The following is a 144,179-nucleotide window of genomic DNA, read 5'->3' as shown; positions in this document are numbered from 1 at the left end:
CCTTCCCATATAGCAAACCTCCCTTCAGGTAAGTAAGTAGCACCAAGAAGAGTTTAAAAAGAAAGAAGGAGAAACCCTCTAAATAAATCATACCTGAAAGAGATAAGAGAGGAGGAGAGAGTTTTCCTCAAGGTGGTAACACCTCTGTTTCCTCTTAAAAGATGAAGTATCGTTAATAAGGGCTAAAGCATTACAGACGGAGGGAATGGCTTAAACAGTTGAATTTTGCTAGAACATGAAAGCTGGGGCGGAGCTCAGTGGGAGAAGGGGCTGGAACAGTAGGCTCAAGGAAGAGAGGACGGACCTCCTGCTGAAGAACTTGGCTCTCATCCCGTGGGTTCCACTGGAGACATAGGCAAACAGTAAAAGGTAAAAAGGAGGTCAAACTCCATCTTTGGCTCCAGTCTAGGTCTCCAGAGGGCTGATACGTATCAGGTGTATAAAAGCCTTTAGCGCGATGTCTAGCACCTAGTAGCTACTCAGTATTGAAAACCCAAACCGTGGATGGGGTCAAAGAGACAAAGAACAGCACTCTTCACAATCCATCGCAGACCATCAGTTAATGGTCTCCAGCTGCACATGGGATCAACTCTTACCACAACTACCATGGAAAAAGGATTTTTGGACTGATGTGGGGGTATCTTAAGTAGCTATTAATAACAAGTACATTTCTGGCCTTTAATTAAATTTCTCCACTTTTTGATTATTCTCTGGTAAGTATGTAGGACCGTTTTTCAGCAACGGCGAAGGCTCGGAGATTTTACCCGATGTACAAGTGAAAGAGCTACTCTGCCAGTTTCCTGGTTGCTGACAAAGACGTGAGATTCCTGGGTCCAAGACCAAGGCCTTAATTTCTCCTCCCCTACCGCCCAAAGCCAAGCTTACTGAGCACTCTTTCAGGAGGCTGACTTCGTCCCAGTGAACTGCCCTCTCTGGAGCTACAGCAAACATTATTTCAAGAAGAAAAAGCAACAAAGCGTTTTAGGACTATTTAGTTTCTATTAAAGGAAACCCGCCTCAGACTAGGAAAGTGAAATGGAAATATACAAGCTGACAGAGCTGGAAAGAATACCCAGGTAGCTTGTAAAATACAAGACTGAGTCTCCACAACAAACGCTGCAGGGACTTGCATGACGTCTTCCTTCCTTCATTGTCTCCTTCTGCAGGGTCTCTGCTGGGTACTGCCCGGGCCTAAGCGATTTTCTTCCTTCTCTGGATTCTGAGCAAATTAGGGATTGAAAGCACAACACAAACCTTAGGGGAGACCTAAAGGTTGTTTTCATTACCGAGGAAGTTTAGGTGGGAGGATGTTGCTTGGTATGAAAGGCAAATGGGACTGAACTTAAGATACAAGCAGATTTTCCCCAGAAAAACAGTGCAAGAAAGGACGACAGGCCCTTCAGTCTCTTGGTGCAGCTGCTTCCCACGAGGGAAAGGGGCAGAAAATGAGGAAGTGCCCCCCTCTGTGTCCCTGGGGGGAGGGCAGAACTCAATATGTGTGTTTGTGGGGGGTGAGGGAGATAGTGCTTTGAAATATTAATTTTAATGAAAAGAGTGTTAGAAAATTATGCTATTTGAAAACTCATTTTCAAAGAGTAATTTTATAAAAATGAAATAATTGATGCTCATATGCATTATAACTTCCTTATTATCTAAATATTGAACATTAACATAAATATTTCCATGTGTAGTCAATTACTTTAATCAGTTTTTCTAAAAGAAAGCATTGTTTTTCAACTGAATGTCAACCTTAAACACTTCAAACAAAAACTGCAATATTTTCAAGGCTGTATCTTTTTAAGTAAAGAACTTACATAAACACAAAATACAGGGTTTCCCCCCCCCCATGAGCTAATGTTGAATATACAAGGAAAATAAGTCAGCAGCTCTGTTTCTTTCTTTGATTCTGTCATCAGTTTGGTTTTATACTCTTTGAAAGACCTTTACATTTTAATTGCACTTAGTTAAAAATAAACTGGCAATATTCAACCAACCTCTGAAGAACTGGAGTGTGGAAACTTTCATACTTGAAGATGTTAGGAAATAGCAATTATTGAAAATGCAGTCTGCAAACATTAAGACACTGCCATTTATACAAAATAAATCAGGAGAAGACTGAGAAAACTATAGAACGGGAATGCCCTTGGTATACAACATGTAAGTTTGGAATTCATTGACTACTTTCGGGTAATTCTGTTTTTAGGACCCATGATAAATTCGTATGTAAGACACAAATTTCTGGATTTCAAGTTGCTTAGTTTTAAAAAATATGTGTGCATTGTTAAAATTTATATTGTCCTTCAGATGTTTTATATCAATTTCTACTAGCAAATACTATTTTAACAACTCGCCCTCAATGTAAGGTTTCTTTCACCACACCTACCAGTCCCGGGGCTCAGACCACTTCTCTGGGGCAGAGTGAGTAAGTGGTGGGCAAAGGCCAAGACTGTGTTTAAGGGACATGCCTTCCTCATGGCCGCAGAGACTGGAGAAAACAATCATCCTTCCAACATTCTACAGCCCGGTTTTCTCCATGTGCTAAAAATGTGGCCCCAGCACACAGCTGGTGCCAATGTTCCTTACAGATCTCCAGAGACGGGGAATGTGCTTCTCTGAATGTGCAGCCTGCTCATAGTGACCCAAAATTCATCTGCTAACACCTGTAGCTTTCACCCACCAGTCCTAGTTTGATCCCTAAAGTGCAAATATATCACATCAAACCGCTTTTCCAAATGGCAGCCCTTCAGATATGGGAAATCCATATGATTATTGGCTAGGTTCTCTGCAGGCTTCTCTTCTCCAGACTAACCACTACCAATTTTAAGCATGGCCCATTTGACATGGCTGATGTCCCTCGGTTATTTACTCAGTAAATATGTACTGAGCACCTTTGGTTGCAAGGGTCTAAATGCTTCCCTCAGAAGGAACTAGACATTCTGGTTTTGGGTGCTGGTTCCAGGCTTAGCTCAGGGTGATTTAGGGAAAATTGATCTCCGCAGTGACACCAGGACAGGGTCTGGTTAGAACCTCTCAGTTCCATTGCATGGGCCCGCCTCGTCTCCATTTCTTGCGCCTCTAGTCTTTTCTCGTTCCCCTTCCCCCTTTACTGCATTTCCTCCCTGCCTTTCTGCCCCTCCGGCTGCCGCTCTCCCATCTGCACAGTCTCTTTGTTTCACAGATTCTCTGTCTCTCTGTCTCCTGGTGTTTTTCTGTCCCCCTTTCTGTCCCTCAGCCACCCCCTGTCTCCTGTGTCTTTCTCACCTTGAAGGAGAGAGTGTGAACAAGAGCTGTAGGAGGGAAAATAATCAAAACCAGGACAGCGTGGCTCTGGGTGAGCGTCTCAGCAGCCGACGCAGAGTCTCCAGCCAGCCAAATCCGGCTTCATTAACTGGCTCTCTGAACCAGACTCCCCAACCGTAGCCTCCTCTGCCGACCTAGCAGGTGATATAAGACACGGGAGGCCAAGGAGACAAAAAAAACCCTTACTGTTTCCAGAGCTAATGGCCTATGAAATGAAAATGCTTGGCCCACCTCCCCCCAGCGGCTACCGCACAGTGGGGACCCACAGCTGGCCCAAACTCATGCTGTGGGAACGCAGGACGGAACCTGTCCCAGATCTGAGTCAACGGAGAAGGCAAGGGGAGTCTGCCAAATTCTGCTTGCTCAAGCCAACATTTCCCCTCCCCGGTGTCATCCAGCCCTCCAGATGTGCCCACGGTAGGAGGTTTAAAGGACCCCAAAGAGTCAGCAGGCCTGCGTTTGACTCACAGTTTTGTCACGAATTGGTGGTGACCTTGACTAAGCCATGTCTCCTTTCTGGGCCACCATACTCTCCTCTATCGAGGGAGAAGAACAAATTTTATCAGCTAATTCTAGAATTGTTTTCATTGCCAGGATGTTTCCCTGTGACTTCAGCATCTGCTGCTTAGCCATAGGCATGTATGGTGACTTTCCACGGGATGGAACCAAGCAAGAAATAAATAAAGGAGAGTAAATGTCTTTTTAAAAGTATGTATTTCTCCATTCTTACGAAGAAATCTAAGTGGTCACACAGGAGCTAGAGGCTACAGGTTCCTCCTTTGTGCTATGCAGACACCTGAACTGTGGAGCATGTCCCAGACTCCTGCTTTACCTGTACGTTAGTGTAGTAAATGCAACACTCTTTGTGTTCTCCCCCTCCTCCCCATTTCTGGCTCAAACTACCAACATTCCCACAATTCCCTGCTCAGAGAACCATCACTACAACAGTCTTTGTTCAAGGAAGGCTTTCTATTGAGCCAGGAAGGAAATCTGACCCAGGAGAAGCCATCAGTAGGCCAATCAGTGGTCCCTGAGATAACCTGGATCGAAGGACTGAACAAGGGAGAGAATGATTAGTGAAGGCATTATATGAGGCCCCTCCAGCATCTGTGGTAGAGGCTATCAGGAGGCATGGCCAGCCACTAACGAGAAAAGAATCGAGCAGAGAATGGGGAGCAATGGAGGTACCTGGAGAGAGACTCCTGAGAAAGACAGAAAATAGCGGTCGTTTCATCCAGGTGGCTTCTGGCAGCATATCCCGAGTCAGCGAAGTTCCGCCCAGCAGGAATCCTTACCATGGCCCCTCTATTTCTTACAGCAGCATGAAGAAGTATCTTCCAAGCTCCCAAAAGAGTCTCACCAACACACAAGGGTGAGGACGTTCAAGCCCCAGGCATTGGCATCGAATTCCTTAAAAGTCTAAGCTTATAAGCTACCAGTGATGTCAATGGTATGACCTCTAGAAAAATACATGCAGTCTTATCTTTGGGCAACCTAGAAAACTTATAGCTTCCCCCCAAACCTGTAAGATATTGGTTCAACAAATTTAAAGGAAACCATATAGACCATTCATTATATAGTTCAATTATCCACTTTACAGTGGAATGGTTTTTTTCTTTTTTTTTTAGAAGAACATGTAAGTGAAAAGCTGAATTTCATATCTCAGAAGGAACAGAGACAGATTTACCTTGTTTTTCATCACTAGCTCCCCCTTATGCCCTCTTATCACGTCATTTTATTTGGCAAGTTGGGGTACAGTGAGGTAAAGTGCGGTGTGCTCACGTGCTGGATTCAGATGACAAACTCAGTTTTGCTACATGGGCCAGTAAGTCCTACGCTTCCTTTGCCATGTTCCTCTCCCTACCCGTCTAGCCTTAGAGTCCCAATTAAACTACGCCACCTCCCTAACCCCTGGGAAGAGAAGAGGGAGGACAGGTGACCTTGGCCCAGGCAAGCCTATGACGTAAGTCACCAGACCGCTGCTTTTGGCCCAGGAATAAGCAGCCACCTGAGCAAAGCTAATCAGAATCATTCCTTAGGGTCGTTTGGCTTGGGAGTGGAAGGAAAGAGGCCTTGCTTTTCAGGTCGCAGAGCTGCACAGTATAGGAAATGCAGTTCTGCTGTAGCCGTCTTCCCTTCAAGCGCGGATGGTCAGAGGAGCAATGAGGAAGCGAGTCAAGTATCTTATGTGAGTCCTTGAAGCTTGAGACCACGGCCAGCTGCACTCGTAGGTGTTGTATGTATATATGCTTCTCTTCCCTCTGCTCACTCTGTGTTCTTCTCAAGTGTGGAGAAAGGGAGGGGGAAGAGAGGGAGTCCTCCCACTGAATGGCTGAGCCCGAGGTTCTGTTCATTGACATCACAGGTTATGCCCTCACTGGACAGACGAAGGCGTTGAGGAAGATTAAAGACAAGGCACCTCCTGGCCCACTGACTCTTGCCGGTTCCTAAGGAAGACAGGAGGCCACGTGGAGGGTGACTGAGAGAATAGAATTCGATGTGATGCTAATGATTTGAGGCCTTTTAACTTCGTGCTGTGTGATTTGAATTTACCAGCAAGAGTCCAAGTCAGGTGAAACAGCCCTTGACTTCTCAACCACGTCAGCTCGTGGGAGTTGAGGCTCTGTGATGTGTGAAAGACACATTTGGAATCCCAGCACCTCTGTCTTCCGGAGATATGACCTTGAACAAAATCATTCGGCTTCTCGTCTGTTTTAGGGCAATAGTAGTGCCCGAGAGCGCTCTGGTGAAGAGCAGGTGTTACTCACAGTCCTGGCCTAGCGTGGAGCTGGCAAACATGACCCCGGTTCCTTCTTTAGGGCCCTGTCTCTCCTACCTGCTAGAATGTTCCAGAAGGCAAGGGCCATGTCTCAGTCACTTACCAGTCACATTTTTTTGAGGGGAAGAAGCCAAGGTAGAAGGAAAAAAGGACAAAATGGTTAGAGGAACAACAAGGAAATATTTTAAAGCAAGCGAGTATTTTAGGCCATTTCATCATCACTGTGCTCGAGGAGAAAAAAATATGTCAGATGGTTTTTCAGTATAGACTTATCCCCACACTCACTGAGTTGTGTACCTTAAATATGCACAGCTTTTTGCATGTCAGTTTCTTTCCTCATAACAAAAACAAATATTAAACAAAAGCCCTAAATATGGCAATCCGCAAAAATGGAACTGCAATAATGACAAGTATGCATTTTTAGACATTTCTGCCAAAACTGGAAGGAAAATGAGCAAAGCTATAGATGTGTCTGTCGCATTTTTATGGCACTTGATAGAGCACACAGGGTTTTCTCAGGTGTCATTGGAGTTGTCAAAATAAAAATAAAAATGTAGATCACAATAGGGATGTTGACTCTACACCAAGGTTATCAAAGCTTATTTTCTTTCATAAAAGTAAAACACGTTCAGCCTCCAAATTTGTCAACAAGAACAACAACATTTAAAAAAAAAAAAAAAAAAGAAGGATGCAGAAGAAGGGAAAAAATCACCCATGTACTGTTTTCTTTCTCAATCTTTATGCTGAGAGTCATACGTTGACGTATTATTACAAGTCTTGGCTTTTTAAAGGCTTTTGCATTATTAAGATCATACTGCAACTATAAACCTGCTTTTATCCCTTAACTTTATAACCTAATTAGATTCCTTAGTTTCTATACTTTTCACAAACATCTAGTGTACTGTAACATATTTAACCATTTTCCTGTAGTCGAGTACTGGTTGTTCCCAAATTTTGACTCATATATAACTGTTGGATTCAAAAATTTGAGCAATGAGCTGTTGTCCTTTTTTTATATTAGTGAACATTCGCACGGTTTCCAAACTTGTAATAACCTGAAGTATTATAGAGTCAAGTGATACAGGGATCCCTGTCTGCCCAGAATTCTGTTTCCTCCTGGTTCAGGGCTGGGTTGCCAACAGCAGTATCGGAAGTTTTCTGTGAGCCAAAGCCCTATCAGTGGGATGGTCGTGAGCTCACCACGGCCCTCACTCCCACAAGAGGGTTACAATGCAGTCCCTCCCGGTGACACCTGCAAATTCAGCCAACTCTGCCCTTCTACATACGTGCCTGTGAGGAGGTCAAGAATGTGGGGCCTGGTGGAGAAAAGATGGGACCACGAGATGGCGTTATTACACAAAAAGCTTTTATGGGCATCTCGGGTTCACTAGAAGGGCAGTCCCTCAAAGCGAGGGATCCTCCAGAGACAGGTGGCACAAAGTCACCACTCAGAGAGAAAGGGACACCCGAGGGAGAGGGGATGTGGAGAGAGGGCTTACTGTACAGGGGAGGCTGCTCAGCAGCAAGGTGAGGAGTCTCTGGGTCAGTCTGAGCTAAGGTCTTCTATGGCTGCAGCGTCTGTCATATTTATGGCTAGGCGCTGGGAGCAGTTTCATGAGGTAGGTAGACCAGGCAGGCTCTAAATGGCTAAAAATATGCTTATTTGGGTTATAGTCAAAGCAATTGGATGTGTAAGGATTTGAATTTGGTACAAACAGGCTTTAAGCTACTAGCCCTCGCATGCTATAAAGAAATTAACAGGGCCTCAGGGCCATCTGTACACCATTTATTTATCAGTGCCTCATATTCCAGGTTTCAGACAAAAGATCTTTGTCCCTCATGATGAAGGACAAAAGGTCTTTCTGGAACTGTCTGTTCCTTTAAGCCTAGGACGGTCACCCAGCAATTGAAACCTGGGTTCTGTGCTTAGAGATCACGACCCAGGGATTGTTGTGAAATGGGCAGTTTCCTCGTTGGGCGTGAGGATCATGCTTGCTCTTTATTTGATTATACTTTAATGATCTCGGCTCTGGAGAGATCACTTTTTCAAACGCCAATGCCCAGGTCCCCCCCCACCCCCCAGAATGACGACCTCAGAACCTCTGAGAGCGGGGCTTAGACACTGGTACATTTTTTAGGTTCCCCAAGTGATTCTAATGTGCCAGCGGAATCGGCTGAGCTAGGCTGCAGCAGAGCAGATTATAGCATATTAGAACTTGAAGGCTGCAGTCCTGGCTTTCCGTTTCAGGTAAACTGGAACAGCCCACAGGTCTGTCTCTGGGTTTGAGGCTTATTGTCACCAGGCCGTGACTAACAGCGACAGCAGCAACAAAATAGATACTTTTTTAGAGCACTCACAGAAAGTCCCTGAACAGAACGTTTTAAACTTTGAGCCAGAGGCAATTTTTATGATGCTAATAAAATTTAAGCTTCAGGGTTCCTCACTTGCATGTGCTCCTTTGAAATATACATATATTTGCATACCTAATTTTGTAGTCAGAATTTCATATGCTTTTTAAAAAAAATAAGACCAGCCAAAATTGGATAAACGTTAGACTCCATCCTTGTTTGATCTCGTCGGCTTCTTTTTAAGTTCAATAGCATAGTGTCAAGTCAGTAACCTACCGTCCTTTCTTATAAAACGCTTGGATCTCGTTATAATGCAGCCTCTGACTCTACAGGTGAAGCGTGGGGCCTGGGATTTTGCATTCCTAACAAGCTCCCAAGATGATGCTGATGCTGACTCTTCGTGGCCCACACTTTTGGCAGCCAGGTCCCGGGGCAGTCCACAGAGCACCAGCCCGTAAACCCAGCAAAGCTTGTCCTTTAGCAGGCCCTGCATTTGAGATCACATCCCCCCAGGGTAACTTCACTCCCTTTGCAGCCCCTGAGCGTGGTTAACTCCCAGTGTTCCTCACCCAGTGCTGATCATGTCTTCCCTGCCTCCGAGCCCAGCCCGGCCAGATTCCTGCAAACCCAGATTCCCGCAATCCCAGATTCCCTGTGCTGTGAAGGTCTGTTGCCTGCAATCACACGTGATGTTAATCCCTGCATGCATCAAGGTGCTTGATTGAAAACAACAGAATTCACTTGAGCTAATTAAAGCAGGAAGGAAGTTATTACAGAGCGTGAAGTCGCTTGTAGAACTCCCAAACATCCATACTGTTCTAACAGAAACAACTAACCCAGGAGAAATGAAGGATTTTTCGGTCGGAGACCCCAATATCTCAGCTACCCACCACTCAGCACTTATGTTGCTAGAGACCAGAAGGTAAGTCCTCAGACCCTGCAGAGCCAAACGCTTTGGCCACCATGTGTGCCAAAAGATCCAGTCTCTGAACCTCTGGCAGACACCTTCCCTGGCTCACTTCCTTCTTCCAAGTCTGTAGCCTGCTTTGTCTGCCTGGCCAAGGTCAAGTGCATAACCTGGCCTTCAAAGGAGTCTGAAAATGTAGTGTGTAGGTACCTTTAGAACAGGGAGGCAGGCTAGAAGGTGCTTAGGATGAGTGCTGACTGAGCCAGGCTGCAGAATCTGGACATTCAACCAACGTTCTTCAATTAATGATGGATGTAGCTGACTTCATTTGCTTGCTCATGATTCCTGATTTCCATAATAATATCGGTTGACACAGGTCTTTGACTCACATATGCTGACTCTGGCTCTACCTCCACATGACTGTTCATCTCTAAAGCCACCACCCACGGGTCAGAGCCTCTGGGTCCGCTTAGTTCAAACTCTCAGGAAAGAGAAAGATTTTTCACTGGCTAGCCGAGAAATGGATTCTTCCTGGGTCAGGTGTTTCACGCTGGCACTGTGGAGGGCGAAGTGGTAAAACCTGACTTCCTGAATCTGTTTCTTTTCCCCAGGAAGGTAAATTTTGGGGGGCAGGGGGAAGGGACTTTGAAGTAAGGAAATTACTCTGGAGCCTGTCAACAAATAGTATGTGAGCAAGGTTTTCAAGGATGCATTCTCCCACTGAACAAAGATGCTTAGAGATGGAAGAGACAGACATGTGAAGGCACGGAGACTTGAACTATTTATCAAGTGCATTGTGATAGCCTGGGTCTCTTTTTCCCCCTCTCTCTAGTTCCAAATATGTTTGCTAAGGTTTGCCTCTCTAAAGACTTTTAAAGCAAATATTAGCCCTCTTTCCAGTGCCTACACTCAACTTCTTTATAAAAAAAGGTGTTTAACTCTTATCTCTACCCTCATTCCATTTATTTTTCTATTTCTTCATAACACCCTGACTATTCCTAGGCATGTCACATAATTGCAGTAAGAGTTTCTCCATCCTGGGGACTACTTCTAAGTTATAGTGATAAGCAAATGCACAGTGAACCACTGCACAAACGGAAGTGATTAAAGTGGTGACGAGGGCTCTAGCTCCCATTTTTCCAAGGCGTTCAAGGTGACTTTTGCCTTCTCCTAATTAATCCCTGTGTGTGCCTTAGGCAGCAAGGGACATAACGTGAGATGTGGCCCGAGAGAGCGTCGCTGCCTCAGCGAGTCTGCTCCCACGCTCAGCCCAGATGCCCGGGTCCTTGCCTCTCAGCGCTCAGCAGGGCCCCGCGCACACTCAGGCTTTGCTCTTGTGACGGCCACAGCTGCTTGCCAAAAAAAAAAAAAAAAAAACCCCGAAAATAAAGTCTAGGCTACATGGGGAGCCATTGTTACACCTGTTTTTGGCTTCCACAGAAGGTCAAGGACAGTTAAAGCTGGAAGCTCCTTAGATTCTCTAATTGTCCCCGAACCCCACCTGACCCATTCTCAGACAATGGCCCCAGCAGCTACTCAGTTACTCACACCAGACATCTGAGATCCTTCTTCTTTTTTGGCCCCCCGAGGCTATTTTCCAGCAGAAGCTAGAGTGATTTTCTTAAAACAGGGTCAGTTCAGAGTTCCACTCTGCAAAGACATTCTACTGTAATGAGATTAAAATCCACAATCCTTACCTTGGTGGCCTCTGGCTCCCTCTCTGGTACTCCTTCCGCTCCCCACCTCCCAAACATGTTGTCTCCTTTCTCCTCCTCAGATTGGCCAAGCTCATTACAAACTCGGGCCTTTGTACTCTGAGCGTTTTGTTGGTGACCTAGCACAGGGCAGACACTCAGGGGAGCTGTGACGGACGGACGGACGGATGGATGGATAGATGGATGGATACACAGGCGGACAGAAAGTAAAGTGAACTTCTATGACCTCTATAATTTTGTTCTCACAAATACCACTATCTATGGACTAAACCTTTGAAGCATTTGGATCAATAAAGTCAGGGTAAGTCCGAGGATGTAGGGAATCCAGGTTTTAATAGTGCCGAGAGGGAGAGGCCAGATGTCAAGCGGCCCCTCAGCTGACCTGGTAGTTAGGGAGACGAGGCCGAGATCTTGCCAACCAGAAACCAGGGCCTGCCCTGAGGGAAAGAGATTGCTAAAGCCAAGGTAAGCCAAGACGGGCTCAGGTTCACGGACTTTCTCCCCAAATAGTACCTCGTTTCCTCTTACTGAACCATTAGATCGCAGTCCTGACAATGATAGAGCTCAGAGCCTCCAAGAAGCCATTATTCATCTCCCAATAAAGAAGCAGGGAACACTGATCTCATTCTGAGTTGCAGAAAGCAGTTCAACATGAAAGACAGTCTCGAGTTTTGGCTTCTACACTTTATTATTTCTTTCTCTTTTCTTAAGTTTAACTTGTTTCCCATTGAAACTTTTCATTGCCTTCTCTCAGCACCTTGATTTAGCTCATAGACTGGAGTGAATGGTCCTGGATCATGGCAGTTATTGGTTTCTGCAAAAGCTCGCTGACATTTCTCAAGCTCCCCCACCCCTAGTGCTTCACCGTCCCTCTCCAAGTCCTAGTGACTCTAGGATATGACGCTAGATCTTCTGGATTAGACATCAGGGGAGTCCTTCAACTGGCAAAGCACCAGAGTTCCATATTACCAAACCAACTTCCTTTTTCTCCTCTGGACAAGGATATTGTTCAACTTTTTAGAGTAGACAGGCAGATTGAGTGGGCTTTGAATTCTAATTCACCGCTATCTAGCTGTGTGACCTTAGAATAGCCAATTCTCCTCCCAGGAGAATGATAGTGGGGCTCGGGGGAAGAAACAGGAGAGACTATATGAAAAGGTACATAACATGGTCCCTGTCATATAGCAGGTATTTTATTAATACATTATTGTCCTGCACTCACTCTAATACATGGTCCTTCTTTCAAAACCCAAGCAGAAGCGCAAATACGTGGTTAGGTATAAAAGGGTAGCTCTTGCATTTCTAGGACAGCTTTACCATGACATGAACTGTCACCACAGTTGGGGCTTTCTGTCATTCTTTCCCTAAACCCAATAAGCAGTAGTGTGAATGCACTATCACTCAGAAGCCAGTCTCCCCAAGTTCTAAGCTCCTTTTGGGGCTTAGCTTTCTGTCTAACCTGTGACAAGTTGTGTAACCTGTCTGTCTCTGCCTCAGTCCCCCTTCTGTAATAATAACACAACCACCCACATCAGATCGTTGTGAGCATCTGAGTGAACTCTGCGCACCAGGCATAGAACAGGGCCCAGGGTGCAGGAGTCACTGCGGAAGTGTGAGTTACGATTACGTGACAATGTCACTGCGAGGAGTTCTGCTTTATTGAAATGCCCGTCTGTCGTCCATCTTCCTCTGGGAGGATGATTATTCTTCTGTAGCCCAGGAGGATCAGCACACCAGGGGTCAAGTCTCCCCTAGGCAGGGGGTGTGGTGGGGCTTGATGTGCAGTCAAAGCTTTCCTCATCCAATCCCCCTCCCACATCTGGAGTTAGCACCGCCCCTTCCCCCATGAAGAGTCAGCACCTGGGGTGAGAAAGGGGGGGTTACAATAAAATGCAGAGGGGAGCGGTGAGGAAAGGTCTCAGAGGGACTTGTACTCATCCCTCCCCCAAAGCGGGAGTCTAAGAAAGAAAGTGGGTCCCCAGGAATGACCGCCTCACTCAGCCAGAGGTGGGGGAGGACTGGGCTGGGAGAGACCCCGGGAGAGCCCTCCCCAGAGAAATCAAGGGAGCGATCCCTCCTAACCTTTCCCAGGAGCCTGCCAAGGGCAACGTGAGGAGAGAAGAGAGGGCCTGGTGGCTTGAACAGCTCTTACACTCGGGGCAAAGAGAAGGCAACTCATCAAACCTTTTTGTGTGTGAGTTGTGGGTTTCTGGGAGGTTAGAGATTGGGGTGTGAATTGGGTTCGCGGCAGTTGGGAGAATCAAGAGGTTTCAAATATTGCAGGCAGGTAGACATTTGAGGGGCTGCTCTGTTTGGTTGAATTTGGGGGACTTTATGATGGTGACTGTCACCCACGGGAGCGGGCTCCTTCACAGGACAGCTGCTACTTTCAGGCCCCTCATTCCTTCACACACATGAGCTAGTTTCCCATCCCCGCCCCAGCATTTGCTTCCCGGCCCCAGCAGCCAGGACGCAACTGGGCAGAGAGCAGTCCCACCTGTGGACAGTGGCCCCAGGCTGCCCCCCTGCACCTGCCCACCTCCCTCCTCTCCGTTCAGGACTTGGGACACATGGAGAGGAGGGAAAGTAAAGCTCGGTGCCAACTGCAATATTCTTACTGCCAGTCGTGTGCTTGTGAGCAAAGCAGGCCCGTCTTTCAGGCCCTCAGTTTCTCCGTCGGCGCCGTGAACCTAGCAGACCATAGGGTGCAAAACTTCTCGGGAGCTCTACGAGCCCGTGACTTATTGCGGCCCATTCACTGGCCACCTGGCCTTCTCCTCGCTGCCTTCCTGCCTCCTCGTCCTCTGACTCCTGCTCGGCTGTGCGGCTGAGGCTGGGCATGACCCACGGCTCCTCCCTGACAAAGCATCGGGCCAGACTAGACGCAGGAGAACACGTCCTGCCGGCTCCTGCTGTCTGCACTGTCTCCTCGCGCCATTCAGCAGCAGCGGCGGCGGCATCTGCAGAGGACACTTTTAGAATGAGCCCTGGGCAGAGGAAGAGGATTGCATAATCGCTGTTTAACGCAGGAGAGAGGAGGGAAGGAGGCGAAGGGGAACTGGGCAGGGTTTTCATGGGTTGCAGAAGGAAGAGCTCTCCGCGTGAGTGTGGGGGCGAGATCTGGGCTCCGCTAATTTCTCATTTACCAGGGAACCCAACAAGATGGATTAGTGGACTGAATCAATAACTCAGACAAGTTAGACAGTTGACAGATGGTCAATTCAATTGACCATTTGCTTGCCTTACTTTTCAAAACCTCAACTCATCTATCAATGAGAGGCTGGTAATTTTCCTAAACTGACTGAGTAAACAAGTATCGCATCCTCAAGGGTCTGTTGAAATGTCATCGCCACCCTGGTTCCAGGGGCTAAAAGTGATGTCTCCCCCCTTAAAACTCCTGTAAGATTACCTAACTGCCTCTCTGGTCACTCGTCCCTTCTCCCTTGGAGTTTATCTCCCTCCTAGGTCCAGAGGCTCCTTGATGGCAGGATCCATGCCCGATGCATATCTGTCACCTCGACAGTGATTGTGTTCTTATGTCAAGAATATGGCACACATTTATTTACTAAACATCACCATGAATGAAAAGTACCATGTGGGCACTTGTTCAGAGTGACTATTTACTCATTTATTCAACAATAAATACTGAGAAATTACTATGTGCCAGTTACTTCACCGAGTACTACGAATACAAGCAGTGAACCAGAGAGACAAGAGCTCCACCCATGGGACTCATATGGTGACCCACTAATTATTTTTAAACACCGAACACCCCAGGTAGAAAGTCAGTGGGTCTCTGGGAAGACAATGATATATTATGTGACATCAGTTTATGATTCTGGCAAACACAAGGATGCTCTTCAACCTCCTTGAGAACAGCAAAGCTGGTCCAAACTGGTTTCAAACCCTCTGTCAGTTTCAGGTATGAGACCCTCAGTTTTAATTCCACTCAAGTAATAATGTTCACCCTCAACCAGGTGCATGTCCCCGAACTTGGATGGCAGTGTGATGGCCACTATTTATTAAAGACCAGTTCCCTGTCAGACACTGTGCCAGACACTTGCTATATAGGGTTTCACTTCATCTTTGTGCCACCCACGGGAGCAGCAGGACAAGGAGGCTTGGGGAGATGCCATGACTTGGTCACGGGCTCAGCTGATGGATGAAAGAGTCCGAGTCTAAATGTCTTGGTTCAAAATTGGTTTTATCATTAAACTGGGAAAAGAAAAATGCTAGATATTACTGGGGTGGTGAGTAGAAATGTGAAGAATTTTAATTTTTACCTTTTCCCAATTTTTACTTTTGCAAGTGATCTTTTGGGAGCATATATGAATTTAGAATTTTAAATAGAGTCGCTGAAGAGGAGTTGTGGCTATCCTGCAGTGGACATGAAACAGCAATTTCTCAGGAGGGGCTGCAAATGTTGTGATAGTGCCATAGGTGAAAACCAAAACAAAAAAAACAGAAAAGAGCATCACATATACTTGGGAGTTTGGAGGTCTATGAGGGACTTCGGTCCTGAAAGTCATGACGTTTCTAATAATGCCATAGATTGTGTGAGTTAGAACCAGTCACGGGACACAACATCTTGGAATGCTGGACAAACATCAGTCTCATTTTTTAAAAGTCTCCAAAGACAGGGGAAAAGGTGAGCCATTGGCTCAGAATGACACTCAGAAATTGAGTGTGAGAAGAGAAAAAACAAAAATTAAGTTTGGACCTAATTTCTGCTCCCACGTTCTAGAGAATGAATGTGGCCCCTGGGGAAGAGCACAGATCTGGGCATCATAAACTCAGTAGTCCTAGGGCTCAGGTTTCTCATCTGTCTACTGGTAATAACTGTACCCTACTTCTTAGAATTCAGAAAGTGCCTGATTTGCCCGATACTTTACCTGGCACATTTGGGGAACTCCTTATGTTGTTTTCCTCCAAGCCAGCATTGCAACTTCTGCACATCCTGCTTCTCGATCTTTCTTAGTCTTTTATGCAAATTTCTACCTTCCACAGCCTCAGAAAATAAAAGAGGTGCTTCCTGGCAGAAAACGACCTAGCATTGTTCTCACAGCACCAGAAAAATCCCATTTTTAAAACAAAAGGGGGCGACAGCCCCTTCACCTTCCAAGGCTGAAGCACAAATGGCCTCAATGTTATCCACCCAACGTTTCAGACCTTACAAAACAGATTTGGTGAAGAATTTATAGGAACAAAAATAAGGCCACTCACTCCTTGGATGCTAAAAGTTGGACCTTAACTGTGTTTTTCAGCCTCAAACGATGCCCATTTCTGCTCTGGTGTTTTGCACATCTCTTTAGAAAACATTAGACCCTGCGAAGAGTTTCAAGCAACATCTTTCCCCCAGCCTCTCTGTGACTTGCCGTCATGCTCTGTAGAAGAACCAGACCCTCTGTCCCATGTGAAGGAAGCCAGGCGCCCGGCTATGCTGGCATGACCGCCAGGGAGACAAGTTCCTACATTAACAAGACTTTCTTTAAAGGCCCAAATCCTTATTCCCGCCAAAACGTTGTCTGAGAGATGTGCCCTGTCCCTGAGCATCCTTCCTCCCAAACATACCTCTCTCTGTGCACTTTGTCTAATAAGGAAACCTCCCTCCCCTATTTCCCCCGTGCATCCCGTGTTCAAGGTGCACTGGGCATTTTGCTATTCCGCAAACAAGAGGGACCGTTCTATCCCACACTTTCACACCTGCCATCCTTCTGCTGAGGATGCTTTCCATCTCTTCCTAGTGAACACCAGTTCATCTTCCAAGACCCACCTCCTCCATCACCTCTTCTGGGAAATCTTTCTCCAACCCTCGGGTCAAATTAATCATTCTCTACTCCAGGCTCCCACAACTGTTTGTTTTCTTACTTGGATTCTCGGCCTCGTTATGTGCTATTCCGTTTAGAGATGAGAAGATGGGGGAGAGTGAGGGTATTAAGGTTGCTGTTGTTTTCTTATCTGAAAACATCCTTCCTTATGCAAGATTTTTCCTAAATGACCTTGGCCTCCTGCTTCTGCACTTCCTACAGTGGTAGAGTGGGTTACACGGTTGGGGGACAAGCCCAAAGAGGCTGGAGGTAGCCTATCAAAGCTCATGAACATCTGTCATTGGGTCTTCCCTTCCTTCTCCACCTGGACCAGGGGGAAGCAGAGACCTGTGTGTCTGTCTCCTGTGTTGAACACTCAGATTTTCACTCAGATGGGCTCTTCCAGGAGCCAGGCTACGGGAACTAGCAAGTTCATTTTGACTCTCAAACCAAGCAACCGTTTCCAACCTAACCTTTATCATCAACAAAGAGATGTTCCATGGCTCTATACGCTGCCTATTTTGTCTCACGTTGCAGTGGGTGGAGAACCCATGAGAGTGCCATATTTTGCATGACCTAGAAGAACTCTGACAATTAAATAGATAAATTGGGGCTACAGACCATTGTGTGAATGGAATTACCAAGAGTTTCTGTTTTGTTTACCCGTCTAGCACACGTCCCATTGTGTTGCATCTACTCGTGATGGGAAACACAGAAGAGATGATTATGAATAAAGCTGATGAGCCCAGTGTTAAACAGGATGTATGTAAGTAAGCGACTCCTGAGCTCTTGAGACAGGTTTGTGCTGAGGGGTATAGAGGACGTTGGTGCTTTGTGGCAACTGAGGCCGGGAGTAGGAAATAGAATTCCCTCGACAAAAGATGACGAAGACCTTGCTTCCAGCTCTAGGAGCAGCATGGCTTCCACCTGGAAGCTTCTGGGGGCACCTGCCATTTCTCTGTGACTTGACGTGCAATCTGAGCTCGCTGTCAGGAGGCTCTAGGTGGTACCTGCTTCTCGGGCCTCACAAAATAGATGCACTTCCCCCATGCTCCTTTCTCATCTCTGCCCATGACATCCCCTGATGAGATCCAAGGCCACATCCCGGACATTTCAGCCAACCTGCTCAGCAAGCCACTGATGACTTTCCAAGGTTATTGCTGGTCTGGGCACACAGCGGCCGTCTTCTCATGAGCTTGCCTCCCAAGCAGAGACACACGCAGGGCCCCGTGCTCCTGCAGCCGTTCTGATGGAATTAGCCAGCATTTCAGAGTTATGTAAGCCTCTGCTTGTAACAGCTGCCTGGCACAAAGACAATGGTTTAGGAGGAAGAAATTTTAAAAAGAGAGAAAAAGGAAGTCAAAGAACCAAGGTAGAGAAATCGAAGAAAGTCAGAAAGAGAGAAAAACAGAAAGGATGCAATTTGTGGGGAATAATACAATCAGATGAACCAAAACAGAGTCTTGTCTGTGGCCCCGGAAGGTTGCTGGCCTCACTCCCACCTCAAACACTTTCCCCAGGATCCATTTATGGTATCTTCTCTTTCCCCCGTTTAAGAAGGAGCTAAGGGCCTCAGCCCCACTCAGAGAGGGGGAGACTTCTGCCTCATCCTCCAACAAAGGAGAGTAAGCCCGAGACTCTCCCATTTGCCTCACGCCCTTCCCCCCAGAAGGAATGGGAATCTGAGTGCCATCCATGTTTCACTGAGCGATGGGACCATTGTATTAGTTGTCACCTAACTGTGGCTCAGCCCGCCTCTGCTGCTCTTTCACTGCCTGACTCGGGGTTGCAAGAAGAGCGCCCCCTCTACTCCCAGTCTCCTGGGGTGAGCCCACCTGCTCAGGCCATCCTCCGAGCGGACAGTGAAGGCTGTCCTGTGCTGCTGAGTCTGTAAAGCAGTTTAGTGACACTACCTGCGGCCATCAGCGAGCAGTCGCCTGAGTTAGAAGACCTGCCTCTCCCCACAGGGTGGCTCCGAAGTCTGGATGCCAGGAAGAAGCCGCTCACCTGCTCTGTCTGGCCTCAGGACCCGGTTCTCCAACATGGTTTACTAGGACGCTTGTGCAAGGGGCTGACGGAGCACGTTCTCGACTCTGCGATGACGCTGCTGCGGTCTTCATTCAACGACTATGGGTTGAGAGCTCACTGGGTTAAGACGATGGTCCTCACACTTGAGCAAGCATCAGATCTCCAGGAGGGCCTGTCGTAACACAGACTGCTGGACTCCACCCCCAGCCCAGCGTTTCTGAGTCAGCGAGTCGTGGGCAGGGCCTGAGGACGTGCATTTCTATCTAACAAGCTCCTGCAGGTCCGGGGAGCACACTTCGGGAGCCATTGGATTCAACACCACAAGGAGGGAGAAAGGCAAGCGATGCTTTTCGTAACACTCCCTGCATTTGTGTTCCTTCTTGCGTTCCCCCTCGAAAACATTCCGAGAGGTCAGTGACCTAACCTATCCCGTTGACAATTACGTCCCCAGTTCCTGGTGCAGGTGAGGAGTGCAAGGATCTGTTAAACAGTTAGACTGAACACCTGTTCTCATTAGTGGGACCTCTCTATCACAAAAGAACACTTGGCCCTGCCCCAAAGCAGGGAGGCCTGACTACATAGTATTCTCCTGGGAGGTGCAAAGGCCATGGATTAACAAACTTCAGAGAGCCTCCTCCTCAAAGCCGCAACCTGTGTTCATGGGCACCATTGCTCCTGCGGGTTCATGTCCAACAAGGCCTGCCCTGAACAAAAACTAGGAGGTAAGAGGGACAGAAGGAGGTATTTGCCTGCTTAAACAGTCACATGGCAGCGTCTGAGCAGTCCTTCCTGCTTCCAGTCCTTGGTGAGCAAACAGTGCTGTGCAGTAAATGTTCTTAAAGCCGATGGCAATAATACGTCCTGTAGATGCTCTGCAGGGTTGCTTACCAGCAGGAATGCCCTGACTGCTCATCGGCTGGTCCTGGAATACTTTGGAATGCAGCTCACACTGTGATGAAGGACTGAGCTCAGGAATCATCTCGGTTTGGTACAGGAAGGCACATCTATGTTTCACGGGACTTCTTCCGTAGGAATGCCTCAGTAATTGGTTTAAAAATACCCATGACATCTCTTGATTCTTCTACTTTTAAAAGTGACTTTTTATCTTTGTCTTTTTTTTTTTTTTTTTTTTTTTTTTTTTGCAAAAGACTATGCCGCAAAGCGGACAAAAGGGAGAAAATGTTGCAGCAGCTGCATTGAACAAGTCTTTGTCCCTCTCAGAACTCATAGCTCAGGTCAATTTGTGGGCCAGTCTGGTCTCAGAGGGAATCATGGCTCCCTCAGACTCTTGGGGAAATGCACAGCCTGTAGACAGCTCTGTAAATACAAGGTGGGCCTAAACGTGAGCACTCACTCGGTTTACATGTGCCAACGATTTCACAGCATGGAAAGGTGGGTGTTTGGTCTTCAACTCATTTTTACGTATATATCCCAGAAACTGTGGCCCCCACCGTAAACACACCAAGCCACATCTGCATTCATGAATAGCATTGTAAGCTGGGAAGACCTTCTGGAAAGCTCTCCGGCCTCAGTCAAGTCAGAGGTAAAATGGGTGTTTTAACAGAACCTACCCCCCAAAATTGTCTAATTTCCAATCTGTGTGGTCCAATGGTACATTGTTTCATACCTTTGACATCCATGAACTTGTCTATTGCATTTTCCTAATATCTTCCCTTGACTAAGGCTGGCTTTAAAGACTTTTGGTTGCCAAGAAACCAAATCAAAATCATAAGGAAGAAGCAAAATCATAGGAAGTGCAAAACTGCACACAATACTCTGGGAATCATGATTCATTTGGTTTGGCTAAGGCAAAGGGCACATGTAATAACATTGGATTCAACACATATTCATTGCATGCCCACTGTGGACAAGATGCCTAACTACTTAGTAAGCAGATAGTAAGTCTTCCAAGAACATGGACGTCCTCTTGCAGAGTTTATTACTTATTTGTTTCTTCTCCCATTTGCACCTCCCATCCCAACAGTAGCAGCTCGGAACCCATAACTACAGGATTACCAGTCCCCATCTAGGCACGATCCCACAATCTCGGTTATTCACCCACGCCTGCTGCCTCCGCCGGCACCCACGCCAAGTTCCAGTTATGTAAACACCTTCCCTGTATTTATGGAATCATGGGACTATATGAATTCTCGGAGCTGGAGCAGACCTTAGAGGACATTCATTCATCTTCCTAATGCGCAGATAAGGAAATTGAATTCAAGTCACGTAGAGTTACCTTCCTACGGGCCCCTGTTCGCAGCTGACCGGCTGCCTAATGCACCCAGGTCTTAAATAGAATGGCTTTTTTAATGGTCAAATTCTGGAACAGTAGCAGGCAGCTTCTGAAAGCTTTTGAATTCGTGTTACAAAATAAAGACTTTACGTTGTTCTTGGTGCTCCTGGTACCAAGCTCTCAGCTCTGTCCCCCGAGGACATGACCAGAGACTAATTGCTGCATGATCCTGTAAGCCCATGCTCAGGAATGCGTCATGAACTCTGCTTTGGGAGGGGACAGGTTGAATGTCAAATCTCTGACATTCCAGTTTCAAGGAATCTTGAAATACGCACTGTAAGTTTTCTGACTATAGCATCCCTGATAGGTGGCTGTGCAGCCCAGGCCTAAATAACTCTAAAAGAGATCGCGCCTTCCTGAGTCATCTTAGACACCCATTAAAGCGCTCAGATGGCTTGAAATGGCTTCCCGGTAGCAGCTGCAATTTGCCTCCCTGAATATCACAGAGCAGGCCAGCTTCTTCCTCCAGGTGGGCGATGCACCTTCAGCGGTCTGAAGGCCTTCCTTCCAACTGCCCCGCTTCCCTGACACCTCCTCAGCCCGCACCCCACTCTGACCAGCTCCTCTGTGAGAACGGACCTACCTTTCTCAGCCTCTTTCAAGTCATTTATTTTTCTCCAGGAAAGGAAACGGACATCAGAAAATTAGCTTTGGATTGCCAATTAGCATCCCTAGGGTTGTAGAAACAGGACGGTTTATCATTTTCTCTTCTCAAGGCAAATTAGTAACATTTACTCTTTTACATACTACATTTGTTACCTGATTCTTCTTAATTAACTGGTTAGATCTGCAATCCTGGTTGTTAAAGAAATCTGTTCGCCGGGGCCTTGTACGGGAGGTGAGGACAGCCTCGGAGGGACTCCCCGGGGAGACGGACTATTAGAGGACAAGGCAGGGGTTTCCCCAGGGGCATCGTGCTGAATGGAGAGAGGGTGCAATCAGAATGACTGAGGTCACAGGCAAGGAGAGCAGGGAAGTGTGATGACCCGACATGAGACGGGGAAAGGACTTGGTGCACATAAGGGAATGACTGGTGACCAAGGAGGTCAAGAAAGCAGCCCACGGATTGGGGCAGCCACCACTGCTTGTGCCCATGTGCTATCACTTCCATCTTCACTGGTAATTCCCTCTAGAATTACCCCCACCACGTGGCCAGGTGATCAAAGCCGACCAGACACAGGAACCGAGGTGGGCTTCATGAACCCAACTAAGATAAAGACTTTCCTAAGGTTGAAATTAGGGTCACTGTAGAAAAATTAAAAATAAATGCTCTACTCCTCCTCAGAATTAATGAGCCATTCCCATTCTATTCACATGGCGGTGAGTACATCTTCAAATCAGAAACAGCACTTCCAACCTTTGAATCTCCCTAACTTCTCCTTTTGCCTTCCTCTTCTGCCAACAGTCAAAGAAAGTTCTCTGGCTTTAAGGGCACATGTGAACAGATTAGGCCAACCTAGAAAAGCTTCGCTTTTAAATATCAGCTAATGTAGGATATTAATTATACCTGTAATATCCCTCCACAGCAATACCTTCATTAGAGTTTATTTGAATAACTGGGGGATGAGAACCCTGGGAGCATCTTTATTTTGTTTTTCTATTTTTTTATTTTCTTTTGATTTAGTTCAAAGTTATTTAAGGTTGGCAGCAGAATTCAGGAGCATCTTGAGAATTTCACTTACCACAGTAAGACACCTAACCCAACTGTCAGAATCATGGAAGGCTGCCTGGAGGAAGTGGCATATGAGGAGAGTTATAAAGAATTAGTAGGAATCATCCAAGAAGAAAATAAAATAGAGAGTAAAGTTCTAAGCAAATAACCAAAGAAGATCTAGACACACAGGGGAACAGGAAAAACAATACTGACTGGCTGAAGTGAAGATTCAGAAAGAAAAGAGCAGTGAAAGACGAAGCTGGAAGGGAAGAAAGGACTCTATGATAACAGGACTAGCAAGCCCTGCTCCAGCTCCCAGATCTCATTCAAGCGCCTTCAAGTGCAGCTATGTTAGCTGCAGGTATGTATGAAATTGAAGCTTTTAGCTTTAGAGCCTCTGCAGGAGAGGGAGGTCTCCTAGGAGGAGGCGGGTCACTGCAAGTACAATGCCTCCAAGCCCCACACACATCAGACAAGAAAATGTTACCCTTCCCCTTCCCTTTATCTTTCTGTGTTCTCTTTTTCCTTGAATCCCAATTCACAGATTCATTCTTTGAAAATATATTGATTTAGCACATTTTCTGCCTGGAGCTGCTATGTACAAAAAAAAAAAAAAAAAAAAAAAACCAAGATAAATAGATTAGCGGTCATGCATCTGAGAAGTCTAGGGGCAGAAACTGATATGTAATGTCAACAAATAAATCACAGCCACACGGGTAATATTGTAACGGTGGCTGTGGGGGTTGGGATGTATTCCTTTATAATTTAAAGCCCAGCGTGTAGTGTGGATGTAGCATCTAAAAGAGCCCAACTCACGGACGCAGAGAGTACAATGGTGGTGGCCAGGGGCTGAAAGACAGAAGAAATGAGATGATGCTTGAAGGGGAACAGAGTGGCATTTAACGGAACATAAATGAGCTCTTCTGTATCATGGAGAGCATAGAGCTAACAATACCGTATTGTATACTTAAAATTTGCTAAGAGGGGAGCTCTTGTGTTAAATGTTCCAATAATAATAATAATAATAAATAATAATAATATAAAAAGGATGGCAGGGAGAAACTTTGGGAGGTGACAGATGCTTATGGTGTTGATGGTTTCATGGCTACTGTATACACTTACCCCCAAGCTCATCACATTATATACATTAAATATGCATAGCTTTTCACGTGTCAATCATATCTCAATAAAGTTTTTTTCTAGTTGCTGTTGTTAAAATCCAGTTCTGCCTTTTGGTCCTTGGGCCAGTCATTAAACCTCTCCAGAACTGAGTCATATTTTTAACCATGTCTTATTCTGCCTCCTAATCCTACACACCTCAAAACAGCAAGGCAATGGCCTTAAACTGAATGGCTTAGATTACTTCCCACAGAGCCCATACTGTCAAATCAATCAAGGTAGAATTGAACCAAGCGATCACCCCACTTCCTGAGTAGAAGAGATTGAATTATCGTTCTACATCCGGTTTGATCGGGGAACAGGCCCACCTACCTTGTCAGACAAGGGTCAAGTTGTGAAGGGCTCGGGATGGTCTATTAGCTGCTCCCTTCAGAGCTGAGCTATAGTTCCCCCTCCTCTAAAGACAACGGCCCGCTGTGCCCCTCACCCCTGCCTCTCATGCTTATGCAATAGCGCATGCAAACACACGGCACTGCCCGTGTGGCAAACACAGTGCTGGGCACCCCCGTGCTCTCCTGTAATAACGAAAACTGGGTCTCTTGATTCCATTTTCAGATCAGCACACCGAGCCTTCGACAGGTTGAGGGTCTTCCCGGCAGCACACAGCTTATGCAGAGCGGCAGACAGAGGTACATATATTTATTTAGACTCACTCATGGGGGAAGACTGTGGCTTTTTCTTCCCCAAATCCCCGTAGCCTATCACGTGTCCTGCAGGTGCTCAGTGTGTGTGTGCTTTGAAGAAATCTGGCGCACCTCTCCTCCAAAGCCTGCTCTAACAACGCCCCTAAGGCGCAGACGGGAAGGGACGGGTTCACTCACATCATCACAGAGGGTGAATGAGTCTGTTATTTCTTTTTCCTGCAGCGCCGTGTTCTAGCCATTCATCACATGGGCCAGTTCAGTTATTAAATAGCAAGCTCGGGTCGGGTGAGTTATTTGCTTTGGTGTATATTTCAGTTCTTGAGATTTATGGGGTGTGCTCAGAAATGCACACAGTGGAAGGAGGGAGCACAATTACGCTCTTCGGAGGCTGATTGAAGGTGGAGAGGGGATCGAGCTCAAAAGCTGGCAGAACTCAGTTGCTCCTGAAATCCAAGACCCTGCTTCCATGTACTTAGAGTAGCTAAGATGGACCCAGGGTAAGTGCCAGGCATGGCTGAATGGGACCAAGGGACAGGCAAGTGGGTTTTACTAGTTTTAGAAATAATCCTTATCCAGACAGTAGAGTAGAGGCTAAAACTTTGCACCAAACAGACCCGAGTTCAAGCCCCAGCTCTGCTGGCTAAATTCAGGCAAGTCACTGATCCGGCCTTAGCCTCTGTTTTTTTCAAGCCCACCTGGTGAAGATAATAATGCCTTTTAATAAAATGTATCATAATGAAACATAAATGAATGACATATTTAAAGCACTTATCCTGTTTTCATTCAGTAAGAATTAGTTCATGGCTGGCAATGTAACTGCTGGGTAGCCAAGAAAGAACAACTTTCTTTTAACTAATATATGAGTCAGCTCAGGCTATCATAACAAAATACCATCAATACTGTAAGTGCGTTTACACAACACACATTTATTTCTTCCAGTTTTGGAGGCTGGAAGTCTAAAATCAAGGTGCTGGCTGATTTGGCTCCTGGGAAGGGCTCTTTGCCTTGTTTGGAGATGGCCACCTTTTCATTTTCATTGTCTCCTCACGTCGTGGAGAGAGGGAGCTCTGGTGTGCTTCCACTTCTCGTGAGGGCACCAGCCTATTGGCTTAGGACACCACCCTCATGATCTCCTTTAACCGGAATGACCTCCTGAAGAGCCTGTCTCTAAACACAGCCACATTAGAGTTCAAGGCTTCAACATATGAATTTGGAGGGGACACAATTCGGCCCACAGCAGCTGCTCTTGGGGAGAGTTGAGAGTTAGAAAGAACAATGCTACAGGTTGAGCAGGCGGTGGACAGGAACCATGCCCTTCCTGGTCCACTTGGCAAACTCTATTCAGCCACTAACGCCCAGCTCTGGTGTCACCTCCTCTGTGAAGACTCCTCTAACCTCTCACCTCCATATGAAATGCCTCCTCACCCCTGAAGTCCCACTGGACTTCTTTTCCATGTTGATTGCACAATGTCTCATACTGTGTTGGTGTTGTGCACCTGTTTCTTTGTTTCTCTCCTTTATTAAATTGGAGCTTCTTGAGGGGAAGAACTTCATTTTTACTAATTTCTGTGTTTTCTGGGGCTATGATATAGGTTAAATAAATAGTAGATCACTGGGTGGATAAATAAATAGATGCATGGATACATGGATGCATAGATAGATGAATGAACGCTGTGCCAACAGCAAGGCCAAAGCCAAATACAGGAGATCCTGAGACTTAAGTTTCTCAAGCAAATGGATGGTATGATGGAGTCGTAGCAGGGAGGCATTACTCTTACTTCCTAAATTAAGTTGTAAGGCAACACCCCAATGGAGGCAAGAGTTTGTCAGGCTGCAGCACTAGAGGAGATCTGAGACATAAGGCGGTTCACCAGAGCAGGGAAGAAGCAAAGCCAAGGGCAGTGTCAGGAACAAGACCGAAGGCTTTAATGCAATGGAGCTGGGGCCACCCCTGGCCATGCTCAGGGAACCTCGAGGCTGAATAGTGAATGTGGGAGGCCTCGGGCTGCTGAGATGCATATAAGGGAATAGCTTTTTATTCTATTTAACCCTCGTTAACAACGTTGTAAATCTGACAAGACAAGGATTATTATTAACCATGTTTCTAGGAGGAGGAAACTATGACTCAGAGAAAGTTGATGTTTTGCTTAACGTTACGCAAAGAAGGCAGGATTCCAATCCTGGGTCTGTATTAGTTTTCTAGGACTTTCATAACAAAGTGCCACAGGCTGGGGGGCTTCAATTACCAAAATGCATTTCCTCACAGTTTTGGGGGCTGGAGTTCTGAGACCCAGGCATTAGGCTGGTTTCTTCTGAGGTTTCTCTCCTTGGCTTGGAGATGGCCGTCTTTTCCCCGTGTCCTCGTGTGGTTGTTCCTCATCTGTGCCTTTGTCCTAGTCCCCTCTTCTTAAAAAGACACCCGTCAGATGGGACGAGGGGCCACCTTAACGACTTCATTTTCATTTAGTCCCCTCTTTAGAGACCCTATCTCCAAATATGGTCATATCCAGAGACACTGGGGGTTCATGCTTCAACATATGTGTTTTAGGGGGACAGCATTCAGCCCATAATCGTCTTTAAGGTCCTAGACCTGTGTTGCCTGTTGTCTCTCTCAAGCATCTCATGGAATGGTACAGTGACCTGTCTGCAAATGACACCCAATAGCAGGAGTCTCCCCATTATCAGCACCCAGGAGGTCTGGATCCCTGCCGGCGCAGTCCAGCATTGAGGAGCCATGGCAGGAAAAAAGTTGCTGTCACATAATCAGCAGAGGACAAGCCCTCTTCGAACGCAGCCGAAACTGCTCTCTGACAAGCAATCTGAACTCATAAAACAGGCGTTCTTCAATGAAATGAAAAGGGACTTCTTTGGGTGCCTCCCCAGTAAGGATGGCTGTCTGCTTCCCTGACAGGTGACCTTTACGTCAACACAGTGCAACCACATTGAGGGGCTCCCTTGCCACACAGACAGTGAGGGAGGTAACAAATGTACCAGCCATTCCCGCCTCCGCTCCGAGTGCCAGCACTGACCCATCACAGTTGCGGGACAAACAAGCATCCCTTTATAAATGTGACCCTGGCTTGTCAAGCAATTTTTCAGTTTGATTACATTTTCAATTAAGTTTTATTCTGGACAATATTTGGAAGCAATACCTGCAGTCCCTGTAAATGAAAAACCAAATTGCTCTGGCAGATTCAGATATTTCCTATGCTGACCAAAAAAAAAAAAAAATAGCATTTATGTTCTGGATGTCAAAACCATTATGTCTTTGGGCAAAGAAATGCTATAGTTCTTCTCACATGTCTCCAGCCCTCTTATTCCCAGTATCCACAGGGACGCATGCACCCTTTCCATGAACTTCAGCTTGTATTTCTGATAGTGTCAAATAATTCTTTTTCTTCCCTGAGAAATTGTTCCAAGTTTTTAGACTGAGAAAAGGACCGTAGTAGACAATGTCTTCAAGGTCCATCTTGAAGACAATGTCTGGGCTTTTACTAGAAGTGTTAGGGGGGAAAAATAAGTAGATTGGAGAGCTATTCTTCAACTCTATTATTGCTCCCCATCCTTATGGCCACTCCCTATGGAAGATACAAAGGAGATCATGTCACAAGAAATAATAATAATATCTATGACTTAATGAGAATTTACTATGTGCCACCGTGGCATTAAATTCTTCACACTTTCCCAGTGAATCCTCGCAATTTGATGATGGTTGTGCTGTTATTAGGCTCATTTTTCAAGTAAGAAAACTGAAACTTAGCAATTTTCTCAAGGAAGCATAGATTGTGGTTAGACCTGTGGTGGGCAGAGTAATAGTGTTTCAAAGGTAACCACTTCGTCATCCTTGGAACCTGCAATATGTTATTTACAGAGCAAAGGGGACTTCACAGATGTGACTAAATTAAGGACACCAAAATAGGAATATGATCCTGGTTTTTCTGAGTGGGCCCAGTGTAGTCAAAAGTCATAAAAGTCTTTGACTTGCTTTATCTCACTTGATCCTCTTCAAAAGAGGCAAAAGGGGGGCAGGAAAATCAAGAAAAGGGGTACGACAGGAGAAGTAGAGGCCGGCAGAATGTGCTTGCTGGCTTCAAAGATGGAGGGAGGCACCACAAGCCAGAGGATGAAGGCAGCCCCTGGAAGCTGGGAGAGGGAAGCACACACATCCTCCCCTAGAAACACACCGCTAACTTCTTCCCCAGGTAGTGCAGCCTTGCTGACACTTTGATGTCAGCTTCATGAGGCCCAGTCCGTACTTCTGACATCCAGAGCTGCAAAATAATAAGTTTATGTTGTTTCAAGCTACTGAGTTCGTAGTTCTTTGTGGCAGAAGCAATAAGAAACTAATGAGGTGCCTGCCCAGCTCTCTCTACTCAGGTCTAAACGTTGAGCCATAAAGAACAGTCTTCTGGCCCCGAAGGGTTGCCACTTGCTCTATCTGATTTGATCCTCCCAGCAAGCTTAAGTGTTAACTGTTAGATCTGCTGGGGCTTCAGACCCGCAGTGATAGTATTGCATAGCTGGCATGGAAGGAAATGAGGATTAGCTGGGGTAAAGGATGGGAAAGTCTCAAATTGCTAAACTCTAGGTTTCTTTAGGGCAGAGTCTATCTAAACCATGGCCTGACTCAGAAGAGACATTCAGTTCATGTTGAAGGGCTGGGTCAGTGGATGGATGGGTGGATGGGCAGATGACAAAGGGGGTGGAGATATGACCCACTCTGTACAATGAGATTCTAGGTTATGCGACCCACACAGCACTCTGTGAAATGCAACAGAACAATAAAGAGCCATGGCTGGACCTGACCTGGGCAGGAAGTGGAGCGAGAGGCCTTTCCACCGAGTGACTTAGCCCAAAACAGACATAGGCCATTGTGACGTGAACGCTGCCTAATCACGTGATCCACTTTTCCACTACTGGAGGGAAAATTTTATTTTTTTATGGCATTAATATTTTTTAATTTTATTTTTTGGTTTTTCAATTACAGTTGTCCCATTTTCCCCCATTGCCCCCCCCACCCAGCCCACCCCCTCTCCCGCAATCATATCCCTCCCCATTGTCCGTGTCCATGAATCATTTATACACGTTCCTCAACTAAACCCTTCCCTTCCTTATCCCCCTTCTCTCCCTCCCCCTCCCCCCTATTGACTGTTATTCTGCTCCTTGTCCTATTTAGTTCATCTGTTTGTGTTGCTCTTTAGTTTCCTGTATTAGGTGATATCATACGGTATTTTGCTTTCTTTGCCTGGCTTATTTCACGAAGCGTAATTCTCTCTAGTTCCATCCATGTTGTCGCAAATGGCAGGAGTTCCTTCTTCCTTTCTGCTGCATAGTATTCTGTTGTGTAAATGTACCACGGTTTTTTGATCCACTCATCTAGTGCTGGAGAGAAAATCTTAAAATCTTAGACAGACACAAGTCAAGCCAAAGGAGAGGGCAGTATTATTACTCCTTTTATCATTGTATTACTAGGTATGATGATGGACGGATGGATGGAGCCTCTGATACCCATTGATGTTAATAAAGAGGAAGCAGGTATTACCGTTCCATTTCACGGAAAGGCATGCAAGGCTCATGGCTGTTAAGCAAATTGCCCAACATCATGCAGCTAAGAACTGACAGAACAAAGATTCTAACAGGTTTCCTAACCCCAAAGACAGTCTTTACACTGTTCCCAGCAAGTTAAGTTTAGGGGCCTGGTTAGATGATGGGGGCCAGTCAAAGCAGGTCATGAAATGGGTAACTTCTCCTCTTGTCTCCCCGGCACGAGTTTTCTTTTCTTCGGCTATGAGCCCCCAGGCCCTCTCGAGGTGCAATGTTTGATGCTGTGCATGCTTTTGCACCCAGTATATTTCCCCAACCCCATTCCCTCACAGTTGCCTGCTATTTATCATCAAACATAACCAGGACATTAACATGCAATGAAAAACTTCAAAATGAGATTTTCAGAATATAATGTTCTACCAGAGGACGTGTCAATAATACCACTGCCTTATTCAATCAGTAGGACAGTTCATCGGGCCCTTCCAAAAACAAGTCTGAACTTGTATTTTGGACTATTCTACGGTCCTGGCCTCATCTGCCGCTCAGAACTGTAAGAAGACGTCCTCAGAAGGTCCCTAGGGGGGACGTAGGTCTTGCCTAGCCCTCTGTGCTCAGGATTGCCCTCTGGTGGATGGAATGCTTCCCTTCACCTGGATGCCGAGACTATGCCTCTCGGTAACAATTCCCCAGGTTGTCAGCTTTCTGTTCCTCTTCTTCCGAACTCTCGGTCAAATAATCCAGATCGTTCTGCAGTCCCTCCCACACACATCGCTAGTCCAAACTGCCAGTAGGGCAGACCCACATTCAAAGAGGGTCCACATGTTAAGTGCGGGAACTGAGAGTAAATATTTAGAAATATTTGAGGCACACTGATACGTGACGATATCCTAACGTGTAATCATTTCCCTAAAAATCTGTTTTTCTACTGGTAAGGTGCAACAGTATTGGTTCACAGAAGGTTTGAACTTAAAAGACACACAAAAAAGCCCAGCCGTATTCTACGGTAGTTTAAAAGGATACCGATACGTCATTGCAACATGATGGAACAGTTCTTACTCATGCGCAGTTCACTCATGCAATGCATGTTTATTGGCCATTACAGCGGAGGGGGTGTGGGGTGACGGGCCAGCAGGCTCTGGGGTCAGACTGCATGGGTTCAAATCCTTGTTCCTACACTTACCAGAGAGATAACCTTGCACAAGTTCCTGAACTATTCTCAGGCCCAGTTTCCCTCTCTATAGAGTTGGATATGCTCACATGCTGTGAAGCCCAGGAGAGGCCGTGCATAAACCTGAGGGGGCGCGTGGGAGGCCCGCAATGGTCCACAGTAAGGAGGAGGAGAGGAGCATCTGACAGGTGCTAGTTTGGTGATTAAATAACTTGTAACCTCCACTGCTGGGAGGCAGAAAATGTACGTGAATATATGCTGTTAGTGGGGAGAGGGCTGGGGAGCAGTATGTGGGGGCACGGGGAATGAAGATGGAGTTGTCCTTTTTTTTTTAGCTTCCATGTACAGATCAGAAAAAGATAAATTTAGAGAATCCAGTGACTTGCCCAGGGATTCATCGGTGTCACAGGAGCCAGGTTTGCCTGACACCAAATTCCACATCCGCCCTCCCATGGCCCACATAGGCGTCGGCTGTTCTATTTATGCCGCCACCATCCTGTTTGCCGCAAGCAGATTTAGGTCTCGGGACTTTGACCACAACCCACTCTCAAGTCACAGAGGCACAGATGTCAGAAAGGAGAAAAAGACAGTGACGTGTTTTCAGTCATGAGCGTGTGTCTGTGCATGAGCACAGTCTGTGTGGCCTCCTGTGTGAACATGAGCTGCAGTCCCCCAAACAGCCTGGCCAAGGGAACTGCACCCGGGTGCACACATTCCAACGACACGCTGGGGAGGGGACGTTGGGAGCTCAGAGACATGCTTCCCATGCCTGAGCTGTTTTCTTTTCTTTTTTATTTAAAGTGTTATTTTTTATTATGTTTTTATTTAGACCTAATAATATGTTTTATTGGTTTATTTCATCATGTTACTTTTTATATCACACTTCCAGTGGCTCCATCTTTTGAAGAGGTAGGGATTTGGGGAGTTTTTCCTTGCTGGATATTTTCTGTAGGTGTTACAGAGAGACTCTTTGGATGATGAGCGTTCTGAGTCCTTGTATGTCAGAAAATAGCTTTTTGCAGTCACTCTGGAATATTAATGTGGCTGGATGTTGAATTCAAAAAGATAAATTTTTTCTCAACACTTCAACAGTTCTGCCTCGGTATCCTCTTTGGTCCAATATTGTTCCTTTACAGAACAATGTTTGGCAGTCCATCTTCATTCAAAAGGATAGAAAATATAGTCCCTTGTCTGCCTGTCTGGATGAGTATTCTTTATATCTTTGTTTGCTGGACTTCCATGCAGTTTGATTTTCTGGAACTTCTGGTTTTCTCTAGTTTTGAGGTAGTTGTGTTCCTTCTTAGTTGTGGAGGGAAACACAGCGTGTCTGTCTATGCCTCCATCTTGGCCAGAAGTCCCTCAGTTGTTTTCTTAATGGGAGAGAAAGCCCAGTGTTCCCAGAAGCAGCAAAAAAGAGGGATGGACTTGGGAAAGGGCAAGAGAGAGACAAGCTAAGACACACTCCAAGAAGGAAGTTCAGTTGGTGGTGGCAAGGTTATATGTAAATTTCTGGAGGCAACAGAAAAGTGCTAAGACATAAAAACCATTCAAAGTTCAACTCTGGCCCTGACTCACTGTGTGAACTTGGAGACATGACTTCGCATCTCTGGGACCCTGTGGTCTTTCTAGGTGAGCCAAAGACAGGGGAGGACTCATGGCCTGGTGAGCTGTCTGGTCATGACCGTGGAAGAGCAGAGGGATTCAGAGAAGGCAGAGAATCATTTGGAGCTGTGGTTATCAGAGACACCTGCATGTAGGAGGTGGCATTTGCAGGACTGGAAGGAATCGGACACCCGGAATAGGGAAAGAATGCTCTACATAGAGATAACTACAGAGGGAAAGTCATGGAGAGTGAAAAAGTGTATGCAGAAAGCAGAGAAGAGCTAGACCCTAGTGGAGCAAAAGGTGTGTGCTGAGAAGGATCCAGAAACTCAGGAGACCAGACAGGGTAGAACCAGATGCCAGGCCATGGAAAGGGCTGATGGAGAGATTTGGATTTCAAGAAAAGCAGCAGCATGTTGCTCAATCCCAGGGACAGTTTCTGCATTACAGTCTCTGAATGCCATGTGCCCGAAATACAAGGGAATGGTGGAAGGTGCCCACCAAGTGGTGCTAAAAGTACCTTTAAAAAAGCCTAGAAGGTCCCTGGGGTCTCACTGAGCTCCTTCCACGCACAGCACTGGGAACCAGGCACCTGTCCCAGAGCCCGAGCCAGTGTGAGGCACATACTGCTGCACCGTGGGAGTCAGGTCCCTGTAGCCCCCCCTCCCTCCACCCCTCTCCCCTGGCTCTCCCCTCTTTCTTCTCCTGCTCTTGATGTTGGCCTTTCTCCTGCCAGGAAGCTGCTCCTGACCCCGAGGCTGAGTCTGTTCTTGCAATCACGTAACTGACTTTTGTTGCACCCCGGCTCGGTGTTAGGCCCCGCGCTGAGCCCACAGGAGCTGCCCTCCGTGGCTGCTCCCTCAGCGCCACGTGGTCCCCTGCATCATAGCGCTGACCACGCTGCGTGGTAATGGTGTCGTCATTGGTCTGTCTCTCCCAGGCTGTGAGCGCCTCAGACCAGAGAACCTGTGTGATTAAGCCATGCCTTTCCAGAACATCACCTGGCACGTGGGAGGTGTGCATTAAACGTTAGCTGACCTGACTCATGAATGAAGACGTGAAGGAATAAACAAATAGCAGTCAAGCGTGTATTCTCCCAGAAAGCACAGAGGTACACAGATAACACCGGGATCGCCTGAAGTGGGGGACAGACAGGAGCGGGAACAGACATACTGTCACCTTCGTCTCGGGATTCCAGATCCGAACATATGTGAGGTGGGCGGGGACCATTTTGACATGCCTCAAATTACTTCAAAGATGCGCATAAGCCTGAGCCTCGATATAATCCAGTCCTCGGCCTGCGAGAGGACGAAAGTTCTTGGCCGTATGTGGGGGTGGGGGGGTGGGGGGAGGAGATTGTGTTTATAAATCTGAACTTTGAAAAGCAAATAAATAGCATGATGTAACAGAAAAAGGGAGCCTTCCTGTTGAGGACGACTGAACCAGCTTCAATTTTTTTCCTCTGCCGTTTATTACTTGTATGATCTTGAAAATTACTTATATCTCTGCGGTGCAATTCCCTTCTCTTCAGAGAGAGAGAGAGAGAGAGAGAGACAGGGAGAGAGAGGGAGAGAGAGAGAGAGAGAGGGAGAGAGAGAGAGAGAGAGAGAGGAGACAATAATGGAACCTAACAAAGAAGTTTGGCATGAAGATTAAATAAAATTATGCATGAGAGCGCTCGGCTTGGTGCCTGGCTTACAGTAAGTCCTCGGTAGATGGTGGCTGCAGTGGTGATGATAAAAATTAAGACGGAGAGGGAGGAAGGAGGAGGGGGAACAGAAAAAGAACGGGGAGGAGCAGCAGCGGAGAAGGAGGAGGGTCCTGGCGTTGGGCAGACTGCCTAAGGTTTTCTCTGCCAACGTGCCTAGCACATGCCGGGCGCATAAATGCTTCTCAGTACCTGTTGGTCATTTTTTCCTTCTTTGCTCCTTGAACAGCTTACGAGACTCCCCTCCTGAGACTGAGACAGATCCCCAGGGCAAAGAAGAACCGAATTTGTCAAATGGTTCAACCAAGAAAGGACTGAGACGCGGCCAGCAGCGCCACCTGCTGCACGGAGGCACTTCTGTTCCTCCGAGGGCCCTTTCTGAGCGAGCCTTGCCTTCTCTCTCCCCAGGGCCTGGCTTATCTTCTTAATCCCGGGGGCCCAAGAGCTGCGGTGGGGCCGTGGATGGAAGGAAGTCAGGCAAAGTGTTCCCGGCAGGTGCTCTGTGGTTTCCTGATCTCACCGCTTCTCCTTTCTCCCTAAAACGTAAGTGGAGCTGACACACGTCCTGCAAAGTCAGTTATCTCACTAGAATCTCACTGTTCAGATAAATCTCTGCCAGGGGAGGCTTCAGAAAAGGACAGACACCATGTCCAATGGATGCCAGAGATACGCCTCCAGCTCCGGCACCCAGTTAACTAACCCAGGGTCAGTGTAAGCACAAACACTACCTGGCTTTTAGGGGTGACTGGGCCGTTTCTCTTCTCCAGGAAAGCACCCCCTCACTCCCTTCCACCATCTTTATGTGTTGAAATTCTACTCATCTTTCCAGCCCTTACTGGCTCTTCTTTGCTTTGAAGACAATAGCTCAATGTCCAAACATGGCCCAGGAGTCCCTGGGAGAACTTGGTTCTTGATGTCTCCTGAGCCCCCTCGTTTTCTCACCCATTGGTCCACTTGCTCCCACTCATTTGATGGGTTCATTGTAGATGTCACATCTGAAAAGTCTTTCCCGAACCCTGAACCCCCACTGAAATGTTTAGTAGCCCTACTCTACTTCCAAGATCAATCACCATGTTTTGGAACTGTTTCTGCTTATTCTTCTCCCATGAGACTATGAACATGAGCTGTGTATGTGCAGCAGGGTCTCTGATAACTTAACTTGTCTATGCCATGCAGAGCATAGAGGCCCTTCAGTTCATCCTCACAGAAAGGGCAGAATCATTGGTTAATATCAACCGATCAGTGAGTGAGTGGAACACCTTTCCTAATGACATCTCTAGCACCTGACCAGTTCCTTACTTCTAGCCAGGCTCTCCATACTCCTTGCCTTAGTTTTCTCATCTGTGATTTCTCCTCCCAGAGATTCGTCAGTAAACGAGGCAAAGTTTCTAGCATCAGAAATAGACATCTTAGAGTGTTGGGGAAGGATAGAATATTAACGATCAATTACAGTACAGAATAGCTTTGCAAGACCATGGCAGAAGCTTCTAGACTGCTCTGGGGTCAGGGAAGTCTTCTCAAAGTATATGACGAGGAGCTATAGAGAATGACGACCAGTGGGTGAATGCAAAACAAGAAAACAGAGCAGGACGAGGGCCACATGGGAAGGGCAGTCAGGCCGTGTGAAAAGCAGTCCCACTCATAAGGAAGAGATCTTCTGTTGTTCTCGCTTAAACTGTAATGTTTAAGTGAACTAGCTTGCTTTTCATTAATATATTCTTTCTTTGAAAAAAAACTTATTACTGCATTTATTTAATTTATTCCCTTTCCTCCCCATACCTACTCATGTTGTCCCAATGCACAACTGTACTTCCTTGTCTAAAAAATTGTAAAACACATCCTTTTGCATGTAAGTGTTTAATTAGTGGACTAAGTGATAACCCGTTTTGGTCAATTTTGTTCTTCCGCTTTCCCCTTGGCTTTTATCACTAGGCTGTGAGCATCTCAGGAATGAGCCCACACAGGCCTTATTCATCTTTGTCTCTCCAAAGTGTTTGAACAATATTCACATCAAAGTTCTCAAAAAAGAGCATATGAATTCAAATTCTACAATGTTCCAGAGATCTATAGATTACACACATAAAATATTTGCAGTGCAGTTTAAGATGATTCCATGATGCCTGCTGATGTGAATGCATCGCCCAAACTCGGTACAAACTATAGGAGTTAATTTTGAATTAATTCATAAGGGTTGATTTCAAAGAGCCTGGAGCATAGCAGAGAGCCCATACAACTTTGGGTTGGGGAGTCTGAGTCTGTGAGAAGCTGGCAGTCAGGGAAAGACCAGCGGCTCCACCTACCACCTGTGGCGCTGAGCTGGGTCAAGTCTCTGGGCTTCCAGGCCTTCCACAGCCAAGACGGGCAGGGTTTCCATTTTACGGGACTGTTGTGAGACTGACGTAAGAAATGCCCCGTGTGTAGTGGTAAAGACAGTGGGTCTACCAGTCCTGCAGCTCCACTCGTTAGCCAGGAGACCAGAGAGCACTCACTCAACAGCTTACATCTAGTGCCTCCCCAAGGCTGGAGGGGCTGGGGTTACTGGGAAACCAGAATAACTCACAGAACCTGAGACAGACTTCTGTACAGGCTAGAGAGGGACTCTCCACTGGGGGGTCTGGGAGGCTTTCTTCCTAGGGCCGTGCCATGAAAATGAGGATTCCCCTCTAAGTTTCACGTTCCTATCCAAGATAAGCTGATGGGCTGAGCGTTGGCTTCTCTTTCCCGGAAGCAACGGCCATGGCCCAGGGCAGTGGGTTGGGGGAGGAAGGGGTAAGGAGCCACATGATTGGAGAAGTGATGCTCTGGATGCAGGTCAAATGACAGAAATCATTCTGTTCACTCCCTGACACGTACTGGAATTTAATGTATTATTAACTTGTGCGATGGTGTTTCACGAATTGTGCAAAGAGAAGCTCGTTATTGGCCTGCATGCCCGTTCCGTCACCGAGCCTGTGCTACATTCCATAGAGGAGAGAGGAGCGTGAGGAATGGCTGCCTTCAGGGGTCTTACAGGCATGATGAGAATAAATGACAGCCCACAATCAAGGGCTTGAGTTTATGACCCAGATCACAGGTGTGAAAAGAGAAAGTGAAATGCCTCCGAGAACAGAGAGGAAGGTGGTCGATGAAAGAAAGATCTGAGAGAGACAAACAAACATTTTGTAAGAAAAGTAATTTGGAAAAGAAATTGATTTGGAGGCTAGACTGGAAAGGGCTTTTCTATTCCATTTCCGGAACAGTCTCACACCCATCGCAAAACTAGACCTATTTATAAAGCCATCGATTGCCTTGCGTATAAAGCTAACCACATGAACTAGGAAGAGGTATACTCCATTTTGACAAATAATAAGGAAAACACACTAATCATGCCTCCACTACTCCCTCTGGATTTTTTCTGTTCTCTCTGACTCCCTGCCTTGCTAAGCGATTTAGTTTTATCCCCACAAATAAAGCAATTTGCATGATTTGAATTTGCTTTTGTCTGTGTTTTACTGAGAAATATCCTATACCTCCACCATCAGTTACCGTGAACAAGATCATGAGGATATTTAAAAATACATTGAAGAAAAATGTATCACAAACACACACACACACACACACACACACTTCCATGATCAAACCATAGTACTAGGAGATAAATTAACGTTCCCACTAATCTAATTCGGGTTCTTTGCCTGTTTAGGAAATGGTAGTAGAGATATCTCTTACCGTCATGAAAGGGCTTCACTCTGATTACACACCAGCCTGTGGATTTTCACTAGGGCTCTGCCTCTCACCTCCACTTTATATTCTTTCTCATGTAAGCATTTCAGTATTGCTTCCCCCTACTTCCCTGCAGCAAGAGGCAATTTCATAACAAGTGGCTGTGCAATGTGGCAAGACCAAGGATGGCTTGGACATGACATCTTCAAAAGAAGTTACTGTTTTATAGCTCAGAGAATGTTGGAGTGTGTGTGTGTGTGTGTATTACACTGAGGCTGATTTACAGCTCTTTGTTCAAAGAGCTAGTTGGTCCAGGGAGAATAATTCTGACCCTGTTTTTCCTTTATTCTACCAACAGAAAAAAATAGCCAACATTTTTCATGGTTTACCCTAGGTGTTTCTTACCTATTAACTCAGTAAATCTTTAAAACAACTCAAGAAGGCAGATACGATTATTATCACTATTTTGTAGATGAGAAAATTAAGACACAGAGAGGTTAAGAAAATTGCCCAAATAAAACAAGTGGTATGCTTTGAAGACAGAATTTGAACTCAGGCCATTTGACTCCAGAGTTCATACTCTTAATTCCTTCATTATACTTACAGAAGAGATTTCGGGGACTCATCTATTCACACACCAGAACCCAAGAGATTATTCTAAAAAAACCAATTTAAAATACAATGACAAATTAAAATATTCAATCCAGATCCCTGGTTCCAGACAAGATGGCTACACAGATCAACTGGATCTAGAATTGCAACTCTGTGCTTTTCTCGCTGCTCCAGCTCATGTTCCATCATTTCCATTAATGAACTCCCGGCCGTGTTGATAAAAGAGCTGTTATCACACCCCATTCTGCAGAGAAGTGACCTCATTTAGGGTACCATGCTCTTGTGGGTGTTGTAGTTATTATTATATGTTTATGAAATGTTCATGATGTTATTTAAATCATGTCACTGCTCCACATGGGTTACTACCACTCTCCTCATAGTGCAGTTAGTACACCAAAATTTAGTGTTTGAGAATGATATGAGCTTGCGAGCAAAGCCCACTGCTCAGTGCCTAGGGCATAATCACCCAAATTTTAGCTGTTGTTATTCCCACTATCATTATACAGCAGATTTTCATTATTGCATTTTTTATTTACTATTGCTTTAGCTGGTCTTAACACAGCTCATAGAAAATGTAGTCTAGATTAGAACTCAGGTCAATAAGCTTCCAAAGTCTTTGTTCTTTATCGTCTCATAAAGTCTGTGTCCAGAAACCAGCCACCAAGACAGTAAGAAAGCTGAAAGTTGGTACATCTGAGGAATATTTAATAGACGGGGTGTGTTCCACGCGGTGTAGATGAGACTCGGGGAAGGGAAAACAACATTCTGTATGTTCTCTGTTGCGATGGAGATCCCAACTGTGACCAATAGTTGAAACATTAGTGACGCAGATGTGGACCTGCATGGTGACAATCCATTCTGATCACTGATGAAGTGGGATTTGCTTCCCTGTAGCCTGAGTTCCTGTCCTTGGCAATCCTGAAGGAGAAGACATACACCCGTCGTCAGAGACTCTGGGAAGGATTTCTGTAAGGGGATGCCATGGAAGAGTTAATGTCGATTCCTCCTCACCAACTTGAAATTCTACAAATCATGAAGGCCCCTAGGCAGACCCCTGGAATTTCTGATTCAGAAAGACATCTTCTTTGTCCCAACCCAGACACCCAGCCTCGAGCCTTTGTCTTTGTTTGCTCTCTATTCCACACCTTTCAAGTCTCAGGACCTCAGAACTTAGCTGAGAAATTAGTGGTGCTAATGTATCTGGTTTTCCGTGGACCCATATGTCGCTCCTTCTAGTGGAAAGAAACAAAACAATCAAAAATATCAACTGAGCAAATAAAAATGTGTTTATTAAAGAAAATTAGAAAATATAGAGAAAAAGAGAAAAAGATCTTTCACCCCCAGTTCCTGTTAATATGTTGATGCCTATGTTTCCAGACCTTTTTTTTTTTTTTTTAACTTTGCAATTGAAAACACAGATTCTTGAAATACAGATATGGCTCTAAATGCAGGACTCTTCTGTATAGTGACAGGCTGGATAGTATACATCTGTTCACTGCAATACACCGAAAACGGAGCTCTTCATTCTGTCCTAAGAGCTGTATCAGCCATTAGCAAGTAAGTGAAGACTCCATTTCTCAAGATGTTCCCCATCTAGCACAGGAGACCAATGAGAAAACAGAGTTTAATAAATGCGGGTGCATACTAAGGGTTGCAGTAACAATAAATCACAGTTAGGTTTCTTTGGGCTCCTAAAACTATAAATGGCCATGATCGTACAAATAATAGTCACAATCGGTAGCTGACAGCATTCAGAATTTTTACATTTATTTTAGCTGATTTCACCCTTAAAACAACCTTGAGGGCTGGCAAGCCTTTTTATTTTTTTGCTTCATTCTTAAAAGGACACAGAGAAAGGGACTGGAAAGACTGTGGGCTTTGGAGCCAACCAGACGTACATTCAGCTCCGGAATCTGGCTCTGATGGCTACCGTTGCCCTGAGCTAGCACTTAATGTACCCGATACCTTTCAGGGTTGGTCTCAGGTTTATAGATAATGTCTGTAAGTGCCACCTAACATGCAGCTTTCGTTACCAGCTGAAGCTCAGAATCAGGTAGTGACTTGCCCAAGGTCACAAAATTAGTGAACAGACTCTACAGTCTCTGATTCTAATCCCATATCCCTCTGAACCATTCCAGTTACACCCCTTAGGTATCATCTGTTGTTGGCAATGGGCGTGCCCAAAATAGAACAGGTACTGCACCTATATCTCTATCTGTATAGCTACGGATGTAGGAGCATTTTACATATTTTTTTTCCTCCTTAAGTGTCCAGAGGTGCTGGGAAGGTTAAGTAAAAGTTGTCCGATATTTTTACCAGTAAAACTTTGCTACCCAAACCCCAAGTCCATGATGTCAACACTAGAGACTACAATTAGAAGAGGGAATTCAAGGGACTTACATACCTGTGAAAAAATCCATTCTAAAACTACAAACCCTACAAAGTCACTGTGCTCCTAGGACATGGCCCATTTTCCTTCCTAGCAATGACTCCACCCTCCCGCGGACCAGACTGAAGAGCCCACCTGAGACCTCTGAAGACACCAGCTTAGCATGCATTTCAGCGTGATGAGCAATGAGTCCCTTCTGCAGAAGATGCTCGCCTTCCTTAGCCCCTTTTAAAACATAACACAGAACTGGTAAGCAAAGCAAAGGACAGTGCAGAAGGGGAGACGCAGCCACCAGGGAACTGCCTCTGGCCAGGAGTCCGCGGGTGGTAACAGTGTTGTGTGAGGTGAAGGCAAAAAGCTGAAATGAGCTCGAGCATCTGAGAACGGCCACAGCGCCCGGAGCTCCATGAAGCCTCAGAGCAGTCTTTTCACAGAAAAATAAATGGTGGTGGTTGTTTTTTGTCCATGATCAGAAATACATTCTATGGTTGCTACCAAACACACACACACATAACAAATATAACACAGCTTTTAGGAGATCATTACTACCCTTACTACCTGTGATACATTCTAATATCACCTGTTCTAACCCATTCTATGGTCGTCAGCTTCCCAATGCATTCATTTCTCAGGATGCTAACGGCACAAGATATAGTTTGGGGAAAATCAGAAGTGCCTTGGATCCTAGGTCATTCAGTCCCCTAGCAATGCCCACACAGCCTCTCACTTGTGCCAGCATACAGAACTCTCTAAGAATGTCAAAGTCATTCAAGAAACTCGAGTTTACAGATAATAGTAAAACAATAATAATGATATTCACCGACAAGTTGGAGCACTCACTATATACTAGGCCCTAAGTGTGAACTCCAAATTATATACTATTTAATCCTCACCACGACCCTTCCTATGGTCCTCTTATCACCCCCATTCTGCAGATGAGAAAGCTGAGCCCTCCGCCAAAGGTTAGCTACTTCACACAAGGGATCATCTAATTACTTGGAGCTCAGCTGTTTGCAGCCGAGAGGATACTGGGATCCAAGGCATTTTTACATTTGCTTTGCCCCTTAGATGTCATTTTACCCTGGCACTTAAGCCCTTTTTTATCTCGCCCTGCTTTCCAGACCAGAAACTGGTCTAGATGACAGCCCTGACCCAATAAAACCCCCCTGGAATGGTATTCTGGTGTGGTTCTCTCCTCTCTCTCTCCAGCACGCTGGCTTCTATTATCAAGGTCAAAAGTGATACAGCAGCTCTAGGCACACCATCTGACTTGCATCCAGAGCAGAAAGAGAAGGAAGGGAGAAAAAGGAGCTTCTCTTCATTGTTTTCACGTGTAAAACCTCTTTTCTGAAAGATCTCAAAATTCTTCTGTTCATGTCATTGGCTGGATGCCAGTCCCAAGCTCTCCTGGGACCCATCCCTGTCATAGCTGCTTGTCCTCTAAGGTGGGTGTATTAAAGCTTGTACAAAACCATGGTTCTGTTCACAGGGAAGCGCCCATGGTCTTTGGAGAGGCAACTCATAGTGTCTGCTGCACTGGTTTTTAGCGTCTGGAGTTTGCTCATTTTCCAACCGTGTTTCTCCCCACTTGCTACCAAAGTTGAACCCACATTTAAACTTTACTGAACTTTTTGTAAAGCTCTTTCAGTGTATCATGGGCTACTAACCTTAAGTCCTTTATTCTTGCTTTTCTCTTTGCCTAGACCATCCTTTACCTTGTCCTCACCCTCTTATGCCTTCCCAATCTCTACCCTTCTTCAAGGTCTTGCATAAAATGCCCTTTCCTTCAGGAGACCATGCTTGAGTAAGGTCTGGATTAGGTGCCTGTCCTTCCTTGCTTGGCTGAAATTTACAGAGTTCAGAGGCCCGGTCTGCCATTAAATTTCTTGTGCCTCCAGTCCCTAGCAGGGTACCTGGAGTCATTGGTTGTTTTATAAATACTTATTGAATGAATGGGTAGATGTCACAGTTATTAAATACAAAGGGCACTGTATTTTGATATCATCAATTTTGAATATACATCAAAGAATTTATCACATAGTTATAACCCACAGAACAAAAAGGCAGGATGTATTCGTCCTGATTTTACTCAATTGGAAGACAAGATTTAAAGAGATAAAATTGCATGTGCATGGCCATATAGCTTGTGGGTGGTAGAGACAGGATTGAAATCCTGGTCTGATTCTAGAGCCCAGGGATTTTTCAATCAACCGCACTGCTGCCCAAGAAGAGATGCATCTATTCAAAGTCCTTCTGTAGCTCTAGTTTCTGGTGTGACCTAGAGTAGGGATTGACAAGGGCCAGATAAGTAAATAGTTTAGCCTTTGAAGGACATATAGTCTCTGTCATAACTAATCTATTGTGTTATTGTAGATTAAAAGCAACTGTAGACAATACGTGAATGAATAGACATGATTGTGTTCCAATAAAGATTTATTGACAAAAGCAAGTAACAGGATGAACTTGGTTCACAGGCTGCAGTTTGGGGACCCCTGACCTTGAGCAACTCAGTTCCCCTGACTTAGTTGGGATTCTTCACCAATAAAACTGGACGATTTAGATTTGATGCAACCAGGTTGACTTTCTACTCTGAGGCTCAATTATTAATTACTGTTCTGAAGCCCAGAGATCACCCTGTTATACTCATTTTATTAGTAACAGGAAGGAGACAATGTGAAGTTTTATTCAAGTAAAATATAAACATAAAAAATTAATGCGTGCTCTGAAAAAATATTAAGAAGGAATACACAAAAAGTGAAGTGTTTAGCCAATGTAAACTAAAAGCACAAAGAAAGGCAACATTTAGCTACATACATGTTCTCATGTAAGAATTGTTTGCTTTGACATCTATGCTCTATTGAACAGCCCAACGCTTCTTTGAAATTACCCTTTGCATGTTTAACCTCTACCGTTTCTTACCATGTAAGTTCCATAATTCCTCCAGCCTTTAAGTGTTAAGTCTTGCTTTTCGAAGTTCGTATTTAACACACGTAGAAATCATTGCAAATAGGGTTGTTCGTTACAAATCTTTAGAAATCCATAACTAGGTACTGGCATTACAGGATCATTGCGAGTATTAAATAAGATGATGTACCTGACACAAAACCTGACAGAAAGAAGGGGTTTTGCACGCTGTGGTGGTTGTAGTATTGAAATGAACATGACTTTTATTTAATGTTGATGGTAGTGGCTCTTAACTGGGGGCAATATGCCTCTCAGGATATTCAGCAATATCTGGAGACATGATTGACAGTCATGACGTGGGGTGTTTTGGCGTCCAGGGATGCTGCTAAGCATCCTCCGATGCCTAGAACAGGCTCTCATCGCAGAGAGTTACTCTATGGTCTCTAGTGCCGTGGACAGGAATCTTGCACTAGAGCATCTCCTGCGCCTGGCACAGTTCCAAGCAACACCAAGCAGGTCGTCAGTGAGTGCGTGTGGTTGAATGAATAAATAAATGAATGAGCGGATGAATAAAGACGATCCCTATTGTCGTAGCATTTTGCTTCTGCCTGATACTTTGCTAAGGAAAACAGTCCCCACCTCGTTGTCCACATCCATGGTTATTTATACTAGTTCCTTTACTAGACCTTCCCCTGCTTACCCTCTTCTCTCCTTCACCCTCTCTCTCCTTGTAACTGTTAGTCTGCTCCTTGTTTCCAGGCCTCTGGTTCAATTTTGCTCGTTTGCTTGTGTTGTTCATTAGTTTCCTGTAATAGGTGATAGCATAAGGTACTTTTCTTTCATTTCATGACTTATTTCATTAAACCTAATTCTCTCTAGTTCCATCCATGTTGTTGCAAATAGTAGAAGTTCCTTCTTTCTTTCTGCTGCATAGAACTCCATTGCGTAAATGTCCCTCAGTTTTTGATCCACTCATCTACTGACGGGCACGTAGGCTGTTTCCAGCACTTGGCTATTGTAAACAGCACTGCTGTGAACATAGGGGTGCAGAGGTTCTTTTGAATTGGGGTTTCAAGATGCTTCAGGTATAATCCCAGCAATGGAATCACTGGACCGAAAGGCAGTTCCATTTTTAGTTTTTTGAGGAAATTCCGCACTGTAAAAATAGGGAACGTTTCACGAATTTGCACATCATACTTGCGCAGGGGCCATGCTAGTCTTCTCTGTATCGTTCCAACTTTAGGATATGTGCTGCCGAAGCGAGCACCCATTATAGTTAATTGATATGTACACTAGACAGCTGTGACCCAGTATGTACTGATCGGAGTTAAACCTCCAATGCATGACATAGTCATGACACTCAGTAGGTACTAATAGACAGGGACTGAAGAAGTGAGTGACCAAAGAATAATCGAAGGCAGTTCCCTTTGTCTGTTTCACTAAACGCATCCCTGAGACCATGACTCCACGTCCTGGCTCTGTCCCTGGTGCTGAAACGGTAGGGCTTTCCTTCTCGCTCTCCATCACGCCCCCATCACATCCTCAAGGGCAGGGTTTGCACGCTGATGTGAAAGTTTATGCCATGCCCAGTTCCCCAACAAGTGAGGAGAAATCGGTAAAGCAAACCCTAGCAGCGAAGGACAGCCTTGCTTGCTCCGCACTGACAGGTTGTATGCATTTTTAGAGGTAGAAATAATATGTGGAAGTAATGATGCTGAAGGAGCTGAGGCAGAAAATGCAAGAATGGCCACTAAATATGTAAGTCAGCAATAACCAGAGAAGTCCCCTGAGCCCCAGGCAACAGAGGGCACTTTGACACTCCAGGGGATGAAATAAATGTGTGTTGGTGGAAGAAACAGTTACTGCAGAAGGTTTTTGTTTCCTGGTTTGTCTTTTTGTTTTAAACCATTGCCCTAAAGAAAGAAAGAGACATTTAGAATATCATCAGTTCTTTGATTTCCCATCTGGAAGACTATGTCTTTTCCAGAAAAATATTAACCTTGGATTTATTAACAAATGTAAGCATAAATCCATAAGCCCTTAAAAGTTAGTGTAAAAGTATTTTTAAGGTCTCTATTTTTTTATGTACATCTGTGATCAGATTTATAACTCCCCCCAAATAGTTAGTAACCACTTAACCACCATTCTAGAACTCTTTAATTATATCGATTAATGTTTTTGACTACTTAATATACACCAAGTACTATATTTAAGGGTTGTACATATGTCCTCTTTTATTTAGAAAAATAAATAACCCTACGAGTTAGGCACTTTTGTGGTCCCCATATTCTGGGCAAGAGAACTGAGGCATAACGAGAATATTGAACTTGACTGAGTACAGAGGGCAAGCTTCAACCTCTAATTCTACCTCCAATTCCCACATTACCTCCTAACCACACTCAATGGTGCCACTGTTGACGTGAATTCCACCCTGATAATTGTCTATATGGCATTAGGCAAATTATTTCACACCTGTGACCTTCAAGTTTTTCACCTACAAAATGGAGTTAATAACCAGCTCATCAGGTTATCATGGAGATGATATATCACATTGCATGCAGTGTGTGACACATATAAAGCAGGCAATAAATGGTAATTACACTTCCCTAGTCCCAGTGCTTAGTTTCCCATTACTTTATAGATAAAGAAACCAAGTCCCAAAGATCGTGTGTGACTTCCCCATGATCACAAAGCCAAATGATGACCATTCAAGGACAACATCCCAAGTCCTCCACCTAATAATCAAGAGTGATTCCTGCTGTACATAATCTCATCTAGCATCAGGGAGAGACCTCAGGACCCCTGTACTCAACCCTGACAGAGGCCAGAGTATATAAGCAAATCCAATGGTGACAGGAAAAGGGGATCCTTAGTCCAAACATCAATACAAATGTTTGTGAACCTGTTAAAATGACACTGAGCAGCTACATTCTTTCAGCAGAATAGCATGAAAGGATCAAGCAGTCCCAGGCTTTGACATCAGACAGATCCTAGCTCCCAACTGAGCAAAGTGTGTAACCCTGAGCAAGTGTTTTAGCTTCTCTGACTCTTGTTGCACCCAAGTGCAAAATCAGGTGCAATGTCCACTTGACAGTGTTTGCAGAAGCATCGGATGAGATTATAAGACATTTTGAAAACAGTTGAAGATCGTCTTTGAGGTTTAACAGGCATGAGGTTGAATCTTGATTCCACCACTTACTAGCTTTGTGACTAAACAAGGTATGTCACTTCTGTAAACCTCATAATCCTCATCTCTAAAATAGGAATAACATTAAGATCTAAACTGTAGAGTTGTTCTGAAGATTAAGTGAGCTCATATGCATGTGAAGAAGTTGGTGAATTGCCTGGTAAATATTTCAATGTTCAATAAATGCTAACTAATAGGTCTAATGAATTATTGTCCATACTGTTCGACTGAGCAAAGACTGCTGCTGACTACTCTGAACTGATCAGAACATTCATTCATCAAACATACATTGGGTAACTAATCTATGCCAGGTTCTGCGCAAGATTTTATACACCACCTTTAAAAGATTGGAACTAATACTTGAAAACAACACAGAATTTAAAGGGACACAAGAGATGTCTTAAATATTTGAAGAATTACCACATAAAAAGAATTTAATTTCATCTCAACATCTCCAGAGAGGAAAATGAGGACCAAGTCAAGAAAAATTAAGAGATGGGACATTTTCGTTTTTCATAAGAAAAATTTTTTTTCACTGATTAGATCCATTTGACAATGGGACAGTTAATCTTGAAAGGTAATGAGCTTCCTATCATTAGAACAATATATTTTATTGTCTTCTATTCCCTGCCAATGGATACACTGGGTTCCCAAATACTCTATGCCAATTTCAAGTCTCTGTGACCTGCATATGCTGCTGTTCCCTTTACCTAGAATGACCTTTCCACACCACGTGTACTCATGGCCATTTCCTAGTCAAGGTGTGAAATGCGGGGAATCCTTCCCCAAGCCCTATTCTCTGTAATCCTGTAAGAAGTTGTTCATACCCTCTGACAGCATTCCTGTTGTTTTAATTTTTATAACATATGCCATTCTTGTTTGACTACTTTGGTCACCAGGATTGTGTCTCTTTCCACTTTGCATCCCTTTTCAGCTGATATTCTGCCTACGCATACAATCCTCAGTCAATGAGCGCTAAGTGATAATCAATAATTGCTATATCTTAAGAACATCAGAGAAGAAATGGGTTGAGTCATACGGTCTGCCGCAGTCAGGATAGGTTAGCCCTCTGCTGGGAAACACACAACTCAAAATCTCAGGGGTTAAACCCTGTGAGTTCACTTCTCACTCTTCCATACGTCACCAGAGATCGGTCTGCTCTCCAGAGACCTGGGCTCCATGCTGTGACTCAGTGATCACGGTGCTCATGTTGCGACTTTACCATCCGAATCAAGGATTCCATGATCTCCATGGCAGCAAAAAAAAAAAAAAAAAAAAAAAGGAAAATCTCAAAGATGCTTTTTACCCACCTCATTCAGAAGCAAAACACTTCACTTCCACTCCCATTTATGGCCAAAACTGGCTCTATGGCCTCACTGAACCTCAAGGGGGACTGAAAAATATAGTTTTCACTGGTTTAGATGGAAGGATAAAAAACAGGACGTGTTGAATTTATATGTATCATCTCTCCTACCTGGCCTTTGAGAGAAAGTATAAAATAATTTTTAGAGTGCTATTAATGTTGATCATTCTTCAAAAATAATGACTTTGAGCCTTTTAAAGAGTGTACTAAAGTGCGTGCAAATTGCAATATATCTATACCCCTAAATATTAAGTCACAATTAAAAATTATATTAGAAAAATGTTTATAAAATATTAATACAAAAGTGTTATAAAATGATATATCCAACATGCGTGGTTTTGTCCAAGAGTAACAAATGTGTACACACGCATAAAAATACTACAAGGACAGACACCAGTGCATACCGCCTGGTTATCTCCGGAAGGTGGTATCATGTATGTTTCCATTTTCTTCCTTTTGGGGTTTTGGTTTTTGTTTTTTGTATTTCCTTTTTTCCGAGAAAGAATTATTACTTTTGTTATCATTTTAAAAAGAAGTTTTTCCTCCTGCCTTCAGAAAATAATGTATCTACTGAGCCAAGAAACTATTAAATCACTCAGGAGTGGAATTAGTTTTCAGTGTTTTTCATCTGGATACTCCTGAAGATTCATGAAATGTGCCCGGAACAAGCAGGGCTCCTGCCTGCTCCTAAAGCGATGGTTCTAAAAATAATACCCTGCACAGTTCAGACTTTACACGTGAGAAATGCCAACCCTACATTTCAGAAGAAGAATGACGAGGTTATGACAACAATATAAGCACAGGCTAGACCGAGTGCTGAGTGAGGGAGGTGGGGACCCAGCAGAGACCCTGCACTGGGTGGCGAGGTTGTCAAACCCACCCGGAGGGCGTGTTGAAAGCACTGCAAATGGACAGGAGCTCAGGTGCCCTTTCAGACAGGGAACAGAGTACAGGAGAAGGTGGAAGGGAAAGGAGAAAAAAGAAGGGAGGAGACCAGAGAAGAATGAGAAGAGAGAATAAATGAGTCATAAACTACGGCGCAGGGGTAAGGAGAGGGGAGGCGACAATGAGGATGGGTGACAGCTAACAGGCAGGGTTATTTATATCAGCTACACCTCAATTCAGATCTTCTTCTGCCTCTTACTCCCTGAGGCCTTCGTTTTCACCCTCAACCTCTCTGTTCCTTGTTTTTATTTGATTTATGTACTTGTTTTTAATCCAAATACTGCATGAACATAAAAAAAAAAATCTAGAAGTTTCCTACAGCTAACAGCTGTCCAGTTTCTCTGTTCTGTGCCCAAAGTTCTGGACCTTTGGATTCATAAGTTCAAATTCTATTTCCACTACTTTCTGGTCCTGGCCAAATTCCATCCCCTCCTTGAGCTTCCGTTTTCTTATCTCTACAATGAGGAGACGGAAACGTGTCTCATGGCAGAAGTCTCGGCAGAGTCAAGGCTTCTACACAGGGTGGCGAGGATGGCCTCACATCCCATGAACCTTCCCCCAGAGAGGGGCTGAGTCTATCCTCCGTCACTAGACTAGGACCTAGTGAGAGGGGAGACTCGCAGTTCATTTGATACAACTCTCAAAACATGGGTGCAAAAATATAAACTCAGAGAGCTGATGTGACCTGCTCAAGGACACACAACATGTTGGGACCTCAACCACAGCCCCATATTTCTGTCTCTTGGCTCCCGTTGGCTGTTGGCTCTTTTGTGCCTGCATGTTTTCCTGTTACATTTTACCATTTTAAATGCCAGTCCAAAGTTAGGTAACCTAGTCCTTGTCCAGACAATGCCAATCATTTGTGCGACCTTGGAAAAGGATCCAGTCTCTTGGCCAACTAAGGAATTAAAATACCTGCCATTCTTCTTTGGATTTGATGAAGGCAAATTGATTTAATGGACCAGAAAATACTTCTAAAAGTTGAAAGAGAGAGAAGCAAGGGAAGAAAGGAGGAATGGAGGGAGGAAGGGAGGAAGGAAGGAAGGAAGGAAGGAAGGAAGGAAGGAAGGAAGGAAAAAAGGAAGGAAGGAAAGAAGGAAGGAAGGGACAGGTTATTATTACCATAAATACACCTATTTTCTTTTTTTATTAGCTTAACACCAATCTGTCCAGAGCAATTGCACTGTGGCCTGGATATGGTCCCACAAACGGACACAGTCATTCTGAGTCAAGGCACCAAACTGTGGTTTCTACCAGCATGAAGTCTGGAAACCCAGCAGAAGGAAATGTCTGCTACCCCTGTGCCTGGGATAAGGGTTCCCTAGCAGGCAGGAGGCTCAGAGAGTCATATCATATAGGTTTTGGTGAGGTTTTTGCAGCAGGTACAATAAAGGTCCGCAGATCTGGCTTCAGAATAAGCAGTCCAATGCACAGTTATATTAGGGGCAATGTGCTTTTTCTCTGGAACAATAGAAAAATAAATCCCTTAGCAAGAGCCCCAGGAAAGCTTATTACTTTCATAAAATATTTTTTCTTTCCTTTTCAATGCTTGGAAAAGATTAAAAACAGAAGACAAATTTCACGTCATTGTGTGTTTTTATGTGTGTGAACCAAAAAAATTCTATAAAGATTCAATTTAAAAAATCGATGCAGTTTCGGAAAGTACTGTGTAATCTAAAGTTCCCCCAAATCATAATTGGGGGGGGGATACACAGAAGGCTTGCAGAATTGCTAATTAAAGAAATCATATTTCCCTAAAATGGTTCTGAATCATCAGTCTAGGGGCTGGAGAAGGGACACAAGAGATCATTTTGTCATCCCCAAGCTCAAACACTAAAGCAGAAAAATCTTTTTCTGTTCTTTTCCATAAGCCTCCTGAAGAGAAAAGAATTTCCATTCTCCCTTGATAGCGCCCCCAGCTGGTGAGTCACCGAGTCAACATGCACGGAGCACTTCTTTTTAGCACCTAATTCGATATTAATTGGAAAGAAGAAAATTATTCTTGGCGTAAATTGGGCAGGCGGGAGAGATGAGGCATCTGGGACTTCAGCCTCTCATAGGTTCTCAAGCTTCAGTCATTGCTGTTCCCACGCCGAATCATTTTATTCGCCTCCTTTCCCTCATCAGAAAAATGGGGATAAAATATCGCCTAGCTTGCATGATTGATGAGAGAGTTACAAGAAAGAACATGGGCTTTGAAGCCAGACAGCTTTGGCCAGGATTTAGATCCTTACTTTGCTCTTTTATTATGTGGGTGATACAGTTAAGGCTCATAATACCTCTCAGGTCAGTTTCCTCATCTGAAAAATACCATGAAGGGCTGCTGTGAGAATCAGAGGTAGTTTACACACTGTAATGGACACGCATCTAATAAATGATGTACTGTTATTGTTGAAAGAATGGCATTGACCGTAAGGATCTGTTTACATTTTAAGAACCCCTTACCCCATACAAAGCTTTCATTGTTGTCCCATGGAACGAGTGTATTAAGCTGTCTCAATTTGATTGGGAATAAACATGAAAGAGTTATCTTCTTCTCCTGCCATGGCCTCTTCTTCCCTCCTCCATTCTTACCACAAGGAGTGCATCTCATAGTTTCTTGCTGTTGGCATCCTCAGAGCCTAGGACGGGGCAGCTCGGGTCTGATTATAGGACAGAGTAAATTCAGACATCTTTGGATGCCAAGTGGGGGAAGGATAAGGCAGCTACACCATCAACTCTCTACCTGGCAGTTCTTTCCTGTTCTCTTTCCACCTGCTCAGGTAGGCTTGGGCTAGATCAACCCTACAAAATTATTCAGGGTGGCCTGAATGGACAATTTTATTGCATTCACTGCAAGGTGACTGCAAATTTCTCAATGACCTTGCATTTCCTGACCTTCTGTATAAAATGTTTAATCCATCCAGGATATGCCTGCTAGGGAATTAGGTTCAAATGTTGGTTTTAACCTATTTCCTGCCTCTCATACCATGTGGGTTTACTTTTCCTCTTCTGAGTAAATTAAGAAACAAAAGAACCCTAGCCACTTAACCTATTTAAGCTAGAGGAACTGTTTGTTTTTAGCCAAAGACTGTTGTCACAACAAAAATATCAAACACACAGCAAATATATGTCCCTGCTTGTCATGAAATGCTGGTATCCTTGCCCACACAACGTATGCCAGGTATTACAAGACAGGAGGTACTATGTCTGCCATCTATTGTCCCCAAATGCTGCATGGAAGGAAATGCAGAGGCCCGAGTCCTGGGCAGGATGATATATGTACTTATGTCCCCTGACACCAACACCCCAGCCAATGTTTTTATCGACATCTTTGATGTCATTTTTACAAACCTGGTTGGTCATCAAACAAAGTGACCCCTGGCCAGTTATCCCCTGACCATCCGAAATACCTGGCATCATTTTCTCTCATTTGCTAGCAAGTGAGGAAGGGGCTGTCAGTCAGACAGCAGACACGCCAGCCCTGTGGATGCACACGCAGACAAAAAGGAGCCCTACACTCCAGGGTTCCTGGCCTTCTGGAAAGACATAAATTAGTATTTACCATTCTGACTGATGACTTTTGTGATTAGGGTTAAGTACTGTGCCCTAAGAGCACAAAGGAAAAGAGTTTTTGTTAGTTTGGGGGTCAGAGGAGACTTTCTGAGGGGGATAATGCCCTTCCGTGCTGAAGAACAAGTAAGTACCCTCGGTGTCAGGATGGAGGCTGGTGAGGGTAAGACCATGCTGAGCCAAGATTTGTGAGGCATGCAGCCTCTGGGTATCCTTGGGAAAACCTCAAGTAGTCAGGTATTACTGAATCACAGGTGAAGGACTGAGGAGAGGCAGTGGTGCAAGGTTGTATCTATTCGTAGCTGCTAAATCTTATGGCCATATCTTTATATTTAGTTTAATCCCCAGCACCAGACCGTGAGGATTTGCATCTTCTCTATGGGATTTGCTGAAGAAAAAGTAACGATCTTAACCACCTGTCACCTAGACAAAGATGTTTCTTTCAATTGGGAAAACACTTATAACAAATGAAAGCTAAACATTTAGTGAAGATAGTTTCTGCTGTACTTCCTTCTGTCATTGGTGACTCACCTTCCAAGGTCCTTTCTGTGCTATTTCTGAAGGTCTTTGGTGGTTGAGCACCCGGACTCAGAATGTGTCTAAGAAGAACTCAGAAGCCAGGACTCTACTGGTGATGTGACCTGCCAATCTTCCATCTTTGACCCAAGTGACCCCAATAGCTTTCATGGTTGATCAGCTTTTTCATGAGTTTAAAACTAGAATGCTATCACTGGAGGGGCCACTTATTAATTTGTTAGTCCAATATAGGTACTGTAATGTTCCTCCAATAATACCAATGGGGGTGGGGTGGGGTGGCAACATTAAATAGACTAGGGTTGACCAAACATTGTAACAAAAGCAAGTCATTAGATTAATACAATGATTACTTTTGCTGGCTCACCTTATAGCACAGAACAGGAGGCAGGGAGGTCTGTCCCACATGGTCATTTAGGTATCCAGGCTTCATCCATCTTGTGGACAACCATCTTCAATACGTGATCTTCAAAATTCTCATGAAAGAGAAAGAGAGCGTAGAAGATTCCGTGGACAGGGAGGTGTTTGACGAGGCATGTCACACGTTTCTTTTGCTCACATCTCATGTGCAAAACTCAGTCACACTGCCTCCATCCAATTGTAAGGGAATCTCAGAAATATGGCCTTTCTGTGAACCCAAGGAAAAAATGGAACAGTGCAGGCTGATAGCAGAGCATTGGTTCAGACACATTAAGAAAGGAGGAAAACTCGAGTTGACCACGGCCTTTTGTGAAATTGATTACTGACACAAGGGAGCACAGAGAAAATATGGAGCTATTACTCCATTATATCTTTGTACTGAACACTTTCATGTTCATGCGGAGGCCCCTTCCATGTGATAAAGTCAGGATGGATATACCATCAGAGGCATGAAGAATGGCCGGGGACAAATTTCTGTACTTTTGCACCTCGATATTTATGTGTGCAAGCCGAACATTGGAAACAGGCCTTGCGAGCTGCTAGAGAAAACTAGAGAATGAAGTATGAAATTTTGTAAGCTCTAAGAGTCTGTAAGTTTACTAATAAATCTTGTAGTCTGAGAAATGGCCTTTAATATTTTCCCTCTGAGTCTATACTTTTCAGACTGTTGGCAATTTTTTTTTTTTCATGTAACAAGATATCACTTTCCTAAGAACACTTAGCAACCCCCATATCCGAGGACTATTCCTCACTGGCCAAGGTTGTGAAAGAATCAGATTAAATCTGGGAGAAAAAGTGTACCTTTTTATCATCCAAACACAAATATACACCTAATGACAGATCCCGTATGACATTTACACGCAGATGTAAAACATTAGCACCCTAGGTAAATGACAGAAAATGAAGAAGGACTTATTGGTTCGTTATATCAGATTCTTCCAAAGCTCCGCTGAATTCTGAGCTCATTCTACTTTTTTATGTTTATCATTTCACTGCCTAGCTATATAAAGAAAATAATTTTTTCTCTAAGATTCATTAATAAATGGCAAAACATCTTAGTATGAAGCATTAGATATCATATGGGGATATAAAGCAATAGAATAGTTTGGGGAAAGACATTATTATAACTCAAGAAATACCTTTATAATACCAGTTTGGGGGTGGTTTTAAAACTCATCTTAGAGTTGGAGTCTCAACATTCTTTCTTTTTCTGCCCTCTTTTCACCCTGTGATAATTGTAATCATTAATATTATTACTTTGACAAATAGGATAATACAAGTCATTTTCTTATGGGGGTGGTATAAAGATCAAGTGAGATAACATACACATAATTATTTTTAAATAATAAAATGTTCCAGTTGTTATATCGCTTGGTCTTGGGCAGGCAGAAGTGTCTTTCTCTCCGCTGTCCCATGTGCATTCCTCTGTGACAGTCTTATCCCTTGTCATTGTCTGTTATGCCATCAGGAGTCTGTGGTAGAAATGAACTTGTGGTAAGTTGAGCAGGGAATACTGAACGACATGGTGGACATGCATGATACATGGGCTGGGCACAAGTATGTCATCAAGACCAACTCATACCCCATACAAAGATAGACAGGGTGTTCCCAGTGTCTTTCTTCCTTAGGCAAGAAGACATTGAATACCGCTCAGCCCACTTTCCTACCTAGGCCCATAGACTGACAGAGAGACTGTCATTTCTACCCCAGCTCCGGAAGGGCTGGAGAGAATGCATCTGATCTGGCCTATCGCTTTACCTTTCCCCCTCAGGAGGTCATGAGGTTAGAAAGAGCAGGTTATATTTTAGACTATTGCTATTTTCTAACTTTTTTCTTTCACCATCTGTGTTCTCTGTTCTGCCTAGGATAGGTTCATGAGACGAACGTAACAACTCTCTGTATACCTGGATAGATAATGGTGCACATCCATTCCGGAGGCAGGTCCCAATATTTAGATTTGGAGGGAGAAAAGGAGGGAGAGAAAGAAAGAAGAGAGACTTCGTTGAAGGCTTTGGCTCATATGGTTATCAGAGGCCCAGCAGATCCAGCTTCTGCAGTCAACCAGCCAACTTACGGACGTGTATAGTCCCCATCCTGGTCTGAAGGCAGGTGGCCCAGGATTGTTGACGTTGGAAGTTCCAGCCTGAGTCTTGAGTCCAAAGGCAGGAGAAAACTGATGTCCCACTTAAAGACAGGCAGAGAGAAAAATCCTCTCTTACTCCGCCTTTTGTTCCGTTCAGGCCTTCTGCTTCATTCAGCCTATGAATCTGAAAATTAATCTCATCCAGACACACCTCATACACATACCCAGGTTAATGTTTAACTAAATACCTGGGCACCCTCTGGTCCAGTCAAGTTGACTCATGGGATGAACCATCAAAAGCCCCACACTGGACACACCAGCAGAAGTCACAGCCTCTAATTCTTTACTGAGGCGTTACCCCTCCGGGAGCATGAGATCAGTATTGTAAAGCTTCTCCTCTTTCATCAGACCCTTCACATTGTCTCCGTGGGGCCCGCACTTCCCCTCCAGACAGCATCTGATGAGCCCCTCGTTTCCCTCTGTACTTTCCAACTATTGTTGCTACAAATGATCACTGAGGTCTCAGAATGTGCTTTGGAGAACAGATCTTAAAGACTGACTGAGAGAGACATCCCTGGAGAAGGGAGAAAGCTAGCCATGCACCGATGAGCATTAGGATGTTTTGTCAAAAGGGAGAGAATTCACAGGAAGGAAGGAAAATAGAAAAGGAAATAAGGAGAGCAAGGTGATAGGTAAGTGCAGCCCCAACCTTCATGAAATCAGAAAATGATCACCATGGAATCGGTGGCTATTTTTAGGGCAAGGAAGGTATGTACTGAGGATGTCCAAAAGCTGCATGAACATTAGATCCTCATAGAAAGGAGGTGGGGGCCCTGGCGCCATCATTAAGGGCACCAAGAAGGAGTGCCCATGTGTCAATCATTGTTTGCATCCCAGTAGAAATGTCGCCACTTATAAGGTGAACAAACTAGGCAGGACATTGGAGGCAGGTCTCAGGACTCAGCAGTGCTGAAGCAAAGGGACCCTGTACATGCTCATGGATGTTCTGGTTGAAGAGAAACAGTGCCACCCAGTGTTCTAAAATCAGCACCCATCTAGCTGTTTGCATTTTTCATGCCTGAATTTGAGAATCTCTTTCAGCTAAAATGTATTTTGGGCTGAAGTATAAATGCTTGATTCATTGCCAAGTATAAATGATGCAGTCGTGCATCTTATGCTTTGAGAGACGGAGGATGGGTTGGGAAAGAGAAGAAAGAGGGTGTTGAGGGTTCCTACAATAGGTCGGGGTTCAGCCCTGTGAAGACAGTAAAGGCAGGAAATCAACACAGAGGGCAGGTCTCAAAGGCATCCAATGTTGCCGAGGGCTGTCATTCATTTGGGCAAGGAAAAACAGGAAGTATGTGCTAAGCCATCACTTTTGCTAAGAACCAGGAGGCCCAGGGGCATCCACGTAACAAACCCCACAACAGAAGGAAATGTCAAGGTCTGTGGGAACACAGAAGGGAGCCAAGAACTTGACCTGTATTCTACAATAAGACACCGCCAACCAGAGTTCTAATCCCAGCTCTAACATTTCCTTGCGGTGGGTCCCAAGATGAGCAACCCTAAATCTCTCTGAGCCTCAGTTTATTCTTTGAAAATGGGGATGGTAATAATGACCATGTCACATGGCGAGGATTAAACAATGTCAGGTGTTTGAAAGAACCTAATGCGAGGCTGAACACCTATAAATATTCACTAAAGGTGATTTCCTATCATAGAAGAGACTCAGGGAAGGTTTCCTTGGGAAAATGACTTTTAAGCTAGACCCCTAAGAAGTAAGAGTCCCATTTTCTTGCCCGAAGAACTGGTATCTTCCTTAATTGAAGGACTAGCTCAAGATCGATGTGCACAGGGCAGTTAAGACCCAAGGCAGCGATCCTTCCAGCCAACCAGGTACATGACTCATTGCAAGAAGAGGTCAGTGGGTGACAGCTGTCACAGGCAGATCACCCAGACAACTCAGAGAATGCGCAGGTCACCCTCAGGTGGAGACAGCAAGCTCCGTATTCCCAAACAGCCTTCTCTGCGGGGTGGCAGGTACAACTGGGGGGCCCCAATCGGAGTCTCTGTCCCTGAGGCCGTTTCATAGGCTGTGGCTGGAAAACAGGGGTGAAGGTATTTATCACAGACGGGAAGAATGGTCGTTCTTGTACTTTAGGAGGGTGACTGCTGCTTTTCTGCGTCTGGGGGATTCAGAAGGTGTTGTTACTGGAGAAGATCAGGCTTATTCCACCCCAAAGATACTGCTTCTCACCAGCACCTGTTTTCCTGGCTGGCGAGCACCACGCATAGAAATATTGCTCAGCTCTAACACTAGAATGTGGAGATTGTTCCAAGTCCTGACGAACAACCACAGCAACGCTTCAGGTGGGAGTAAATAGTTATGTGCTAGAAAACAAAAAGGCTTCTTCCCCTACACAGAGCTAAACGCGGGGTGTTTCTGCACGTTTCTGCCTCGCTTCCAGCGCCACCTGCCGTTTAGAAGAAAGCAACGTCCTATCTCTCCCTTTAGGAGTCTTTCAAAATCAATGCTCTTTCACCCATCAAGAAAAAGAGATCAGCACTACGCCGGGCATTAGGATATGCCAGAAGAAGTAAAAAATGACACAGTTAACCAAACAGGCTTTTATTTCATGAGGAGGGCTGGGGAGGGCAGGGAGAGACACAAGAAATAAATCTGAGAATATGTCAAAATTAAATTTAACTCAATATGAAAGTAATAAGTGAGCCTAGCAATAATATGTGCCCAGCATTGCTAAGTACTAGTGATACTACTTTGCTGGAGAGGATACAAGTTTTGGCTTCAAAGAGCCAACTTCAAAACAGACCCTTGAAATATGGAGTGATTAGTATGTGCTCAAGTTATGAAGAATATGGGGAAGGACCCTAAGAATCTTTGAACGTTTGAGAATAGGATCTGGGGAGTCTCTGAGTGGGATCTTTAGAAAGCCAGCCAGGGAAAGGCAAAAAGAAAAGAGAAGGGGTGTTCAGGTTGAAGAGTTTAAAAAATATATTGAGTGTTGTTGACCGAACCTGGGAGTGATCCAAGAGCTGCTTAATTCACAGATGGGATTGGGGGGCCTCCAGCTGCACTGCCTGTACTCTGTCACCCCATTTCCCAGCCAGGGCGGAGGGCACTCAGAGGGAACACCTTACCCAACCTGAGCTGGAAATTCGAAACTGCGACCCAGGAGGCTCTCACTGGGAAGAAAGGGGGCCCCTAACGTAGGGAAGTGTGGAGAACCCATGACTTGCTGTGTAAATAAAGCAGCAACGAAATCAAGTCTGCAGAAGAAAAATCTAGACCTGTCACTGTTCGCCACGTCTCTGCTGCCTTCATTTCTCTCGCCTGGATTATTGGAACAGGAGAGCCTGCTGATACATGCCCGGGCTCCGTCCTTGCCCCTCTTCGTCTGTTGTACAGCAGGGGGCGATTCCGTTCAAGTTTTAACCAGATTGCACTGCTCTGCTTCTCAACCGTCTACCAGCTTCAGATCTCAGAGGGAAAGCCGAAGTACTTTCAATAGTCCAAAAAGCCCACACGACCTCTCTCAGTCTCTGATCTAATTTTCTGCTAACTAATCTTCCGCGTCGCGCCTGGCCTCCCTGCCACTGCTCAAATGTGCTGCCTCAGGGCCTTTGCCTTCGCTCTTCCCACCGCCTAGCAACTCTCCCTCCGGAGATCTGCGTAACTCACTCATTTACCTCCTCTGGGATTTGCTCACGTAGCAGGCTTTCACTGAAGCCCTTCTGGATTGCCCAGTTAGAAAGGAAAACACTTTAGGACGTTCGCTACCCCTTGGCTCTGCTTTCTGCTTCTCCACAGAACATACCACCATCTGACACACTGCAGACTTCCATTGTTTGTTTTGGCTGTTGTCTGGCTTTCATTCCACCACCACCAGTATAGGGAGGAGATTGTAATAAATTAATTAGCTAATTCATTGACTAGCTACCGCATCGGCAGGCTAACCAGAAAAAAACATTTAAAAGCATCCCTGAATCCCAACATTCTCAGCAAATTCTCTTTACTCTTGTACTAAATTCTTGGAGATGTTCATTGCTGAACCATGGTCAAATTGCATTTTTGTTGTTTATGGTACAGTAACACTGTAGCAATACAGTGACCCCTCACTTATCACAGGTATTACGTTCTAGACCCCCCGCGATAGGTGAAAATCCGCGAAGTAGGAACCTTACATTTATTTTAGTATTTATATATATTTTAAGGCTTTGTAAACCATTCCCACACACTTATAAACCGTTCCCAGTCCCTTATTAACCTTTCCCACTCCTTTATTAACCTTTTCCCCAGTTTTATAAACAATACTTATGTCCTTAAACATATTCTGCACTCTTAAACCTACATCACTTTCACAACATACATATACAGGACCGCAAAATCCCGCGATATAGCGAAAAATCTGCGATAAATAATTAAATATAATATTTTTAAAAATCCCACAATACAGTGAGGCCACAATAAATGAACCGTGATATAGAGAGGGACTACTGTGTAAATATGTAGGCAGTCTAAAAATATTTTTGTAGATGGTTTGGAGAGACATCTTCAAGAATGACCTTTGAGATAGCCTGCAGAGTAAAAATGCTGTGGGGCTGCCCTCTCACCATGGTGGTCTTATTCCTTATTCTTATTCACACGAAGGTGAAAATATGCTGATGACCACGATGTCCTTAGCCTTCTGTGTTTCTATGAAGATGTTCCCACTGAGTTCAACAGCTCTCAGCAAATCATCTTGCTGTTTAACTTCTGGAAAGCACACCAGGACAATGAAGGATTTTCAACATCTCTTTAACATTTCAACCATTTCTCCTAATGCATGCCAGCTGCCTTTTAAGAAATGCAGGGGAAAGAACTCTATTATACACAAAAAAAAATTTTAAGAAGAAAAACATAGTAAATGGCAGGAGGAGATACAAATTGCTGAAGACTCCTTGTAAAGTTTTAATCAGACCCAATTTTGTTGAGAAGAGAATAATGAGCTTCTATTTTTGGAGGTTGTGATCATCACAAATTCAGACAACACTGATTTACTGCAAGTCCTCTGATGGTGGGATGGAAGGACATCCAGTTCCAATTTCAATGAAAAAAGGGCTAGTGCTTGGCTAAGACACCAAGTCTTTGCATTCAAGAGCTCATGATTGTCCAGGGGCTCAGATACAGATTAGGGTTTATTTCCCCCGTATTTTGTGGTGTTTAAAAAAACCTGCTCATCAATGCAATGGGAAAGAATCTCAGCAGACATGCTGACCACATCTTTGTTCAGTCCATAGGGCTACTGAAGCAAAGAAAGATTTTCCCAAGTTCAATAAACAGAATGGACCCACAAGATGGCAAGGAGCCTTTTTCACTTTTAATAGTTAAAACAAGAGAGTAGATGAGCAAATTATAAAACATAATTTAAAAAATCAAATTCTACCACCCTACTCAGTAGGATAGTTTCATCCATACAGGCATAAACATTCAATTAGTACGAGGAGGATGGTTATTTTCTATAGAATTGACATGACTTGATCATAAGATTGGGTGTGGGGGCAGAGGAGGATTGAAGTCGCAGATTTCCAGGAATCTGACTAAGTCAATGCCTTATGAGTTCCACCAGCCCAAGGAAGAAGGCAGGGTCTCATTTTCATAGCCTCCTTCTCAGCCAAGCCCAGTCACATGACCTGTGTTCCACCAATCGGGTGAACCAGTACCAAGATATGAAGTCAAAGCAGCTCTACCTAATACATAAAAACAAATACAGGGAGGCTGCCAAAAAAAGGAGACAAAGACACATGGTCCAAATGAAAGAACAGATCAAAACTCCATAAAAAGAGCTAAACAAAATGGAGATCTATCAGATGCAGAGTTCAAACCACTGGTTATAAGGATGCTCAAGGAACTTAGTGAGGACCTCAACAGCACAAAAAGACCCAGTTAGAAACGAAGGACACATTACTTGAAATAAAGAACAATTTACAGAGAAACAACAGTAGAGTAGACAAAGCTGAGAATTATATCAATGATTTGGAACATAAGGAAACAAAAAAACAATGAATCAGAACAATAAGAAAAAAAATCCAAAAATCTTAGGTTAGTATAAGCAGCCTCTATGACAACTTTAAGAGGTCCAACATTTGCACCATAGAGGTGCCAGAAAGAGATGAGAAGGAGCAAGAAATTGGAAATCTACTTGAAAAAATAATGAAAGAAAACTTCCCTAATTTGGTGAGGGAAATAGACATGCAAATCCAGGAAGCACAGATGGATACAAAGAGGTCCATTCCGAGACATGTCATAATTAAAATGCCAAAGATTAAAGATAAAGAGAGAATCTTAAAAGCATCAAGAGAAAAGAAGTTAGTTACCTACAGGGAAGGTCCCATAAGGCTGTCAGCTAATGTCTCTGAAGAAACTTTGCAGGCTAGAGGGAATTGGCAAGAAATATTCAAAGTCATGGAAAGCAGGGACCGGCAACCAAGATTACTCTACCCAGCAAAGATATCATTTAGAATTGAAGGGCAGATAAAGAGTTTCCCATACAAGAAAAACTAAAGGAGTTCATCATCACCAAGCCATTATTGTATGAAATGTTAAATGGCTAGATTTAAGAAAAAGAAGATCAAAACTATGAGCAATAAAATGGCAAAAAAATACAAATGATCAACAATTGACTTGAAGAAAACCAACTAAGCAAACAAGAAAAACAGAGACAGAATCGTGGATACGGAGAGCATTTTGATGGCTGCCCGATGGGAGGGGGATTAGGGCATGGGTGAGGAGGGGAGGGGATTAAGAAGTACCGACAGGTAGTTACAGAATAGCCGTGGGGATGTAACTGTACAGAAAAAGGAGCAGACAAAGAACTTATACACGTGACCCATGGACATGAACAATAGTTAGAGGATTGCCTGAGGGAGTAGGGGGTGCTGGATGGAGGGGGAAAAGGGAAAAATCAGGACAATTGTAATAGCATAATCAATTATGTGTGTGTGTGTGTGTGTGTGTGTGTGTGTGTGTGTGTGTACACACAAAGGTTTACTCAAAAGTGAGTGAGGGGAGGAGGTCACAGGCACAGGGGGGTTATTTTTCCGGAGAGACTTGGGAGTGAAGTAGTGGGAGGGGCAGTGCCCTGCCCCGGCGCTCGGGCGCGCGTGGCACTGTTCTAAATATACAGCTTCTGTCCGTGCAGGCAAGGGCCAGGCCTGTAGAGAATTTTTAGGAGTTGATTTGAGCCAAACTGAGGACAGTTGTTTCCGGGAAGCAGAATCTCCCTGGACTGAGAAAATGCTCCGGAGGACGGCCGTTTTGCAGCTTCTCTTAAACATCAGGACCAAAGGAGGAGACGGAAGGAGGGTTACGTGAAGCCCGTTGGTGGCAGATGAAGGGGCCCGGAGAGAGCAAAGCAGGGAAACCTCTGGGATTGGATACAAACGGCAAAACGGAGAGACACGTGTTCTTTTGTGTCGGTGGGCACAGGACAGCTCACGGGGACATTTACAGCACAGAGCGATGATACGGGGAACCAGGTAACGGTGAGGGTTCTGGGGTCACCTCTCCGGTGCAGTGGTTGCGCCCCGAGGGGTCTGGGACAGAAGGTGCCTGGGACAGCCCAAGGCTGTGCTATCTCACAGACAGAAAACAACAGACAGGCTCCCTTGAGGTGAAGAGTGACCTTTGTCAGGGAACCTACAGGCCCAGGACGGGACCGCCTGCCTGGAGCCGCTTTTAGTGAGGGGTTCCTATGCCCAGGCCATCCTGTGTGGTCACTTTCGGTCTCTGCGTTTGTAAAGCCACCGTGCAGGCCTCCCCTGGGCTGGTCAGGTTTAATACGGGGCCCCTTTTTCTGTCCACACTCCCAAGCCTGATTCTTTCATTTACCTGGGGGTCTCTATATTATCTGTTTAACACCCCTTTTCTCTTCAAAACTGCTTGAATCGTATAGTAGACGGTGTCCAAGGTGGCTGCTCCCGGAGCCCCACCTGGTGTCCTCCCTCCCTTGGATCTGGACCAGCCATGTGACTTGCTCAGGACAGAATGTGATAGACCAATACTGTGTGACTTCCAAGGCTAAGCCATAAGAATCCCTGCAGCTTCTGCTGCTGCCTCTTGGATTGCTGGCTCTAAGGAAGCTTCCTCTTTGGAGTCCAGCTGTCCCCCTGTGAGAAGCTGAAGCCGCATGGAGAGGCTATGCAGTACAAAGACAAATCAAATTAAAAAGGAGGGACTTTGCATTGTGTGCCCCCCACCCAAAGTCAGATCTCCTTCCAGCACCATGCACTCAACAACCCTCCCCCCAGCCCATAATTAACCCCCACCCACTTCCCCTCTGGTAACCACTATGCTGTTGTCTGTGTCTACGAGTTTTTGTTTCTTGTCTTGTTCATTTGTTTGTTGCTTTTAGTTTAATATCCCACATATGAAAGAAATCATAGGGTACAGATGACTTTAGGAAACGTGGAACTTTAAGTACCTCTCTTTGAAATGTATATAGACCCTTTTGTGCTATATGTCTGTTCTTATGCCAGTTCCAGACTGTTCTGATTACCATGGCCTTGTAATATAGTATGATATCAGGTATTGTGATTCCTCCTATTTTGTTCTTCCTTCTCCAGATTGCTGAGACTATTTGGGGGCGGGGCAGGGGAAAGCAATGGGATGGGGATAGGACAACTGTAATAGAACAACAATTTAAAAAATGAAATAAAAAAGGAAATGTATATAGACCTTTTTGAAAACTAGATAAGTCTCTCGTCAGCTTTAGGATCCAGGAAGGTCTTTCTCAAGGAGTCATTTCTTTGAAATGTAAACAACAAGATAAATAACAGCTCTCTCTCTCTCTCTCTCTCTCTCTCTCTCTCTCTCTCTCTCTCTCTCTCTCTCTCTCACACACACACACACACACACACACACACACGCACGCACGCATGCAGAGTTTCTCTGAGAGGGTAACAGCCTAACTTGAGGAGACTAACGTTGGCCCACATCACAAAACGATCTCCTCTATAAAGATATCAGAAGTTTGTTATTCCTTTGAATGAAGCCAATTACTAACACAGATGGTCACCCCAATTACCCAATTACCAGGTGAAGTTGGAATGAACTATGTGTGACCAATGGTGCCATCAAGGCCTCTCACCTAAGGACTAGCTATTGTTTATCTTGGGAACATGTGTGCAGCAGGCTGCACCCACTTGGCTATAGAAAAGGGTGTGCTTTCTTCCCACTCAGTCTCTCAGCAGATTGCCTCTGCTGGGCACTCTGTTCTGGTTTAGTGTTCATGCAATAACAAACCTGTTTTCTTTCTCTACTAGCTTTGTGGACGGGTTTTCTGAGTTGGGAGATCATATTTCCCAGGAGTAGGTGCTCTGGTTGTCAGCCCAAGCTGAGGTCCCAGGTGACAGATAGCACCAAGTTCCAGCCCTGGGAGCGAGCCATCCTGGACACCTGGCCCGGGAAGCCCTCGGGTGATGACAGTCACGGCTGACACCAGGCAAGCCCACAGGGGACTCCAAGCCAGCGCCTCGTGGCTGAGCCCAGGTAATCCACATAATCATGACAGCTAATGACCTGTTGTTCTAAGCCACTAAGTTTGGGGGTAGTTTGTCATATATAAAGAGATAACAGAAACAAATGACTTTTGTTCTTGCAACTAAGAATACTGACAGGTGCATATAACCTCTTCTCTCCAATATGACCTTGGAATATGGGAGTCCAGACCATCTCCAAAACCCCTTCTTGAAACTGGTGTTATTTTTGCACAAAGTAGTTACTGGTATATTTCCTGTTTAACTTGCTTTCTGGACAGATTGGAGTTTAAGGAAAATAAAAACAACAAATTGGATGCAATTCATGTCCGTCGAACCAAATTGAATTTTTTTTTTTAATCTAACAACTGCTTCTAAAGAGCATTTGCTTCTGTTTACACATGCCGCAGATAATTTCCCTACAGTTGAAAGCCAGTACACACAGAATGATGTTTGGGGAACACCAGAAGGAGCGTCATTATCCCCAAACCGTTTCTAAACGCCGCCCTCGGTTCATTGGGCATTCCGCCCTCATGTCCACTTCAGGTGACAGCGTTATGGGTTCTGTGCCCACTTCCTTCCCCGCGTTAGTGGAGTAATTAAAAGCTCTGTTAGCCGACCACAGGGACCTCTTTCACAAACATCCACAGAAAATCGTCAAGACTAACACCAAGTGATTAGGCACGAAAATGCTGTCTGCAGGGACCCACCACTCCATTTCTCCGGAGCACCAGCCTGCGTGAGCAACAAAGATTGGGTTATGTTTCTGCAGATACACACTGTCTCTTGCGATTTGACTTTCTCATACTCCTGACACGTTACTGCCTCATGGGTTTCAAGAGAAAAGCAATCTGGTTCTGGTCCTCGTGCTTCTTCCAGGATTGGTAAATGCCTTTTAGATGCAATTTAACTTGAACTTGGAACTGTAAGGCTGCTTCCCTTAGCCGACCTTCCTGAGGGGATTAATTGTCGAAGGAGAAGCTGAGGAAACATGGGCTGACAACATCAATTTCCCATTTTCCCCCATCCATTTTAAAAAGCCTCATGTGGCAGGAATCAGCAGACCACCCATGTAGAGAAAAAAATTTTAGAAAACGGATTGTCATAAAAGAGATGCCACAAGTGAAAACCAGATGACAAAGTCTATTCCAGGCAATCGCTTCACGCCTGGGCCTGCCGTGCTGAAATCCCTGTCTTCTTCTCTTTTCCATATATCCAAGGATAAAGCCCTAAAGACAGGGAGTAAGAAGGACTTGAGCAATTTGGAAGAGTACAGTGAGAGGCTGAGGTCGGGGAGAGTTCATTCACAGTCTCAGCACCTTCAACTACGAGAAGACAAAATGTTGGTGTGCATGCGCCGGGGTGCCTGCAAAACCTAACCGTGCACATAAGAATGTTTAGGTTACCCCCCAGAGTGTTGTGGCTGGCTCTTTGTGAAGCGCTCAGTCCATGTCACCTGCCATGACGGTCATGTGCAGGGCGATGTGGGAGCAGCGCGTTGTGTTGGGGACACCATGCTTTAAGAAGAACATGGCCAATGTAGAACTACAAAAGCAGAAGCTGGAAAAGGAGGAGGAAGGAGAAGCAGAAGAAAAGGAAAAAGAAAAAAAGAAGATAGAGGAGGGAGAGGAAGATGACCAAAATGATCAAGGGGCTTGAAATAATATCAAATGAGAATTCTGCAGGAGAAAAGATATCACTCCTGGAGAAAATAAAGCGTAGAAGTTATGAGAACCGAAATGGATTGTGGCTAAAAAAAGCAGACCTTGTTCATTTTACAGTTACATATGTAATGCTTATCTTGTCCCCAGAAAGCTACTAGGCACTGGGAATACAAATGTGACTCCTGCCCTCATAGAACTTACAGTACAGCTAATTTAAAAGGTACTGTGACAGTGGGTGTATGGATGGCTGTGGTGGCACAGAGCAGGGACAGGTAAGGAGCTTTTGATGAGGGGGAGGGAGGAGCGAATTGTCTAGAGAGGCTTCTACCTACCACACAGGAGGACTAGGGTACTGAAGAAGTTACTGAAGCATTGTTAAGTCTCTGACGATCACCTGTCAAACAGGAATAGTAACAGTGCCTACCCACAGGGCCGCTGTGGAGAATAAATATGACAATCCTTTACGAGGACTTCCCTTGGTCTAGTAAGGCACTCAGCCTGGTGGCCTGCGAGGCAAATTGACTTCACCACACGTTTGGTCAGTGATATGAAAAGAAACAAGGTGGCCATATTTGAAAATTGAAAAATTCTACAAGAAATGTGTATTTCCAGACTCTCATAAAAATAGGAAAATCTGGCAACTCTGCTCCCATAGTTCCATATGGCAAGAGTTGGCTGGAACCGAGGACCAGCTGCCCTTCTGGGCACTACCCTTTGGTTGGCCGGGGTCCCAGGAGCTCCCTTTTCTCACAAGGGTTACCTGCCCAGCCCTGCAGGTTTCTGAATTGATCACTCTTGGACTGGCGATTGGATACAACTCATCCCCTTCCCTCTGTTCTGCTCTTCTCCCTCTTCATCGCAGCAATACTGAAAAACTCATAGTTTCCCCATGACCTTGATGCTCCTGTACTCTTTTTCCTGTGGTTCTTTCTGCCTGGAAAGGAAGTAGAAGCCAATGCTTAATGAGGTAGATATGAATTATGTTTTTAAGTGCAGAAAGATTTTGCCTGGACAAAGCCATCAGACAAATAGCACATCACCCTCTGGGTAGTTTTAGCTTATTCATTGAAAAGAGAAGAAATGGGCTTCCTGTGATTGTTCAGGGGGGACCCTTTCTGCTCCACACCTGTTGTCTCCCCCCGTGTGGAGGGGGATCCATCACAGTAACACCCCTGGCTTCTCCCAGCTTCATGTAGACTCCCCAAGGTGAAAGCACGTTTCGGTGAGTTTGGGAAAAAGAATGGGAAAGGCACAACCTCGCCCTTTCGTCTATCCTTTTGCTGGTTTGCCTATAAAAAGCATAAATTTTTTCTCTGCCTCCGTCACGCGGTAAAAGGAACCTTCCTCAGTAACAGAGCGTTGTAGGTTCCCAGCTGCAACTGGGTCTGGACAGGTAAACCAGGATGGCAGATGGTTTGCAAAATGGCCACAAGTATTCCTCGCCCTGAATGCAGCCACGGAATAGTCCATACAGCTGCTTCTGGGGGAGGGAGAGTCGTCCTGAGGGGAGCAGGCGAACCCTGAGTTATCTGGGCATCGCCTTTCAGCTCTAACCTCCTTCACTCCTCTGCTGCCTTGCGTGTTTTAAATTCCTTATTGTGTAGAGGACAGTCTTTCATCTTTGCCGATCTAGTGTTTGACCTTTACACACAGGGGGCAGAATCCACCTCGCAGTCTGGAATCTGAAGGAAAAAAAAAAAAAAAAAGACCAGAAATTTGCTTTCCTGCCTTCCCCTGCAGCCAAGAGAGCCCTTCGCACTCCAGAAACGCTCCTTCCGGAGATTCACTACAGAATCTGAAAATAAGTTTTCCCTGGCCACAAAGGTTCTGCCAGGAGATCCTTGAAATTTCTAAATGCCTTATTCATCATCAGAGCATTGCATCCAACTTTGCTCTGAACAAGAACCTCACTTTATGGTGAAAAGAAAATTATGTTGTCATGTAGCCTGTCACTCAAGGACTCCTGGCCTTCTAGAATAGTCGGGAGGCTTCTTGAAAACTTTATGGTGTTAGTTGGGCTGCTTTGCAAGGCTAAATTACCATTATGCATATAAGATGCAGTATATGCTCTGAGCCAGATAATAATATGTATGCTATTTCTTCTGTAGCCAGAATACATTGCATTCCATCCCCACAGCTCTAGCCTTTCATGGTCCGAATAATGAGTGTTTCTTTTGGCATACACTGCACCCTTTTCTTCAAATGGGGAGCTGAGCTCCCACCTGCCTCTTTAGGCTCCTCCATTCAAGGAGCAGGGGAAATGAGAGCTAAGGTGTTGGTTGGGATGAAGAATTCTGATCAGCTAGGAGAAAGTGGGTTGTTTACCCCACGATGGCAGCATGAAAGGCCATGTCTGAATCCCAGGAGACCTCCTGTAATGGCCTTTGAGGATTATTGCCTCACCGAGTGCCAAAAGTTTGTGGAAAATAACAGCAACCCCATCAGACAGAACGCAAAGGTTTTCTTCTCTTCGGGAACGGAAATGTGGGTCGCTCCCCCAGGAGGAGAACCTCAAAGAGCTGAGCAGCTGGCTGAAGCCGAAGGTCATGGGTAATGACGCAGCAGAGAAGTCACACATTCGTAAATATAAGCTGCAGCCTTACACAGATTAGTGCTCAGCATCTCCTAGCACACCCTGCACGTACACAAATACAGGGACTACTTTCTTCTTTCTTCCCAGTCCTGCTCTGTTTTATAAGGTGTGTTAGTGCTACTCAGTGTGACAGTTTTTTCTGTAGAACGCAGAATATTGAGATGGGATTGTGACTGGTGTAGGATAAAAATGGGGAAAATACCCAGACACCCCAGACCTGGAGCTGGATATGGTGACTCAAATGCCTCTGTGTTGGGTTCTTTGAGGGAGGAGATGAAAATTTTTAATTCTATTTGATGAGGGATATCTGCATTATATTTGGTGAGGTTTTTGTTGAGTATGCGTGCGCATGGACGTGTGCACGTTTTGATGCCATAAATGTGGGAAAAACCCTGAAATGTGGATGTCGCGCAGTCGAAAGGTGAACATTTGCCATGGTTGGTGGCTACCCAGCACCTGAACCTCCTTACGTGTGGAAAGCCCACCCCTGGTAAGGAAAAAAAAACCCTTCTCCCGCTTACTACAACCTGAAAATTCCATCTATTTATTTTCCCATCCACTCTTGGTACCCGACTCAACCTTGCTTGCCAGGCGCCAACCTTTGAACGGGAAGGTAGTGAAGGGAAGGAGAAGCTGGCAGGACCTCACTGGATCTATGTTTGGGAAGGACGTCAGCAACAGTAGCTTGAATTGCCAAAGAAAAAAGTAGCCATTTCCAAAGTCAGTGAGTCATGCCAGTGACTATATGACCCCAACGTTGGAAGCAGCAGTCTGCCTGTGTTTCATCAGGCGGGTTGGGGGTGACATGGGGTGGGCTCCTATCTGTAGCCTCCAAGCCAAAACCCCAGCTTTGCTTGACTGTCCTGTGAGCTACCTGATTGTCTTTTAATGAATTCATTTTCTGCTTAAATCCGACAGAGCTGGTTTCCATTGATTGAAACTTTGAACCCTGACTGTTATTTATCATTCACTCAATGAACATTAACGGAACTCTTACAATGTAAAGGACAGTGAACTAAGTGCTGGTAGATACCAAGGATCAATAGGGAACCCATGCAGATATGGTGCCTGCCTGTGCGAAGTTTACAGTCTATAGAGAGGGAGATCATAATCAAATAATAATGAAAAATATGTGTGATATTGTTTCTATTGTTTTTTTCCCCACATTTACAGTTCCCTGAAGTCCATTACATGATTTTCTCTAGATACTGAAGCAAAATGTTATTTCTGAGTAAAAGGGAGGTGAATTAACCATAGCTAGTAACTTCTTCTTCGTAATTTTGCAGATTGTGTCTAATTGGCATGTATGTCTTTTAAGAACATATCTTTTCCATTAGACAGATTGTATTTTATTCTCCAACTGAATTCATTGGAATCTGCAAAGATTTTTTGTTAATGCAATAATGCAATAAAAACTATTTCCCATTAGTATTCTGCACCAGTATACCAACATCTGGAAACAGTATTTAGTTTATGTGAGATGACACCAAATTTATTAACACACTACAACTTGATATAATTGGGAAGATGTGCTTTATTTTAGTGTTAGCACAGCTATAAACAAGTAATGCAGGCCAGGTTATGCTAAGAACAGTTTTATTGAATACTAGAATAAATAACAATGGGAAGAAATTATTCTTAGAAGATTTTCAATTAAATTAGGCAATTTTAAAACTGCCTTATTAAATGTCTAAACTCTGGCACCTGCCTACTTATGTAAAATTGTATTACTTTACCTCCGGGATAAACGAGCAGTCGCATCAACAGCAATCGATGACATTTTTTCTCTGTCCTTTCCCCCACAGCTCATTTTCACACTGTTTGTTTATCTGAGTCATCTGATGGCCCCTTATGTTCAGAATTCTACATCCCACCAAGCTCTCCTTTTCTGGTACCATTTAAAAGTGTATAGACATCACTGTCATTTTGGACAATTAGTTTGAAACAAGTTTACTAGCAAAATGGGGAATTCTACTTGCCATCTTTCATGAATCACTGAGGTTTCCTTTGCCAACTAATCCCTTCTTTGGAAGACTAGGTTTCTCTTCATTTTACTGCGAAATACCTGTTCTTGTAATCTTTCCTCCTAGTTGTTTCTACCTTTATTTTTAAGGTACATACTCAGTTAAAGATACTCTCTGTACTCTTCCTGGTTCTTCTTTATCACCGAACTCAAGGACCTGCCCCTTTCCCCACTGAAGATATCTGTGAATTAGTAACATTGCCTTCTTCCTTAAAAAATCAAGTCCCAAATCCTCTGAGGTTGACAATTGGAGGGGAAAATGTCACAGGGAGAGGGAAGCTGGGCTGGAAGCCCCCACCTTCGTCTCCCTGAAGTTCACTTTCCTCTTTGACTGATTCTTGTTCATGACTCTTTGCTGAGCAGAACTGAGGTACAAAGAAAAGATGGGGGATGTTACTCTGCTCAAAGCTTCCCTACTCCATGCTTTCCTTACCTTCCCATAAAGCCTCACACAGGCTGTTAATTTCTGCTCCAGCTTCCGGCTTTCTTTGTATCTCCAGGCTCCCATTTTGAACAAAGAGGCACATTGATCTAGGATATGTCCCCTTCGAGAGGTGTTGGACTGCCCACCCAGAGGCTGCTGGGTTGACAGTCTGGGCTGGTCTCAGCTGGGTTCTACGCTGGTATTGGCTAAACTCACTCTTGAACATGTGCGAAGCGGGTGGCCCGTGTACGGTGGGAGGACTGGGCTGATGGGGGTCTCTCTCTAGGCTGTGTCGGATTTCCTATGTCTCTGCATGCATCATGTTCGTCACTTGTCCCACTGGCCAAGGCAAGTTGCAAGGTCAGCCCCGATTAGGGAGTGGAGGAAGCGTGTATCCCTTTCGGGACTAGTCACTAAGTCAACTGCAAGTGTGTGCGTACAGCCAGGGGCAGAACCAAGACCGTTTTTTTTTCCAATCTAATGCGTTAATTTACCTGTGTTTGCTGCTTGTCTTTATATCCTTTATGTTTCTCTCTCCCTTTCCTTTCTCCTCCCGCCCTCCCTGTCTCCTCCCTCTCAAAGGCTTACTGAGACCACGTCATGTGGACAAGGCGGACGGCAGTAAGATATGATCCCACCTGCCATAAAAGTCTTGCAGAGGACCGACCGCGCTGCCTAGGGAGCCACTCTATTTAAAAGAGCACCCCCCCCACCTTTCAGCAGCAACGCTATACTCCATGCTAAATGCTAAAGCTAGCTAGCATTTTCGTGAATAGCAATGAGAAACTACACTTTCCTCTAATTGTTTAAAATGGTACTGTTTCTAAGGAAGAGTTTCCTGCTTTTTTGTCTGATTTAACCAAGAATGGATAACCTTATTACCCCAGGGTTTTGGTCCCAACCTATTTGCAATTTTCTTCATAAGGCCCAGAGGACTGTGACATTTGGCTCCCGGGAAGAGAAGAAATGTGTACCTTGCCCAGTGCCCTGCTTGGCACAGAAAGGGCTGGGTAATGACCTTTTGGATTAGAGGCTTATCCTTTTGTCTTAATGAGTGTCTCTGACTCCTTTGGCTAGCATGTGAGTGAAAAAAATTTACTCTGTCATTCCGAGTGCAGTGATGTTGAAACACGGGAACTTAAACTGGCAACAGAAATGGCCTAATGAGATCTTTGGGACTCTGACCTGGGGGCCCCATTCCTCCAGTTCTTTCCTAGAGCCACGAAGCTTGACCTTGGCTGCACAGGGAAACACCTGAGGAGCTTTTAAACCAAGTCCAAGCCCAGGGCATGCTGCCGACCAAATGACGTCAGACTCCTGGGAGTGGGACCCGGGTATGTTTTAAAGCTTCCCTGGTGATTCCAAAGGTTAGTCCAGTTTGAGAACTACTGCCTTGAGCAGACTCAGGGAACATTACCACGTGAGGGAATGTCTCTTTATTCTGAGACTGAGGAAAATTAAGCTCAGAGAGGTCAAAAACTGTCAAAAGGCCAGATAAGGGGGAAAGCAGGATTCAAACTCAGGTTTCCCAAGTCCAAAGTTTGCTTTTTATGCCTCATAGGACTTGGAAAGCCCCAACTCACTATTAAGGGGTTGCAGAAATGGAATGTAACGAAACTAAAAGGGCATATTACTGATATATTCAGTGAGAAAGAAAACTAAGCAATGAGAGCATGAAATTGCATCACAAACTTTTGGGAATACACTTTTGGGAGAAGTAAATGTTCTTACTGTTATTTCCTATCAACTGCAAATTTGCTGACAATTACCTTTGAACAGTAAAACGCGTGCTAATTAAAAGTGAATCATCCCAGCGCCGGATTTAGAAATTGGAACAAATACTGGGCTAAACTGGAAGTCGAGCTATTCTGGGCAATTTGGGCTAAAAGCTCATGCTCTCACAGGAGGCTGACAATGATCTAATGTCATTTTAATTGATATTTCTCTGGCAGGCATCCTCTCTGGAAAAGGGACCTGGTGGCCCATCTCCGCGTGGCCACACACATGTTCAAGGACAAGGGCTGGGCAGTGGGAGGAGGGATGGGGACGGGAAAAACCCAGTTACTACCAGCCCAAGTTAAGCTTCAAGAGGAGCCCCGGCAGAGAGGGGACATGTTTGCAAGGGCGTCCGGAAGGGGTCCTGGAGAGGCAAGCCCTCTTGGGTCAAGTACTAACCAAGGTGCTGAACCTGTTCTTTTAGAAAATGGAGGGGTGGGCAGGGAAGCGGGGGGAGACAGAAGCAGAACCTGATCTGGGGGATTTGGGCCCAGGTTATCTGCATAGTAACAGCGTTACCAATAGCCCAGGTGTCCAGCCTAGGAAGACACTCAGGTGTGGTATGTATGACTCAACAATTGTGATGTTATTCCTGCCTATCAGCTCTCCTTCCTCACAATCTCTGCTGCTGATTTTATTTCTGGCAACAACACAGAACAAAAAGATCAAGGGGATTAAAAAAATAATTGAGAAGAAGAACCAAGCCCCTATGGGCCACACTACCTCATGGCCTTTGGGGTCTGTGTCTTTTTGGTTAATGTCACCTCCTCCCTTGGCTTCCAGGCACTGTACCCTCTGAATCCCCTTTAACTGCCTCTCTTTGGCTCCACACCCTGCCTCACTTGCCTTTCTCTGAGTCCTGGCTTCAGCTTCTGTCCCTGGACCAAAGATTCCACAATCTCCCATCATGAGATTTCTCTGCCTACCTTCAGCCTGGTACGACCAGGTCTGTTCACTTGGATATCTCCCTTGGATGTCACCCCATGCTATATGTGTCAGAGAAACTCGCATCTTCTTTTCACACCCTCTCGCTAAAACAGGGTTCCTTCCCACGTGTCTGCTCTCCTCCCAGCACCATGGGTTTCCTTATTCCAACCTCGAAGCTACGTAACGAACAGATGCCTCACTTTTGCTCCCAAGTAGCAGCCATCAAATCTCAGGGATTCTGCAGCAAGATTCAGCCCTTCCCTTTTCTACAGCCACTACCAAAACTAGGCACCTAACGCTCCTTCTGTATCAGTATTGAGACCTTTACTCCATGCTGTCCCTTCTGTAGAACCCTGCTTCTGATAACTTTTTATTTTTAAATAACTTATTTATTTGTTTGTTAATTTATTTTTTAGAGAGAGGGGAAAGGAGAAAGAGAGGGAGAGAAACATCACTGTGTGGTTGCCTCTCACTTGCGCTCCCAACTGGGGACTTAACGTGCAACCTAGTCATGTGCCCTGACTGGGAATCGAACCAGCGACACTTGGCTTGCAGGCCGACGCTCAATCCACTGAGCCACAGCAGCCAGGGCTTTGCTTCTGATAACTTAATGATGCTGTTCAGATAAAGAACCCGGAATAATTTCTTTAAGGACAAATTCCAAACCTGTATGTAAAGTCATTAACTATTTCTGTTTTACTTGTTTTGTGTTCCTGTTCATTGAATAAGTATAATTATTAAATTAATATGCACGCCTCTTACTGTAGGCCAGGCAGAAATACATACATATGAACAGAAAATGGTTTTTGGCATTTTCTGAAAAGTATACAATCCTGTGGTAGAACACAGACACTTAGGACAATGCCATTAGTATTCTAATGGCGAAGTGCTGCAGTGGAGGCAAATCATGATTCTGTGAAAGTCTTGGGGGGCAAACTGGTAGCAGTAAAGATTTCAGAAATCATACAGACATGGGACTGTGTGTTGGAGGGTTAAGTGTTGGTCAAGTACTTTGTAGTTTGGCCTTTGCCATTAGCAAGACACTCCCCTCTGACCAGCTTCTGTGACTCACGCTAACTTGCCCTCCACCCTGTCCCAATCTCTTTTAAGAACTTCCAGGTCTTTGCTACTTTAAACCGCTTTTTTCACAGTCTACCTCAAGACGCATTTCCCCAAGCCCTTCCTGGCTCTTGCTCTTCTTTCTCTTCTCCTGCCAACACTGCACAGTATCATTCCTTAACCGGAACGCGGGCCCAGCCTCCTAAGACAAAGGTTCTCAAATTGAAACGCGTCTTTGAATCAGCCTCAACTGTGACCCAGTGGGCTTCGCTTCGGACCTAAAAATGTCCTTTAAACAGGTTCCCAGGCGATTCTGGCACCAAAGGCTCCCGAAGCAGTTTGAGCGACAGTTGCAGACCTCCGTGCTTCCTTGTCTCCCGGGGCAGGCTGCCCGCAGCTCGCCAGGGCGCACGGGCTTCGCCGAGAGCTCCAGGCTCCCGGGGTCCGCTCAGCTGGGGGGCTGTCAGATCAATCAATGATTAATGACACCCGGAGAGACCAGACGAACGGCCCCGCCAGGGAGACAGACAGCCTTCTCTAGAGGACACTAACTCCTGGCGCCCAGAATCTCCCTGAGAGTCAGCAGGAGCGCAGGAGGAAATGACATTTTCTGTCCTCGCCCCAGAGGCGCAGCCATCACCCCTAATGCCCTCAGCGCGTCTCGGAAAATAAAATAACAAACAAACAAACAAACAAAAAGGCCGTCAGACCGCAGAGCGGGGGGCAAGCGCGGCGGCTCAGAAAAGAAGAAGCCCACAGGTACCCACGCACCGGACGCGACGGCTGCCCTCGCAAACCTCTTACAGCGGTGCGACCGCAAGAAGCAAATCCTGCGGATGCCCCTCGAATACGGACTCACGGAAGCGACCACCACTCAGATCACTACGGCCTGACAACGAAACGAAGCCCGAAGCTAGTCCATGCTCCATCCTCCCCGTGGGTCCCAACTGCAGGCCCCCGTGCGCCCCGAAACCCAGAAGCTCCGAGGCGACCGCCGCTGGGCGGAGCTCGGCCGATTGCGGGGCGGGGCCTGGGCGGCGGCGACGTGATGACGTCACGACGTGCGGACGGCCAGCACGTCGTCCGGCGCGGAGCTGGGCTGGCCCTGGCAACTGGTCCCCGCTTCGGAGCCGGAACCGCTGGGTCCCCGCCCGCTGCCTCCGCCCTTCGCCCTTCGCCGCGTCCGGTGCTCTGCGGCTCGGCGCCGGCGTGCCATGGTGCGCTCGGCTCGCCCTGCGCGGCCCCGCTGAGTCTCGGCGCGGCGGCGAGCGCGGCGAGCGCGGCTCGGGGGTCACCATGCCTACCCGTGAGTGGCGGGCGCGGGGCGGGGCGGGCCGGGCGGGGGGCGGCGTGGAGAGGCTGCGGGCCCGTGGGCGCTCAGTCCGGGGGGTCGTACGCCGGGGCGGCCGAGAAGCCGGGCGGGGCTGCGGAGAGCCAGGAAGTGCCCGCGACCTGCCGAGTTAGTTTCGCTTCGGGTTAGCCTTCCTGGGGGGTGGGGGGGGCGGATAAGAGCCTGTTGCACGGACGGGGAAACTGAGGCTCGAGCGTTAAGGGCGCAGGGCTGCTCGCGGCGAAACGTGGAGTCCTCTAGACCGCACGGATTTTTAAGTCCAAGGTCTTTCCCAGTCCCCTCCAGAGCAAAGTGGCACTTTATGGAAAAATTAAGATGACTGCGGCCCCGTCGCCATCAGCTTGTCACTTCCTTGAGGAGCGGCCCCGGGGGTCCGGGCCCAGCCCACTGTCCTTCCCGGCGGCACCCCAAGCCCTCGCAGCCTTGGCGAGGTCGCCGTGCGTAACTCGTCCGGGCGGTCGAAGTGTATGTTCTCTGGGGAACTGCTGGGGATGGACGCTCCAGCGCGCGGCTGTCGGACCACCTGCCCAGGTCGGAAAGAATGCTGGCTTGGGATGACATTCCGCAGTTCGGGCCCCGGAATCCGCATTTGTAATACGTGCCCTCCGTGTTCTGGAGGGACCCGAAAGTTTGGAAATCGCTGAGTGTTGGAGGCGTTTTGGACAGTAGTACTCGTGACCCATTTTCAGACGACCCGGGGAATCGCAGTGGGACTTTAAACTCAGCGGCCCGGACGGATCCATCCTGATCTCGGATGGAGAGAAAGCGTCGTTGTAATTGATTTGAGAGTCTTTTCAAGTAGGACTCTGTTGAGGCAGTGTTCTCTGCATCGTAGAATCTTGAAAGATTTGTGAGTGTGTTACTGATGAGCGCATACTTCTTAGAAGTCGTGGCTCCTGACTGCCTTTCTTTTGGTGGACATGTGGGACAGTGGATTTCCAGGTCACCCTCAAACACATGTGTTATCTAGTGGGGGGTAAAGAGGAATTATTTCCTGATACCGGAAAGGTTTAGGGAACATGGCAGATCTTTAAATAATCTTGATGTAAAGATTACTTCTAACTCCTTATGGGGGTAAGGTGGATTTTGTTTTCTTACACAGTACCGTGTGTCCTTAACTCTTGTTCTTGGATTTTGGGTCCAGTGAATAGGTCGGCAGTTTATATTTTCATTCGTCTGGATTGGAGGGTTATCGTGATCACTGTCAGTTTATTTCTAAATTCATGACGATGCTATTCAGTGAATATCTGCGATGAGCGCTGTGCTGATCTCTTTCTAAGAAAGCAGACTGGAGGGGATAAGCACATCCCCTCTTCAATGTGGAATTTATTGGTAGAATGGCAATGTAACAGTCCTATGACATCAAGCACATTTTGCGTTACGTTCACAGAGTGGATCTAGAAAACTTGTTTCTTTTAAAATGTATGATTTGCAATGCAAACATGATGAAGGGTGAGCCATGCCGTGTACTTTGCAGTTAAGAATGCAGATTTCGTGTCAGGACTGGAAGGCAAGTAAAACGCTTGTTATTTATCATCACTTTTAATATTATGGTACAGTTTCTATAATTGCATAAGAGTGTGGTACTAATCGGTGGTACCCTTGTGAAATCAGTAGTGTTCATCTTGTCTTTTCTTTTTGATGCCAGAACCCCCAGAATTTCTGGGATCGTGCAGGGGACAGTAGTACTTTAACAAAATTCTGTGTGTAGAAGACATTTCCATCATGTTAAAGTACGTAAGAAGAGATAGCAAAATTATTACTTTCTTTAAGGATGCTTTTGGGGGGGGCAACCCTCTCCAAATAAGCAACCTTTTTTAAAAGTCAAATGAGATAAGAGACTTATACAAACCTAGCCAGTGAATCCTTAAGGGTTTAGTGAAACAAAGGTAATGTCTTTCTGAAACGTGAAAGTGTTGGAGATGATTACTAGGGTCCCTCAGACTCCGTAATTCTGAAAGTGACCGTTGCTCCAAGTCAGAGAGTTGTGGCACTATTGCCATTTTGTCACTTATTTGGAATATCGATGCTCTCAGTGATAAGTAGAATCCGAGAGAGCGCGTGGAATATCCTGGAAGGCTAAGCAATGGCGTCTCTCGTGAATATTAATTGTAACCTAATTGTAGTGATTTTGGGGAGCTGTAGACTCCTTCAGAAAGCACCGTCCCGGGAGGATTCCTGACGGGAGACACAAGAACAGTGCTGCGGTGGCATCATGTATGTCACACAGTGTTGTCACCTATGTCAGTGTTGTCACACATGTCACTGTCAACACTCACTAAGCACAGATTTCAAGACTGTTTAACTAAACAGTCTTTTAAAACCTACAAACCTATAATTTGACACATCATTTCTCTAAAACCCTTTATTTCATGCTTCTCCCTTCCAAGGATTGTTAAGAAACGTTTTGATCCTAAAGATTTTCAAAGCCTGAATCAGAATGTTGAGTGGAAGAAGTGTTAGAGCTTATTAACCCATTCATTTTATTTTATTTTATTTTGCATATCAGGAGACTCAGCCTCAATAAGTTTCAGTAACTTGATGACAGTCACATGTGCAGCAGAACCAGAGCTTGGACACAAATCTGGGCCCTGTAACCCCTCCTCACAAGGAGCACAGATGACCGGCTCTGGAGCCTTCCTGTCTGTTCATTGCCCCTCCCCGCCTCCCTCACCCCTCCCTCACCCCCTCCCTCTACCCCTCCCTCTCCCTCTCACACCCAGCACCCGTGTGTGCCACCAGTTAGAGCTGAAGAATGTTCTTTCTCCCAGTGACCTTTGGCTTGACAGTTACCATCAGGTCTCATCTTTTAATCTGTCCCCACTTATGGGGACCTTAGGGCTGCATTGAAGACCATGAAGGTGGTGGGAGATAAGGCTGCAGGTGGAGATAGGAGGCAGACTCTGAAGGAATTTTTATGCCATGCAATAAACTTGACTCAGGTTGGCGTTCAGGTTGTCACCAATCACAGGTACAGTGGCTCTCTATTTTATAGGCATACTAGCAGATTCCCACGCCCTCTTTCTAAAAATTAAAAAATGCTCTTGAATTAATTATTCAGTACTGATTGTGTGCCAGGCAGTATACTTCGTGCTTTGTCTATCTTTAGTCATCTCCCACTTTGAGAGAGGCCCTGTTTGACCTACTGTAGAAATGGAGAGATTGAAGTCGAAGTGGAATACCATGTCAAATGACAGTGGGACAGCTGGGATTGGAACTCGATAGTTTGACGTCAAAGTCCCACTCTCTTTTTCTGCTCGCTGCTTTGGGCCAGGCAGTGGCTGAATCTGCAGTCCCCAGGTACTATCGATTTCTTTCAACACTGTAAGTTTTGCTTCACACTGTGCCTAATTACATAGCAGGTGCTTGGTAAGAGTTGCGTAAATGATTGATTGAGTCTCAACCAGGGTCAGAGAAGTTAGTCTTCGGATATCATAATCTGAAGTAACTTTTTCCCCATAAAAACGGTGTTATGAAATTTTCATAATGTATGATTAGAGCCTTAGCCAGTATGCCTGTACCATTTGCAAGGCCAAAGACGAGAATGCAAATGCAGGCCTGCAGATCAATATAAATCAGAGTTTCTCAATCCTTGCACTGTCGATGCCTTGGACCAGCTAATTTTTTGTTTGATGGGGGCCTGTCCGGAAGCTAGTGGTAATCCTCCCTGTCCCCCAAGTGTGACAACCAGAAATGTCTCCAAACATTATAATTCTTTCAACAACCTGAAATGAACATTAAACTATTACCCTGAACTGGTTCTTCCTTTAGCCCATAAAAAAGAGTATTGAGTAACTGAACAGAGTTTTGGCCGCATGTATGTCCTAGAAAAACAGTGCATTTGATTGCTGTTGGTGTCATACCAGGAATTGTGAAATTCTGTGATGACTGAGCAGTGGTTGGTAAACTATATTGTTCCTGAATATCAGTGGTCTTTTATTCTAAACGGAAGAAGAAATACTTTCTCTTTTCTTTTTTTGTATTGTACAGTATTTATCTTTCTGTGTCTGACTGATTTCACTTAGCAAAATGTCCTCAAGGTCCACCCATATTATTGCAAATGGTAGGATTTCCTTCCTTCTTAGCCGTGGGAAGGAAGAAATCATTTCTGATCTATGAAGTGGCAGTTTCAGTCATGAAACCTTGAAAGGGTGAGATGAATCATTGTGTGGGTTTAATTTATAGGGAGTTTGTAGGTTCCTTTTCTTTCCTTTTTCTGTTTTTTTTTTTTTTTTTTTGAATGATTGTGCGCTCTAGAACAAATACAATTCGAAGGGAGTACGATCTCAAAATGAGTGTTAGCAGCTCCTCCTATGATTAACATGTCAAACTTGTCAAGATCCTTACCATTCGTGTCTGCCAGCTTCATTCAGCTCTGAAATGAGCCAGCTCTCGCTTGCGCTCGAAAGCAAACCAGAGCAGTTATTATTTTTCCTGTTTCCATGTAGGATATCCTGCTCTCCCTTTCGCCTGTTTATTAACTGCTCTCTCCCTTTAAGTATTATTAGGTAGCAGGATTCTACTTTTTATTAAAGAAGGAATCACCACTCGGGTTTCTTTCATTGAATCAAGAGTTTGCTGTATTCTAAAGTTAGGCATTAAACCTTCTGCTCTGTGGTCTTCCAACAGGACTTCCGTCCTTCTAAGTGCCATTAATTTTTGTTGTTATTCTTGGTTGGTGAGTTAATCACTTTTTCTTTTCATTACCCCGAACCCCAGGGTATTTCTGCTGCAGTAGTTTTCTTGGATAATGCTAAGGGTTCTTCATACCCCTGCTATTTAATTGGCTTTTTCAACAACTGTCTTGACAATTTGCTGCAAAGTTCTCTGCACTCAGATTGAACTTAACTTTAAATGGATCTCACTCCTGCTGGGCAGAGAAAATGAAATACAGGGTATTCAAGTTTGCCATTGTCAGTTGCTGGGATCACACAAACTTTGCAACCGGTACTCTGCCAGGCTAAAGGGCCGGCCTGGAAGTTGAAAGGAGTGGCTTATTTATGACATCTGACTTAAACTGATTTATGAACTTAGTTATAAGTAATTTTACTAGCTATTTGATTTATTAATGCAAAATGACAGTATCTTTCAGGAATATTTAGATGCAGTAGAATTTATGTAATTGTGTTTTAGAGGTAGAAATACCTTATGAACATGTTACTAGAATCGGCATGTTGTCAGGACAAGATAGTTGCTTCTTGGGTTGCTGCCATCTGCTGCACCTGGTCCCCAAAGGGCATCTGTAGAGAGGAGGGCACTCCAGGTAACTGCATAATAGTTGGGACTTGGGGAGCCCAAGTCCCTATGGATTTTTCCCATTCCGTTAGCTGGCTGGGCCAGGGGACGTCAGAAGTCCAGTTTCTTCTTCAGTTCACAGTCCAGATGAGAAAGAGACTTAAGCGACTTGTCTGTGCCACCTTTTCCTCGGTGCCATCTGGGTTTTTGCATGGCCTTCCAAGGATGGGCGCACCTTTGGGAAGTAGTGCCAGGTTTGTTTTCCTCACCAGCTTCAGGAAATGGAGTTCAGGGCCAGGAGTGATGGAAGAAACGTGGAAGTCCGCCCCGGTCGGCTCTGTTTCTGTTACCTGTACAAGAGCTCTGGGGGCTCTGGTTCCTGGCATAGCGGCTTCCCACTGCTAGCTCTGGCGTCCACGCTGTTCTCGACCCGCATTTGCGGGGGGCTCGGGTGCCTCCTGAGGTACCTTTGGAGCCAGTGGGTTCAGATGGTCTTCCATGGACGCGTCATCGGGACTTGGTGTGAGACGGTGCTGAAGCGGTCGCTGCAGCCGGTAGCTGACTGCAGTAGGGGGGTGAGTTGGCTACTTCCAGAAGGTCCGAACTGTACAGGCTTAGACAGTAGGGTACCCCCGCCGGCAAGAGCAGGAGCTGTCCTAGAATCCGAAGCTTGGGCACCTAGACACACAAACCACAGCCTTCTAGCTCACGGCATCTCCCCGGTTCTGCGCCGTTGGCCTCCGGGAACGGAGCTGTGCGTTTCTCCCCGCAGCCGGGTGCGGTCACGGGCACGGTCAGCGTGCCCTCGGAGTTCCGGGCGTTTTCTGGCCGCTCGCCTTGTCTTCCTGTCGGGTCTCTCCTCGGGACTGATTCAGTCGGCAGATGTTTTAGTGCCCGCATTGCAAGGCACCGCCGGGGGGGGGGGGGGGGCACAGGTCAGTAAAGCCGTCCCTCGCTTCGGGGGCGGTTGTCCAGTTTATAGACAGGGATGGCGCCTGTGAGTACGGGAGATGGCAGGCACCCCGAGGTGGGTGTGGCAGAGTCCAGGGGACAGACTGCGACGCCAAGGTGCGTGGAAGTGACGTCGTGCGCCTGCGTGATCTCAGAGCTAGGAGCTGATTGGGAATGGTGACCACAGGAGCAGTGGGGTTTTGGGGGGGCTGTTGGAGGGGAGTCGTGCAGCTGAACACGGCCAGCAGCCAGTGAACGTGGGTCACTTGTGCTGGGGAAGGGAAGACGACACAGGGGGCAAGGCTGCCCTTTCCTCGGCGCGTGCTCCCTGCTCACCGCGGGGCCGTTGCGCTGGACGCTTAGGACCCCGCGGCACCCTCATGCGTGACGGCCCCGCCGGGGACGCCGCCGGGTCCCACAGCTTAGCCTGCGGTCGTCCTGCCCGGGCGGGGAGCTCCGTGCCGCTGGCCCCGCTTCCTGCGCCGCCGCGTGCATGGCCTCTGATAGGGGTGCTCGGCCCGCGGCCCGCGGTGCGCGTGTGTTGGTGGGGACCCGTCCCTAGAAGAGGGACACGGGCTGCTATGGAAACACGTGTGGCAGGTTGGAGGGCGAGCTGTTGGTGCAGCGCGGCTGCCTGAGCGTGGGCTTTGCACTGGGTGGCGGGGGTGGCAGGGCTCGCTGTAGGGACCGTGGGGCCGGTACCCCTGAGCGGTTAGCCGGATGCGTGCGGGGGGGGGGGGGGTCAGGATCCACTCCCGGGGTTCGGGCTTGGCCCTGTGAGTGAGCTGCTCTGGTCTGATGGAGGGACTTGTGGAGGGAGAGCACTTGGGGGAAACCGAGGTGGGAAGCGAGTTCGTTTTAGGGTATGACGAGTGTGTAGTCCCTTAAGGACGTGCAGGGTGCATTTTTGGGAATAACAGTGGATGGAAGAACTAAAGGAAAAGCTTGTAAAAAGAATAAAGAGGCTTAGGACAGAGTTTGGAGGAAAATATCCACTTAAGGACTGAATAGGCAGAGGAACCAGAGTGGGAGCCGGCGGGCATCATGAAAGCCAGGGCCTGACGAGACCTGAAAGGCTCGCGTGGCGGTCCGCTGGTGTATGGAAGCGTCTGGAACACTCCGCTACGGCAAGTAAAGGAAAATAAGCCGGGCGTCTTACTGTCTGGTGCTGTGGCAGTGATCATTTACAAAGTGTTAGAAGAACATCCTATTTTAAACCTTTGGGACTTAAAGGTGATCATGTATCTCCACCATGGTGTGTACTGTCCTGCACTCAAGTCCTTGACTGCCGTGTCACGCCCCCAGCAGGCGGAAGAGATTGTCACATGATACTTGGTTGAGGCTGTAAACTGTTCTGTAACCCCTGGGTATTTGCAACCTGGAGCCGGGCGGCGCCCCATCTGCAGTCTGAAGGGTTTCAGATGGAACTAAACCATGAGAAACCTACCCCACTGCTGCCTTCCTGACGTCTCATCGCTGTGTGTGTCCCGGAAGAACCGAGTGCTTGTCTGGTGGCAGATACAGTGTTGTGCCGAAGAACTGCCTTATTCTGAACAGAGGACTGAGGGTGTGCAGAGACTGGAGCTGTCACCTGAGAGCAGCAGGTAGCTCTGAGCTTTCAGCGGGACTGACTTTACCCCTTACGCAGCTCAGACCCCACCCCCCAGCCCCCATCCATTGATTTCTGGGTGTTGACTGTGCGATGCAGTAAACAGGCTCTGGGCTTTCTGTCCAGCAGCACAGAAATACTGCGTGTCTTTCTGTGGCCGAGCGGATAGGTCCCAGCAGCACGCTGGTTAGGGGCCGAGCACTAGGGTGGGGAGGGCGTTGGGGAGGGGTGAGGATGACTACGCTGGGTTAGGCTGTTGAATTTTTGCAATTTGAGACTAATTTTTTAATCTAAAATGGCACTAACAATTTGAGTATTTGCATAAAAGTAAAAATACTTTTTAAAAGCAATTCTTTAATATTTTCAAGAGAAGTTTCTTTTTATAGTTGCAATAATAAAATGAATACTACAAATTATACAGAGTTCTAGGTTCTTTGTGTGCAGTGCCACAGAAAGCTTTTTTATTTTTTGTTTTTTCCACGCATTAGTAGTAATAAGTATTAACTTTGAACTTGAGGAAAATACTATTTAGTAATACATTGAAATCTTACAGTAGCATCACATTTTGGTTTATGATTCATTTGAGAATATTGATTAGACAAGATGAGATTGCCTTTCTAGATTTTGGATTAACATAAAAATCAATTGTGTGCATTAACTGTGACCATAGTGTGTGTGCATGTGTGTGTATGTGTATGTGTGATAAAGGAATACTTGGAAATTTCAAGAAGTCTTAGGCTCTTGACTTTGTGCTACTGAAGTCTCATGTATGGAACGAATACAGAGTGTTCAGACTTGCTGTGCATTAGTTAGAAGTGCGGGGAGACTATATCCAGCACTGAACCTTGAAGGTTTAAATTAGGGGTTTAGTATTCTTTTAATTAAACCCTTTTTCTAAGTGTTACTCAACAAATCCTAGTTTATATTTTGCTATCTTCAAACTTTAGATAAATAACTCAAAAATATGCATTCCATTTAGATGCACAATTACAGCGCCACCTAGCTTGTCCTTTACTGTTTGATCAGAAAACTTAATAATCTAAATTCAAATGAAAATCTTCAACATATGGCAGAGACACTGTGGGTGTTATGAAATCTGTAAGAAGAATCAATGCTATTTGTATATTAAATGTATTTGTTCTAAAAATAACTTCGGAAGTTACAAACACCCTCACAGATCTAACACTTCTGTTACCCTCTGACTAATGAAATTTAAAAAAATATTTAATTACATATTTGGGGAATTTTAAAGATGTTTTGAATTTTGCCTGAAATAACTCATATCCTTCTTGTGAACTATTGAGAGGATTTTTAATATAAAATAAATCAACCTAGCTAACTGAAAAAAGTCCCAGTCATTGCCTATGGTGGATTCTTTATGCTCATTGCACTGACAAGTTAGCATCTTTTGATTTAGGGGTCTGTTTTCCTATAGTGCCTTAGTTTGTTTAAGCAGAAATCGTATTTTTGGGTTGTTTAAACAATTAAAAAAATTTTTTATTATTATTTTTTAAAATACTCACCCAAGGATGTGTTGTTTATTGATTTTAGAGGAAGAGGAAGGTGGGGTGGGGGGAGGAACATTGATCAGTTCCCTCCCATAGGGGCCCTGACCTAGATCGAACCTGCAGCCCAGGTGTGTGCTCTGACTGGGTACCAAACCTGCAGACCTTTGGCGTATGGGACGAAGCTCCAACGAAGGTGGGGCTGTTTTGTTTTGTTTTGTTTTGTTTATTAAGTGCTTTAGCTAAACTGCAGGGACCCCTGCCCTTTTCTTTTTCATTAGACTACATGGTAAGGCCAAATAAATAGGATGAAGGAAAAACTGATTTTTAAAACTGGCTTTGTTAAGATGTGATTTGTATACCATACATTTTACATGTTTTAAGTGTATGGAAAGGCCTGATTTTGTGTAAAACAAGAGCCCTGGGAATTACTTGAGTAATGGTTGTAAGTGTGAACCCCCAGATGTCTAGCCTTTCCTTCTCCCCACTTTTTAATTCAGTGGGACTCACTTTGCTGAACATTAGGAAACTTGCTAAAATTAAAGGTACTGAGTGGTAAGATTCTGAAATTCCAGTTTTCACCTCTTAATTATTAATTAAGAAGGTCCTTTAATCTCTGGGTTTTTTAACTCACATGGAGTATTATTAAGTTTAAGAATCTGAAACCATGCAGTATCAGCTTGCCATAATCACAATACAGGCGTTTTAATTTGTTGAGGGAAGAGTCCTTAAAATATTTCGAACTCATTTTTGTGTTCATTTTGCCTTACATAAATGTCACAGCCTTTTTAAAGGTTTCTGGAAAATGTCATCTTTTTTTTTTACTTTCACAAATTGGAAATGCCACATTGAAGCAACTTCTGAGGAGGAAGGAGGAATGAAAGGTTGTTATTATGACTGGGTTGGAATTTTAGGCATTCCTCTGGTTTTAGCATGGAGTGTTACCTGCACTGCAAGTTCATTCGGAAGGGAAGTATCCGAGCCTGAAAATGAAAATAGCAGCAGCCTGCATTAGGTCCCATCTGCTGCCTCACCTCCCCGGCCGGTGAGCAGGGTGGGAGCACCCGGTGCAGGTTGCCGAGAAGTTCTAGGCCACGGGGAGCTGTGGGGGCCTCATGTCAGAGCCCTGGGGACGTGCCCAGACCGCAGCCGCACACACCAGCGCACTGTCGGCAGCGACGAGCCTTCGTCACGGCAGTGTCTCTGAAGCTGTTCCAGATGCCCTAGCGTTTCTCGTCTGTCGTTCAGTTGGTCTTTATAAGACTCACTTATTTTAATGGATTAGATGATCTTAAGGTACAGACTGTATCATAACTTTTTATCTTTTGCGTAACTTAGCTAAGAACAGTATCCCAAGTACCTGAAATACACAAGCAGGAAGGGCCATAGGCTTAGCTGTTCCGTCACTGTGTGGGGAGCTGCTCTCAGGGCAGTGGCTCCTAACCCTGGATGTGCGTGATGGTCACAAGAGGAAGGAGGGGTGACTTTTAGGAATAGGAATTCTGGTATCCTGTCCCTAGAGATTGACTGAGAATATCCTGGTCGGGGCTAGGGAGGCTTCAGCTTAAAAAATACTCCAGGGAATTGTTCTTCAGATGGCTCACAGAGCACCTGAAGAAAGCATTGTACTGTGGAGACAAAATTTGCTTAGGAAGGATTTCTTGTGACATAACCTTTTACTCTAAGAGAGTAAACACGTCACGGGAGAACAGAAGACGCACACATGTTGATTTGGTGCGGGAAGTTGAGGATGGTGGTCGTTGTTCCCAGAGGTGTGTTTGTGTTGAGTGTAGTGGGAAATCAGCCTAATTAAGTATATATAATGCTGCTTATTATACCTGATTGTAAGACCGAGGGGGGGGTGGTTCAGTTACTTTACGTTATGATTTTGTTTGCATCTATCTTTTGATTTTACTAAAGGAATAGTTATCTTGTCTGTAACTTTGATTTCTTGTAGTTGTGTTATATTTTAAGGATATGATGTCCAGATCCAGTTTGGTTAATTATTTACACGTTTCATGAAGCCCACCTTCATACCTTGACTATAGTAGGCATGTTATAAAACACTTAATTACAAATGTCTAGGCAATTTGTCAGTTAATGAGCTTTCCACAAAAATTATTACAATATTTGATATTAAGGCTATAATTATTGTATACCAGAAAGATTGAAGTGTAGGCAAGCTCTAAATTATTATTTTACCAGCTTCCTGTCTTTCCTCCCCTCCCCAAGCTCTCTTTATCTGCCTTGGCTGGAGGGTTGCCGCTTTTCCTCCTTCTGTAGCTGTAACTGAAAATTTGATTATTTTGTTTGATGCCTTTAGACACATCCCAGTGCTCAGTGTACGACAGTAAGTAGGATAATCCTAGGTCCTGGGGTGCTTGTGATGGTCAGGACGTGTGCCGCTGTCCTGGCAGATGGTGAACAGCACCGCCAGTCCCTCGTGTGTAAGAGGGACCGCTCGCCTTAGTTAAGCGCCCTGGGACCGCGGCGCCACCTCAGTCACTGACGTGCAGGGGAGCTCTGGCCTCCACTTGGCCAGTCGGGGCTCTGTCCTGTCTGTTTCTGCCTTCTGATTTCCAACATGGGGATTTCTAAACCCCTAAGTTTCGGTCCTCCAACAGGTAGCACTTCTTAAAGTAAGCCGCTCCTGTCTTCCTTCCTGGCTGCCTTTGTTGACCCTTGAACTGTACAGGTGTCAAACGCGTGGGTCCACTTATGCACAGACTTTTTTTCAGTAAATACTATAAATGTATTTTCTCCTTCTTACAATTTTCTTAACATTTTCTTTTCTCTAACTTACTTTATTTAAGAATACAGTACAGGGTGGGCAAAAGTAGGTTCACAGTTCATATAGAAAAACACATGCAGGTTATGATTATTACAATAGCTTTATTAATTCAAAAGAATGTCACAGTGGCACAGTGCACTAAGGTACAGTCTTGTAAATGCTCAAATAAGTAACACAATGATTAATGAATAAATAATATAAGAGTCAACTGTATTTCATGCATTCACAACTGTAAACCTACTTTTATCCACCTCTTTATATAACGTGCAATATATGTGTTAATCAACAGTTTGTGTGATTGGTAAGGCTGATCAACACAGTAGGCTAATATTAGTATTATTAAGTTTTGGGGGAGTCAAAAGTTAAATACATTTTTCCTACAGCGGAGGTGAGGAGTTGGTTGCTACCCCTGGTATTGTTCATAAGTCAGCTATATTATACATTTACCAAGATTTGCTCTGAGAAGTGAAGAATAGATTTCGTGAAATACATACCAGAAACAGAAATTGTCAGAACCCTTAATGACTTTGCCAGCTGTTTCCCGAGGTGGGCATTAGATCTGCTTTTGAAGATTGTGTGTGTGTGTGTGTGTGTGTGTGTGAGAGCTAGAGTTTTGTTAGGTTGTGTCTTAAGTAGGTCTTCTAAAGCCCATTAGTGCTTAGTATCTCACTTTGTCAGTTCCACTTTTAAGTTCTACGCAGTGGTCTGATTTGCCTTTTGCCCTTCCTCTGTTTTTCTCCCGGCTAATCATGATGCTTAAATTTATCTTCTACCACTACATAATTCTTCCCTCCTCAAAATATATTAATTATGCAAAGTAAGTCTCAACATAGTAGTACGATGGTTTGGATTCAAAAGGAAAGTTGTTGCTCATATCCTTTAAAAAAAATTATATGGAGAAAATGTGATTCCTTTTGTAATTCTTAATAACGCTACCGATATCATAAAGGACATTTAGTTAATATTTTCTATGTTAAATTTACAAAGGACAGCACACTATTTCAGTTTCCAGTTCTGCCGCGTCTGTTTACTCACCTCTGGCGATCAGGACACGGGAGCGCTGTGCTGCCCTCCAGGCCGTCACCTGGGCACGGCTGAAGCCGGTCTGTGGCTCGCAGGGTCCAGACATGGTCTGAGGAGGAGGGATGACCGACAGGCCCTGTCCCGGCGTTGGTCCCAGCGTTGGTCCCAGCGTCGGTGGGACAAGGGTAGGAGCACTTGTCTTTCCTGCTTGCAGCTCCGGTTGCTGTGTCATCCACTGGGTGGCTTCTCATTTGTTCTGCCAACCAAGCCAACATCAGATGAACGAGCGGAGAATTATATTTTCTGCTTTTAATATTTGTGGTAATTTTTTTCCCGTATGATGATTCCAGAAGGTTTTTCACATACAGTCTTCAGGACTATAGTTTCTAAAAGCCAGTGTATTCTACATTTTATTGCTCTTGTCCTTGAGTAGTTCTGCTGAGTAATATTTAATTTTTTCAGTTAAATATGATAAAGTTAGTTCTAGGTTTAAAGTCTGCACATTGATTTTGTAAGTAGGAGACGGTCTAATACATATTCTTGTAGTATAACTTGTAAGAGTGGGGGAGAAACAGATGTTGAGTGCAGACCAGACACCAGCTGACAGTGCATAAGGCCGCTGTTCTCTGAGGACAGGGACGGCTTTGTCTGCGCTGTGCCCGCTGTGGGGCCAGGGCGCGGCCGTCCTTGGACGCAGAGCCGGCGCTTGGAGTCCCAGTGCTGCTCTGCTGCCGTCTCTTTTCCATGGGGCGTTCGTGCCTGTGAGCCGAGGAGGAGCGGAGAGGAGGCGTAGGATTACACGTGGAAAGAACCTTGTAATAAAATACTCCTCTGATGGATTAAAATCTCTTTAAAAGGAACACTTTCCTGAAGATAAGACTGACTTTGTTCCTGTTTCTTTGACCCCCGTCTCATTAGTTACTAAACTCCTCCCACCTCCCCTCCTTCCTAAGCGCTGGGTCGCTACAAAATGCGTGTTGCCTTTTCCACGTGCCGTCCTCTCTTGTGGCGCTTGCTTGGTTCCGTGGGACTGTAACTGTCCTTCACCGTCCCCAGCCGACCCTCACAGTTCAGGCTGCTCATTCTTCGGGGCGGCCCTCAGGTCTAGCCCGTGTCCTCCCTAGGATCTCCCTTCACTTGGGCCGGAAGTACTTTCCCTGCTCTGCATCCTGGGGCCCTGCGGTCCGTTTGACATCGGGTGGCCCCTGTCTTCCAATGCTGTCCACATACTTTAAAATTCAACATTTAAACCTTTGTCCTTTCAGATAGTTTCTTTTTAATCCCCTGTAGCTCTGATTGTGCTAATAACAGCCCTAGGTCGTCGTCGTTGGCAGCCGTCCGTCTCGAGAGACGATGGTGTAGCTTCTTAAGAGTCTATCTGCACCGCCGAGAATGGCTGTGCAGTCCGACTCGGGAGTGACACGGTATCTGTCTCCTCCCGTGTTGAATCGACATCTTGCAATGACGCTGGAGTGTCCTCTCCAGTGAAGCTGAAGCTACAGAGCCTGGGCAGGGTGATATGGAGGGTCTGCTGTTGCCCATGCAGCAGACCCCCCCCTCTCTTCGCAGCTGAAGGGTCCAAGGGAAAGACGGAGTCAATACAGCTTGGTTTCAGGTGCGCCGCAGGAGTTGCCGGTGTTGACTACAATGTCAAACCGCCTTAGGGACTCCGGCTCCGGATTTTCTGTCGGGGTTTACTCCCTTAGCCTTTCCCCTGAAGAGGTATGCCGCAAGGCAGCGGAGGTTTTTTGGAGTCAGAGTTTTCCTTCTCTGATGTACCCTGACTGGAAGATCGAACCAGCGACACTTAGCTCGCAGGCCGACGCTCAATCCACTGAGCTAAACCAGCCAGGGCATAACACCCCTAGGGCAGGCTTTATATATAACATTTATCTCAGTGTTTGGTACCCGGGAGGGCTGTGTGTGAGTTTTAATTGTATGAAGTGAGCGTGTTGTTCTGGCACTAACTGTCTGAGTAACTTGACTTTTAATTTTGACCTTGAAGGGAATGTATGGGATGCAGACTCTCAGAAGATTTTGGAGGCCACAGAGCTAGAGTCTTGAAGTGATGAATTTTTTAATCTGATAGAAGAAACAGTCTGTCTCTTTCACCTTGGTAACTGATGTCCTCTGCCAGGTCTAAAAATAAACCATTACGGGTTGCAAGTGATTCCATTGATACTGTCGTCTCTGCGTCAGAGAAATTATATTGTTCCGGCATTTACTTAGTGGACAGTGTACTATTTTTGTCGTTTTTTTGATTCTTGTAGCACATATTAGAGCAGATCTTAAGTTCATTTTATCCGTTAACTTTGGGTCTATATTCATTTAGTAAAGAAACATTTTTTGTAAGAATGCTGTATTTCAGACGTGCACAGCAATGAATAAGCAATGAGCTTTATGTTGGAGTCACGTTCTAGTTCTAAAGACATACGTATATAAATAAGTACAGTAAGTTGTTATGGGTGCTGTGATAGCAATGCACGTAAAGGACTAGAACCCAGTAATCACAGCCATTCCCGCTAGAAGTATGAAATGTAGTGAGCCCTAAACATGCCAGTTGTTTTGAATTCCTAATGCATAACAATTAAGACTTAACTGAGGAAAGGTAAGTGCTATGCAGAAGGTATAGATACTGTAATCTTCTGCTTTTACAGATCACCCTAATCCAGAGTCGTACACCTTGATTCCTATAATAGCATCTGAATATTCCTCAACTCCAGTGACAGTGTTAGTAAGTTACTTTTGTTTTAGAGGATAGATTTATCCCCAGTACCCGGCGCCGTGGTGGTATTTAATAATAGAGACACTAATAGGTTAATAGTAGTTTACTAATGGAGTCATTACTATTTCCAGTTAGAGTTAAATTATCATTGAATAATATAGTTAGTTGAAAGTATAAGTAGTTTATTTTTAAAGGGGTCTTTATTAATTATCCAAACCCTTGAACTTAGAGTTTCATAGGAAGCCAATGTTGTCACAAACTAGGAGTACACACCGGCGGACCCACCCCTGAGAAATGAGCAGAATTCTCCCAGAACCTGTGTGCCCGTGCGCCTGACCCATGCCGCGAGGGCTCCTCTGCTGCTCCTTGGCTTTCTCTGAATAGATTGGGACAGGTTGGAAGTTCACTCTGAATCTCACCGTCCAAGAAGGAAGGTGCTAGAGGTCGACGCATCTCCGAGCTCTGTGGGAGGTGGGGACTGGGGGACATTGGGGAGTCCACGTGGGAATGGTGTGAGAGGCCGTGGGAGAAGAACTCATCTTTGAGCGTCTTTAAAGAAGAAATGTTAAATTTAGGAGTATGCAGATTTTACTAAAAACTTTGTCACATGTTTTTAAGTGACTTCTACATTCCAGGGAATATATATATCAATTTAGTACTCCTAACCCCGAGAGGCAGGTAAAAGGATTTCCCCGTTTATTGAGCAGCTCCCCCATGAGCCTGGCACTTCTTGGGGGGGTCATAATTTTTCTCTTTCAACTCTGCCCCAGTTCCATTTTCTCATAGACTTTCCGATTCTCCGAAGTGTATCGTTAGCGGGATTCTGGATCCCACCTGCTGCAGGAGACTAGTGGGTCGCTTTCCTATGTGCTGGACCTAAAGCGAAAGGAGGGACTCGTGACTCAGACCTGCTAGTTGCTTCAGACTTGGGGCATATGCTTCGCCCCTTTTTTCCTTCGGGAAGGAGACAGTTGGGAAGAGGTGGGAATGTGAGGACTTTGTGGGAAGAGCTAAGAAGCAGGGATGAGGAGGAGTTAAAGGAACGCTTTAAGGAGGGCAGGTGTTAAATGTGCTTATTTTTTTATTTGATCTTTATGAAAATCCCTCTTATTAAACCAGCAGAGCACGTACTTTAACAGTATCTTGTTGAAGCCATTTGGCCCTGCGAGCAGAATTTGATATGGATATTATCAAGTTCTTGATAGCTTTATATTTGATATCAACAACCAGTTGGATAAGTTACATTACGTTAGTGCCCTCTGCTAATTAATTACAAGTAAAGTGAACTCAGCACTTCCTGAGCAGCAGGTGAAGGATCTGGAAGCAGGAAGGTCGCCTAGAAAACGGTCTCTGACAACATGAGAGACTATGTCCCGGTCCCTGCAGCTGAACTGGAAAAGCCTTATGAATTGGCTTCGACAAGGGAGTCACCCACAGTTCTGTGCCTGAGTAGGTCCACCGCATTGTCGTTCTTCTTGTGATGCTGATGAGTGCGCTCTTCTCTTACTTAAGAAAGTTGGTACTTACTTCTTCTATGACTACTGTTGACAGAGTTGTTTTAACCTCCTAATGTCGTCCATATGTTCTCATTTCATAGGAACCTGAGTAAGTGTAACGTTTTCAGCCTGGTTTTCTGTATCTTCTCTATAGCTGGTAGCTTCTCCTTTACAGTAAGCGGTCAAGAAGGTGTTTTTATTTCGTTTCGTTCGGGGCGTTGTGAGGAGCCTGGAAGTGGCGGTTTGTTTTCCTGCACGAGGCTGTGTTCCCCTTGGGTCAGACTCGCGCCTGCGTCCGGTCCCCGGTCGTGCTGGGTGCAGGGCCGAAGTGTTTGATTTAGAAACCGTTCGGTGCTTGAGTTTAGTGCGGCCGCTGCCCTTGGAGCCATCAGATAGAGTTGGCCTCTCGGCCCCTCTCCTTACCAGCTGCGTGATGGACAGACGGGCCCCCGGAGCCCCCGTCTCCTCATTTCCCGGACAGGGGCCGGCAGCCGCTCGGCGAGAACGGGTGGGAGCACGCGGGTCATGCTGTGAGTGACCGCTGGTGCAGCGCTGTACGCAGGGTGGCCGGGAAGGGGCGGCTACCCCACCGGCGCCGGCGTCGGCCTTGGCAGCTCATTGTGACCCATCTGGGATGTCTGTTGTGCTTTTCACAAGCTTAGTTCCCGGCAGAGGCCATCACGTTGGTGGGAACAGTGTCACAGGGCCTCGCGCCGGCTCCTCCTGCGGCAGTGCCCCTGTCGCTGCACCGCTAGAGCAGCTGCCGTTGTACTGAGCGCTCCCTGTATGTTCCGCCCTTAAGGAGAACTCTGTGTACATCTGTATTTAATTTCCCAATAAATACGAAAAAGGATGAGTATCTCTGTGTAACTGTTGAGAAAACATCCGCGAAGTAGGAGAAGGCAGCCCGCCCGCCCGGCTGGGCAGCGCGAGGCCGCGGGGGAGCCCCAGCCCTGCACCCCGGGCCGCCCGCTTGGCGCTGGGCCTTTCCGCTCCCTCGTGTCCCCAGGAGACCTGAGCTTTCTGAAGGGAGGCCTGCATGGTGTGTGTGTTCCAAGTTCACATTTATAAAAGCAATATATAATAGCAGACGTTGGCAGTGTAAATGAAACAATAGCTTATTAAGGATCCTTAACTATTGGAAGTCACGTAACTTCCCATCCTGATGGGAAGGCCACAGCTCTGAGAATTGGTTTTTAGTCCCGTTGCCAGCTGTCCCTGACAGCCCGTGGCCTTGACTGTTTCTTGGGCTCGTATTGGTGTCAGCAAAGTATCCGTTTTCATCTTCTTGTCAGGCTGTAAGCTTCCCTCGCGGCAGCGGCACCTCACTGAGTTCCCCGTGGGCGTTAGCCTCCCACGCAGGTTTGATTTTAACCGGTGTCCTCGTACTCACGCTGGCCTGACGCCTGTGTGTGTTACGGACAGTAAACAGAAGTCTGGCTTCGGCTTATTTGGCTGTTACCCTTGTTTCTTCTTTCTAATAATCAGACCTGTGTTTCGATTTTGGACTCTAGAAGAGAGTTCAGGTATTTTGGTGTTAGTTAATATGGGGGAGAAAACCCTAATGGACTCTTTGGTATTGTGTGTCCTCTATTATAAAGTAAAAAAAATCCTGAACAGTGGATAGGACTTTGTATTGTCAGCCTGAGAGTGGACTGCATCTAGCACGATGCCGCACAGAAGGCGCGAATGAAACACTGGGAGGGCGAAGAGCTCGCCCACTGACGCCCACTGCCAGCCTGGGTCAGGCTGGTTGTGGCCTGTGCCCGGCGCCCAGTCGGCACTGGGGGGGTGGCTGCGTGCGTGAGTGGCACATACATACTTCATGAGCGAGGCGAGAGCTGGAGGGGCCCCGCGGAGCGTTACTGGATAAGGTGGCAGCAGCTGTCTGCTCAGGGCTGAGCCCGTCTCGCTTCCTGCTCAGCTGTTCTCTCGTGCCGTGTCTTGGTGTTTCAATACATGCAAATGCACGCTTGTACAGTGACACTATACCCCCGTTTCCTAAATCAGGAGAATAATCCTGTAATGGCTCAAGACCAGAATTGCTATTCAGTTATAAGTCTGCAGGGCAAGAAAGCTGAGTATTCCGACTTCCATAGCTCTTCCCCGGTAGCTGGGGTGCCTTGTCTGATGTCGTGGAGACACTTAACGGCACCAGAGTGAGCCCCGGTCTCCTGGGTCCAGACCCAGTGCTCCTTCTAAGACATCAACAACTCAGGGATACAGGGCAGCCTGTGAGCATTTTAAAGCATTCCTGGGCTTTCCTTTGAGCTTGTTTCCCATCTGTTGAAGCTTCTTATATGATTCTTATGTAGATAAAAGTATTAGCTGTTTTCACCAGCGAGGAGTGAACTGTCATTTTTTAAGACCACTGTGGCTGGAGCTGAGGGAATTGGGTCCGGCAGAGGGAGTGGGGAGTAGGGGAGGCAGGAGGAAGGGGTGCAGAGGGTAGTGTGGGATCAGGGAGGCGGCAAGGGGGTAGCGGTTATGTATTTGCCTATAAATTTGTAGGGTGAATTCTGCAGGGGGTGTGCGTGTGTGTGTATGTGTGTGTGTGTGTCTACTTTCACACACACGCCCCAAAACAGCTTGGTTTTGAGCTTTGGAATAACTCATTAGTGTACTCATTTTGACCTGGTATCTTTGGGGAGGGGCGAAGAAATTTAATTCTCTCTCTCTTTTTTTTTTTTATCCTTACTGGAGTGTGTGTTTACTGATTTCAGAGGGTAGGGGGAGAGACACGGGGCGGGGGGACCATCAGCCGGTTGCCTTCTTTGCACGTCCGGACTGGGGACTGAACCCGTAACCTTTTTGATGGAGGGGACGACACTGCAACCAACCGAGCCTCCTGGCCAGGCCACACTTTCTCATTTCCTAATCAGTAACTGAATTCGTGTGCCTTTTTCTGTTGGTGGCAGTTTGAACTTTCCCCGCTTTATTTTAAATAACCCTTAACATTTAGAAACTTGAACTTCTGGGCCCATTTACAGGATGAATAACCTCTGCACCTTCTGGTTTTGTTCTCTTGGACAGGAGTGTGCTGCTGCTGTTCTGCTTTGCGTCCTCGCTACAAACGCCTGGTGGACAACATATTCCCGGAAGACCCAAAAGTAATTTGATCTACATCTACCGACCCCACCCTTTGCTGACCCATCCTCCCCCCTGCTGACCTCCCTAAGGTTTCCCTAATTTCATTTCTCTACTTTTACCCCTGAATCTCACCCTGTACTCTTGCTATTTTTATACTTCTTTCTTTTGCTTTTAAACAACCAATGCTTGCTGTCTGATTTTCAGATCCTTTTCATAGGTTAGGCATACATTTGGAACGATGGACAGGTGATGTTCTGTCTGTAGTTCCTAAATTTAAGTAGTAGCACTCACCAAACCGCGACGAGCCGGTGCCAGATTACCTGTGCGAAATGCTCAGGTGCACCTGTGACCGCTCACCGGCTTCCTGCGCTCACCACACGCGCAGACAAGTGACCACGCACTTACAGACCGTACCCTGTGGACGGACGTGGGGCGGGGACGTGAAGAGCAGGGCGCTCCCGGAGGAGCTTCGGATGCTCTCTGGTTGGGATTCGGGAGAAGGAAGAATAGAACTGGCCACACACAGTTTTTAGAACAGAATTCAAATGTGAAGTAAGAATCTTCCAGGCAGAGTTTGTTCTCTTTCTACTTAAATTCTTACACATTTTTACACAAGTTACTTCACCGTAGAAGATTACTGGTTTCAAAGCAACTGGGTTTAGTTTAAAAGGTTTTGTTTTGCCACTCTTGAAATTTTCTAAGACTCCTTTGGTCTAGTGTTTGTGGATATGAATAAAAATTGTTAACATGGGCTTGATTTCCAGAATTTGCTTTATTTTAAAAGGTAGCCAACAATAGAAGCCTTTTGGCTGTCTTAACATTATTTTATATATCTCATGAGCTTTACCTGATTTTAAATCAAATCTGATTTAAACATTCAGCTATTTGAGGAGGCTAATCAATTAAATACTGTTGGCTGCCAGATGGCCTGCGTCATCTGTGGCATCTAAAAAGCCCTGAGACCCGGGTCCTGTCTTTAAGGGGCTTTCCCTCCGCTGACCGATGCAAAGCGAAGGCATGCTAAGTATTAAATCACAGTGCGGAAGTCAGTAAGTGGAAGGCTCAGTGAAGCAGGTTGGGGGGCTTCCTTTCAGGCAGGGACGAGTCCCTGGGGATTGGCCAGCTCTGGGAAGCATTCTCCGAGAGATGAGGTTTGCTGAGCTTTGAAAGACGTGCACCGTCTGGCGAAGTGGTATCCAGAATAGTGAATATCACCACTGAGGAGGCCGTACCCAGAAAGGTTCAGCATAAATATGGCTTAATCGCCAATCCAGAAAGGGAAATATGCAGCAAGCAACACTTAGAAATACAAAAAATAAGCACGAAAATATAGATAACCTCTACCTTGTTTTATTTTTAGGATGGCCTTGTTAAAGCCGATATGGAGAAATTGACCTTTTATGCAGTGTCTGCCCCAGAGAAACTGGATCGAATCGGCTCTTACCTGGCAGAGAGGTTGAGCAGGGATGTTGTCCGACACCGCTCTGGGTAAGGAAGGTCATTGCTGCTAGCAGTCTGTCTGTGGGAAACGCTCCCTGGGCTGAATCTCCCCTTAAATTACTTTGCCATCTAGCCAGGGAAAAGTTGTATATAGAGGATCAAACAGCGTCCCATGCAAGGAAAAGGGTAATACCGTATGGATGCCGCGGCTCTCATTCCTTCCCTGGTGCTCCGATTGTAAGAGTAGACTTCTGGCGGGTAATGGAGTTGCTTTAGCCTAAGCACCATTACTCTCTGAGACTTCTCTAATGGCAGTAGCAGAAATTGACTCCCTTAGTCTATTAGTCTGACACAGTAATCTAAAAGCCAGGCTCTAAATTGAAAACCAAGAGAAGGACCCTGTTAACCAACAGATTTTTAACACAGCTTCGGTTTTACCTCTCAGAAGAGTTACGGAAGAGAACTATATTATAGTAGGCTCAGGCGTTAAGGTTCAGAAGTTGTAAGCCTGCCGATTTGAAGTGGTGCTTGCTGTAAAGCTCCTCATAAATACAGGTCTGCCACCTAGTCCCGTCTATGAGCGTGGGCAGTGGTAATCTGTGTCATTCAGGGTAACTGCCTCCGCATGTTGTCATTTTGTGGTCCTGGCCTCTCAGAGCACCTTGTTCTCCGGGGGATGTGTGTTGGCTTTCTCTGCTGTTACCACGTAGGACATTTTTGGGAGTCTTGACACAAATAGTCTTATGGTTGATTACTGAAGCAAAGTTAACTAAAGTCTGACTTTTAATTTTTAGTACAAGCTTTAAAATTCAGTGAATTGCAAGGTAAATTTATGAGACACTTCCTTATAATCTGTTGTTGCTGATGATGTTTTATATATTCATGTTTACAGATACTGATAATGTTGGAAATGTAGGCACATTGCTTATAATAATTATTTGGATCAGATACAGAAAATATGGTTAAAAGTCTGGAAAAGAGAAAATGTCTTTGTTTACAAAGACAAATGTACAAGGAAGCTCCGACAGCCCTGAGGAGGAGGAGGAGGAGGAGGAGCAGGAGCACAGTCTAGTGCCGTCCCGCTCGGCCTGAGGGCTGATTTAGTATACCTGAGACCGTCGGGGCTCGGGAGAAGTGAGGTTCCACTTCGCAACTGCTGAATTCGCCTCCCTATGTTCTGTGCACTTAATAAACCTACTTTAGCCCCTCCGGTGAGAAGCGCCCCGAGTTAAGGCGGCCGGACGCGCTCTGACACGCTTGCCCTCTCACACGCAGGTACGTTCTGATTGCCATGGAGGCGCTGGACCAGCTTCTCATGGCCTGCCATTCGCAGAGCATCAAGCCGTTTGTAGAAAGCTTTCTTCACATGGTAGCGAAGCTTCTGGAATCGGGGGAACCAAAGCTTCAAGTTCTTGGAACAAATTCTGTGAGTGATCATTACTAATTTTAGGTTTAATTAGCATTAGCTTACCCAGAATTACTCTTCTGAGAATGTCTTCCCCCGGAAACACAAAGAAATGCTCTGGACAACCAGTACAGATGTAGACGCTCAGGTCACTTTCTCTCTGGCTTTTTCTGTTGTTGCTGTGAAATCTGCTGCTAACCCATCAGAAGGCAACAGAAGATCCGCTGGCCGTGAAAGTAAGGGTCTCTCTCCCACCCTACACGACTTCTGAGCCCTTCCTGCGCCGCATTTGTTTCCCCTGTCCCGAGCCGTTGTTCGTTAGGCACAGGCCGGGCTGGGGCAGGCACGTCCGCCAAGGAAACGAAGATGCAGGGAGACCGTCCTCCTCTTGTCCTTACGTCTGTAGTGCAGCGTTCCATCCCTCAGGTCCCCCTGCATCTCTGAGGGAGCTGGCAGGCGCTCAGCCGATCTGTGTGTGCCCGTCCAGGCTTTTGTCAGCAACTAACAACCGATGAGGAGTTGGAGCTAAACAGCCTGTCCAAAGACACAGCGAAGTACCCCTGCAGGTAACAGCTGCAGTGCCAGGTCTCCCCTCCTCCAGAGCTTGTGTTCTGTATATAAGTGCACTCCTTATTGCGGACTAGGGTCTAGGGGAAGCACAGGCTGCTTGCCTTTTTCTTCCTCCTGTATTCAGTTGATCCTTCCCACTTTTTTCAAGCCTCATCACTATTCTTAACCTTTATCTTTAAATATTGTTGCCAGTTGCCCGTAGGGACCAGGCCCTGAGATCATTAGCTTCACTAACGCAATGGTTCTCAACCAGGGCAACTCTCCCCACTCCTGCCCCTCCCTGATCATTTGATTTTCCGTGCAGGATGGGGACTATCAGTGGTATCGAGGATGCTGCTAAACATGCTAGAAATAATACGCAGCACAGTCCCCACAGCAAAGAATATTTTGTGTCCAAAATTTTGTTAGTACTTAGTGTGAGAAACTCAGCTTCTAAAGAATTTCATTGCTGCTGCTTTTTATTGTACCTTTTGAAACAATCGAATTCTCCAGTTACATTTTTAAGTGAAAAAGTTAGGACTTACTTTTTACTGAGTACATTGGATGTACAGGGCATTTTGTGACCTCTTGTCTGGTTCTCATTTGAACCTCTTTACAACCGTGTAAGCTAAGTGTCTCATTCCACGTGTCACACGTGGGGTTAGTCAGTCCAGGATCCAAGTCTGGAGCCCTCTTTCTGCTCAGAGCCTGCACCGGACTGCGCCTCACCTGTCTCCCCTTCCGCGTCTGGTAGGAAGTCCCTTCTGCTTCTCGGCGTACTTCAGCACAGAGCACATAGGGTCCGGGTGTCCGAGAGCTCGCGGGGCGCAAAAGAGCTGCTCCGCCCAGGCAGGGGGAGGGTCGCTTTGCACCTCCATCCTCTGCAGCACAGCCGCTCCTCCTCAGGCTCCCGGGCGGCAGGAGCCGCGTCTGGAAGTGATCACGCAGCTCATGCAGTTACTTGGGGCTGTCGGTAGATGGATAAAGAATAAAGTAAAGTTTTTCCCCCTGAAAGTTTTTGCAGTACTTGTAATATTTTAATGGTCAAGTTTTTATTTCTGATTAATAGTTTTCTAATTTTAAAAGTAATATATGTTTATTGTAGCAAGTTTGGAAAATGCTAGAAAATGTAAAAGTAAACAAGACACCTGTAATTCCAATATTCAGAAGTACTCCTTTAATATTTTTATTCTTAAAATATGTATTAGAAAATAAGGAACATACTGTATATAGACTTTTGTGTGTATGTTTTTTATTTATGTTTTTAAGTATTTTCACATGTCATTTAATATTTATTTTTATGAAAAGTATAAATATCTTCCGAAACTATTCACATGGTTTGTGTGTAGTTACAGGAATCTTGAAAATTAATGCCCAACCCAGGTCTGTAATGCCAGTTTCACCGTGTACTATGTCACTTTGGCCAAATAATTTAACCCATGAATTTCAGTGTTCCAGTCAATACAGTGGGTATAAATGACACATTCTTTACAGGGTTATTGGAATAATTAAGTAAGAATTCATGTGCAAGCACCTAGCACAGTGTGTGATAGAAAATAGGTAATGAATTTCAGTTTAATCTCCAGCAGGTGTATTGTTTGTGGGGTTTTTTCTAGATAATATGAATCATATAAAAATATAATTTAAAACAGATGACTTAGCTCTGGCTGAATTAATTTAAACTGCTATTTCAGTTTTGTTTCCTGGAGAATATCAGTAAACTTGGTTGAATAATTCTTTTGGGTATAGCCTTCTAAAGCCATTGGTCTTCATCCTGGCAGGTTGTTTACATATATACTGTATTTAAATTTGCCAGCAAACCAACAGTTTATTGCTTTAGGCTATTTAGTATACAGAATTAATAAATCACCAAAAGAATAAGAAAGCTAAGGAGAAAAGGTAGCGCATATTAAGGAATCCTAGGGCCTGGTCTGTGATTCATGTAGGATATTTAAAATTTCCTAGATATAGGGTTAGTTCCTTTTCTTCTATCAGTAGAAAGAAAGTAGAATGAATTCTACCCATCTCAGCAATTTTCTCCTCTACTGAGCTTATGCCCCTTATTCCTTTCTTGTATTATTTGTATAAATATTACTCATCCATGTGCTCTGTGACAGCTGTCCAGAAAGAGCTCCTACCCACAGTCAAGAAAGAAAACGCCCTTAGGTTTGGGCCTGAGAGGCCGTCACTACAACCAGCACCCCCAGCAAATGTGGGCGACTGTTAGAGTCAGGCCTTTCCTTCTGGAAGGCGTCAGCTCGCTTGCTCAAAAGGAACCGGATTAGCACGTTATACTTAATATTTATAATGTTACATCCTTGGTTTTCTACAGTTCATTGTCAAAATATTGTTTTTGTATATATGTGGTGTTCATGATATTTTAATACATTTCATATGCTTGTTGGATATTTTTTGCTAATGTAACAAGGAATGAATAAAAGTGAGTGTGTTTAGTTCACACTTTCAAAAAGATAACGCATTTATATTGTTTATATTTTTTAGTTTGTCAAATTTGCAAATATTGAAGAAGACACGCCGTCCTATCACAGACGTTACGACTTCTTTGTATCTCGCTTCAGTGCCATGTGTCATTCCTGCCACAGTGATCCGGAAACACGAACAGAGTAGGTAATGTTTTACTCCGGGGTTCATGGAGCTGTTTACTGGTGAATGCCGTGTTTCTGTCTGTCACGTAACGACTGCTGGGGGAAAGGTGAAAACACGTGCTCTGTTCCTTACATACAGCTTCTCAAGGAGCAGATTTGAGTGTGGTTTCTCAACTCATTGCAAATAAGTATTTTTTTAAAGTATTTTTATTGATTATGCTGACAGTTGTCCCAGTTTTCCCCCTTTTCCCCCCTCTCCCCAGTACCCCTCCCCATTCCAGCAATTCCCCCATCTCATTGGTTCATGCCCATGGGCCGTGTGTGTAAGTTCTTTGGCTTCTGCATTTCCTATACTGTTCATAACGTCCCCCTGTCTATTTCGTACCAGCCAATTATACTTCTTAGTCCCAGCACCATTTCCCCATTTCTCCCCTTCCCCCTCCCAGCTGATAATCCTCCAAATGATCCCCATACCTATGATTCTGTTCCTGTTCTGGTTGTTTGCTTAGTTTTTGTTTTTAAGATTCAGTTATTGATAGTTGTGAATTTGTTGCCTTTTTAATGTCATGATTTTGATCAAAACTTCTGTGTGAGAAGCTGTTAACAGAAATTTTCCTCAGTGTCATTTAGGCTCCTGATGTTCTTCCTTTGTTGTGAGGGTAAAGCCGTAGATGGTGATGATGACTGTAACTATCTTTTAATAATTTAGATCCTGTTTCTCCCAGGTGCCACTAAAATCCCCCCACGCCCCCCCCCAAAGGACATCAAAAACTACTTTATAAAACTGTTCCCTGTTCTCAGGAGCTGACATTAAAATGTTAATGGGGCAAGAAAGTATAAAGGTTATCTAAAGAAAATGGCAGTGTTTTCAAGATTACAAGTTTTGCTTTCTTTTAAAATATAGAACATATCCAGAATGTAGATATTTTTCACTATTATAAGGATTAATAAACTGCACATACACATTTCCCAAATTAGGGTTGAGGTGAGTTCCATGTATAAACCAATGTAGGTGAAAAGTGTGGATGATATCCATAAAATTCATGAAAGGATGCATTTTAAGAAATTTAAATACGTATTACGTAAGTTATCTTAATTTTAGGTATTTAGCGCCCCCTAGTGAAAGAAATCGTCTTTGGAAGGTAGAACTATTTTCATGTCACATTTTTCACTATTGTTTACAAAAAGAAACTTTAAATTTTCTATACACAGATAAAAGACCTTGTAGTACCTGTTCCTGACTTTAGGTCTTTCCGGTATTATATGATATTTGAAATTCCAAAATTACAACATTCCATTTGAATCACTGTAAAACAAATGAGTGACCTAAAATGCTTGGCCACACTTGAGGGTTTGATTTTTTTTTTTTTCCTGCTTTGCCTTAATTAACTAAATGTCCTGGTTTTCTTCAGCCATGTTTATATTCCCTTTCAGAGTCCCTTTTAGATTTAGATACTGGGTATCAATCCCTTAATTTTAGCAAAACCCTGTCGTGTAGAACTCAGGGGCATGTAGGCATGTGCAGTGGAAGAAATGGGAAATGGGTCTGATCACGGCTAAGGTTTTCCTAAAATATTTGCCTTGCAGAAGCAGATCCCACATGAGAAGTCATGCATCACAGTCTTAAGCTGTAATTTCTTGAGCAGCCTTCGGCTGTGGTAGAAATAACAATCATTATCGTCATCGTAACGCTTACCGCGTGAGCAGACTAACTACTGAGGGCCTACTGTGTGCTGGTCTGTTTAACCCTTTGTTGGATAAGCACTCAGCCTGCATTAACTTATTTAAACTGTACAGGCGTCCTATGCTTTAGGTAAGACAGTTGCTCTAGGTGACTGACAAGGAAACCATAAAGTATTTCTGAGGTCATGGCGAGAATATATGGGCTCGGCCAGGCGCTGGGTCTGAACTGGTTGCCCACTGTGTATCTGCAGCAGCAAAGTCGTCCCTGCCTCCCCCGGACGGGGACAGCGCCCGCTGCCCGCTCTGCTTAGGCCACTGCGTCAGGAGGCATGAGCCACCGTCCTCCTGTCATCCCGTCTGCTCCACCTTGTCACCCAAGGAGTGGCCGCGGGTGTGCGAAGCAGACACCTCTGTGGTGGCATCGGGCCCGCCCGCTTGTGGGAGCTGGGGAGCCTGTCACCCTTTCCATGGCCCAGGAAGCAGCGCAGTGACCCAGCTCCCCAGCCCACGCGCTTCCTCGCCTGCTCGGTGCTCATTACTGTTACCGTCGCCTCCGCTGGTCTGCGTGCGCCGCCCCCGAACACGCGCCGGCTCCCCCGGGGCTGGGAGGCTGGGAGGCGCTGGGGCCCCCTCCCCGTAGCTGCTTTCTGCTCGTAGGCGGCGGGAGAGGGTGCTGGGTGAGTGAGTCGCCCTCCCACGATGGATGTGTGCGGTGGTGGCGGGGAAGGAAGCCGCGCTCAGGTTTGGCCCGGAGCGCGCCTTGGGGCGGAGGGACCGCCGCCAGTGTGCCCCGGCTCCCATGCGCTGTCCTGTCTGGTTCTTGACCCTGCAGCTTACACACGTGTGTGAGAGGGAGGGAGAGCTTGAGGAGGCTGGGGCTGTGGGCTGAGACGGGGGTGGGGTGGGGGGGCAGCATCGTCTCACTGTGGGGTGCGTTCTAAGTCACAGATACACGTGATAATGTCTGTCAGGACGCACAGGCATGTGCATGTATGCATGGATGTGGCGGGGGTCACCCGCACTCCGTTTTGATCCTTCTCATTTGTCAGACCGCGGAAGGAACGAGCTCAGTATCCCAGTCTTCCCTGGGGGTGGGCCAAGGGGGTGAGAGCCTCTGGGGAAGGGACACGGGAGGTCTGAGCAGCACTGAGGGGCTTCAGAGAGGATGCCCTGTGTTTGCTCGGCCTCCCAGACGAGCCGGCCCGGCAGGCAGCGGAGCGAGCCTGGCTCCTTACTCCAAACTGTTGTCATCCTCTTAAGGAAAGCCCGATGCTTCTGAGTAAATGCTCTTATTAGAAATTATATTTAGACTGGGTATTACTACATTTTATAGTCATTTCAGACATTGAATGCTGACTTTAGAAAGACAGTATTGAAAGTAAGTCCCTTCTGGAGCTGCTTCATCTTTTTGTTCATCTTAGATTATTGAAATTTTAATTTCTCAGACTTGTGTTATGAGGTAACAGTATTTACTTGGGACTCATTATGTTAGCTGAACAAGCAGACTTGTTTAAATAACTTTTTTTCATGACTCAATTTTTTTTTTTAATAGAATTCGAATCGCCGGAATCAGGGGTATTCAAGGCGTGGTTCGCAAAACAGTTAACGATGAACTTCGGGCTACAATATGGGAACCCCAGCATATGGACAAAATTGTCCCATCGCTGCTGTTCAACATGCAGAAGATTGAGGAGGTCGACAGGTATTGCATGAGGACTTTAGGGTCGAGGGTGCACTGGCTTTGTACAGACGTCACACGCACTTATGTCCAAGGCCAGCTGGCAAGTTCTGTCTTTAGTGTGACATAAACAGCAGCCCCGTAAACTCGAGTGAGTTTAAATATGTGCCCTTTCTGAACGATTACTCATCTTTTGTGATCACATTAGGCTTAGTAGAGCACAGAATTGTACTCATACACTTAAGGTTTTATTTGTTTTAGAATAATTTTATACTTTACATGCTGGTTATTATTGAATATCCAAATTGGTATTTGAATTAATATTGCTTAAAGTTGCAAGGGTAAGGAATAGGAATTTTAGCTAAACTTACATTGTTCTTTAGAGATCCAGCATGATTTTTCATGGAGTTAGAAATAACCAGAATAATAATAATAATAATAGCTATTTACATTATCATTTTTTTTCAATGAAAGGGTTAAACTGTGTTTATTTCTTGCTCATTGTAAGCTATTTTGGGATAAAAAGAAAACGTTCTTTTACCGTTTGGAGAAGGAAAACCCCTCCTGCTTACCTGTGAGAACTGGGGTGAGGCTTCGTGCAGTCACGTTCATGTGTCATCTCCCCCCGCCCCCCAGTCGCATAGGCCCCCCTCCGTCTCCCCCGGCAGCTGACAGAGAGGAGAAGCCCGCTGTGCTGGCCGAGAACTGTTTCAGGGAGCTACTGGGTCGCGCGACCTTTGGGAACATGAATAACGCCGTGAGACCCGTTTTCGCGTGAGTAGTCCGTGTTTCCGCGGTGCTTTGTGACTACTGTGACAGGCCTTTCCTTGCACGAGGGCCTTGGTAAGGGAACGGGGTGACAGTGTGGGACGGTGCGGGCGGGGCCGGACGCCGCGGCGCCGGCTTTCGCTCCTTAAAGATGAAGTGCGCTCTCGTGCCTGATGCCGCGGGCATCACTTACCGTGGATTTCTGCACACGCACCTTGAACTGCACATGCAGAATATTAAAACAGATCTGCGTGTGGTAGGTCTTGTTTTGTTAACTTCTGTGGTCAGTTTCTTCTGTTTCCTGGCTTCCGTCCGGCTGTGGCTGGACTGCCCCAAGATCACATTCAGTTCTCTGTGTAAATTTCTTCTTACGCTTGTGACGAAGTCAGAGCCGAAATAGTAAATGTCCCGTTGGTAAGACACATTAGTGAGCTTTGACTTTCTCCACATAGACAGTATCTTTCAACCTTATCAAGGCATTGTGTTCTAACTCAGTCATTGGTGATGGAGCTGCTAATCATATTCTGTGTAATTTCTACCATTTCGCTGATCTTTCTTTTGATAATCATTTGTCTTGTCTTTTTCCCTTCCTGACTATAATAACTTTATAGCATTTATGAAGTAGTCTAGATGTAACATCTACAATTCTTTATTTAGAGCAAATGTTGGGGTTCAAAGTTGAGCTTTAGTTATAAGAGTATGTAAAATACAATATTATATTAAACATCAGAGAATGATTAGATTTTCCAAAGGATCTGTGATTTCACCCCCCACTCCCCCAATTATTAATTTAAAGACTCAATGGCCTTATAAAAATTATACTAAGAAATAATCAAAATGATGTCAAATGTAGTGAAAGGCCGATATATTTTTTAGTATCCAGACATGCTGATTTAAGAATTTCAGTTTTTATCTAAATACTTTTATGAAATATTATTTGAGAGGTACCCTATAAAGCCTTAAAAGTCTACAGAGCTTTCCTAAAATAATTACCCAATTACCTCTACTTGAGTACTTGAATTCAACTTGAAAGTGGGCTGTATTCCATGTAGAGTGTAATGAACTTAAATCCTGATTATGTGTCAGTTAATTTAATGTTAAATAGTTAATTATAAATTAGCTATTTAGTTAACTTAAAAATATCAAATGTCCTCTGCAAGTGAAGAAAGTGTCAGATATTTGGGGGAATATGTACATGAATAAAACTGTTACGGCCCTTAACAAATTTCATGGCTAATTGACATGCATTTATAATTAAGTATATACATAGATTATGACCAAAATTGCAATAGCGGTTCAGAACACAGAATTCAAGTTGAATTTGGGATATTGGTGGGGGTTTTGTTTTTTGTTTCTCAGAGATAGGCCGGGGTGGGTTAGGTAGGTTTGAGCAGGGTGCGGCGCGTGAGCAGGGGCAGAGGACGGCGTGGACCTCTGAGCAAGGAGCAGGGACTAGCTGCAGCCGTGGGCTGGAGTGGGGGCTGGAGTTAAAGGGCGGGGGGAGTACGAGGAAGGTGTTTAGGCTGCACTGCACAGGCCTTACGTGTTTATAGTTCAGTCTGTAGGTGACCGCTTTGCTACCAGTGAGTTGCTTTTGAATCTAGTTCTCTTGCTTTTAGAAGTGAGTTTTTCCTCTTAGACTGCTGTTGGTCTTCTCTTTGTCTTTACTGGGCTCCTAAACCTGAAGATGGGGGTTTTTCTCGGTCTTTGGTTGTTTTTAATTAGCAAAATCCCTAGTCATTGGCTCCTCAGATTCAGCTTGTGCTCATTCCGTCTTCGGTCTCCTGGAGCTCTGATTCGAAGTGTTGCTTAGGCCTTCTCCCTTCGTACTTCCTGTCTCTGAAACTCCCTTACTGCTCCTCGTTCGTTGCCTCCCTGTGCCACGTGCTAGGGAATTTCTTTAGATGTAGTCACTGATTCTTCATGCCTCCTTTGCCATTTCCTCCGGTAGTGTTTCTGGTGGCAGCCCCGTGTCTTCATATGTGAACGTTGTCGCTGGTTACTTTTCAGATCTGCCTGTCATCTTCGGTAGGCTTTTATTCGTTTTTCAGATTTTAACACCCTTTTTCTCTGTTTAAGTATAAAAATAAACTTATTTCAATATTTGAATCCATTAATTCCAATAATAGCTCTAGTGCTCAGGACTGGATCCTGCTGCCTCTCGTTCTTAGTGGTTCTTTACCTTGCGCGTTCTGTGAATTGGGGGTTTGAGCCCACGCTGACTGTAACTCCATCTGTGGGAATTCTCTGAGGCCTGGATCGGTGGTGTCTCTTCCACAGGAGGCTGTTTCCCTTCTGCTGAAGGCCCGGTCAGTGTCCCCAGGCACCACACTGAACTCATAACTCATTCCTGTCCTCAGGTTTCGAGCCGTACATTGTGTGCACTCTCAAACCAAGGTGGGTGCCTGGGTGCTGGGCGTGCAGACTCGTGTCTCTTCGTGGCTCCCCTCAGGGCCAGGGCCAGCACAGGCAGCGAATGGGCAGCTCCCACAACAGAGCATCCTCCCACATTCACTGAGGGCACCCCCTTTTAGGGGGTGCTGAATGGGTGTAAGGATTTCTGGTCTGATAGGCTGCCTTCCCTGGGTGGGCTCTAAGCTTGGTCTCCGGTCTCCTGGGTGTGCAGCCCTTAAAGCCATTGTAATGATGGGCCACTGAAGACCTGACGCTGTGCGTGGGGCCGCTGCTGCCTTCTCCGTGTGCTGCCCCTTCCTGGCCTTGCCCTTTGTGGGCTTTGGGATGAGTGGCTTTTCTTTCTGACCAGCTCCTCTAGGTGTTTATGTCTTATGTAATACATATTCCAGCCTTTTAGTGTTGGTGTTTATGAAAGACTGGCAATTGGGGGAAATACATATCATATTTCTGGAATTGGAACATTGGCTTTCTTTTAGATAATCTTTTCATCTCTGCATATGGACACGGGTTCTAGAGGGAAAAAAATGTAATAACAATAAATTATTAAATTTTCTCACTGTTAATTACAGGCATTTGGATCATCACAAACTATGGGATCCTAACGAATTTGCAGTTCACTGCTTTAAAATTATAATGTATTCCATTCAGGTAAGTGCTTTTGATTCTATATTGATAAGTATATCATCGAAGATATAGGACGCTGTAGGACAGCAATTTTCAACCGGTGTGCCCTGGGAATGTTTGGAACATGCGGTACCTGACTGTTTAGTCAGGGGCATTGATCTCTTTCCTTAGATTGTCAGATAAAAAATGACAGCAGCCAACACAGTCGCCATCCGCTGTGAATGAATTAAAATCATACCTATTTTTTTGTCAGGTTGGCAAAAAATATATTTTTTGGTGTGCCACAGAATTTTACTAATTAGTTTATGTGCCATGAGATGAAAAAGGTTGATAATCACTGCTGTAGGATATAAAATTAGTTCTTAGTGTATTTGTCTCATTTATTTTTATTTACCACTTAATAGTTTTTATTTGCCAAGATGGAAATATATCTAATAAAAAGAATGAAATGGGGGAGGGGAGGAATGAAAGCAAAATAAATTAATAAATGAGTCAGCAACCCCCACCCAAAAAAGAAAAAAAAAAAAAGAATGAAATGATTTTATGATGGTGCTGTTATTCTACATTTATTATATACAATGACTGTGTATTTATAGTTCCCTGATAAACTGGTATTGGAATTGATATTTATTACAGCAGCATAGCTGATAATAACAGCTACCATTTACTGAGTATTAGCTATGCTGTATTTCATGTATTGACTCCAGACTTTACAGTGCCCTGTGCTGGGACACTCCTGTACACTGCAGGGACCACCTCGGTTTACCGCAAAACCAGAGCAGGCCCAGTTAGCTCTTAACTATAGTGGGATCTTAGGTCTGTTGGGACACCACGTACATTTTTAATGCCATAAGAAGTCGTCATTCATTTAAAGGAGATAAGCTAGTAAGAAGGAGTACAGCTTTTACTATAGGTCATACCAGGATTTATATCTTAGATGTGCTGTTCACCGAATTTATGGGGTTTTTTAGACTGAGGTCCCAATATCATTCACTGTGATTGATCAGATTTATTTACATATCATAAAATTGCCTTTGTAAATTGCAAATCTCTCCTTTTCTTGATTTAAATTTCATCAGAAACACATTGATAAGATTTTCATTTGGATAATGGCTCTTGATTAGGTGGACGTTTTGACTGTTTCGCCTTACTGGTGTTCCCAGTAAGAAATAGTATTTATCTAGTTTGGGTTGGAGAGAAGTACTGTCGTATCTGTTTATTTTTTAACAACAGTTTGTTATCAGACTGTAAGAGTATATAAATGTTCTTTTTGAAATTACAGAAAAATATAAAGAAAATAAAAATTTCTCATGACTTCCTCTGCCAGAGATGGCCAGCATTAATATTCGGGTGTATGTAATTCTAGTCTTTTATACTTTTAGAAACCAGATTGAATTTTATTAAACACAGTATTTTGCAGTTTATGTTTTTCACTCAGGGTATGATAAATGTTTTCCAGTATTCCTATTCATTCTTAAAAGGAATAATTTTTGACGGCCACACATTGTTCCATAGCATAGTCGCCATCTCCTGTAGCGGGACGTTTTAGGGTCATGCTGTCTCATCCTTGCGAATTCTGCTGGGGTGCACATAGCTTTTCACCCACCTTTGTGTTATTCTGTCTTCTAGGCTCAGTATTCTCACCACGTGATCCAGGAGATTCTGGGGCACCTTGATGCCCGTAAGAAAGACCCGCCGCGGGTCCGAGCCGGCATTATTCAGGTTCTGTTAGAGGCTGTCGCCATTGCTGCTAAAGGTTCCATCGGTGAGTACCAGCAAAAAAGAAAACAGGAGACATTACTGTTTCAACCTAGTACAGAGCGCCTCACAGCAGACACAGCGGTGTTGGAAAACTGCGAAAATATTCCTAACATTGTTAAATGTACTGTCATTTTTCTTGAAATTTTGGCTTCATATGCTTACTCTTAAACATCTTAGTGTACAGTTAAGCATTTTTTTTTCTAATCTCTCCTTTCTTCCTTTTTCTAATAAAAAAATTTTGATGCCAATTATATGCTAAAGATTTGGGAGGGTACAGATATAAGAAATTTGCAGTTTATTTGGAGCTAAACAACTCCACCTAATACTGTAATGAAAGGCTCGATTTGATCACATGTAAGAAAACTAGGGTTCAGAGAAGAGAGGGACAGTGGATTAGCAAGAGCAAAAGAGTGTGGAGCCTGTGTGGTTATGATGTGTGAAGGTCATGCAGAGGAAGTCAGGGAAGTTCAAGTTGTGGCCAGAGCCTGGAGGTCGTTCTGCAGGTGATGGACACTCTTGAAAGATTTACTGTAATCCTTCTCAGACTTGTGTTTTAGGGTGATTCATTTGGCTGCACAAAGTACGGCACCTTAGGAATAACGGGGTTGTCATTGTGGCAGGCATCAGGAAGGGACTCGACATTGGCATTGGGTGGCAGCGAGAGACACGTCAAGTCAGCAGGATTTGACAACTAACTGACTATGGGGATAAGGAAAGGGGACAGCTGAGAGATCATGATTTGCCACCTACACGTGATTTTAAGAATGAAAGGGTCCTTCACAATATTGCTGACGTTAGGAGGAGAATCTGGTTATATGTTTTTGCTTCAGAATCAAAATGTGGAAATATTCTACTGATAAATTCGCACATTCATTCAGTATCAAATCAGAGTAGGCATTTGGGATAGGGACTTTTTATTACCTATCTTGTAACTTATCTCAAAGAGGAAATGGAAGCCTCTCTTGGAAAATTATTCAACTTGAAATACGAAATAAAATACAGGTGATCAATTGAATCATCACACTTACTGATGTCTGTTATGTGTGAGAGTCCATGTGTTAGGCTCTGTATGTTCCAAGAAGTGTGTGAGTGTGGCTGGCTGGCTAATAGTTGCGGCAGATTCTTCCTTCTTCAGCCTCAAAAGATGCAAAATAAACTTCCTGTGCCACAGTGAGCGATATTACCATAATTTTATGGATTCTGACTCGGCAGGTTAAGTGTTATTCTCGTATACACTGTTCTGAGTGCACAAGACTGGACAGGGGGAAAGTATTTGGTAATCTTTATATGCATATGCACACTTTGTGTGAGTCGGACAGGGATTCAGACAGTGAGCTGCTGAGGGACGGCAGTAAAGGTGTGTTGGAATAACTGGGAGAGTTTATATAGGTGTTTCTCGTTTACTTTTTTAGCGTTTTGGTTTGTTCATAAATTAGTAAGGATTTCCGGCTACTGCAAGCATCTCCAGGAGCCTGCTGACCTTGAGAGTGGCTTGCAGTGCGCGTGGTGGGAGCGGCCCCGCTCACCTCCGCTCCCTTGCAGGCCCCACGGTGCTGGAAGTCTTCAACACGCTGCTGAAGCACCTGCGCTTCAGCGTGGAGCTGGAAGCGAGTGACCTCCAGGAGGGGTCTGTGGGCAGTGCCGGCTTCAACAGCAGCTCCAAGGACAGTGACGAGAAGATCGTGCAGAACGCTGTCATCCAAACAATAGGTGAGTGCGCCTCGCGTGTCCAGGCCGTTACGGGAAACGGACTAAAAAAGCTCCCACAAAAGGCGCTTGGCCCTTGTGCGTCTGTCACAGGTGAATGGCAGCTTCGACTCTTGAAAACTTGGTATTTAGAAAACAAACGTAAGAAAAAGACACAGACCACTGTACATCCTTCGCCCAGATTCACCAATTAATATTTTACGCCATTTATGTGATCATTTATTTCTGTGTCCCTTCATTTCTCCGTGTGTGCATGCATGCATGTCTGTAACATATGCATGCTTATATAAAGCTATACTCAGGGATAGATGCATGCATACATACATGTATCTACATTTTTCCCCCCTAAACCACCGAATAGTAGGGTCATATACATCATGGCTCTTTACCACAGAGTAGTTTTCCAGAAGATAAAGATGTTTTCTTCCATAACCAGACTATAGTTATCAACATCAGCAAATTTAATATTGATGCAGTTCTTTAATTAAATTTTATATTTTAGTTTTTTTCATCTGACCTAATAATGCCCTTTACAGCTTGTTTTACTCTAGGTCTTGGGTCCAGTCTAGGGTTATGTATTGCACTTAGCTGTAAGAGTTCTTTAGTTCCTTTAGTCCGGAACATTATTTTAAGAGTACAGCCCTCCCTTTTTTAATTTCCTCATTTGGGTTAGTCTGGTGTTCCCTCATGATTAAATCCAGGTTATGCATTCCTGGCTGGATACTACGTAAGTGATAATGTTCTTCCCCGAGTATCGCACGGAGAGAAGTCACACAATGTGCATTTGCCTCTCATGGGTGATGTTAATTTTGATCACTCCAAGTGTTGTTCTGTTTCTTGGTGGTACGGTATCAGTTTTTCCCCTTGTAAATAATAAGCAGGCTCTGGGAAGATACTTTTAGACCAGCAGGTAATTCTGCTCTCATCCAGACCTCCCCTAGATTTAGCAACTTTTCGTAATTCTTAGCTGAGCCCGTCTTCACCGTGATGGTTGCAAAGTCATGGTTCTCGAACGTGGCACTCCGCTCCGCTGTGAGCAAGGCCCTTTCTTCCTGTGTGTGGGTGTGGGAGCGCGTGCACTCCTCTGTCATCTGTGTGAGCTCATGGATTTGTATTTTCATGCTTCATAATTCATTCTGTGCTTCTTATTATGCTTTTGGTGCTCAGATTGTCCCAGACTTGGCCATGGGAGCCCCTGCAAGCTGTCCTCTGCATCTGTGTAGGCCCCCGCCCCCCAGCCCGGAGTCAGCCCTGCCTCCGGGAGCTGCGCCTCCTTTCAGTGGGGCGTGGTATCAGAGACCGCGATCCGGGGACTCGTCCCTGGGCTTTAATATCATAGGCTTTTTTTTTTAAACCCAGTGATCAAAGTATAAAGGGTAAAAAGGTGAAGAGCTTCCTTAAAAAAAAAAAAAGCCACGAGAGGTTTTTGGAAAAGAAACGCCCTGACTGTATATAAACCCAATTAAAGCAACTTCTCCTTGAACACACCGCTCCCAGCCTTCCCCAGCACACCTCGGTCACGCTGTGGTGCAGCTACATGGTTGCTGTGATAGTTTCAAATTAAGTTGTCTGCCTGGGGTTTAGTGCTTAGTTTCTAATGATTCCTAATAGTTTCCCTCATGAGAGAGTCATGTATCAATTTTATTGGTGCTCAGCTTATACCGTTTGCCTTGGTAATTATCCTACCTGTGAGCCCCTTGTTTATAAAAGTCCTTTGGAATATTTAATGCCAACTTCCTCTTTGTCATCTTATTTCTAATGCTTCATGGATATTCATCCATGCACTGTGCATTCAGCACCTCTCTACTGCACGTGTGTGCACACCCGGCCCTGTGCTAAGGCTTCGTGACGCACGTGGCTCTCACCTTGTCAAGGCATTTGGCGGATGGATCAATTGGTGCGGCACCTCTGTTTTACTTGGTTATCGTCTCATCAAGTGCATAGAGAGTGCCCTCATGGCAGCAGAGGCCCACGTGTGTCTTATACAACACAGGTAGTAGGTGGTCAGGATTTTTGGAGTGACTGGAGAGGAAGCCATGATAAAGCTCTGTATTACCATGGGGTCTCAATAAAGCCAGACAGTCTAGTTATTGCTTAAAACAATTAGTATCAGTGTATGGTTAACCTAGGCTTCAGGATGATTCCTAATTTTTTTTTTTTTTAATTTTAAAGAGAGGAAAAACATCAATTTATTTTGTTTCACTTATTTATACATTCATAGGTTGCTTCTTTTATGTGCTCTGACTGGGGATTGAACCTGCAACCTTGGAGCATCAGGAAAATGCTTTAACCAACTGAGCTACCCAGCCAGGGCCTAACTTCTTTATGGATTTTCAGTGATATGTCAAATCAGCTCATCTTTTTTTAATGGAGCTAATATAAATTGCTTTTGCAACTTTTAATTAATGCAGCATTACTGTTTTAGTTTATAATGTTTATTGTTTCTCAAGTATTTTATTATAAGTCATACATACAGCAGACTCAAGCAATATTTCTGTGACATAACACATTTAGAAATAACATGTGAAAATTAAAACATGACAAAGAAGAAATGCAGTGTAGCACAGAGAGTAAGATTTTTATTTAAAGCACACTTCTGATTTCCTCAGTATCTTCCTTTAGAAGTTCTCAGTGTCCTGGGAGTTCAGGCGGACGTGTCCCTTGGTGAGTGTGGGACAGGGCTGCTGCAGCTTTGGCACTTTACATTCTGGAGCTGTCGGCCAAGGTCTTTTAAAATACCTGAGAACATAGCTCCTTGCTGTGGTTAATTTTGGGGTGGCAGAGGCGAGGGGTGTCGGTCATTAGCGCTTTTATTCAGCAGTTCCAATACAGACAGTGGGTATAGAGAATGAGTTACTTTCAGGACTGTCCTCATGGTTGGTCATGTTGGGGACTTTATGTCCTCGTGGTAATGACAGACTTGCTTGGAACAGAAAACCAGTGTCCGGTTTTGTATGGTGATTCGGAACATTTCTAACTGGGTTCTTGAAAAGTTAAAAGTATCTTATAAGGAGGAAAGAGATAGTAATAATGGCATAGGCTTTATAAATGAGTATTAGTCCTCATCTCAGGCCTTAGTGTGAGCTGCATAGTTTCTTGTATGAGTTGTTAACCTCTCCCATCCTCACTTCCACAAGAGGAAATTAAGACTAATAATAGTACCCAGTCCCATAAGGTTGTTGAGGTCCTAATACAAAGTAGCTTATTGCCCCAGAAATATGTGCTCCGTAAAGTGTTAGCTGGAGTAATAAGTTTTGTGCAAATTGAGTAATATTAAGATCACAATTTTTTTTATTGCTAAGGTATGTGATAATGGGAAATGATTTTTAACCGCATATTCAATCAAAATCATGAGTAGAATAATTTGAGTTGTTTAAGTAGATTATTATTAACTCTAATAATAGAAACTGAAGAGTTAATTTATTCTTAGAGAAATATTACAGATCAGAAGTTTTCTGTAATGATTATGTTACATTTTAAAATGTGAACAAAACAGCCACGATTTGATAATCTGTTTTGATCTTTCAAAGAAACAAAAAAATCTAAAGTTTGAGTAAATGTTAGTGTTGTACATTTTTTATGACTAGGAAGTAAATATTCAAAAGCTATAGCAGGTAAATTAAAAATATCCACAGAACCCAAGCATGCATGAGAAAAATGACAAGTAAATAAGTTATTATTTCTTAACATCAGCTAAATTATGTAGAATTAACTCATCGGATTAAATTGTAATCTCGGCCCATCATAATGACATTTTAAAACATTTAACAATCCTAGGAAACCAAAGTAGTGACCTAATTATTGACATCATTGCTAGAATAGGAATCTAGGTTCACAGTATATAAACAAGTTTCATCAGAAATACTACCAAAAGGTTTTTTTCCTTTTTCTAAAACTCCAACTCAAATTGATGATGGTTTGCCATGTTAACTATATGCGAAAGACTTCTAGACATGTATTTTATCTTAGTCCATTATATAAATCTTATATGATATATGATTAAATGATTTTAGTTAAATTATAATATCATTAGAGTTTAATGACATTGTTTTACCACGAAGTGAAAGCTTTGTTTAAAAATATATTATAATTTTTTTACTATATGGAAAAATAAACTCTTTAATTTGTAAAATTTACCTTAATTTTTCATAGGATTTTTTGGAAGTAACCTACCAGATTACCAGAGGTCCGAAATCATGATGTTCATCATGGGGAAAGTGCCAGTTTTCGGGACATCCACCCACACTTTGGATATCGGTCAGCTAGGGTATGCATGTATAGTTTTCCTAAGTTTTCCAACTATACGTCTCAACTTCACGTTGGTTTAATGTTGTTTTATAGAAATTTAGAAGATGTCATGTTGTGTTTTTAATTACTAGCAATAAAGGTCCTATGGAAAGTAGTATTTTTATGGTACTAGGTTGCTAAGGAATTCAATCAGCATTGTATGCTTTTAAAGTCAGTTTTTAGTATATCATAAATTCTCTCATTTTCTTATATTGGCCAGGCAGAAAGGTTGTTTAGCCTGAACATTGTCTATATACATAGGTACTTAGGGTAAAACTTCAAGTTTCCTATAAACAGAATTAATAATGTCAGTGTGGCAGGAATATTGGCTTATTCCTAGAATTCTAGAACAAAGTGATTTCAAAGATCATGCTTTGGTTCTCTCGTTTTATAGATTTGGCTTGATTCTACAGCATGCTAAAGCTTTAGTTTGTGAATACTTGTGTGCGTTTGCTACTTTAGTAATGAAATGTCTTATTTGAATTATATTTCTTTGACTGTTAATTAGATAACTTTTCCACTGGTTTATTGTTTTTGAATAATATGTTCTTACCTATTAGATATACTAGTCAATTATATATACAGTAAATATATTTGCCAACTTATAATATCTTTTGTTTTGTTGTGTATTCATATGATTTAATTTTCATATCATTACATGCATAGGTCTCTTTCCTTTGAGAACCAATAACATTTTAATTTTTTTTGTTTGAATTTGATTTTTTTACATATAACTCTTTAATTATGAAATTTAGAGTATAAAGTGAGCCATGACTTAGCTATTATTAAAGTAAAATCTACTTAGCCAATATGAATAGTTTTAAAATCAGTAAATAATAAGTAAATGAAGTAATATGACTGTTAATTACTACTAATAAGATAATGCTAGTATGTTATGTATTTTAGGGATTTGGGAACCAGGCGGATTCAGATAATGTTGCTGAGATCTTTACTTATGGTAAGATGTTCAAAACAGGTGAACATGCTTCCCCTTTAATTATTGAAGAGGTTAAAAGAACAGTTTCCCATTATTAGCTTCCTTTTCGTACGTAGTCTACTATTTATGGTTAGTTTTTTTCTGTCGTTTATGTAATTAAGTATTATACTTTAACTTTCTTTTATTTTATTATACTTCTGCTATTTTTTCCTACTTCTCCTATCATCGTATTTGACATTCATAATGATGAAACATACGAGAAAGTATTGCCCTTTTGTAGATGAAGATGCCCGGGCTCAGGGCCTTTCAGTGGAAGGGGTGGAGGAGGGTCACCAAGGTCACAGCGCTAAAGGACAGGACTTGGACTTGAAGCCCAATGTTCTGTCTAAATAGCATGTTATTCTTTCACATAATGGCTTTCAAATTATGACTCCTTGTTTGGAAAATAAGTCAGCTATAAATAGCTGAGAAGGAAAAGCATACCTAAAATGTGAGGTTCCGTGTTTGTTTCATAGTAATTGTATGCATTTTTGATTCAGCTACATGTAGCATAACACCAAAACCAGGTAGGAGCTTGTTGTTTAAAATGTGTCCTTTTCAAGTCAGTACTTCTAACTGTATTCTGAACATCGCTATTGTACATGATCACATTTTTTAAAAGAAATATTTCATACCAAGGAGAAGTATGGAAATATGTTACGTGATTTTGTATTTAATCCTGTTTATGGTGTTTGTCATAAGTATATTTTAAATTCTGATATAGCCAGATTTATCAGTCCATTCCTGTGTGCTTTTTTCCTTTTTCTTTGTGTCTTCTTTAAGAACACCTTGCCTCTTCTGGTGATATAAACACATTTGCTTATATTTTCTTCCAAAAGTTTTTAAATTTGGCTTTCTACATCCAGAACTTTGATCTGGAGATTATTTTTATATATGGTGTGAGACATGGATATATTTTTATTTTGTAGGTGGGTAGCAATTGTCCCATGAATTTCTCTGCTCTCTTATAAGGTCACCTCCATCCTTATGTATATCCAAATATAAATATTAGACATTCTAAATATGTTTGCAAATATAAATATAAGTTGAAATTACAAACTGAAATTTCATCTGGTCCTAAGTTGTTTTTTTTTTTTTCCTTTTTTAATCGTTGTTCTATTCCAGGTGTCCCGTTTTATCCGCGTTGGTCCCTGCCCTGCCCCCTCCCCGCTCCCCAGTCAATCCCTGCCCTGTTGTCTGGGTCCATGGGTCATTTCTACTAGTTCCTTGACTAGCTCCTTCCCCTTCTGTCCCCCCTTTTTCCTGCTTCCTCCTCCCCTCTGGTCACTGTCTGTTCCTTGTTTCCAGGCCTCTGGTTCTATGTTGCTCATTTGTTTGTGTTGTTCATTAGGTTCCTGTATCAGGTGAGATCATGTGGTACTTGTCTTTCACTGCCTGGCTTATTTCACTCAGCATCATACTCTCTGGTCCTAAGGTTTTTATTAAACAAATTCCCCGAGTAAATCATTTTGACTTAATCCTAATTGTACCACCTAGTCAACTGAATGAAGGACTGTGTGGGATGGTTAAGATGTAAGAGTATTTAAGTATATGCTCTTTAAAAGCTTTCAATTTAGAATATAGGGATTCGCTCGGAAATGTCAAATCAAATATCTAAAAGTATAGCTTTCCAAACTGAAAATGTGTTCCTATTAAGCTCTTACGTACCATTTGCGACATTATCTCCTTATACCCATTTAGTACTGACTGCCTGCCCCATACACGCTTAACCTCTCTGGCCCTCGGGTTTCTCATCTGAAGTGGGGGTGCGCACTCCCCCCTCACAGGGGTGTGGTGAGGATGCAGGTGACGGGCATGAGTCTTAGATGTGTGGCGGGCCCGTGGGAAATGGGGGTGGCTCCTAAGGTTACTCTCTTTGTGAAGGACTTTTCTGTGAATTCAGTAAAATCCATGTCATCTTAACAGAATTCTTTTCTGTGTTTTCTTCAGGCTTATGCCCATACTTGTTGTTCCTTTTCATTTAATGGTTCTCCTAAAACAGTCTGAGAATTGTTACCAAAAGAAGACTCATGACCAAGTTGTTTTGTTTGTTTCTTTGACTTCTCTGCCGATAATCAGGTCACCTCTGGATACAAAGCCAAGACGATCGTTACCGCGCTGCCCGGGGCTTTTCTGGACCCCCTGCTGTCGCCGTCCCTCACGGAGGACTATGAGCTGAGACAGTTAGTCCTGGAAGTGATGCACAATCTCATGGATCGCCATGACAACAGGGCCAAGCTCCGCGGGATCAGGTATCGCGCCATCGTGACAGTGAGCTGAATGCCGATGTTTTTCAGTTTGCACACAAGAATCGAAGCGGTGTGGTTTTGTCCATCTGGGTTTTTAGGTTTTCTTAATGCAGTTTAATTATTAGTATAGTTTAACTTATTAGTATAGTTTAAGAGCAAATGTTTGGAGGTCTTTTCAGAGATCTTAACTACTAGTGGTCACTAGTTACATGAACTTTATTTTGGTTTTGCCTTAAACTTAGAAATGGCATTAGGAGTCAAGATGACTTTATGGAATTCTTAATTAAACTTGCTAATTCCGTGGTGTCATTACATACAGGCTTACTTCACATGCTCATTGGAATGAGTGTTGTGTAGCTAAGACCCCTAAGTGTAACTATCGATTTGTCACGTCAGACATGATATTAGAACTAAATGTGGTATTCATTAAAAATGATGTATTGATTATCTCTAGAATAATACCTGATGTAGCTGACCTGAAGATCAAAAGAGAAAAAATTTGTAGACAAGACACAAGTTTCATGAAAAAGGTATGACAAGACCATCTTCTAAAAATTAATGCATGATGAAAATTAAAGCCATCCGAACGGTTAGGTAGTTTATGTTGCTGTGTGGCCTTGAAATGAAGCCATACTTCATTCATAGATTTACTGAGAACGGTTTAGTTTAGGGGGAACCTCTGTGCAGTCCCTGGGAGGTGTCCGCCATCTCTCCCCTGTGTATTGGCTGTGGATCTCCCTGTGGGGACTTCAGGCCAGCGCGCCCAGAAGCCGCAGAGGCTCTCCCCAGGACGAGTCCCCGCGCACCGCACGGGCGACGCTTCTCGAAGCGGGTTTCCCCGCAGCTGTGTTTCCTCCGCTGTTGCCGAGGCGCCTGTGGTTCTGTCTCCACTTTAATTTTTTCTCTTACCGATCTGCAGTTTGCTTCTGTCTGTGCAAATTATGACTCAAAACGTTTTCATTGGTGACGTGAGAACTATTTCTCACTTGCTGTTTTTATTTAAGGCTTATTCTTCACGTTTAATGTCAGTTTGTACTGGCACGTAGTATATTTGCTGATGTTAATGATGGGAACACAGTTCAACAGTCTGATCATCGGGTTCAGTCTCTCTTCCATGGTAATAAGAGCAACTTTGTAGGCGGTTATATGCGTGTGCAATCTGCTGTTACTGCATTTCCAGCAAACCTGACTTTTTCCCCTCGTCACTCCCCTTTTCAGAACGGGCAGCAACTGTATCGACACATATATTTGGGCTGCAAAGAGGAAGACAACGTTCAGAAAAACTACGAATTGCTTTATACTTCCCTTGCTCTTATAACTATTGAATTGGCCAACGAAGAAGTGGTTACTGATCTCATTCGCCTGGCCATCGCTCTGCAGGTGCGCTTTTCGTTACGTTTCACTGCAGAAAGCATTTTGCTGTGAAATAGGCACTATCTTTAAAGCGCTGTTGCCTTTATCCAAGCACATGAATTTTTAAAGGGAAGTATATTCTGAATCTAAAATACTCAAGACAGTGACCATAGTCATTTCTTTTTTTAAATAAATGGCGAGTGAGCTTTGGACTGGGTGCTAAAGGTTGTTCAAGGCCCTGGGAAATGCTGTGCTGAGAAGACAACACGGTCCCGGTGCTCACACTTGGAGTTCGGTGGGGAGGACAGTCCCTAAGTAGTTTATGTAGTCGTTGCTCGGGTCTGAAGTATTATGTAATGAAAGGACGGCAGGGAATGAGAATATGTGTCATACATGTGTATCAGAGAGTTGTGTAGTAATATATGTGTTTAATATACGTGTACTGCTTTTTTCTTTAGGAAAGGCTATTTGAGAAATTTCCCTCTCCTGTAAATGGGCATTTGTTCTCCTTTCAGAATTTAAAACAAAATAACTTCTTGTAAAATGTCATTTTTGTTAACATTCCGAAGTACCTGCAGTTTCTGAGAACTCTCCCAGAGCAGAGCCCCTGGGAGCCTAAGACCTGTGCTCTCTTGCTTTTATTAAAGGACAGCGCCATCATCAACGAGGACAACCTGCCCATGTTCCACCGCTGCGGCATCATGGCGCTGGTCGCCGCGTACCTCAACTTCGTGAGCCAGATGATCGCCGTCCCTGCGTTTTGCCAGCACGTGACCAAGGTGAGGGAGCTAGAGAGCGCTTCCGCTTGATTCTCAGGCCAAACGGCTGCCTTTCTTCCAGTTCTGTTGAGTTTTCATTTTGCTGTTTATGTATCAAACTGAGATAATTCTGTAAAGATAGGCAGTGGCTAAATTGAAACCACAGCTAAAACTATAGGTAATGTTATATTTTCTTTGAAGCCTGTTGTTTCGTTAGAATTTTTATGTAGTGGTTGAATAGCATACTTGGTTTTCTTCTAGACTACTTCATGTGGTTTCTTAGATAATTTTTTTCTTTTAAACAATTAAGAATCTTAGTATCTAAATTTTCTGAAATTATACTATTTTTTGTTACTGATTTAAACCAGTCTCCTTGAGCCAGACCTCAAAAGTTGAATAATTACTGTGCCTCTCAGAGATTTGTTCTTGGTCATTAAACTATATTAGTTTTTTTCAGCAGTAACTTATTAAATAATTACTTGCATGATTTAATAACATTTTAGGGGAACCTTGTTTTATGGAATTGGAAACAAATTTCTCAGTCCTGGCTAAAACGTTGGATTCTAGTCCATTCTGAGAAATAAAACTCGTTCATTCACTGCACAGCATTTGGGTGACTATTTGATGCCTGCCCTGGGAGACAGAGGTACTAGGAAAGCAGCGTGGGCCCTTTAAGTGACTCAGCTGCAGGAAGGGGTCTCTGGACCAGCGGGAGCAGGAGAGGGCCCTGGGGGGCCTTGGGGGGATATGGGAGGGGGCCTGGTGCTTCCGGAAGGGATTTCCAGAGCAGTGGCACCTGAGAAAAGGTGTTCTGATCCCTTTGAAGCAGGTGTAACCACATGCCGTGTATCGTTGATTCTTACTACGTGTGTTACTCTGTGATTTTGTTATCTGGTGAATCTTGAGATTAATAAAGGTAAAAACGAAGTGAACTCTGCATTTGAGTTGTAAATGTCGTTAAATTCCAAAATCAAGTGTTGGTATTTCTTGTTTACTCTTTGTTTCTGTTTTTTCAGTTTTCCACATTTTCATATCAAGGTCCTGAAAAGTGAAGGTTTTGATATTTTTGTTTTGTTTTTGGATATATTTCAGGTTATTGAAATTCGAACTATGGAAGCCCCGTATTTTCTGCCAGAGCATATCTTCAGAGATAAGTGCATGTATGTTAACTCATTACATTTTAAGGAAAGGGGAATTGATGATGATTATAAAGTAGTGAACTATTGCTAGAATAGTTTTCTGGTGTTTTATAGTTTAAGGTGTCATGTTTTGTGTTTCCGTCATCTAATCCATCTGACTTCTTTCCCTTGCCATGAAGTTCTTGTACGTAATAAATAGAGGCTTATGCACACATAGATCAATCTTCGATAAAAAATGTTTTTATCTTTTTAATATGGAGATCTAGCTCTTAAATATAGCATGTTCTCTTACGAATGAACAATCCTTTAAGGGAATATAATATCCTGTTCAAGACTTTCGATAATAGATAACAATACTCATAAAATCGTGGGAGAAAGAATGTATTAAGGAACGTTAATCATTTATACACTGCGTTCTTCCTGGCTGTCCAAACCAAAAAAAAAAAAGAAAGAAAAGAAAAGAAAGAACAATGTATTCTTCACACTTTTGGGCTGTAAAGTAGTTTAATATTGAAAACGTCAGCAGAAGATAAAGCCAAGGAGTCTCAAGGGGAAATGAAAGTGTGGTTGGGCAAGAGCTTCCTGTCACTCAGCTGGCTGCTGTGTGTTTTCATTAACTATCCGTAAGCGGCATTTTTATTTTCTTCTCTCAGTAGGTGCTTTGTTAGCCTGGAAGTTGAAGCTGAGTTTAGTCCTCCTCCTCATTGAACGTGTGAATCCCTACAGAATAGGGCCAGGCTGAGCTTGCCACTGGGGAAGGAGTCACAGCGCAGTAGTTGCCACGAGGGACCACGCACCTTGCGCTTTTAAAGCGCTCGGATTAGCCTCTAAAATACACGATGTCCGTTGCTCATTACAGTTGTATTTATAATATTTAGGCTTTGACCTGGAACGTTTGCATGTTTACTTATTTGTGTTCAGAAATTTAAGTAACACTGACTGACCTTTGTTTGATCAACCTGACAGGCTTCCAAAATCTTTAGAGAAGCATGACAAGAATTTGTATTTTCTGACCAACAAGATCGCAGAGTCACTGGGTGGAAGTGGCTATAATGTTGAGAGGCTGTCGGTGCCATATGTCCCCCAGACCACAGGTAAGAGGGGGTGGTTAGGACTCGGTCTGGTGATGTTTCAGCATTCGTCCATGCCCAGTGAGCAAGGACAGTCAAGGCTTGTGTACTTACATGCTGCAGCTTTCTCAAATCCCTGGGGGGGCGGTCACTTGTGGTTTTAAATTTTTCTATTGAAAATTGTTAGTAAATCTCTAAAGATATATACAGGAGTGGGCAGAAGTAGGTTTACTGTTGTCAGTATACAAAACAGTTTATACTTGTATTATTGTTTATTAATTACTGTATTATTTACAGTATTATATCAACCTACCTTTGCCCACCCCTGTATATGATTTTATCATGAGCAAATTGAGTCATCAAGTGATTGTTACTGTTATACTAAGGAAGAATAATATACTTTAAACAAAGAAGGAAAGTGAGATCTTTCCTCATTAACCAGTATTGAATTTAACTTGTGAAAATTGTTCAGTTAGTTATCTGTGTATATTGAGCACAGTGAATTAGGCAGCTTTTGTCACTTGAAAGAGGACAGATCATTTGCCATGCAAGGGAATTGTCGAACCATTTAAGTTAGGAACACGTTTCCCTCTGTGCTGTTTATTTCCTTCTGTTCTTCTCATTGAATGCGGCAGTTCCGTTACATTTCAAGGCAGAGCTGCATGGCGCCTTACATCCAGTTTTTACTTAGAAACTAAGAATCCAACAGTTTCTGTCTCACACTTTCGTTTTCACTTGGTGGCTGGATAGATATTAAATCTGGTAGAACGAGAGCCGCTTGTTTCAGTCAGGTGGTGTTATGGGACAGGCGCTGAAGGCAGCGTCATAGTAGTCTGGGATGTTAATAAGTTCTTCTGCGTTTTATTTTTAGTTCTATGCTATGAAAGATTTTATTCTTCATGAATTCCATGGGGAAATAAAAATGTTAAGAATAAAAAAATAGAGCATTATAATTTAAAACTTTTAAAATATTTTGTTCTTATAATTTGGATTTAGCTCTCTTTCCTTCGGGCAAAAAACCTCATAAGCCCAGGCACCGATACAAAGGTAAATCGGAAGTCCCTTTGGCCTGCCCTTCCCGTCACCCATCCTCTAGGCAAACAGCTTCATAAGACGCGCCTTTTAGAAAATGGAGCCCGTGCCTGTATATCTTATGTACTCACAAGTTCAGTTGTTACTTTGCTCTACCTTCCCCGTAGCTGTAGTCGATTTCCACCGCTTATTCCCTTTGCCCTGATCCTTTAACTCGTAACAGTTTTTAGTGAACATTCTGGCGCTTTCTTTAACAGGAGGTTTGCTCTTTTCCATTTTCCTTCCACCCCTGAAAAAGACGTATTCCTCTTCTCAATGCCTCTCTATGACTGACTGGGAGAAGTCTGAGTATGTCAGTGCTTAATTATATAACTGCAGAGAAGTCGCCCAGCCAGAACAGGAGCTTTCTGACTTGTGGGGGCTTCGGCGGGGAGAGCGGCCGAGGCGGGTGCGCTGCCTGCCGGCCTCCTGACCGGGAGACGCAGCGACACTCCATGGGACAGTCAGCCGGGCGTCTCGTTTCCCTTTGCCTGTATAACCGTCAGATACTCATCTTGAAAAGTAAGGGATTTAAGAACACGATTCCAAAAGAAAAAGGAAAACATACTTAATTTGTTGTGCGTCACGCACATGGATAGATGGACGTAGATATAGATACAGGTACGTACGCCGCCATCATCAGAACAGCAGCTGCCATTTGTCACGCGCCAGCTGTGTGCCAGGCACGGTGATGGGCACGCTGGCCTCGCTGTCATCTGCCCTTCAGGATGGTTTCGTGAGGAAGGCAGCCTTGGCCTTGTGTGCAGATGAGGGCAGTAGTCTGGTTTGTAGTTTGCTTTTATTCTGTAACTATGCACTGATTCTAGATGGAATTGCGTGTTTTTCTGTAGGACCAAAACAGTGTACCTGTGTGAGTAGTGTCAGCATTAAACTATGGCACTTTGAGTTTTGTGTAGATGTTATTTTTAAAATTCTGTTTGGCCCCATTAACTTTTTAATGAAATCTGAGTGGTATTGTAGCTCTAATTACATGTATGATTTATTGTATACAGTTAAGTCAGTTTCTGTATCTTATTTTTAAATAGCCATAGAAAATTTATTGGGAGTTCTTGACTGTAGTTCCGTGCTACACTTGTGTTCAGACGCTTTTCTGTCTTCCGTAGCATCTGCATGCAGTCGCATGCATCACACACAGATACACCAGGTGGCAGCAGATACCGCCGGACGAAGTTAGGCCTGGCTCTAAGCGTTGCTTCTGAAATCCAGGTTCCAGTTAGAGTCAGAAGAACTGAGGATTACCATCGGCAACAGCAGACAGGGGAAGGAGGAGGGCGGGGGCGGAAAATGGAGAGGGCACAAAGCAGAGTCTGGGCTTCCCAAGCCCCACTTGGGGGAGAGAAGCAAGGGTCACCCCCGGGGTGTATACATCAGACACTGAGATGGTGACAGTGTGTCCTCTGGGTCAGCAGGACAGGGCAAAGCAGCTGAGGCCCAGGCGTAGACAGCCCGTGGGGACGGGCATTACCGCCCACAAGCTCTACCGTAGAGACCTGACGTTCGTGTGCGTGAACGGGATACCGACTATAGCTGTGCCCCGCCTCCTCTGCCGTCCCCTGTAAGCGGTGCTTATGTTAGTCAGAACACCGTTTCGAGAATATAGTGTTAGGGTTTCCCATTCCCGTTTATTTCCTTCCCTTTTACAATCTTGAGTCTTTTTTCTACCTCTGTCCCCTACACCTCCCTTCTGTTCTCACTGATTTTTGCCACTCAGTGTGACCCCTTTCCTGTCCCTACCTCTGATTTCCTCTTCAGCCTGACTGGTCTGCAGCCCATCGGCCTCTGTATACTCACCTAACGCTCTTTCAGGGCATTCTTTGTGAAGCAGGCTCTTTCCTCCTCGTTTTGACTTCTGGTGAGACCTTAGAAGTTGGCCTTTCTGGAGGGATAAGTAGAAATAACTGGAGTAATATTTAAGATTTTAAAGGAAGTGATATATTCAGTTAGGCTTTGAAAGATATGAATCTTTATAGTGGGGAGGACATACAGAAGGGCAGATAATAAAGTGTTTCCAGCAGGAGTTTCTGTTGTAGAAAAGTGTGGAAGACAAATGTCAGAGCGTGCTCAGGGGCTGGGGGAAAGGCACAGTTGACTTTAACATGAGATAAATGAGGAGCAGCCGAGGTTCCAGCTGGTATTGCTGAGGTCTGACGGGAGAGCCCAGGATGCCGTCTCAGTTCTTCAGGCAGTGGGTGGGGTGACTCGGGGGAGTTGAGTGGTCTGTGCTTTAAGGGGCTGATACCATGATGGTGGCCCACAGGGAACACTGTAGAAAGGCCTGTCACCAGTCGGGAGGGACCAGGGAGCTGGTTCTCAGCTGAGGGCGATTTTGCCCCTCCCAGGGATCACATCCATCCTGGAGCCATTTTTAGTTACCAGCACGGGGCAGGCCTGCTGGCCTCTGCTGGGTAGCAGCGAGGGGTGCTGCTGAGCGTCCTGCAGTACGCAGAGCTGCTCCCTGCGACAGTGACCCGGCTGAAGTGTCAGCAGTGCCGAGGCTGAGGAAGCCGCCTCAGTCACGTGTGATTAACAGACAGCCGCAGGTTCTCCATGGCTTAAAGCCGGACAGACTTTTATCTGTGCCCAGCCTGGGCGTGTCTCCTGTCGTCCGTCGCCGGGATCCAGGCTGAGGGAGCAGCCTGCTCGGGAGCGGCGCCCCTGCCTCGTTGGCCAGAACTAGTTCCGTGTCCCTCCCGACCACTGACGGGCCGGGAGCTGCAGTCCTAACTGTGTGCCCATGGAGAGGGTCAGCTACCAAGTGCGATTAACAGCACTAGTTACTCCCACGGGGGGCTACCGTGGGGCGAGGAGGACCCTCTTCGGGGAGCAAGGAACTGGCTTCTTCATCCTCACTTCTGCTCGTTCCTCATTCTTCCCCCTCAGTGGAGGGAGGTCACAGTGTGCACAGAGTGGGACTGGAAGGGCAGCGTGGTGCCAGGTCACTCAGAATGCCGAAGCCCGAGAACACGGCGCCTTGTTTGTGTAGGAAGCGCAAAAGTGACTCAAGTGTCTGAAATTTTTCGAAACCTGCAATACATAGTTTATAAATAACATACCATTTCTAAGTGGCATATAACGGGGAAATTTTTTAATTCTAGATGAAGATCGGCTTTCTAGAAGAAAAAGTATTGTGGACACCGTGTCCATTCAGGTGGACATTCTACCCAACAGCACTCCCTCTGACGACGTGGTAAGTCGCTGAGAGCTTATGACGCAGCACTGTCCTGAGACAGACATCAGTTTAAAAGAATTTTTTGCCCCTCCATGCTTTCAAATAGGAGTAAGTGCAACTCTAAGTTATCCCCAAACCAGCAGTTTCTGTTGTTAGTAGACATCAGTCTGATTTAGCCTTGAATTTACTTGTAATTTGTTTTCGTAAACTCATTTCAGCCGTCTATAAAGACATGACTGTCACGTGTGCTACGTTATTAGCTTTCACACTGTAATTTGGTGTAATAAAGGAACTGTAACACAGAGCAAAATAAGGTTTTTTTTTTAAAGTAAGAAATGTCACATAAGGGCTGATATTAGATTAGGAGGTCTCTAGAGTCTATTTTTAAAGATGTATGAAACAAGTTCCGAGAATAGAATTAGATGCTTCACGGGAAGGCAGATGCTCACGACTTTTAGAAAGTTTTAAAACTTCATCTCTGAGGGAAGTTTTTATTATTTTAAATAGTAAATATAACGAGTCTAATTAAGTGAAGCTTTCTCAATTGCCTGTGTACTCTTTAGGGACTGTGACTTACTTGAAACATCGAAGGTTTAATGCTCTCCTCCTGTTTCGATAGAGCACAAGAGTGTACCCTCCTGAGTTACGGGAAGAAAAGGCGGCCGGCCTTCCCTGGGGCTTATCCCACACAGCTCACCAGAGAATGTTCTGATAGTCGAGTAAAAATGAGGTGATAACCAGCAAGTCAAGTCAGCCTCCTCCTTGTTTGTGGCTTATTCATCGTTTGCCTCCCTCGGTGCCTCGTTAGTTCTCATTTGGTACAACATGCAGAATTAAAAGAGTGTCCCTCTAAGAAAAGGGGAAGGGAGTTGTCTGAATCGTGCTTTCTCGCCCTCCTCTCTCCTACCGGCTCCGGGTCGCCGCCAGCATTGGTCTTCCGGCGTGAAAACGACTTGGTGGCCGGGCGCAGCTGGCTGGCTTCTGTGCTGCTCAGCTCCCCGTGATGTGGAAATGATCCGTTTTTATGAGAAATTGTCAACGGAGCATCAAGAGGCTGTTAGTGTTCATTTTGGAACTGAGCATATTGAGATCAATTGAAAGTTTCTTGCCAGTTTAAGGCTTAAGGAAAATCATCTTCCCCAAATTCACCTTTCTAAGCCACTTTAATTCCTGTGCTCCTTAGTGGTGAGGAGGGTATCTTACTACCTCTGTCCTAATGATTGTGAATTTGGTGCAATTACATTTTGAGGGAAGAAATTCATTTCTAAAGCCTCAGTGTATACACTTTTATTTTGTCAGGGGTATGCGATATTGTGTTAACAGGTATTATTCCATTTCCCTTTTGTTAACCATTTTTATTTCTTTTAAAGATACGTATAAAACACTCCAAACTGTTGCAAACGGTCTATTTTGATAAAATGAACTGAAGAGACATTTGCAGAAAGACAGTGTAGGAGGAAGGTTATTGAACATGAACTTTCCATTGACAGTTCATTAATACATTTGTTAACTTGTTAAAGACCCATTCTCTTCGCTGCAAGTCCAAAGTCGAGTATGCCTCACACGGAACATGTGAAAAGTAAAGTTTGCTATAAGATTTCCATGAGCACATTGGAGTATCAGACCCATTTACCATTATGGGATCTGATTTTGCCTATTAGGAATGATTGCTCAAATGCCGGAATACAAAATAAGTTACCTTCTAGGCTAGGAAGTAATTAATTGCATGGTGTGGACAGGAGAGGTTTGCATCAGGTAGGTAGTCACCAGTTAGTGGGGCAGCGGAGGGTCAGACTGTGAATAAGTACATTAGCAAACGACGAATCATGTAAGATAATGGCCCTTTAAAAAGCATTTCTCTTATATTTGATCACCGTTAGTTGAAATTTTGCATACATAGTCCCAGTTAGTCTTCACACATATCTGATACCTGCTTTTAGGGTTTATGACTAAAAAGCAAAGAAGACCGTTTAGATGGAGCTCGTAGCAAACGTGCGCTTTCCCTAGATACACCTCCAGCTGTTGCTGCGGTCCACTTGAGGTGTGTCAGTTTCAGCATTTGTGATTCAAACCTTACCTTACCGTGAATCCCTGAGCGAACTTACTCTAAAAGGTGCCTTCTGTGCACCTCCGCATGTCTGAACTTCCTCTGAAAATCTCTATAAATATACTCGTCCATTTAATTAATTCAAGAATATAAACGGCTAAACTGTAAAAGAGGCGCCTCTGCCCCCCGAGGGGAAATGCCGGGCTTGAGTCCTAGGACGCAGCCCCAGGCACCTCCCTGACCCCCGGTGCTCTCTGAGCGCCAGGGGCGTGATTGTGCTGCAGAAGGGCTATGCTTGAAGTTTAAAATAGCCACTCCCCAATTCTCTCTAAAAGGTGTACTAGTCAGTGCTTAATTATTTGGGGGGGGGGTGCACGGAAGGTCATGGAAGGTTATGTATATTCAATTTTTCTTCGTGCAGAATTCAGCAACAGTTGGCTGGAAAGGATTGTTGTTTATGCTAGGGCAAATAACAGATTTTTTTTATACATACATACGCCTGCCTTCTCCCCAAATGTAACTGAAGAGACCTTAATGTGTGCTAACAAAACAGTAATTCTAACATCAAGTCAATATTAGCCAGAAGCTGCCGTGCTAGGTGCTCTGAGATTATCAGGGCATCGGTGGAAGGGACGTGGGAGCCAGTCTGGTTGGAAGAAGACGAACAGCAGCCTTTATGCAGGCCCGAGCGTGTCGTGCAGTCGAGGTCAGAGCTGTGGAGCACAAACCAGGCCACAGTCATAAAGAGGAGACACCTCTGGGAATGGTGCATTTGCGCCATTTTCCCGTGACTCCAGCACAGCCAGTTACAGAGTTGGGACAGGTTCTAGTTTAATAAATACTTTTTGATTTTAGGGAGGGGGAGAGAGGGAGAAAGGGCGAGAAACAGCCATATGAAAGACAAACATCAGTTGGTTGCCTTCTGTATACACCTCAGGGGACCAAACCTGTAGCCCAGGCATTGTCCCCTCACCGGGAATCGAACCAGCGATGTCTCAGTTCGCAGGACGATGCCCAACCAACCGAGCCACACTGGCAGGGGTGGAACAGGGTCTCATTGAGTTGAGCACTGTCTGAAGTAGGTGGCCTGTATTTAGCAGCTACAGTGTATGAAAACTACGAATCATTAAACACCATTATAAAGCAATTTTGTAAAATAGTTTTCACAAAAGGGAATCTTGGGAAACAAGATCCAAGACCAATTATGGAAGGTCTGTCAGCAGCCTCAGGGCTTTGGGGGGGCAGTGGGGAGGCACTGACAGTCGGGCAGTGTCGCTTCAGAGCTGTGCTCCCCCAGAGTGAGCGTGAGGAGCGGAACGAAAGGAAGAGCCTGAAGTGCGAGGCCAGCCTGAGCCCCGGGCAGCCAGGCTGGGGGCGGGAGTCCCTGTCCCCACGGCAGCGTGGTGGGGCCCAGCACGTGGCTGGAGCACGGTACGGGAAGGAGGTTAAGAACGAGTACAGGGACAGAATGGCGTGGGTTTGATGCCAAGAATGACCTCCAGTTGCCCAAACTGAGGAGAACAGGGACCAACGGGAAGGAGGGCTGTGAGGCGAAGGGCGTTAGCTTCCCGCTGACCCAGACCGGGCCGGGCGTCAGTAACAGTCTCCAGTGTCCCTGCTCCTGCGCTCCGCCGTCTCTCTGAAGGCTGCCGCTCTTCCCCAGTGTGAAGAACAGAAGTTTGTTTCTTCACTGAGGCATTAGATTGCTCCTAGGTACAAATAATTGACAGCCAGAACTGAATCTTTCATATCTGCTCCAAATATCTAGATCAGCGGTTCTCAACCTGTGGGTCGCCACCCCTTTAGGGGTCGAACGACCCTTTCACAGGGGTCGCCTGAGACCATCAGAAACACATATATAATTACATATTGTTTTTGTGATTAATCACTACGCCTTAATTGTGTTCAATTTGTAACAATGAAAATACATCCTGCATATCAGATATTTGCACTACAATTCATAACAGTAGCAAAATTACAGTCATGACGTAGCAACGAAAATAATTTGATGGTTGGGGGTCCCCACCACATAAAGGGTTGCGGCGTTAGGAAGGCTGAGAACTGCTGCTCTCGAGCAAAGCAACTGAAGACACGCAAGTGCGTCCGACTTCAGCTAGAACTGCGAGCCGCAGCAGGAAAGCCGAGACGGTGAGGCTGGGCCGCTGCTCGATTCCCAGCCAGGGCCTTTGTGTTACAGAGACGCTCCGGTGCAGAGCGCGAGGTCTTCCGCTTCCCTTAGTCTTGCAGCCTTAGACTTAGCAAAGGAGCTCATGAGCTAAGGTGAAGGGTGACCAGAGCCCCAGGCAAGTACTCATGTGCCATTTCTTAATTTTTATTCAGAGGTAATGTACTGGCTGGATATATTATTCCTCCCCAAAATGTGCTGGTGCCACAAAAAATATTACTGACTTTTTAAAAATTATGATTAAGCAGTAGCTTTCATACCTTTTACATATCTCAAAGCAATAAAAATTTGAAAACCCGATAAACCATTTAAAGTTCTAGGTTAATTTTTGATTTGTAAACTGTGTGGTACCAAAATCTTAGAGGCTGTAGAGTGCTTACTTTTTATTTGCTCCGTGGCGGAAACTGTGCATAATCTCTGCCTTGAATATGGGCAGGCGCTGTCCCCTTGTGAAGCAGTGGTGGGACCCAGGCCTGGTCACATGTCACACTGCTGGAGGCTGGTGCTATTCAGCACGGCCTGAGCTGCCCAGAGCGGGCAGAGTCGGCGGCCCGACGGTGGTGTGCAGACTTGTCGGGAGCCCCTGCGGTAGGCCCTCATCACAGCCAGGGGAGGCGCAATCACATGACGCTACGGAGGACAGTCACGAACCAAGCCGACACAGGGAAGAAAAGTCTGTAGACGTTCTTATATGACTGGCCTGGCCAGTGGCTCACGCGGCTGAGGGTTATCCTAGACACCAGAAAGGTTGCAGGTTCAATTCCCGGTCGGGGTGCATATGGGAGGCAACCTATTGATATTTCTCTCACATGGATGTCTCTCTCTCTCTCTCTCTCTCAAATCAATAAGCATATCCTTGGATGCGGATTAAAAGAAAGTTTTTATGTAACTTGTAACTAGGTGAATGTATTATTTATATTGACCTTTCTTAATTATTTTACTTAAAATCTCTTTTTTCCAGGTTAGTAACACTGAAGAAATCACCTTTGAAACATTAAAGAAAGCAATCGGTGAGATATTTTGAATTCATTAACTCCCCAAATATTTTGATAATTTATCTTTATCTTAGTACATGTTTATATGCCAGAATAAATAGAGTCAACATGGCAAAAATATATATATGTACTGTTGATTTTTATGTAAATATGTAATTGACTTATTTAGCTATGTTCTTTAGGCTTTTACAGTAGTAAAAAAAAAAAGAGAGAGAGTAATATTTTCTACAAAGATTACTGAGGACCACAGCGTCCAACCTGGGAATGAGGTTTGGCTCCAGCATTCCCAGCTGTGACCTCAGGGGTGTCTGCTAACCCCTCCACCTCCGCGTTCTCATTGCTGAAATAGCGAGGGGTCACGCGACACTCAGCCCCCTCCCAGCCCGTCACACACACTTGCCATGACACCACGCTGTGCCCGTGAGAAGTCACTCCCTTTACCTGCCCCGCCGTGTCTGAGCGCTCCTGGCCCGCCTGTCTCTCCCGGGTCCGTGCAGCCTGCGCGCGGGCACCAGGCAAGGCCGGCGTGCTGGCATGGCTCTCCAGAAGTCTGCACAGAGGAGCAGGGTGACCTGTGACAAGGCAGGCCGCTCATCGTGAGATAAAAAGTCCCTGCCGATTACGCTAAATGAGTGAAAAAGGCTGAAACAGTATGGTTCAGAGTGACCCTTCCTGTATTCTGCCGTTCGATACCGAGCTCAGCAGACGTTTAATGCAGCCTGTTCTGTGCAAGGGCATGATTATTGATAAAAGCATCCTCCTGCGGAAGGACGCTGTCAGGCTCTGCTTTTTGGTAGAGAGACTGGGATAGTCTATGAAAGGGAGTCTTGTGTGGTTTTAACCTTAAATTAAACAATTTTTGTGCGTGTGTTGCTTTCTAGCCTTAACTAAGACATTTCAAGCATTTTACACCTTTTGCTTTTTTTCGTATAAAAGTAACCCTATAAATTATGTTTCTTTTTGGTTTTGAGATCATTTACGGATATTGGCAAGGTTCTGTGAAACTCTGTATTCCTTTTAACGGGTCTTTATAAACATATAATAGATACCAACGGAATGGAAGAACAGGAAAAGGAGAAGAGGCGTCTTGTCATAGAGAAATTCCAGAAAGCACCTTTTGAAGAAATAGCAGCACAGTGTGAATCCAAGGTGAGTAACTACAGGTTCAGGGCGGGGGGAGGGGTGTGTGTGTGTGTGATTTGGGGCTGACTTCCTTGGTAAGTAACTGGTAGGCTCAATGTTTAGGCAGATCAGCAGAACACAACACAGTGTATCAGGTCGGGACTGAAAACTTGGAAGGCATAGAGAGCCGTGAAGCCTAAATAGTTTATGTTTGTAATACGAGCTGATGGAAACAGAGGTGCCCAACTACATGGTAATCGTTGTTGTTGCTTTGGTACTTTTTTTTTTTTTTTGCAGTGGTTTTCAAAGATTTTGCTGTGGGTATTTTATTTTGTGTATCTATTGGTCTGTTTTTACCAGTGAGACTAGGAAAGGAATAAAAGAGAAACTTCATATTAGACAAAACCAAAACATTAAAGCATTCTGTGCTGTCAGCGTAGTAGTTACAGTTGCTTTGTCTTTTAAATTGCATTCATATTATTACATACTGGTATTTGGAAAATAGGAAGTTCATTCTTATGTTTCCTCTTTTATAGGCCAATTTACTGCATGATAGACTTGCTCAAATACTGGAACTCACCATACGGTAAGGGTTTTGCTATATGTTACTACAACAGCAATGAAACTATAACAAAATAGGAACTATTAGCCCCTATAAATTTGTGCCTGGTTGTGCGTAATTGTGTTTGTCCTTCAGCGTAAACAGGACACACAGGTAGCTTTGTGTTAGTGGCCAGTGTCTCCGCTGGACAGAGTCTCCCGTCTAGGCGCCGTCCGGCTCCTGGTGGCCCTTCAGGACGTGTTTATAAGGCTATATGCGTAATTTGAAAGACTCACTTTCTCAGGGTATGTTGAACCAGGTAATTCCTCCTATTCAACCACTTTGACCTGCAAAACTGCGGTGTTTTGTGGTTTGACTGCATAGTTCTTCCCAGGGCAGCAACAATTCAGCTTCCCTTGGGCTTCCATAAAGCGTGTCCATTGGAGTCTCGTTCTGAGCTGTTTTATGCTCTGAAACCTACGGTCTACCTTACTGTGGTCACTCTGTTGGTTATTGAGTACTGAAGCCCATGGCCGAGGGAGGGGCAACCCCCAGGTTCTGCCTAAGGGGGCTCTGCTGCCTGTCCTTACACTGACTTCCGGGGGGAAAGCTGCCTTTGTAGGGGGTGCAGTGGAGGAGCCGTAGGTAAGAGCCATGCTTCTGCACTTCCGTTCTTCAGCAGCTAACCTTCTATACTCTTAACCCGACCCATGAAGTCTGGGCTCCGGCAGCCCCAGTGCCCGAGAACAGAGGCGGGTGCGTGCTGTGGCCCGCTGCGGTTTTATTCCAGCCTTTCTTCCCGCTTCGCACGCAAGGTGTGTTTCCACCTATGTCACAACTGATTCCAGGCGCTTCCCCCCACTCCTGCCGACCCCCAGGAGGCTGAGAATCGCTCATTTACAAAATTTCAGAAGAGAGCATGGGACTGAGATGTGCAATATGTGATGTACTTTAGATTCAGAGAAAATTGCTGGACGGGGGCATTTCTTTGATGCCTGTTAGTCTTAATAGTAAATGTCTCTCATGTACTTGACCTTACGCTATACACTTTGTCGCTATTATTTTTGCTAACCCCCATCACAGCCCGGAAGTTTAGGTAGATGCTATTTTTCTTTTATTTTCCAGGTAAAGACATTGAGGCTTAGAAAAATAAAGTACTTGCTGAAGTTCATCCAGCTAGTGAGTGGAAAAATTGAAATTCAAATTCATAACCCATGATCTTCTAAGAAATATTGCTGGAGGTCACCATGTTACATCTACTCACACTGTCATAACTCTGTAGATTTAATGTTTTAGAATAACTGTTAGGACTCACTCTGTTTTGTTGGTCCTGAAACTACTACTGATAGCATCTATTGAATACTTACTACTAATTGTCAGCATTCATTGAGCACTTACAGTGTTCTAGCCACTGTGATGAGTGTATTGTTTTATTTAATATTTACAACAGAGCTAAAAAGTAGGTAGTGATTATTTTTACCTCACAAGTGTAGAAACAAAGCACATAGAAGTTCAGGCACTTATCCAAAGTCACATGGTTAGGACGTAGCCATCTGGACAGCGTACGTGATGCAGGGAAACTAGACAGGCTTCTTCAGCACCTTCAGAGTGCCTGGCGAACACTTCTTCAGTTTAACCGGCCTCGCTCTGGTCCCCAGAGGAAGGAGTTTGTGTTCCCGAGAGAAGAAACAAAGCAACGTTATACTTCAGTCCCCATCGTTCTTCCACCTGCTTCGACCTGAGTGCAGTCAAAAGTTCTAAGAAACTCAGTGAAGCCGAGCGGGAAAGCAGGACGTGACTAACAGTCCCACAGATGACCCCGTCATTGGAATTAGGAGACAAGGACCTGAGCACACGAACACACGCATACACACATCCCACAGAATTTAAAGGAAAAGATGTACATGTTTTAAGAGAGCGATGGAAACTGAAAAGGAACCAAATTATTGTTCAAAAACCGAGCAGCATAGTATCTCAAAGAAAAGATTTCCCCGATGGACTTAGCAGCGTATCGGCCGTTATCAGAGAGCTTTCTTACATAGCTGGCCGGGAGTGTGGAGCGGTACAAACACTTCGCAGACCTCAGCAGCTCTTCATAAAGTTAAACATATGCTTGCTCTTGGTCCTGTACTCCCATTTCTCAGTATTTACCCAGAGAAATGAAAATTCAATTTATGAAAAGTCATTTACATGAACGTTTTAACAGCTTTTCATACAATTACCAACTGTTCCTCAGCAGGAGAGTGGACGAAGGACCAAGGGTGGTCTTCTTACTGTAGTGAAATACTACTCAGCAATAAGACATGCATTCTGTTTGGGTAACTGAAAAAACATGGGGAGCAAAAGAAATCGGACGTGAAAGAGTGCAGCTTCTGTGGACCATTCTGTAGGCTGCGTAGGTGTTCGGATGGAATTCCAGAGCAAGTGACACTAATCGTCATAGAGAGCAGGGCGTGGGGGTGGGGGTGGGGTCCATGGAGGAGGGAGAAAGTGATAGGCTAGGGACACAAAGGAACGTGCTTTCGAATGATGAGTGGGTTCCATATCTTTATTACAGGGGTTTATATACTTATCAAACAGTATACTTAATATCTGCATTTCACGCGATGAAAATTATCCCTCAGTAAAAACATAAAGGGATATTATAAATACTGAAACAGTATCTATAAAATAATTATTAGCTTCCAGAAGAAGTAGGATAATATACCAGGAAAATATAAATAACCAACTGAATAACTTAATTGAGAACAGTTTACCGTTAGATAACTATGTGAAGTTAATATTTGTACTTGATGAAAATTTACTGTATAATTCAGTACAATGGATTACATTCATAGCTCTAAAGTACAAACTCAAAGAACTGTATGTGACATGAAATAACTATAAATCTCTGAACTACACATAAGAATACTTACATAAATGGAAACTCATACCTTGTTACTGGACAGGAAGTTAATATCTTAAATATATCAGTTCTCTGCAGATTCCTCTATAGTTGTAGTCACAATCTTCAGTTTTTAAAAATACCTGAACAAATGATGCTAAAGGTATTGTGGAAGAACTCCCATATAAAGCAGCCAGGAAAATACTGTGGGAGAAAACAAGGGATAGGTGTTTGGTACTTACATCAGGTAGGACTTGGGTGCAGGTAAGTAGAAGAGAGTAGATTTCAGATTTGGGGGGAAAGAACAGATGTTCAGTGAATCTTGTTCAGACAGCTGCTAATGACCATTGACCAGCAAGGGAGGGAGGGAGGGAGGCTTCTCCCCTTTTACCACAATAGAAAAGTTTAACTTTGTTTATTAAAATACATAGAAATACTAGAATTTACACAGGAATTATATTTATAATTTTAGTATGGAGAAAGTTTTCTTTAGCATAATACAAAAAATTAGAAATCATAAAGTCATTGAGATTTTGTCAGGTTTTAAAACATTTGGCAAAAAGAAAAACAAAGGTCGAGAATTAAATAATGAATTGTGGAAACGTATTTATATCTCATGACAAAAGATTTGTTTCCCATGGCCTTGGCTGGTGTGGCTCAGTGGATTGAGCGTCGGCCCGCGAGCCAAGTGTCGCTGGTTCGATTCCCAGTCAGGGCACATGACTAGGTTGCACGTCAGGTCCCCAATTGGGGGCATGAGTGAGAGGCAACCACACAGTGATGTTTCTCTGCCTCTCTTTCTCCTTTCCCCTCTCTCTAAAAATAAAATAAGTAAATAAAACAAATAAATAATTTAAAAAAACAAGATTTGTTTCCCAAATTGATAAGAGAAAGATGTCTGAGTAGAAATATAGGCAGTGGACTCAAGTAAATAATTTGCTTTAAAAGGAACATAAAATGAATGCTAACTCTACAAGGATATTTAGCATTCGTGGTAGCCCAGAATTGAAAATAAAAGTAAGAATGAATTCCCTTTTGCTTGTCAAACTGGCCAGCTTTAAAGCCACAAAGATCGGTCGCACCCGAGATGTACAGCGGTGTAGGGGAGGAGTGCGCTCAGACGCCGGAAGTGCCGATGACCGGTGCTCTGGCAGTGTGTACCGAAGCCACAGTGTGAGCACACAGCACGCTGTGATCCAGACATTCCGTCTGTGTGACAGCAAACCAAGGAGACAGGATGAAGTGACGTATGGGTAAGAGTAGACCTGTGCCTTAATTATCATAATGAACAATGCAAATCAGCCCGCATTTATCCACTGGATTAAATCAGTTATGACATATCCATATACTGAAATACCATGCTATTATCAAAAAGGTAATAGATTTATATTTGGAAGACTTTTTACCAGTGAAACAGTAAGCTTACAAGAATGTGTAGACGGTAATCCCAGTATTAAAATTATGTGAGTGTATATTCAAAGGAACATGTCTGGGTGAGGCTTACATCAGCTCAGTGGCATCCTGATCTACTTCCGTGCAGCCTTCCAGCTGGCGGGCGGCGTCCGTCCCGTGGCCGCTGTGGCCCTCCCCGCGCCGGGACCCCGGGCAGCGCAGCACTGAGCCACACCTGCTGGGGGCAGTCGTCCTCAGAGCGCTCTGTGAGCGAAGTGCTTCCCAGTGCCCCTGCTGACCGTGCCTGTTCTTCTTTTTCAGTCCTCCTCCCAGCCCGTCGGGAACACTGACCGTCACTTCTGGGCATGCCCAGTACCAGTCTGTCCCAGTATACGAGATGAAGTTTCCAGACCTCTGTGTGTACTGAGTGTCTCCGGAAGACCTCAGCGTAGGGTTTAAAGCCTACACGTTCAGGCCAGGCGGTTTCTTTTCAGGGTTTACTTCAGGAGAGCGCTGGAACTGACCTTTGACCAAATGCTTAGCATACTGTATTAGAAGGTTTGAAACTGTATGTGATTGACAGTCCTTTTGAAGATAGATTTATGCCATGTTCGTTTCTTTTGAAGTTCCTGTTGCCTTTTAAAGTTGAACATGTGTTGGTCTCAGAATTATTTCATTGTTAAACAGTATATTTTAAACTTCTCAAAAATGTGTAATTTTTTTAAAGTAAGTCTTCTGAGGGTTAAAAGATGTGTGAAGTGTCTACTGTATTTCTTAAACATCTGCATAACCGCTTGGAAGTAGGATTGCTTTTGTTCTGGGTCATCTGCAAAAACAAGATCCAAATACAGTCCTGGGGCTGCAAACCTGTGGCTTTTGTCCCTGTGATTTAGATGTTGTGATAGGCGTCCCTCCCGTGACGGATCATTCGTAGGACAGGACCCTAAAGGCGCCACCCCCCGCAGTGTCCAGTTCTCGCAATACTGTATTTCCTGCCGCGAGCTTGATCATTCTGCCTGGGAGGCTTCGAGCTTACTCTTGGGATACTGAACTGTGCAATATGGTTTGACATCATAAGACGTGTCAGTTTACAGACTACGCTTTGAAATTATAGTAGTGTTTTCCTTTTGCTCCATTAATTAAATGAGCTCTGTATTTAAAATAGCTACTTGTTCACCTGTGAATTGCGCATTTTGATTTTTATTAAGAGCACGTTAATTTACATTTTTATATTGTGCATTGTCTTAACTCCTCATAGTCAGAAAATGACTGAAACAGACTTCTGATTTGTAAGGTTTGAACTGTAGCTTGTGTGCGTTTCTGTTGAGGGTTTGTTGTATCACGTTTGCAAAGGGCGCCTGTCGTTTCAGCGGTCAGGTGCGCTAAGGGTCGTCAGCGGAAGCTTCTGCTGCGGGAGCTGCCGCGCTTACCTGTGCTGACGCTCCGCTCGTGTGCTGACGGACCCCGAGTGTTCTCCTAAGACCACATGCATTGTAGTGAGTTCCAAAACGAACAACTTCCTTTGTAAGCCTTAGAACATTCTCTTAGAACACTTTTATAACATACCCCGTTTCTAGCTCTACCTTTTCAGATCTTATTTCTTTTTAATTAAAAAATATACCTATCAAAAATTATAGCGCAAAAAACAATTCCATTTTTGGCTTTTGTTTTTGTTTGGAATGTTGCACTGAAGGATGGCATGTTATTCCTTTGTGTTGCTGATTATTTGAGCACCTGGAGTAGAAACAGAAAAAAGTAATGAAGTATACTTGAAATTTTTCGAGTATTTAAACCAAAGTACAGCATCTCGAAACATCTTGTAAAAGATTCAAGCCATTTAAACCTACAAAATGGCATTCAAACATCTGGACACGTCAGTAAATGTTGAGGAGGAAGACCTTGTTTTCCGAGCCATAGTGCGGTCACCGGGGGAGGGTCAGGGGCCTATTGCCTCTGTCACTGTATTCGCCTCTTGATCAGCTAAAATGTTTCACCATTTAATAGGCCAAATGTTATGGGGTTTTTCCTTTTTTTTTTTTTTCCTGTATTTTTAAAGAAGGATATTAATTTTTGACAGTGCATTTAAAAAAATCAGAGCAGAGAGCAGGGGGACATGCAAAAACAATCATCCACTCGGATG

At 44.6% G+C, this 144,179-nt stretch overlaps 1 protein-coding gene and 1 non-coding gene across 2 annotated transcripts; one reads left to right on the top strand and one right to left on the bottom strand.

The window, feature by feature from the left end:
- Positions 1-45,444: 45,444 nt before the first annotated feature.
- On the bottom strand, positions 45,445-45,551 carry LOC150003976 (U6 spliceosomal RNA). The gene has a single exon (XR_016512603.1). It is a non-coding gene; the product is annotated as a U6 spliceosomal RNA (small nuclear RNA).
- A 32,095-nt stretch (positions 45,552-77,646) lies between these two features.
- On the top strand, positions 77,647-142,950 carry EFR3A (EFR3 homolog A). Its single transcript, XM_090283352.1, has 24 exons — positions 77,647-77,674; positions 78,005-78,250; positions 98,088-98,164; positions 99,505-99,632; positions 100,860-101,010; positions 104,041-104,162; positions 107,380-107,529; positions 108,142-108,279; positions 111,258-111,336; positions 112,942-113,077; positions 114,616-114,783; positions 118,933-119,047; positions 119,974-120,025; positions 122,123-122,295; positions 122,747-122,822; positions 123,511-123,672; positions 124,293-124,424; positions 125,496-125,563; positions 126,509-126,636; positions 130,800-130,891; positions 136,067-136,115; positions 137,146-137,249; positions 137,759-137,808; positions 142,361-142,950. Exons 2-24 carry the CDS (start codon positions 78,187-78,189, stop codon positions 142,464-142,466), a joined length of 2,520 nt encoding a protein of 839 aa, XP_090139478.1. The 5' UTR covers positions 77,647-77,674; positions 78,005-78,186; the 3' UTR covers positions 142,467-142,950.
- The last annotated feature ends 1,229 nt before the right edge of the window (positions 142,951-144,179 follow it).

This window comes from Furipterus horrens, unplaced genomic scaffold, assembly GCF_987537825.1.
Source record: "Furipterus horrens unplaced genomic scaffold, mFurHor1.1.pri manual_scaffold_7, whole genome shotgun sequence".
Taxonomy (NCBI): Eukaryota; Metazoa; Chordata; class Mammalia; order Chiroptera; family Furipteridae; genus Furipterus; species Furipterus horrens.
Note: the sequence above shows the minus strand (reverse complement) of the source record. Positions and strands in the feature narration are given on the sequence as shown.

Excerpts from the sequence above, each read along its gene's own strand:
- EFR3A (XM_090283352.1), top strand. The coding sequence starts at position 78,187 with ATGTTCTCTGGGGAACTGCTGGGGATGGACGCTCCAGCGCGCGGCTGT. Across the intron at positions 104,163-107,379 it reads GATCCGGAAACACGAACAGA|AATTCGAATCGCCGGAATCA; the intron begins GTAGGTAATGTT and ends TTTTTTTAATAG. Across the intron at positions 122,296-122,746 it reads GCCAAGCTCCGCGGGATCAG|AATAATACCTGATGTAGCTG; the intron begins GTATCGCGCCAT and ends GATTATCTCTAG.